This window comes from Dermacentor variabilis, chromosome 11, assembly GCF_050947875.1.
Source record: "Dermacentor variabilis isolate Ectoservices chromosome 11, ASM5094787v1, whole genome shotgun sequence".
Taxonomy (NCBI): domain Eukaryota; kingdom Metazoa; phylum Arthropoda; class Arachnida; order Ixodida; family Ixodidae; genus Dermacentor; species Dermacentor variabilis.
In genome coordinates this window covers 10,884,798-11,028,976 of record NC_134578.1, presented here as the reverse complement: position 1 = coordinate 11,028,976, position 144,179 = coordinate 10,884,798, and the positions used below count along the sequence as shown (strand labels likewise).

Sequence of the window (144,179 nt, the reverse complement as noted above, 5' to 3'; positions counted from 1 at the left end):
AGACGCAGCAGCAGTATTTAACGCTGCTAAATTGACTAAAGCATTTTAGGAAGCGAACAAAAATTGGACTAGATCAGCGCCAGTCTTAACGCATAAATAACAAAAGACTAGACAGTGTCACCAGCAGGCTTTATATCTACCGCGAACCATGCACACGGGGCCATGTTCGTCAAGCGCAGGGTCACATGATGGGCCGAATTTCTGAGAAAGAGAGAGCGAAGGAAGCTTTCGCTTCGCGGAGAGTTGACTCGCGAAGGCTGGATGCGCGACGTAATTAATGCTCCCTCCTATGTTATTTCCTTCCTCCTTGGGTCGCGACGTCAAGGTCACCTGGGTCTTCGGCTCAGTTACGAGAGAACACAGGGAAGTCATGTAATATTGTTTATGCCGAATGTTGCTTACGGACCATTACAGACACTGGTCGAGACAGTCGGGTGGGGGGGCAGGCCCCTCCTTGTTCTTTAGGGAGAGGTTCCGCCTCCTCTTGGCAGGTCCACGGCAGCACCCATTCGACAAGCGCTGGATGTGGTTTTATTACCAGTAGTGTCTTCTGCGGGGCACTTCAAACTCTGCAATTTTTCGAATAATGATTTCATGGCGATTAATCGGTTGATAGGTATATATATTTTATGAGCGTGTGTGAGTGCAATGTGCGCGTGCTATACTGGTCGCCGCCCTATGAGGCCTCCCCTCCCCCCCCCCCTTCACTGAAGGGAGACCTTAAACCCTGGAGGAGACAGTGGGAGAGAAAGAACTGCGGGGCAGGAAGGTGTCCTTCTTGAACTACTTCCCTTCAATATTTCATTTACTTGGATTTCCCCTATTAATAATCTCTTATTAAAATTTCTTGCGGTAGAACGCTCCCCGGACGCGACTGTACAACTTCCAGTGCATAACCAAAATTTTATACAGATCCTGGTGAGGGGCCCTTTATTAGTGAATATATCTTAAACATCAAAACTGGTTCCGAGAAGCTATCATTGGAGTGACACGGCACAAGTTCGCAATAACAGCGCAATGGTCTTCCTGTGTGATATTCTAGACATCGTCGCATTTCGCCCTATCGCCACATTGTGTAATAGCTGCATTTTGAGCCAATCACAGAGGCCGTAGCAGCCCTCTGGATCAATGAAAGCTTGAAAGACGGCGAATTCGACAACGTGGCGGAATTTCACACTCTCCAGAATATCATCCCAGGTTGGGCTCACTAGACCACCGAATCAGGCTACGACTCCGGCTCGCTTGGCGAGTCCGGCAAACTTTCCATTGCGCAAAGCCCGACTGAAGCCCTTGGCCCAAAGTCGCGCGTCTTTCATGCTTGGCCGAGCGGCGTCCGGAAAGTCCTGCCACCGCTGGTCGTTAGGGTCAGGCGCCAGGATCGCTGTCAGCCGCATGGCGTACTCCACGTTGTCGTCCAGGTCCAGGTCTGCGAAGTAGTAGCAGTTGGACGCGCGACTCCAGGGTCTCGTACGCTGCGTAGGCTCCTCCGCGCCCTTGAGAAAGCGTGCAACGCGGGAGCAGGACTTCGAGATGGGATCATCGTTTCCGAGGCTTTTGTGTAGGATTCGGTTTAGACTCGCGGCGCTGAGTCCAGTCTTATCCTGCACGTCATAGAGGAGCTTCACTACTTCTAGGTGGCCGAACTTTGCTTGCGTCAGGAAGCCTTCTTCCAGGAATCTTTGGTCAGCACTGCACAATAATAACAGGCAGGAAACCGCAGATTAGCCTATAGCGAAATGAATGAATGAATGAATGAATGAATGAATGAATGAATGAATGAATGAATGAATGAATGAATGAATGAATTTAGGATCTACTTCGGTCTCAAAGACGATGCAGGTGGCGTTACATTTACCAGCCGGGGCAGCCCAACTGATATATGGTGTCGCGATGCTAAGCTTGTGGTCGCGGTTTCTATCCCGGCCGCTGGCGGCCGCATTTAGATGGGGTCGGAATGCAAAAGCGCTCGTGTACCGTAGGGTGCACGTTGATTCCCAGGTGGTCAAACACGAGAAACACCAGGAAATAGCGTTGTACTGAGCGACGAACGAAAGAGAGCTGTTGGTATGAGTGACACAGGCTCCGCATAGCGGCCTTAGAACGCCTAGCTTAGATTTATTGCCTGGGCCACATAGCCATATTCTTTCATATATCTAACAGTGAAAGCACTCCTTCATGCGATATTAATCAGGCTCAAAAAGCGATGAGGCCTGCAAGTGCGTATCGTCACTGTCTAAAGAAAACACGGAATTGAAATATTAATTTATAAACTGTGTTAGCGATATCTTGGAGGCTACTGATCAAGGTATGCTGTTATAATTGAGCTTATCCAAGCCCGCGCTTTCCCTGCTCAGGTTATCGCCAACACCATTCAGGAGTGCTTTTAACAAAAGATGGGGAGGGTAAATGAAAAAAAAAAGAGGGCTCCAATCCACGCAGTGAAGGTGGTTGGCCAGCGAAGCTGTGGTGTCACCCGATCCGCTAGACCGATGTAACGTATAGCCTTGGACGCTTGAGCAATGCGCTACCGGAAATGATTGACAGCACGATAATTAAATTCATTGTACCAAAACGAAGTTCTGTATTGTCTTGTCACGCTTTGGGCTTGCGCTGAGCCTCGGGTCCTGCCGAGCCTGAGCAAGACTACATTGTGCATATGACGGTGCTGTTCCCGTCGCCGCTCATCGTGTTCAGGCTGCTCTTCGGGAGTCCTAACTATACGTGGCCTTCCATAGCGCTATCACAGTACAAATGAAATCGGTTGCTAGGCGAGTTCTTTAACATATAAAAGTGTAGTGACATCACTTTCTACTTCGTATGCTACAGTTGGCGCTTATGCAACCGAGATCTTTACCGGGAAAAGCTCGCGGCAAACACTACGTGTTTGGCATTGTTCGTACGCACCTTATCGTCTACAATATGGTTCAGCGCTTTTTCTGTACTTCTCTTTATTGAAACGCATACTGGGGTGTGCCTTGCATGCGTAATTCCAATGGAGATAAGCACTTTTCGCTTCAATTCGTGGAATGGTTTTATGTAGACGCAGACTAAGAAATCCCGCGATTCGAATCATACATACAGCTTCGCTGTGATGAAGTCAGAGTATCGCTACAAGGGCGAAGAAATGAATCCGGTATTAACATGGGGGAACAATAGTGAGCGGTCGGTTGGTTGGACAACACTTCAATCACGAAACTAACTTTTTATTCGAAGCATGTGCCCACAAAAGCAACTGATATTCAAAGCACAGATATAGCGGCGAGCACTGTCGGCGATCGTCGAAACAGCTGGTCAAGAGCGTCGGCTTTTATACATGACTCGTCAAAGGTTCCAGCGTAATCGTTGGTGCCCGCGTGCCTTCCAGAAAGTGCTATACAATTCGCGTCGCGCATATAATCAGATTGCACAAGGTTCGGTGACAACATGGGGCGCAGACAAAAAACCACGAAGTTTGCACCCTGGTCGAGCAACTTTGCGGCTTTCTTGTTACGTAACAACAAATAAAATAAAATTAGCATGTCACACTATCCCACAGTACACGAGTAAGTTTGTGAATTCATACACAACATGCACATCTGCGCAAAAAAAAGAAGAAAGAAAATAGAATTAAGTTGAATTGAATTCTGGGGCTTTATGGGCCAAAACCACGATTTGGTCATGAGGCACGCCACAGTGGGGGCGGATTAATTTAGACCACTCTTTAACTTGCCCCCAATGCGCGGGACACGGGCGCATTTTTTTTTTTTTTTTTTTTTTGCATTTCGCCTCCATCGGAATGCGCCCGCCGCGGCCGGGATTTGATCCCGCGACCTCGTTCTTAGCGGCGCAACACCATAGCCGCTAAGCCACCGCGGCGGATAAACTACATGTAGCACTTGAATATAATGGTATACAATGTATTCAGCGCAAGAATAGGTTAGCAAAAATTCTGCCACTGAAGGACATGCTAATATATATATATATATCCAAAGTACTACACTATAACTTAAGCAGTTGCACCCTTTGGGATGTATGTTTGCCACACAACAATAATCCTCATCTGTCTTGCCCGCATTTCCTTTAATGCTGCGAGCCCGGTACTTCCAAGTCACAAACGGCATGCACGTTATCGGCATGACAGAGCATTCTCGACAGGAAAGTAACGAGCGCAGCGTTTTCAAGAAAGGAAAAGCAAGCAAGACAGATGACGATTATCGTTGTGTGGCAAATATACACCAAAAAGGTTGCAACTGTTACAAGAGTCTATCTGGTTACATGCTGCACTAGGTCGCAAGTCAACATCATGTCACAACTGTAGCATTCTCTAGTGAGTCAAATGTAGGGGCTATTGATACAATCAATGGTAGACAGGTAAAATCACCGGCCATAATCAGTTTTCTGGTGCTCAGCGATGGCATGTAGTCATATAACACTGAAAGGAGCTCTGGCGGCGCTGGCAGAGTTCTACAAACAGCACCGAACGTACACATGTGGCCCGAACATTTAACATTTAAGAAGATGAAGAGGCTTTCGGGATCACCGATCTGTATGGGGGAGGATGGTGGCTGAAAGAGCATGCTTCAATATTATCGCAATAACCTCCCTCCCCCCCCCCATGACTACGTGTCTCAGAAGCTAAAGCCTTAGTGCAAGCGACAGTCATTACCTCGAGTCAGCATCGTTGTTGGCGTGGTAGGCGTACTGACCGAGGACTAGGAGCACGATGTAAGGCTTCACCACACCACGGTGGCCTTTGAGAGCTAGCGGCGTTAAGAACCTCCCGTTGGGGCTGTACGCGTCTCCGTCGAACGACGTCGGCACCGCCACGGCAAACGCCCTCTTCATCCGTCTCCAAAAGAAGTCCTCCACGTCCCTGACCGATTTGGCTACGACAACGGCTAGTGCGAGGCTGTAGAAGCCGATGATCATTCCAGCTTCGTCGAGAGCCTCACGACTATTTCGACTCTTCCGTATCAGGTCCGCCAAGAAGGTGATCAATCCCGGCGATTCAGGAAGAGGCTCGACCTTCTCAGGTTTCCGTCCAAAGAGGGTCGGAAGTTCGGCGAGGTTCAAGACAGGTCCTAAGGGTGGGGACCGGTCGACGGGATCATGTACCTTGAATGCACATAAAGACGAAGAGTACAATGCTCATTCAACAAAGCTACATTTGTAGCATTCGCTTCTGAGGCACCGGGTTGGGTGTGTTTTTTGTCGAAAGCAGAGGTCTACTGTGTGACAGAAAGCGACGCAGAGGCTGAATAAACATCCCGATGCCATATTTTCTTTTCGAAGCGTCACCATGCGACGGAGCGCCTCTATGCCACGTGACAATGGCTGGTCAATGCTTATGTTATTGCTTATTGACACAAATACGTCCGTCCTAAATATTTAGCCTGGCGTATCGTTCACACCTTTTCGGACTATAGAAACTTGCGCCACGAAATTTGTGACACCAGACAATGACGCCATACCTGTGCCTTCCGACAAAAACTAAAGTCTACCGCTGGATATCACGCAAGCCTTGAAAGTCTTGATAAGGTCTTCAAGCGCAATTTTGAACACGAACGAGTCACGTTCGTCCGAACTATTAGTGAGGATAGGCTTGACTGTGAACTTACATCACCACCCTCTGCTGGTGACAAGCGCAAGTTGCTGATGCCGTCAGGGCACATTAATTTTGTCTGTGAGCTGGTTAACGAAAACAACGCTTTTATTTTACGGCATCATTTATTCCCGGACATGCCGTGGTTACTTAGTGCCTATAACGTTCGGCTGCTAAGCACGAGGTCGCGGGATCGAATCCCGGCCACGGCGGCCACATTTCGATAGAGGCGAAACGCGAAAACACCCGTGTACTTAGATTTAGGTGCACGTTAAAGAACCCTAGGTGGTCAAAATTTGCAGAGTCCCCCACCACGGCGTACCCCAGAATGAGATCGTGGTGTTGGCACGCAAGAACACTATAATTTATCATTAAAAAATTCTGTCCGCGTTTCTTGCAGGATACACTGCGTAGTCAGTTTCAATTAAAGGCGCACAATGACCGAGTATTCAAAGACACGCTTCAACCACAGTGACCACACCAAGTATACTTGCTGTTTGTGCTCGCGGGAGCATATACAATAATTGTACCTGCAAGTGCAGTGTGGTGCAGCCCCCCCCCCCTATTAAAGTATTAAGTATATTGTTAATATGCTTCGAAGATTCCCGAGCAAGCTTCAGGTGGCGTTAGCCTGGCCGGCCGAAACAACCCCGCAAAGTCCGCTGAATTAAGACCCTATACCACTAATCAAGTCCGAAAGGTCTATCCTAATGCATCATGTTGAAAGAGGGCTCCCCAAGAAATCCCTCATCGTAGTAATCGCCGAGGGGCCCTTTTGGCGCTTTGTGTCACAAGACAGCACTGTACTCCACTAGGGAAGGATGCTTATTGGCACTTGCGGATTCAGACGGGTCCACTGGAAATCGGGCAATCTCACCCGCCCATCTTACCCACCTTTTCTGCCCCTATATGAGCTCATTCCATCATTCTACAACAAGGATGGAACGAGTCCCAACTTGTCCTTCTTCTCCAAGATAAACACACCTTTATGCTACCTTGCGTCTAGGAGGAACGTTTCAGAAACATTTCTCCGCTATGTTTAGAGGAACGTTCCAGAAACGTTTCTCCCCTGTGTTTAGGAAGAACCTTACAGGAGGAACGTCTAGTCAAGGCAGGTTTGCGAATAGCCAGGGTTATTCTACTTCAATGCTCATATGAATGAAATAATGAATGAACCTTGAAGATGTCAGCCAAGAGAGGTGTGCGAGGAGTCGTCGGCGACGGCGTGGCAGCCACGCACTCGAGCATGAGGTGGTCGAACGAATCGTGCCACACACCAGAGGCGAAGATCCTCAGCCAGGACGCGTACAGAGACCGCCTGGTGCCGTCATCCGGGTACCTGACACCCATGAGGACCTCCCTGGCACCCTTCTTGGCCATGACGTCGCTCCAATCGTCGCGGTAGTAAAAGTCGCGCAACAAATTCTGATCGCGCATGTTAGCCATCATGCTAAAAAAGAGAAGTTCTATTTCCCATTCTCCCCATTGCTGACGGTGTCCAGACCTTGCACTGTCCATGACACAGAGTCGCTGACCCGTGCTCCGTACAAATGTAGTTAGTAAGAGAACTGAAAGAAAGGAAAGGCACAAAACCATGTTGGTGTCCAAGTTTCAGATCCATCAAATTCGTGTTATATGTCCCCAACCGCGGGCTTTTACCATTACACAAGAAATCGTCATCACCATCACCATCAGTATCATCATCATCAGAGCAGTGGCGGGCATCACAAATCAGAGCGCTGATACCGCTCTGATTATCTCTTAATTGACAGCTTTGACGCGTACATTATAATTGCAGGTTTCAATGTTTCACAGCTGAGGGCGCGTCCACTTGCTTGGTATCCTGGGGCCAGCACGAAACCTGAGGTATTCGTAACCTAACACGTAATTTATAATACTAAGTGACGGTTTCCGTTGAAAATATTAACTATCACTAAGTGTTATTTGATGGCTTAAAGTTCGTTTCTCCAACTGCTTTGGTTTTCTGCAGTACGCCTTCCCCCCAAGATATTTCGGTGACAGACACTGCCAACTGTAAAGTCGAGACAGTTGAACTTTTGGTCACTTATTTGCGGACTTGTGGTCATATCCTTCGGTATAAAACGTACTGAGAGTCTAGGCTATACCTCCCCAGAACTTTAGGACCAAGGCACTGTAGAATCAGTGCGCTGTAGATGATTACCGAAATGATAAAACCCATCTGTGAACTTAGGAGACCTCGCACTAGGAAATGTCACGTCCCTAGCGTGGAAATGCCTCGAAAACAACATAAACTGAAAACGAAGCGTAAATAACAGCAAAAAATTGTCACAGAATATATGTCACAAATTAGTGCACAAAAAAGCAGGCACGCTGCCGTTTATCTTTATGATATCTGCGTCAACCGTGTTGACATGAAGGCGTTTTTTTTCTTCTTTAAGGCGAAAGCCTTAGATCTTTATGTTTCAAGGTCACGTTGTGAGGTACAGAAAATCCGAGCGCTCGTGCCACTACTCGCGAGTTCGTCGTTGCCTTCTTTCACATCGCTTCTTCCACATGGATGCCACTAATCATGTTAAAAAGAAGGCACACTTAATTAATATAGAGTTAATTAAGACACTCGAACCCATGGATATATGTGTTAATTAGGACTAAGTTGATTAAGGCACAGTTAATTAATGTAGATTTAATTGAGGCACTCGCATCAACGACCTTTTGTGGGAGAAAACAAGTAATAAGAAGTAACAACGCATTTGAATAAGAATGTCAAGTAATTTAATGGATGTCTCGTGAGCGCACAGGCTTTCGCCTTCACCCTCTTTGGCGTATGCTAAAGTGACTGTCAATTTCTTTTGCTTTTTTTTTGCGAAAAGGCGAGCTTTGCTTTGTCGCCGACTTCATCCGCACTAAACGAATAGAGCAACAAAGTCCGGCACACGACAACTTTCCTTCCACAATTCGCCAGCAGACAAGTCTGAAAGTGCAGCTGCACGACAAATTAGCTCCTAATTTGAGCACGACAGCGGGGTCTAAGACGTGACATCGGTATTGAAGTACGCTCCAACTTATTACGTTTTTTTTTCTTTTTTTCTAAAGCATAACGCTACTGTGGCCTAGAGAGGCTTTCAGTGAAGGCGATGATACCTTCAAAAAGAGGGCCACCTGTTTATGCAAATCTTTCAAAGCAGCGCTTTCTGAAGGCGAGCAAATGTTGTTGCTAATGAGGTCCTTTGTTTTGTTTGACAAAAATAAAGCGCTGCAGTGATGTAGACATTCTTTTGTTCGTGCAGTGCCTTGTATTCTGAAAGTATCTTGAAAGTAGCGAAATAACTTTCCACCTCGATATTTTGTACGTATACTCAGGTACTTTTAGAATTTGGGTATTTTGTATTTTATTGAGTGAAAATTTGGCTTAGTATTTAGTATTTTATCTTAAATACTTTCGTTCAGTATATGTACATGACTGATGTTCAGCGACGAACGCGCGCAGCAACTAAGTTACGCAAGAGCAGGCGCCCTTCACATCGGCGGCTTTGTATTGGCGATGAAAGTCAGACCACCCGAGACCGCCAATCACCGACCACGGAAACGGGCGAAAGAGCCAAAGAAGTCTATTAGCTTTAAGACTGCTTTCGTTAGCAGATGAAGAGTAGCCTACCAGTACGGATGGGGGAACGCCTCTAAAACGAACGCCATTACAACGAAACTAGATCACTACAACGAATTCGCCGGTACAAGGAAGGAATATAGGCTTCCCCGAGGGCTGGTTTGTTGGTTTACATAGAACACGCGTATACAGTGGCTCCGCCACTTTTCTCCGTAGCCACAACAGAACAGCAGAGCGCATAGGAAGCGCCGGTCGACCCCGCAACAAAGGTTATGAGGGAAGGTCTGGATGCCGCATTAGCTATATAATATAGACAACTCCTACTTCAAGCCTGCAATCCAGAACATATAATATATGTGCCTCGCTGAGTCTGCAGTGATGCCTTAAAATGCGTATTTAAGCGCAGAAAAGTTAACGCGAAGCCAGTACAGTTAAGTTTTTGATACGCTGGAGTGAAGCTTCAACGATATATAGTTCAACAAGCCGAGCACTAATCAATCATTTGCTACTGTATTACTTAGGTCTAAACTCAAATAAAATTTCCTTGTTTTTTTTTGTAAAAATCTACTCTCCATGGCAGCAAATAAAGGTGATCAAGCTGCTCTCATTCACCTCCATGTGAACTGCGCTTGGGCATTAGAGGGTAAAACCGACGTGATTATCTGCTCGGAAATGACGACTGACGACATCATCGAGACCATAAGGATGGCATGAAAGCGAGGGTCTACGAAGGCAGCTGTGACGAAGAGCCTGTAGACAGGTATACGTCTGAAGACAGGTATGTCTGTTCAAATGCAACATGTATGAACTCGTGGCTGTAAGCATTTGGTCCAGTGTGTTCTTAAGTAGTACGTACATCATGCCTACATGTGAAGACATGTTGCATCTGAGCGTTGCTTGTGTTTTCTCCCTTACACATAACCTGAATGCATAGTCTTCATTGCACCAGCTACTAGTTTCTGAGTTTTCGGTTCAAAAGAGCGAGAGAGAGAGAGAGTTAAAAGAGATGAGAAAGAGAGGGAGATTAACCGGAAGATATATATCCAGTTTGCTACCCTGCATATTGGTTCAAACTTCTCAGAAAATGCTAGCTAAGAAATTTGAAGAGGAACCCACGCTCTGCAGTTGTAATTTGCCTCAAGCTGAGCATGCCGCGATCCTCGATGCCATATAGCGTTCGACTGTATAGTCGCACATTCCGCCGAACGAAGTGCCCAGAAGAAAATTGGCGACTTAATTCCCAAAGTATCTCTTTAGTTAATATTAACTAGGGTTATTTTTTGCCGAACGTGCTTGGCTAGCTGCGCGCGACCTTTACAGCGAAGTGACCCGTACAACGAAGGATTCTGGAGGTCTTAAACGCTTCCTTATAGAGGCTGTCTGACTGTATGAAGCTACACCATAAGTCGCACAACATAACAAAGGTAGAAGAAACACATTCTAAATTCTGATATGGCATTACGAGAAGTCCTTGAGGCTCTGAACGTCGCAGCTGAAGAATACGGCTTGAAATCTCGCCATCGCATCAAAACACAACAGATGCACTGCAATTTATCCACGCTAAACTACAGACATAACACGCGAACCAAAGTTTTTCACTGAATGACGTGAACTGACTGTGGAGTGTATTAGAACATGCAACCATTCAAGCACACTCTAGAACAATAATGAAAGTTCTATAGCAGCTGGGAGTTGAAAGAAAAGGGTACATGCAGTCTACCATTCAGTGCAGCGCCTATAAATGCACACTTCACGGCGTTGTCCGCCTACTCATTATACACGACTCGAGCTGCTTTTCTCCTAACATGTTTGTCCGAGCGAAAAGGAAAGGAGTACTGCACCTGAATAAGTTTGTTCTGGAAGACAAAAAAAATTGCATCCCGATACCTGTTGGTCAAAGCGTTGCGGCATACTTACTTTCGGAACAAACGCTGGCACAACTTCACACGAAGAGCCTTACAGAACATTAATTGCTGAGCACCTTCCGTGTAGACAACACCTTCATAAGTTCTGGCTATCACGGCTGCAGTTCGACGCACGATCTATCAGTCGTGCGACGGTGTCATTTTTACTCAGATCCGCACGGCCGCATATCGCAGCACATATATGCTTCATTGTTATGATATCTGCGGGACTCAGGTACGCCTTCTCGCTGCCGCCACTTATCCTAGGTGTATTGCGCGCCCTGAAGCAATGATCGTAACTGCCATTACCATAACTAATCTGTTTAAGTGCATCGTCAAGGACGAAAGTCTCTCCCGGAGCCCTCCTGTTACTTTTGGCAACCGAACTAACAATATTAGAATCAGAATCGGGATTATTTCTTTTAAGAGGAAGCTTTAGCTCTGGCCCAACTCCGACGCAGCCTATTCAAATACACGTAAAACGCAAAAACGCTTTCTGAGATAACCCTCGAGCCCATTCTAATGAAATTTATTGCATTTGAGAGAGAAAGTTAAATTCTAGTGACTGTTGGAAGTGGAATTTCGATTTAGGGCGTGAGTTTTGTTAAAAGAATTTTCAAAAATTCGATAGTTCTAAACAAAATAGACGCACGAGGTTTATAAATTCATATCCCTGCATCACAAACAGATATCGCGGTTCTGTAAACGGCATCCGTTAGATCATTCAAAGCGGAGAAATTCAATGTGCCAATTTATATCTTACATGAATTTGTTACGTTGCACACAAGGGTTCTGCAAAAGCTGCATTTTCATATTACTGAATTTTGAAGATTGATGTGTAACATATCAATTTTGTCCGTTTTAGATTTACTATCAGATGCAATTCACAGAAGTGTGATATCATTTTTCTTTGCTGAGTTAGAGAGTTGGAAACTTGATAGTTTCGTTTTTCTAAAAATTTTTTTACTTCTGCCAATTTTTAATTAAAAAATGACGATCTAAATAAAAAAGTGGAAAGCAACAGTCACTAGATTTTATGTTTTTCTTTTATATGCAACAAACCTCGTCAAATTTGGTGCCGTGGTTGCCGAAAAAACGAATTCTCCTTTTACATGTGTTTAGATTGGAGCACCCGAGCTAAAGCTTAGATTTGGGAGGAGTCCAGTCAATAGCTTCATTGGATCTGGGACACTGGTTGCATATGGAATATTATATGAGTCGCAGGGAATAACTTAAATACATAACATCAAAAATGAAATGCCGGCACATTTATGGAACTCATCACTCTACATAATCCCCTGCCGTCCATGACTTTATTCACCTTGTTTTGGCACCCATTCGGTCACTCTGATTCACCATCGCTTATCTGTTCTACGCATTATATGACCTGGCCAACTCAACCTATTCCCCTTGATTACCACTAGAATATCATCAACACGGGCGTTTTGTAATGTATGCAAAAAAAATCAGGATGGTTTGTATCCCAACTGTATAACTGCCAAGCTGTATAACAAAAAAATAACCATTTTAAAACACGGTGCAAGATACAAACATAAGAGTTCGGTCGCCAGAGGTCTGACAACCTAACACCATAGGTCTTTAATTGTAACTTGCACTGCGTCTTCCTTATCTTTTTTTTTTTACGTTGAGCAGCTTGGACTCTAGCTGGGACACCGTATATACAAGTACATGGGTGTAAACATACCTGTTTTGTATACATGGGTTGGCTGGAGGCTATTGTGCGACTTGGGGCTGGGCAAGAGGCACAGAATATTTGAAAGAAGAAGACGGTTTAGGAGCAAAATGACAACTAGTTTACGTGGTATAACAACATGATAACTCGGTTACATTGCGGAGCAAACACAGTAGCTAGACGCGCCAGCGGCTAGGGCGAGACTGCTTCGGTGTTTCGGTCCGCAGAGCGCATTGTCCGCAGAAGGGCGGTCGGATATCCGATACACGCCGGATGGGAACGAGATCTGTTGGCTCTCGCATGAAACGCACGTGACAAAAAGCGATCACGGGAGAAGCGCCCTCACAACATATATATATATATATATATATATATATATATATATATATATATATATATATATATATATATATATATATATATATATATATATATAGGGAGAGAGAGAGTGTGTGTGTGCGCGCGTGTTCCAAAAGCCGGGCAGATAGAAGTTTACTCCTACTTAACAAATTAACAAAAGGGTATAGACGTTTCGCCACCTATGCAAGGTGGCACCTTCAATATGAACTGACACAAATGAAGGGAGGTCCATTCTACTCGTCCCACACGTCCCTGTAGACGTCCGGCAGGGCGCCACAGTTAGTGTTGCACGCAGATTCGTCACGACGGATGAACCAGGATTCCGGGAGTTCCCCCCCCCCGCCTTGTTTACTGTGGGGTCAGCGTTGTCGCATTGTCAAGGTCGAAGCGGTGTCGTCGTCCAGCGGCGTTCGACAAGTCCGGTCTTTGAACGTGTTGCATGGGTGGCCTTGGCAAGGCCACCCATGGCGAGCTTTTTTTCGTACGCTAAGCCCTGTGTAGAATAATTAAAGGCTACGACCAAGGCTCTGGGGAGGTCACTTCGCGAGTGCGACTACAAAGCTGCTGCGTGAGACTATTTCTGGCAGCGGCGTACAGCGGCCGCGCACGCAGGAGCCTCGAAGGAAGGATTCTCACTCGTCGGGGTTCGCTTCAAGACTGAACGTTTATTTTACAAAAGACATCGCAGTGACTAGAAAGGGAAGAGAAAAGGAAATACAAAATACGAGTTGTCCGTTGGCGGCACCGACGCCTGCGTCCTTCTCGGAAGCGCCGGCCATTCGCACCCAGCAGGCGGTCCGCCGAAAACACGGGGCACGGATCAGGTTGCGGGTCGAGGCGCCGGTCGGGACACCAGCCCAGCGGGAGGCCCCCTCGCCCGTTCGCCGGCTCCCTCTTGGTGCGTCGCCGGGCCCCCAATCACGGTTGCAAGAAACGCGCGACGGTCGCTACCAATTCTCAACAACTCCCCCCCCCCCCCCCCCCACCGCTATGAGCGTCGGCTCATTCCTCCCCTAGTTCAAGCGGGTAGAGGGCTTGGACCGGTCGTCTCAGCAGCTTGGTATGCCTAGCCGTTCAATCAAGTAGTGGGCCAGGCGTGCGCCGATCAAAGCACTCATGAGCTCCAGCTGTGGTAGTGACAAACGTTTGAGTGGGGCCACTCTTGATTTAGCCATCAGCAAAACAATGTGCATTCCCTGATTCGTCCTCGATTTAATATAGGCAACGGCACAGTATGCCTTTGGACTCGCGTCGCAGAACACATGTAATTCCGGCCCTGCGCTGTCGTTCTTTATGTCCTGCCCCAATTTCCTGGGAACGGAAACATTTCGTAAGTCAGGGAGCTGTTGGCACCACTTGTTCCACGTTTCGAGAATGTCTGACGGAAGTGGGTCATCCCCTTTGAGCCCCTCGTTCCCATAGGCTCTGAAACATAATCTTAGTCGTGATAGTGATGGGCGCAAGGAATCCAAATGGGTCAAATATGCGAGCCGTCGCTTGTAGAAGGAATGTTTTTGTGTCCTGACGCTGTTTTAGAAAGTCAATCAGGGAACTCATTTCAAACGTGAATTCATCTGTAGTCGGTCTCCACTCAACGCCAAGGATCTTAGTTACGATATGTGCTGAAATTCCGTGTTCGTCTCCTGGCTCTTCTGACCATTCTGCTGCAAGGTTTGGGTCATTGGACTTCCATTTTCTCAAATTCATGCCTGCCATCTGAAGAATATGGTCCGCCTCTTCGCATATGCGCATAGCGTCCTCTAGAGTATCGGCACCTGTGACCAAGTCATCCCCATACACGTCGTTGTTTAGCATGCTTGTTGTCTCTGGAAAACTATCCTTTGTGTACTCTAGATGGCGCTTCAGTGTCGCGGCGAGAAGGAACGGACTGGATGTTGCGCCGAACGGGACCCTCGTCATCCGGTATACTCTCTGATTGGAGGGAGAGCTCGTCCTTGTTTTGGAGTACTTTTATACCAGAGGAAACGAAGGGCGTCCCGGTCATCCTTTTTAAGCTCAATCTGCAAGAATGCCTTCTCGATGTCGGAAATGATCGCCTCATTGTGTACTCGAAATCGAGTTAAAATATCCGACAGATTTGGGTTCAGATTAGGTCCGGCGAACAGGACGTCATTTAGAGACAGTTTTCCCGGCGCTTTAGATGACGCATCGAAGACGACCCTTAATCTTGTGGTCTGACTGCATGGACGGGCCACGCCGCGGTGAGGCATGTAATAAACGGGCCCTCTTGGGGACTCACCCAGTCCGATTACCTCTTCTGCGTGTCCAGCAAGCACGTAGTTCCGAACCACCTGGTCATAATCGCGCATAAGGTCATTGTTGCCCATCAATTTTGTCGTCAACGACCTGAGCCTACTGATAGCCGTGGCTTTGTTGTCTGCCAAATCGCCAGCATTCTCTTTCCAGGGAAGGGAAACTTGATATCGGCAGTTGTTCCTGGAGACGTTCTCCCGAAATTCCCGCAAAACTTGGTTGTCTTCTACGTCGGCCTCTCCTTCGTCGACAATGCCAATGTGCTCGAGCTGCCAAAACGATTTAAGTTGAGCAGCAGTGTCGTCTTGGTCTTCCTCACCGATGACAGCCACGCGCAACACTCCCAAGTGGACACGTACGTTTCTGTTGATTCTGTGGTGTGCGTTGTCCCCTGCAGGGTCCAGCCAAAAATGGTCTCCACGGCTACGAGACCGCTCTCCAGGCGCCTGACACCACCGGTTGTGACCTCCCAGTAGTAATCGGATCCCAGCAGCAGCCCTATCTCTGCTCCATCTTGCGTACTGTCGGCGAGTTCGAGGCCTTGCTCTTCGAGGTAGTTGACGGTGGAAGCTTCAGGTGCTGGCACGATGTCGCAGCAGATTTGTGGGATCTCAAGCGCTTCAACGCGGATCTTTATTCCGCTGTGTCGACTGCACAGCCATAACTCCACTCGGCGGCACTTCATTCCTGAAGACGGCTTGTCGTTTCCAAATGTCATTATTTTCAGGGTCTCCTCTCCCATCACACGCAGTTCCATCTTCTGTGAAACCTCTTTCTTGACAAAGGTACGCTGACTTCCGCCGTCAATCATCAGCCTGACCATCGCTCGCTTCTCCCTACCCTGAACCCACGCTTGAGCCGTCTGCAGAAGGACACGGGTTCTCTTCTTGGTGCCTTCGACTTGCAGCGAAGACTGTACGATTGTCTCAGTGAGTACAGTCTTCTCTTCCGACTTTCCTGTTGCTGGTGGTCGATTCAGGTTACACAGGGCTGCAACGTGCCGGCCGGAACATCTCTTACATTTAAGCCATCTTGAGGTGCGGCATTCGTATGCTCGATGACCTGCCTTGGCGCACCTAAAGCAAAGTCTTTCCCGCTGCACAATTGTCCTCTTCTGATCCGCAGTCAAATCAACATCACAGTCGGCGGTTAAGTGGCTGCTCGCTTCGCAAAATTTGCATAGTGTTTCAGCTTTCATGACGGCAGTTAAAACCGATGCGGACGCCTTCTTTTCAGGAATATCCTTGCGGATCGGGCGACTCAGCCTGTCGGTGCTCAGCTGTTGACGGGTTCCACATTCGGCCCTCTCTCGAATTTCTACTTCGGTCTTCAGGAAACTAAGGAAATTTTGAAGATCATCTCCTGGCGCGACTGCAGATGTTGTCTTTTGTCTGCAGTAACCGAGGCAAAGCTCATTCGGGATGTTCTTCCGTAGGACTGTCAATAAAAGCACTCCATAAGTGCTCGACGCCACACCCAATGCCTCGAGACTCCGAACCCCCGTCTGTACCTCATCATAAAGGGTCCGCAGCCTCTCGGTGTCGAGGATGTTATGGACAGGTCGGATGTTGAGCAACCTCGACATATGTTCTTCAATGATAACATCGTCCTTTCCAAATCTTTCGACCAATGTCTTCACTGCAATTTCATAATTTCGGTCACTGAGTGGTAGCCCGTCGAGAGCGGCTGCTGCTTTGCCGGTGAGATAGCTCGTCAAGTACTGAAACTTGTCAACTGGATGTAGAGCTGGATTCTTGTGGATGGTAGACTCGAACTGATTCCAGAATTTGTGCCATAAGCGCAGGTTTCCGTCGAATATGGCGATCTGTAGCTTAGGAAGTCTTGTCGTTGTCGACGGTAGCTAAAGAGTCGTCGTAACTGCATGCTGGACGGAACCTGACTGTGCGACGTAGTCAGAGTTATTTCCTGTTTCTGATAGTGTACTTGACCTCGTTTCGCTCGCGGCTCCACCTCTCAGTGCCCTTTTTATCCTTGTTTTCAAGGTGCAAATTCTCAAGCTGTACGCAGCACACTCTGTTAATACGGTGTCGAGCTCCTGTAGGTCAACTTTCTTTTCTATGGCGTCGTTGACTGCTTTAAGCTCTTCAGCTTGCTCAAGAAGGATGTCCAAATGCTCTTCAAGCTCACCGGTTGGTGCTTCTGTCGATTGAAGTAAGGTGCTGGCCATGGTATACGTGTCGATGGCTTGTTGCAGGGCAGCTTGCTTCCTTTGTAGTCGTTCCATGATGCAGCAGGCGAAGTTATTCCAGATGTAGCACTCCCGGGTTTCGGCACCAGAAAATGTAGAATAATTAAAGGCTACGACCAACGCTCTGTGGAGGTCACTTCGCGAGTGCGACTACAAACCTGCTGCGTGAGACTCTTTCGGGCGGCGGCGTACAGCGGCCGCGCACGCAGGAGCCTCGAAGGAACGATTCTCACTCGTCGGGGTTCGCTTCAAGACTGAACGTTTATTTTACAAAAGACATCGCCGTGACTAGAAAGGGAAGAGAAAAGAAAATACAAAATACGAGTTGTCCGTTGGCCGCACCGACGCCTTCGTTCTTCTCGGAAGCGCCGGCCATTCGCGCCCAGCAGGCGGTCCGCCGAAAACAAGGGGCACGGATCAGGTTGCGGGTCGAGGCGCCGTTCGGGACACCAGCCCAGCGGGGCGCCCCCTCGTCCTTTCGCCGGCTCCCTCTTGGTGCGTCGCCGGGCCCCCAACCACGGTTGCAAGAAACGCGCGACGGTCGCTACCAATTCTCAACACCCTGCACCAAGCACTCCACCACGCCGCGTGACCTCACTCGCGACTGCTTCTCAGAGCGCAGCGATCGATATGGACATCGCCGAAAATAAAAACGTCTCATTTCTTTTTAATGCGATTAACATTCTTGGGAGACTTCATGCACTTTCCGGTGCGTCTGTGCGTGTGCAACCGTTTTCCCGTCATCTAGCGTCACTGCGTATTTCATGGTCTAATCTAATGGGTAGAGCATTGGGCTGCTGTGTTGAGGAAACCGGGTTCGAAACTAACCGTTGGATTTGACGCCGGCCGGTATGCGCCGCTCTTCAACGAGCCTCTAATTTGACGCCAACTTGGGTCACCGGTTACGTGCCGCTGGTTAAGCGCAACTGTTCGACGAAAAAAAAGCATCATCCTTTAAAATTTATCCGATGCAAGGTAGAATTAAGTATATTGAGACAAGCTTGTCTGAATATATGTATAATCCCACATGCGTCACGCGCGGATTTCGCGGCGGCGGCGCTAGATGACGCAACGTGTCCACAGGCCAGCGCTAGGAGGGAGCCGTGCTGCTTACAAGCCTCACACATGGCGCGTTTCTGCGGCGGCAATACGGTGTGTAGCTGCATTGCTTCAATGATAATCGCATAAACGTCGGCATTCAACGCAAGATGGGTTTTGCCAGAATTCTTAATTTTGAATCTATTGCTGCTAGCGCATACTTGTCTTATACAGAAGAAAAAGCGAGATCCTCAGGTTGCGTCTCGCGCGGCGATTGCGGCACACGCTAACATTCCATACCGAAAGCAGTGCAAGATACGGGGACTATAATGAGCACAGGTTACGCTCGGAATCACCAACTAGCCGCAGCGCCGCCTGCCTGATGCCAGTGTGCGCTGCATCAGCATCCTTCAACAAGCACCACATTAAGGTGTGCCGGCTGGTTTGCGCTATTATCTTGTTTAATTACTGTCATTGTCATTGTTCGACCGGACGTCCAGCTGCGAACCACATTATGCATGCATGCATCAAATAATGTAAACATAGGCTTCATTCTCTACCTTGCGGACTCGACCCTTTCAAATTTCATTTGTTGAAAAATGAAAAAAGAAATTTGTTCCATTCGGTACTTGAGGGTGACTTTTCTTGAATATTCGTATTCGATTCGAATTTTTCAATATTTGAACACCTCTAGTAATTTGATATCAATTACTGGCGACAAACGCAGTAACCGGCGTGCATCTAGTGAAACAACATATGCATTGCAGTATGCTGTTGATTGTACAATAAGAAGGCAGTATACGTGTTTCGACACACTATCACGTATACGTGGCCCGGATAACTGCAATTAATATCACTCGATCCCAATAATCCACCTGGAGGAACAGAACAGTTCTGTCCGGTACAGGTATTATTGTTTGAATATCTGCTTGAACTAAGACAGAGAGAGAGAGATAGAGTAAACTTTTATTATTGAGCAAACAAAGTGTGCATCGCCCTTGGTGGACAGTTTCTTCATTCCAGGAAACCGTGGGCCCCGGCCATCTTCCGGGCTCGGCTCACCAGTACTATCTGGCCCTCGGAATCCGGGCTTGACAGCTGGGCCTCCCGCTGCTTTTCGATGGTTACGTGCTCTGGCTTGGTTCTTGTCGCTCCGCCACATTCCCACACCATGTGGTGCGAGGAATTACAAGGGACCTCGCAGAATTTGCAGAAGTACGAAAACTGGGTGCGTGTCATTCTGCACAGCAAGATCCCGCGGACGTAGGAGTTAGTCTGCAGCCTTCTGTGTTGCTGCCTCCCCCCTGCATAGCTCCATGGTGTGGCGGCGGGTACATTCTTCGGTGTAGTCTGTAGTAAGATGTCGGTGTATTTACTGGGGACGTCATATCTCCTTGGCCCGTTTCGGATCCGGCGAGTACGACCTTCGGCTGCGCGGCGTATGCCACCATGTTCCCTGTCCGACTTTCGTGCCCCGGAGTACAGACGATATCTGTCTCACGTAGTTTCTTCGCTCTCTTTGATGTGTAGAGCTTGCTTGGAGATTTCTGCCTTTCTGATAGTTTCTGCTCACCACTTAGGAGTCGATGAGGACAATGGAGTTTTCTTCGCAGGTCCTGATGGCCAAGGCTATGGCTACTGCGGCTGTGTCCACTTCGCTTGTGAAGGCTGTGGCGGCTGTTCTCTCTGTTCCCGTGCCGTCGATCTGACCCTGATGGCGTGAGCTGGGATTCTTGGGTATTTCGCTGCCATCCGTGTATTTCGTGTACGGGTTTCTTCCGTAGCTCTTGCGTAAAATTTATAAGTTTGCGTTTCCTTCTGTCTCAGTGGTGCACTGGATGCATGTCTCTCAGTATCTGTGACAGTGTTATATTTTCTCAGTGGCGCCGGAACAGTTCTCTCCTCGTCCCGTATTTCTAGCCCTTCCGTGCACCCACGCCTTCTGAGCGTGGCTCTCCCCGTCTCGATCAGTCTTTCTAGTTGATTGACTTTATGTGCTTCAGCTAGCTCCTCCCAGGCGTTGTGAATATACAGATGGAGCAATCTCTTTGCCTGGGCTTTTTCCAAAATGCCACTGGAAATCTCGAAGGCTTTCTCATCAGAATGTTTAGCTATTCCACCTCTGCGTTCTTAAGGTTGAGATAGGTTTCGCCGTAGATGATCCCGCTGATTAACGACTGAACGATTCTCATTTTGTCTTGTTCCTTCAGTCCGTGTCTTCGGTTCGCAACCCGAGTGATTAGATGGGCGACCTGTGTGACAGTTTCTTGTAGCTTGAGCAGAGCGGCTGCTCCAGACGGGGATTCCACCTTGGGTATCTTGACTCTGTTCAGGACAAATGCTGGGTCCGGGATTTCTTCCTTGGGAGATGATCCTCTGGTTCTCGCTTGCATTGCCAGGAGCTCGCGCTTTCCCGGTGGGCAAGAGTCTGCAGGCCCTGAAGTACTTCTCGGTCTTGTCGATCGCTTCTTGAACTAAGAAATTAAAAAAAAAGAATCCCGGCAGAACCGATCTCACAAGGAATGCCGAGGCTAATGCGTTGAGCATGGAAGAAATGTAGCGACACTCTGTGTAGCCGACTTCTTCAATTTTCTGTAACCGATATCTTCACCTTTTTGTAGCCCAAAGCTCCTCGCTCAATGCATGCTCTGGTGCCATTCTGTTCACCTCTTTCTCCACACTCCGCTGATTATGATGACGAGTCTTTCGCCTCTGTGTAGCTGACTTCTTCAATATTCTGTTGCCGAGTTATTCACTTCTTGCCTGTTGTCTATCCGGACACATACCCAGTGTCACATACCCGTTCTGGAAGATTGGCCAGGAATTATTCCCTCGCTGACCGCGAGCATTCGGGCACATATACCTAGTGGCACGTACCAGTGACTCAAGTTGGCGTGAAAGAGGTTAGAAAACGAGCATGGGCACGTTGCAAGTGCTAGGCGGCGCCCTGTCTTTCCGACCCCTAGCTCCATCTGACGAATAGTTGCGCGAATGCGGTAGGATTACTCACAGTTACTAGTAACGTTGGGATTACTCACGGCGTCAGCAGCCCGTGCGGCGTTTGGCGCCCTGTCAAACGGTAGCGATGGCGCGAAACAGCGTGCCGATAATAATTTTAACCGGGTTTCGGGAATTACAAGACCTCCACAGCTTTTTTCGTGAAAAGAATTTAGAGAAAGGAAGTCGTCTATTTGAAGTGGGGCACGTCTACGACGTGAGGGAAATGTTGAACTCGCACTGATCGGAAGTGACTGCTAGGTGTATTCCGCAAACGAAAAATAACGCACCAGCGAGATGCGTGAAGCTCAGCGTAAGTTACTTTATTATCTAAGGTGCGGACGCATGAAATTATAGGCGACATTGATTCTTGAAGATCGGCGACAGCAGAAAAATCCTAGAGGGGAGCTGCGATTGCCGTGCTGGCATCGCAGGGAAGTGCAAGGACGCCGTGGTAGTTTCCCTGTACATACAGGACGGCAAATACGAATCCAAAACATCTCATCCAAGAACGTGGGGCGTACGAACGACTCGTAAGACCTACCCGGGGTATTCTAACGTTGCTCTCCCCAAACCCCAAAAAAGGGGAGGAACTTACCAGTTGTGTTAAGACTACGCTGGGAAAATATTTTCGCCCAAGTTACTGGAAGTTCGACACTTTTATGTTGCGATTTTCCAGTGCGTGCAAAGGAGGTTCCAATAAACCACGCCGTCAAAAATTTTGGTGATCTCAACTGCCCCTTAGCTGATACGCTGGGCGCAGAAGGGTGTATGCCAACTCAAAAAGCTGCAACCCCTCCTCAAATCTCTCAGCAAGCCCTAGCGCTCTTTGAATGGGAGAGGATTGGGAAAGAGTTCCACTGCTCTACTGCGGTACAGTGTGTGAACAAACTACTTTGTTTGCTGCATGTCCTGGCACGCACTGCAGGTGTCCTGTTGCTGCCATCATTGCTGTAAAAGCAAAGAATTCAGCATTAACGCGCTCGGCATAACGCCGGAACAGCTTATGCCGTCGGACGAGCGCTATCCAGTGTTGGCGCCGTTCTGCTTCATACGGTCGGCTTGGAAACCTGTAAAACTTTGTTCCTCGTGAGTTGGTGTACGTGCTGTTGCAGCCCACTACGTAACAGCTCGGGTTGCACTTCGGTATTGCTCAGAAAAGGCAACAGCTACGCGCGAAACAGTGCACAGACAGGCTTCCCGAACGCAAGCGGGCCGGTCGTATCCTGCCGGTTCCGCGCTCGCCGCCGCGAGGGGCGCCCTTGTAGGCGCTGGAACTACGTTCACAACCTGCCTGTGAAGTTTCCAAAGAATTCTAATCGCAATTAAGCGGCAGTCCGATGCGCAGCAGCCAGTTCGCTCGTACGCTGCCTTGCAGAGGGACACGATGTCGCCGCTTGACATATTGCCAGTCGCTACGTTTGCAGTCCACAAGGCAACAAAGTCGAATCATAGTGCTCGCGAAAAGACTGAGACTGACTCTGACCGCGGAGCTTTCGTCAAAATGGAGTACGTTGTAACACAAGCAGACGACACTTGCTGTGTGCCGGAAGTGCTTAAGTGTGCTGAAAAATTATTCTTGTGCATTCTCTTTATGTTACTTTCTCCTCATAAAAACAAATTAACTAACATTCTAACTATTACGAAGATCATTTGTTTACCATAAAGTTGGAAAAATTATCGATCGCGCGCCCTTGTCAGCCAATCGGATAGCTCGACCCACTGACGTCGTATGGGTGATTTCGGTCATATGGGTAGGGGCGGCTTAAAATTCCGCCGAGCAGTGTGCTGCGATCGGCAGCGATTTGCATTTTTAAAACCTTATAATAAATTACACGCTTTACGCGGGGCACTTAGATGTGCCAATTAATGATCAGAAGGACCTACTCTAACGACTCAGTACGTTTGTAGAAAATCGTCAAAAGCGTTTCAGGGTCCCTTTAATGTTTACAGAGCCCTAAAGACCGAATAGATATACGAGTAGGTTGGAAGCCAGGCCAAAAAAGGAACTTTGCTATTGTGATTTCTCGAACACAATGCTGACTAAACAACGACAGAAAGAAAACGCAGGAAAAATGACAACACGAATGCTGATTCACATCTGCTCGTTTACTCGGGAAACGACTATTATATAAGCACGGAAGCCTAAGTTTTTTGTATGTGCTACGTCACTTCATGGCAGTCTAATCATGCCATACCATCAGTCGTGTTTCAACGGTGCTGTTCCGTGTGTCATCAGTGTTGAAAATTAATTGAATTCCGAGGTCTTACGCTGCAAAACTGCACTCTGATGAGGCACGCCGTAGTGGGGGATTCCGGATACACAAGGGCACTTTTGCATTTTGCCTTTATCGAAATGCGGCTGCCGCAGCCGGGATTTCATCTCCGCAACACCAAAGCAACAAAACAACCATGACGGGCATCATCCGTGTTCAAAAAGCACGTTTGGAAAACGACGTGACGGTTGTGCATGATGAGATTGCTGTGAAGTGGCGTAGTGCAGCATGCAGCACAGGCTTTTATTAATGGGCGTTTACTGAACTGACTATCAGTTGTTAGTCAGTGCTCGTGTTGTCATTCTTTCAAGTGTCTTCTCTTTGTAATTGTTCAGTTCGAGTTATGTTCGGGGAATTCCCTACAGACTAAGTCGAAGTTGGATAAAGCGAATTATTCTCTACATGAAACAGGCTAAACTTACTGCCCGATACTCGACTAAAATAACGAACGGGACACAGCAGAGATCCAACTCGGGAATTATCTGCCAGTGTCATAAACATTAGCATTATTATTTACAGCACGCACTGCAAACACGGACAAAGAGACGATACACGAGCATTGTTCTCACGATTAAAAGCTTTTTGCTTCCTAAAGCATAAAGTTTAGGCATCATCAAGGCACTTGCATGCAGGGAACTTAAGTACATTAGTGTAATAAAAAGTGCAGGGGAGTTGTTTTTACTGCATTTTTGGCATGCTTACAGGCAAATATTACTGCCTACAACGCGTGGCTTTGTTTAAAAAAATTTTCATGAAAAAGAAAAATTGTCATCCTACTTCAGTTAGACATACAGCTTAATCACGTGCCATTCTGGTGGAACCTATCTGTTTTCTTGCCTGTCAGTCCACTCCTCTCTGAAATTATCTGCTCAACAGGAGATGCATTCTGTTGGAATAACACGCACGTGTACTTCATAACCTCTTCATAGCATCGCGTTGTGCACAGTTCTCGCTTGACCTTCAGTGCTGTTCCTTGCATGTGGTTGCAACTCAATACACAATAAAAGCACATCGCTTTACTTTACAATCGATGACAGCTAAGGAATGCAAGAATACGGAAATCCGATGCACGTGCTGGAATATATACGAAGCGAAGATTGAATGAAGCGGTTAACTAAATGCTCTACGCATAAATGCGATGCGTACAGTTGTGTCTATTTTTATCTTATGCAACATGGAATCTCACGCAATGCTTAAGCCTAAGCACTATATCGTTCACAAGTTATGCAGGAATACAAACACCAAGTCACACAAATGTACAGTGTAGCCCAAAAATATATTAATTATAAGAAAATGAAAGAAGTCGTTGAATAGCATGCATTCTGTTAACGGGGCTGCATTCTTTGGAGGTCTGACATCTTTTTTTCTTGTTGTCAGCAATTAAGCAGTTGTCATATTACGCCATCATGAATACTTCAAGTACACTGTCACTAGTTCTTTCTAGATTTCTTTTGTCATCGTACATGTCAATATGCTTTCTATTTTCTTAGGGTGCCAGTTTGTGTGTCCTTCAAGTGTGCAGACAGTTCTTGCGCTATCATGTATAGAACGTCTCCTAGGATCAGTCAAGATATTTAAGGCAGCTTTTAGCGCAGAAGGACGTTTCTATTGTATACTATAAAAAATAAGGTTGGTTCACTGATCGATCAATCGGTACTAGCGGTAGTTTAGTTACTAAAGGAACGAACCGGAAGCGTGCATCTGTTTTAAGTCCCTACCTTTCATAGATTGCTTCTAATGTCAGCAAAGGCCGCGTAATTATTGCAGCCTACACTTCAACTCTGGGGAAGACGAATTAATGCGCTGCGTGGACTGCTATAGTTTACGCGGGAGAGTCGAATCCCAGAGCCTACACATACGCGTGCATTGCTATGCCAATTGAGCTACGAGGGCGAATCAGAAAGTCTTTACCCCTATCTTCTATTAGCCAAAATAAGGTACACAAAGGTAATTACAAATATTACCTTACATTATTTTTTCCATGTGGTCCCCGCACCAGTCCAGACCCCATTTGTACCATTGCAGCATTAAACTTGAGATGCGCCCGTGGTAGAATTTGTCCTAACGCAGCCTTCCCAAACGCCCTCTGTCATGCAAGCCTTTACGGCCCTTTTGCGAACTCACAACACCACCACCTCACACTTCTCAAGATGCACTTCTCTTTAACATGCACGTAACAAAGCACTGAAACAGAGAAATGTTGAGTCCTATAAGGACTTGCATCTTTTCATTCAGTATGTTCACTGCCCTTACACCCTACCTTCAGACAAGTTGTGCAATCTTGCAACACTCTGCAGAATCTCAAACGATAGTAGATAGCCAGCTATCTTGTGAAGTAATTGCACAACATTCATTCTCACGGTGTGTAAAATCTGCATTATTTTTTTTGCCCGAGCTTTTGCACTACCATTATGTCTGTTCACAAACTAGCCCAGGAAAGAATTCTGGTAGATGACAACTATAATTGATCCCAAACAGGTGACTTCGGAATGTGATTCCCTGCGCAGCTTGCAGATCAAATTGACGCAAGCTCTGCAGCGGTATTTTTAGAAGCATCAGAGTGGGAACGTCCTTGGTAGAGGCACAATGCAACTTGTCTTATCCAAGTGACACTTGAAAATATGCCACTGGGCTGCCGGACGTTAGTGTCTTCCAAGTCAAATACAATGTTAAAGCCTAATGGAGTACTTGTTACACGATCATGGAGGCAGCCAGCATAAATTGACAAGGGCCACTGTCCTGTGCTCTTGTACAGCTTTGTCTTGTGCAATAAAGAGCACATGGTTGCAGAGACCAGATTAGTGTTTTGCCCTTGCAAAGACCCATTACCACCGACACATTGAGCTGTGCAGCTAGTCCACGAAATGAGGAACAGAAACTGGTTACTCATTGAATGCCACGACATCATTGTGTCCCGGCGCTAATGCCTGCGCAACATCACAAGGCAGAGAGGAGGGCCAGTGCACCTACTGCTTGGTCAAACATGGGTGTGTGTAGATGCTCGCTATCGGAAGTGTTGGCCGACACCCCAGTCACCTTCTTCATTGCACAATGCATTTAAGCAGGCCTAAATAACGCATTCAAAGCAGCTGTTAAAAAAAGCCAATGGCTGATCATTACGTACATTGGCAGCAAGAACAAATTCGTAGACAGCTGCTTGGACATACTCTTCCAGTAAACCAAATGTTTGCTGTAAAGAAATAGACGGAAACTGTTTTCAGTGTCTCCTCTGGAAGCTACGTAAGCGTGGTGTCATCATAACTGACCATGCTCCTTGTCATTGTTGTCGGGACGATGCTGTGCCCATCTACGACAATGCATATGACACAGGCACTCTTCGCACCAGTAGTAAAGGTTGTTTATCCTACACACTCCCAACATAGCTCACACGTTAGCATCAACATGCTCAACATCTTTCCAAATTTCAGTGCATCCTTATAGCCCCAATGGTTTTCTCAGTGAATTAACCTTCTTTTTTCATAAATGCAAAGAGAGCTTGTGCCCTGGCCTCACAAGGAGAGGGAGACCTTGCTTGAACTAGTGGAAAACAAAATACATGACTGAAACTGCAAAGCATATTAGTACCTAGTTATTTCTGGCAACTGCCTAACTACTCCTTACTATATCAGCTGCCAAGGATTATCACAGATCAATGGACACAACCAGTGCAAACATAAAATGTCAGTCTATGCAGTACCAAACATTGGGAGCACCAACTCACTCTTTTCAAAATCTTCAGGGAAGTCACTTCCTCCCAACCCCATTTGTGGTTTTGCAAACTGGTACTGCATCCGTGCAGGTGGTAAACGCAAGTTAACATTCACAGTCAACTACAACAGTTTACAGACTGCAGGTTCTAAGAAAACATTGAACACCTCTGCAGCCTGGTATTATACAAATTTACAGTTTGTACATGTATACGTATATGCAAACATATGGCTGTGCCGTTTTACTGGCAATGGTCACACACTGCTTGGAAATTCCACATTTTTACGGATCCTGTGTTCCATGACCTTTTGCTGTTGACTGTAAGTGGATTCATAAAGGGACACAAGAAGTAGCACAGAGACAAGGTTGAATCTGTTTTTCTAAAAAGTATGTATTTCATCACAAAAGTGCACATGTCAACTGCCACATGCAAACAGTTCTTAAGAGAATGGTCAAAATTTGCTACAGTAACACCTAGCACTGCAGCTTTTTTAAAACAGCATGTACGGCTGACAATGAAGTTATTCTGCTTCTTGCTAGACAGCAAGTATTGCTTGCTAAACAGCAAGCAATACTTGTTTTAAATTCGTTCTAAAATGGTTTGTGAAGATCTGGCACGAACCATGCATAGTAGCTGCTCATTGTACGATGAGAATGCAGTGCCTCAGACATGATACAGAAACATTCAGAGCTTGCAAGCACTGTTTCTTCACCAGAAAACTTCATAGCTTTGTTCAGTGCCAAAGGTGCAAAACCTGTGCATGTCCACTATGGCTCTTTTATGTTTGCAAACCTGTCACCTGCTCGACAGATGTCAAAGAACTTTCGTTTCGTGTCACCTTAGGGTAACAGACAAGAAGCCGGTAATACCAGTCAGAAGCTCATAAAAAATTTCGAAACATTACAAATAAACTAAGCCAAATGTCCTAGTGCAAGTGAATTTATTTGGAGTAATGATGTGATCAATAAATAGAGAACACTAGTAGCAGCTGATGTCGCTCTTCAAATTTCTATCCTTTGTAAACACTTCTTCCAAAAACATCAGCTTTTGGTATATGTTATAAAGAACAGCAGCATGAAACCATTTTGTGGCAGATGTCTGAGCACAATACTTTCTTCCGACTTCATCCAAATTCAATAGTGAACTCTTTGGTATACAACTTCAACAGGCGATAAAAGAACACATCCTCTGCAGAAGTTATCACAAGCAATTTTAAAGTTGCTTCTTCAAATTATGTACCAATAGGCATTGCACAAGGAAAAGTGAAAGCAGAATGAAAGTGTTTGGGTGACATACACAAAGTGTTTACACGGTTTCTCGATTCAGCTGAGCGCTGAAAACAGGTAATAATTTTCCAGCCGATCTTAAGGACTGCAAAGTTTTGAACACTCAACAGAATCTTGCTTAATACAAGCCAGAACTGTTGACATGACCCTGGATGGCCAGAGCTATGAAAACGGTCAACCAATGTCCAGCAGACATTTCACACAATCTAAACATGTTATTTTTCTAGTAGGCACCTCAGTTGTTCAACAACCTTGGAGATAAACATAGTTTGGCTTCCGCTTGCCTTGAAGGCAGTCAGGACGCTCAACACAACTTCTGAGGAACCATCAAATTCCTCCTTGCTGACCTTATTTTTCAAAGCAACAGCCACACGGACATTTTGGTAGACACGAATCAACACAGGATCTATGTGGCGGTTCAAGAGCAACGCTGCCCAGTTACCGACAGCCTCAGATCCATCCCGGTGGATGTTGCGAATGCTGTACCGATACAGATCATCAATGCTCAACATGATTGGTCCCATTTCCTCTTCATCAAAGCATACATCAAAGAAGTCCGTAGAAGCAAACACCGTGGTTGTGGCCAACTCGCACGTTGCACTAGACAACAGGTCAGCACAGATGTCGGTCAGGAAAACTTCCTCAGCAAAGGTATTCAATTCCCCCTTGTCAAACGGCTGTTCATCATTCTGAAAGATGGAAATATGTTAGGCACAGTGAATATCTCCGCAAGATGGCATGTGGAAACTTGTACAAAACGCAGGCAAGTATGCTGCAGAACTACAGACTAAAATATCATTCCTAAGAAAGACTGTTGAAGGTTGTCATGAGCAGATTAAGACGATTATAAGCTCACAGACAAATACAGAGAAGCATAGCATGAGAGCATAGCATGAGTGATTCAAGTCTGCAGATTGATATACTTTCACTAGGCATACAGTCAAAACTTCGTTATATTGAACAGTGCGGTGATTGCGAAACAGTTTGATATAGCTAGATTTCTATACATAAAATTACATTAAAAAATAACATGTCAAAATCTTGCACGCGACGTGTGCAACTGTAGTGCACAGCAGTCAAGAACGCCCATCGCGTCACCGTGATTGTCGAAGGTGCTGCAGGAAAGCTCGCTGCCTGTCAACAGAGCGCACGTGCCCTAGAATGGCAGAATTCGATATATCCATTTTGCGTTCCACCCTGTTCGAAATAAATAATTTAAATGCATGCGATTTTCCAGGTGATATAGAAAGTGTTTTGATGATATATTTTTATGATATATTTTGATGATATATATAATTTGATATATCTGTGTTCGACACACCGAGGTTTGACCGTATATACCCACTTCTAGAGCTCTCTATATCAAGAAAACATGAGAAAACATTTTAAATTTCTTGATTCACAGTGAAAGACCATCCCACTTTGCATATTCATACTGCACTGTTGGCATAACTTGCATAAGGGACAGTGAAAGCATTAGATATAGTAAAGTGGAACTTGTTGACACGTTCCTCGCTGTTGCGTTTTCCCGGCTATGTCAAGTTTTTGTGGTCTTAACCTCAAGCTTGTTGACTCCTATGCATTCTGTTCCCATTTGATACGTCCCCACTCTGTAATGTTCCGACACCTTACATTGCATTTGAACGTGGTGGTTATGCAAACTTTTCGGTGCCGACAAATTTATTTGCTCCTGCTCGTTGCTGCAAAGACAATATATGTATACTCACAATTCAGCCTGTTATACCTTGCCTGTGGCCACGCCCCAAAATGCCGAAAGCATGCGATCGTCACTCCTAATAAGTGTGTCTTGGTGCGATTGCATTTTTTCCAGTTCCCTTAAGTTAGCTTCACCGCAGTACAGCCATTTGTTATGGGGTGAAGCATATTAAGAATGAAAGGAGGCCCCTGTTGCGGAACACAGTGCGCGTCCCTTAATTATACACATGCACACACCGTCTGTGGTCAGAGTACGAGCACTGATACATCTAATAACTGCACAAGTTGTTTTCAAGTTGCAGTCACAATTCAGGGCCTTCCTCACTGCTACGTCTTCCTAACTGGTAAGTTTTTTTTCCAGAGTACGTTGAAAAACATACCAGTGGGGTTCTACTGTAATCTTACCATGCCTTGCTGACAATAGACGTATGTAATAATTGCTACCAATAACACAAATACAAGATTGTACGTCTCATAGAACATCAACCTCATTTTATTTTTGCTTCCTGCTGGCTCATACTTTTCAAAGTGATACTGTACTTAAAGTCAAACCTTGTTACAACAAACACCGCATTACTGAAGTTTTCAGAATAAAGATTGTTATTCAGTTTCCCTGTGATGTTAACAATGCCTCAGTACTACAAACTAATATTCCGAAATCTGGGGATTCTCAGATTTCCGTGTATCCTTCACAGCAGCCGGAACAGTAGGCTAGCAGACGGCAAAGTGCAGAGAGCAGATATCGTGGCACATGGGTTCAGAAAACCTCAGACAGTGCCCGAGAAAAAAAAAAAAAAAAAAAAAAACGTCAGTGAGCAGAGGTGACGACGCATCAGGTTTTGAGAGTGCATGCTCCATCCAGAAAAGTATCCCCTAGCAACAGAGGCGCGTCTCTTCCTTCTTTCCCCTTTCTCTTTGTGCATGCCTCTTTTTTTCGTGCTTCTTTCTGCGGCTGTACTAGCTATGTGCGCAGTGAAATGTAATCTTCGTACTCGCAGGGATGCCACACAGCCACATTTAGCATTTTCCACACAGTGTCATTTACGCGCGTTTGCACTTTGACATACCATATTTACACGATTGTAAGTCGACCCCTTTTTTTAAATTTGAAAGCTTGAAGTTGGGGGGTCGACTTACAATCGAAACCAAAACATGGCCCCGCCAAAAAAAGCGATACCAACTGGAGCTACAACATAGTTTCAATTTTATGTTTGCTCTATGGCCCTACCCGTGTCTTTTCGTTATTCCGCGTGTTTGTTCGCTTTTCGGAAGGGTTTTTCAACATTTTTGAGAGCCTTACAGTGCATGCAACACTCATGGGGGAGTGTCGATAGTTGATGGAAGCGCCGCTGTTCTCATTTGTGGCGGCACCCTCAGAACGGCGGTGCTTGCGGGGAGTATCGGTAGTTCATGGAAGAGCAGACACCGCTCGCGAGTTTCTCTTTCTCTGTTTAAAGGCATTGGTATTGGTTTGACGCGTTCCACTTGACTGCCGGCTACGTGCTACTTCTATGCTTCCCCAGTCGTCATGAGTGCTCCAGGCCCACTAATCGTTCGGCACTCGTTCACAGCAGCGTTCAAGAGGGCTGCCATCCTTTATGCCGAAGAAACAAATCACTGCGCAGCGGGCTGCAATTTCGACGTTTCTAAACGGGTGGTGCGAGAGTGGCGACTGCACAAAGCGAAATTTTCAGCTGTGTGACGGCAAGTGAGAAATTTCCCACGTGCCGAAGTATGGACGCTTTCCGGAGCTGTAGGCTAAGCTTGCGGCGTACGTCGCTGAAATGCGTGATCGGTCCCTACCAGTGAAGTGCGACGTGGTCATGAAATAAGCCCGGACCTCTGCCTTAATTTTAAGGTTCTGCTCCACCGTGAGTACGAGTGGCTGGCGGCAGAAGACTGCGAAATTACGCCAACCGGACCTGTCAAAAGAGCTTCCCTGATGGCTGCGTGTGGTTGGGTGCATTTGGTGTGGGCTGCTGTTCTGCAAGATGTCCTGGTGCGGTCATTTGCTAAATTTGAAATTTCGCTGGACCACGACGCGCTGTGGGACCGCAGCAACGATGACGATGGCAGCACTAGTGAAGACAAGTAGTCCAGTGACCATGTCAGCTACTAATAAATTTTCGCTATCGAATGCGCCCTCGGGTATGCTCTCTTATTTATTTATTTTTTCCCCGGTCAAGCGATATGGGGGCGTCGACTTACATTCGAGCCGACTTACAATCGTGTAAATATGGTAGTTCAAGTGTCCGCCTTGACTGAGACAGTAGTGGTGCCCACGGCAAGAAATGTAAAAAACAAAACAAAAACAAGAAAACATTGTGCTTTAGAGAGGACATGGAACTACCTTTATGTTGTTAGTTTTCTCGGCATCAGCGTCTGTTTTGCACATGCCCCTCTTATTATACGATGCTTCGGTGGTGCGTGGCGGCAGAATCTATGAAAAATAGCAACAGCGTGTGCCAAGAGCCAACTTCAACGTTTTCGTGGATAGCTCATATGGTGACAACTTATGAACTGATGGGTTGATGGGTGGAATAGTTAATTTTGGGGCGTTCACTAAATGATCTTTCAGATTAACGAACAATTTACTGCGGTCCCCTGAAGTTCATTACATCGAGATTTCACTGTACTTGCATAGCGAACACACCAGAGTAATGTACCCACTTCCTTTTCTTGTCCTTGAACAATTTACCTTGTGTAAAAAAATGCACACCTGACCATGATTGTCTATGTAAGTGAATAGCTGAAAGCGTTATTTGCTTGGTTAAAGAAATGCTGCACTTAATGGTGCGTAGTAGTGCAGATACTAAGGTGGTGTCTGTTGTTTCATTGCATAATTTCTCAGAAGATGGACTCGTTAACCAGCACATCTGTATCAAAAGAATACGTGGCTTTACTCACAAGCCGATTCAACTTATGCGTGTTGTCTCCAGTGGTGCAAGCCCCACCTTGGAAACCGACTGCCATACTCCTCTCACACCAGAGCCCCTATGCCGCAGTCGCCACAGGCAGAGAGGCCAGCTGGAGAAAAGGAAGGCCAGTCCTTCCTAAGCACTGTACTATGGCATCTAAACCTTCAGATGCCACAAAGCTCAGGAGCTTGCGTTTGGCAATGAATATGCCCCACAACTCAGTGTGCATGTAGAGACGGTTTTTGCCCTACCCCTAACTGTCAAGTATGAAAACAGGAAAAAGCAGCAAAGAAAGCTATTCGCATAAAAAAACTGCTCCGGGAGGGTGCATCCCTATTAGCAGATGTCTGATGTATTCTATATGTGCACTGGTGCGGTCGATCAAATATGTCATTAGAACATAGCTAAAGAAATAGCTAAAAATGCACATATACCTCAGCGTCAAGAGCTGGCATCTGACTAGCCAACATCCAGCTGACCAGACTAGGCACAGCAAGAGCCGGCTCGCAGAGACATGAAAAAAGGCACAGGGCCAGATGAAGTGGGGTCTTCTCCAAAAGTGAGTTTACAGGAAACCCTGGTTCATCTGCAAGCAAGAATAAAAAGTCACAAGATGCCAACCAAAAACACCCAAAAATTTCCCTCACGAATTTCTTGTCCTTGTAGTAAATGATGTTTATCTTGAAGACTATACCTGCAGTGGCTAGTATCATTTCACATTAATTTTTTTTTACAGCATAGCTTGCATAAGTGATGCCTTTTTAAAACAACATTGCATAGGCACTATAATTGGAGTTACTGTTGGTGTAAGACAAAGCAGGTGAAAGTTGAAATAGAAAATGAATTTGACTAACCCTTGGTGGTCATGAACATTTGCCTCTTTTGAGGTCGTTCCAGTTGGGAACTATTTCATGCATTATGGATGCCATGCAGCGAGCACTTGTGCAAACAAACATGGTTTACTTCAGAAGGTTTTCTTTATTGCTGAGGCTCTTGTACAGTTTACAGCCTCCAGCCAGTATTGCATTTTGGGTGATCACCACAAAAACAGTTTTCTCTCAGGCCCTCACCGTCATATTTCAGTGGTTTCATCTGAGGATGCTTGCTGCTCGTCCGAAGGCGGAAAATTTCAGATTCACTAAACTCGCACAAGTTCTTTTTGTAAAACGCATTTGAAGGCATAGCCAACGTCTTGGTGTTCCACCATGAAAACCACACACCAATTCCTTCACGTGTGCCCGTAAAAATGTGTCGCCCTTGTACACAGACAGTGCTAAGTGTAACTATGATGGAAAGTATTCCTGAAAGGTGCAGCAACAAACAAAAGCGTCAAACAAACTGTGACGCTTTTCAACATCTGACTGGAACCTATAGTTTCGCATTTTAAGAGAGCCCTGACAGATGATTGCAAAAAATTGAAGTGTTGGCAGTCTTATGATCCAAAGCCACAACATGGCTTGTGAGAACCACAGCAATGATAAAATGGGGCTCCAGATTTTGACCGGTCAGGGTTTTAGTGCGCAACCAAAGCATGATACACAAGTTTCTTGCATTTCAACTACATTGGAATGTGTCTGTTGCGAAGAGAAATTGAACCTGTGACTTTATGCTCAGCAGTAGACTGCCATCATGGCCAGTAAAACAAGACAAGACGTCCATGGTCCCCATTATGCTAACTTAGAATAAACCAAAGGCAAAACTGCTGTCAAATGTTCCCATTCCCATAAATGCCGCGGCAACATTTCTATCCCTTTTGTGTCTCCCGTCAATCCCTGGCATTCTGTAATCGCTGGCATTCTGCAATCCTTGGCATTCTGCAGGCATGCTGTAGTGGACTCCAGGTTAATTTTCAACACCTGGGGTTTTTTAACGTGCACCCCAATGCACTGTACACAAGCATTGTTGCATGTCCAACCCCATCGAATCCAGTACCTCGAGTTTAGCAGCGCAACACCATAGCCACTAAACTACAGCAGTGTGTACATTCTGTCTGTATGCTATCCTCTGTTCTGCACAGACCTCGTTTATTTACACAGTGCACTATATGAGAACATGTGTCTAGCTATTAGTGGTCATTAAATCAAACAGGTACAGTCAATCACAAAACTTTACGAACCGCGGGATTTGAGAAAGAACTGAATATCTTTGCAGCCTCATAATGTAGGTTGGTTCCAGCTTGTGCTACTAGAGTAGAATCTCATCAATTCGAATCAGTTTAATTCGAACTTCCAGTTTATTTGAACTGATGTTGGGGTCCTGTCATAATTTGATGTACATGTATTTCAATATGCTAAAATTGCCAGTAATCAGTGCACCAATTGCTGCAGTAGCGCTTCTGACCTGGTAGTGCAACCGTGCGCCTGCTGCTCCTCCCGTTTCTTCTTGCAAGCACTTTTAAGCTGTGGCTTCATAGTAGCGAAAATTCTGCCTAGCAGTGTGGCTTCACGGCAGCACGTGCTGCTTGCCATGGAGCCACACTTCCAGAACTCATAATTTTGTGTTAGCTCAGCGGACATGTGTCGCCTAACACAGTGCTGCACATAGGTCCTCCATTCAGTGAACTTCCTGTAATTCAAATTCCCTTTAATTCAAGTAAACTTTCAGGCTCCTTTGAATTTGAATCATCAAGATGCGACTGTACAGTACATGCAAACATGGGATACAGTTCAACTGGCTATGGTCACAAACTGCATTGAATTTAAATGATTTCTCAGATCTCACATTTTATAAGCAGTTGCAGTTGGCTGTACATTGTGTTTAACAATATGCAAGAACACTGAGTACACTGGAACATTTTTCGGCCTTTAATGATAACCATCGTACGTGAGCACTCTACTGCAAATACACGAAACTGGAATTTCAGCACAGTAGACAACAGATGAGCAAATTTGTTGAGAAATTATATGTGAAAAGTGTCTTACTCAGCAGCGTGACAAGCTTGGCGACAGCCTTCACACCACCATCTCTCACGCCAGACTCATCGTCCTGAAGGAAGTTGACAAGTGCCCACCAGAACGACACAATGGTACCACCTGAAAAAAAACAAGAAAGAGGTTTGTTTATGAAAGCTTTTAGCGTAGCTGTCACAGTTGCAACAAGGCCCAAACATTTTTGTCACACACTGAGCTAGTCAGTCTCAATAGCAGTGATGAAAAAAAATTTATTATGCAAGGATTTTCCCCCTTGGATTCTATTCATTTATTATCACCTGCCACATTAAGTGGCTGATGCTGGCAATAACAAAAGCTTGGTGTAGTGGAGTACCATTTATAGTGCAGCTATTTGTAATTCCGGCAACTTATAAGTGGTCCATTTCTTTCCACATAAAATGATGCTGCCACTACTTGAGACAAAGCACTTCCCTATAGGATGGCTGCATAAATAGATTGCATGGAATAACAGTGAAGGAAGCACAAGGCTTAATATATGATTATCATCACCACAGCCCTTACCAGACTGGTACGCTGAAACGATGACTTGTGCAAGAGCAGACATGGCACCGCTTGCCATAAGCCTCCTAGACAGGTCCTCAGTTGGCTCTGACAATTCGAGCAGTTGTAGGATCCAGCGTAGCACAATTGGGTGTTTCCACAGGTCCTGCTGCAATACAGGAGCAACAATGGTTCATCAAACAAAAGAAAGAAAAGCACCTAACGAGAATAAATGAAGTGATCTTCAGCAATAAAAAAAAAATTAGACATTAAAGAAACAAGCAACTTGAGCTGTAGCCTTAGCATGTTACTCTCATCGTTACCAAAAATAGGCAGATCTCACGCACTTTGGGGAATCAATGTAGGCAACGCTTTCAGTAATGTTTGCATTATTTGACAGTAATTGGCAGAGATGCTGACGGCGAATGTTAAAGCTATTCAGTGCTTGATGAAATACGAGAGTGGTGAGGTGATGTTCCACTCGGGTGCACCACTTTTGTTTATCCATGCAGTACGCAGAAGACACAGCAAGATGTGTTTGTTTGAGACATTGTTGTGGGCCACTGTTCACAGCCTGTGATAAGCTTAGCACTGTCATTGCCTCACACGACACATTGCATCATGGCAGAAGTGTTAAACTTTAGTTAAATTATGGTGCTTTACATGCCAAAACAACAATCCGATTATCAGGCACGCTGTAGTAGGGACTCCATTTCATTATGACCACCTGGGGTTCTTTAACCTTCCACATCTACTGTCAAAATGCGGCCACCGTGGTCCAGATTGAACACGTTGCCTCGTACCGTAGATTGAATTTACATTTATCCACTTAGTTACCAGGTGTTTTTATATGTAGTAGTAGCATTTTCCCTCATTTAAGAGACTCCAAACGACACATGCTTTCAGGCGTCTCACTGCCCATCTTCTGCGCTGCATAGACAAGCTTCTACAAGTGAAGAGTAGTAAAGTCTTTGTTCATCGGCTTCGTGACTGTGTCGGTGGCTGAATGGGCAGGTCATCAAGTTCTATCCATTTTGTGCCTCCTTTCCCTACTCCCTCTCTCTCCAGACTGTTGTGTGTTAGCACAAAGGCAAGCACTGCAGCTTCTGCAATGCTTTTGCCGAGAGAGGGCACTGAGGCAACACTCCCCCCAAATGCGACATGCTTTTTGATGTTGCCTATCACTTGTTCCACACTCTTGCCATCTGCTCTCAACCACCTCCTGAAGCGGCGTGCAAGGCAGTGACACCAGCAGCAGCAGCAGCAGCATTAGTGGAAAAGGCAAAGGAAGAGGCAAAGCTTCACTTTAAAAAAGCTAGTTTCACTGCGAGAAGAGGTTTCGGCAAACACAAAACAGAAAGAGAAAACTCATACTGGTCATAATGCTGACTTGGAAGTTCCTGCACCAGCTTGCCGTGATGTCACCGATTTTGAAGAGTCTGCTTGGGCCTAGTTACTTTTTCTTTTATTGGTACAGAGGGACTGCATTGTACTCTAAAGGGCCAAAGAGCAAGCTTAGCAAGTTTCAAGAACTTTGACTGTGCAACACTTGCCCAAATGCGAAAAAACCTGAAATGTGCGATGTCGCGCTGATACACCTGTGCTGGGATTTGGTGCAAAATTTTACAAAATGGAACTCTGACCTTCATCTTATTTAAAATTATTCAATCTTGCATTATGAAATTAGCAAATATAGAAGTTGCAAAGAATGCTCTATCACTCTCAACTGATTCAGTATGTCTCTTTAGTTGTCACTTTAAAGATGGCACAGTCATCAACTACAACAGTTACTTACATTTTTCAAGGTAACCAGCTGCTCAGCAACACTGCATATGAGTTCCAGAAGAGAGCGTTTCGTCTGCTCGCTGTTGGGCAAAAGAAAATGTGCAGTCTTTTATACATGCTTAACATTCACTTAAGACGCAAGTACTTGAACACATGCAGCTTTCCAGTCTCCCAAATGGCAAGAAGAAAAAGGAGACCTTGAAGACTCATCTATGAAAATATCAAGACACCATCGCCATTAAGAAGTGATTAGAACTGCCCACCAGTCTCCATTTGTCATTGCAGGTTCATTCACTCCACTCATTCGTCGTTTCCCTACTATGCTTGTGAAAACATTGAATAACAGTTGATTTCCATTAATTCGACTTTGATCGGACAGACAAAACTGGCAGAATTAAACAAAAGACGGAGAAAATGTCGAAACATGCTGTTGATTATCTAGGTGGATTTGACTTTTAAAGTTTTCTTCGGCGCAATACAACCGTGTTATGCGGTGAAGCCTGCCAAGCAAAAAAATAAGTACGACAGAAAGTACCACTGTTGACAGTCATAGCACGTGTTTCTTAATTTACACATGCACATGTGCCATCTCCGGTCACAGTACGAGCAGAGAGATGCCTAATAAGTTTACTGGCAGCCCTTCAGAGGTTTTGATAAACCCCCACTTTTTTGTTGGCCCTAAATGTCCCCTCCACTTTTCGGAGTTTCCCATCTTCACCGCCTTCCTTTGCGCTAGCTTTCCCAAACTGCAGATGGCTTTTCCCCATTTATCGGTGCTAGCTTTCCCAAACTGCAGATGGCTTTTCTCCATTTCTCGGTGTACGGCGCGTGTGCTCGTTATCAGTCTTGTATACGAGACACGCATGGTGGTCGAAATGGGGGCTCAAATGGCCGCAAAAACATCAGACACAGCTCTGAATGACTGCCAGTATGATTACTTAGCGTCCAGCTGCTTGTGCTGTGATCGGAGATGGCACATGCATGCGTGTATAGGGAACACTTACTATTTCCTGTGACAGTGGCTCCTTTCCATTCTTGGTAGGCTTCACCACATAGCACGGCCGTATAGCAATGAAGCTAACCAATCAAGTTTGAATTGTAAGTTGACGGCCAATTTTGAGATCGAAATAACGGAAGTTTGAGCCCATATAAGTGCTTGGGTGCCTGCCAGGACCTTAGGTTGGTATTGAATTAATCGGAGTCGAATTAACAGAAGTTAACTGTATTTTATAATATGTTACCGAATATTATGCTATGCAATATTAGTTTCGGTTCGAATGTCAGTATGTGGAATTTTTGAAGCATTCAAAACAATGCATTTGAAAACATGTATAAGCAGTGGTTTCAGTTCGGATCAGCAAGTTGTGTTGCCATTAACATGGCTTAATGCCAAGCGAAAGATGAAGCATTGTTTTATAGTCACAGATCAATTTTATTAACCTGTTGGATTATTCAAACATTCCTGCGGCACCAATACATTTTTTATTGAATTAATGCATAACCGCCAATGTTCCAAATGCTGCATGGTGTCTCACCCAAGTTTTTTAACAGGATCTGCAGGCACCATGCTATAAAAATGGCGGCCATGAAGAAAGTCAGTGCCACTCAGGCTGACCAGCCACACTTTTGCTTTTGTTGGTGAGGTGGTTTAAATAGTTCCCCAGCTTTCTGAGAACCGTAGGGGTGTTGCCAATAGATTTGCGTCAGCTTGGCACCAAACCGTACCTTTGGTTGCAAACTCCCCATAAAGCAGTACTCATTAGGCCTATCAACCAAGGCAGTACAGCTGTAACAAAATTTCGCTGCTAACCTGCATGGTGGCAGGCTGCAAAACCGTCATGAGATATTTGACGCTTGGAGAATGATTCGTCAGTGATCAGGCCTGAGATCATGCAAACTAAGGCTGAAAAGGCAGAAGCTCTACAGAAGTGCACAAGAAAAGAAAAAGCCAAAAATAAGCTTCACAGCTGCAGTTCCCAGTACAATTGATTTTAAAAAACTGGGTTTCTTAATCTGAAAACAAAACAAAGGAACCCATCGTTCTTTAATTATGGTGCTGAAACCTTGTAAATATATGTGGCTTTATGTACTTATTTCAATTATCAGGTCCATGTTTATCTAATTTTATTATAATTTTATGCATGTTTGCTTTACTTAATTTTTTGAAAAAGTTGCAAGAAATTAGTCTGATTTCGCGAGACTTAGAAGCAGTCTTCTAGAACTTTGAGGTCTCGAAGCTCTTCTTCAAAGGTAAATAGAGCAATAAGGTTGGACTTATATTTCTCTAATCATGCAGAAGCCGCTGTATTGAAAAATTTGAGGAAATGATTTCTTGTAATTTTTTGAAATTTTTTATGGGAAATTAGGCAAGGGAAGTTTACACAAAATTAGACTCGGATGATATAAACAAAATGGACTTTGCATTCAAAAATATGCACATAAAACAATACATATCTACAAGTGTTCAGTACCATAGCTAGTGTTATAAAGAATTAAAAAGATATTTGGTCGAACACTCAAAACAGTCACTGAAGTCTGCCACTTTTTATCCTACTCAAGGCCAGAGATTTTTACGAAATCATTCATGTGTCCAATGAGGTCAATGAAATGCTGAAGACATTATGAACACACACTTCAACACTGATGTTAAATTACACATCGCCTCTGACATACATCTTCACCTCTTTCTGCAATGCAAGTGACATCATAAATCAAGTTTTGAAAGAACCAACACTCACTTTTTTATGTTTTCATACCAGTCAAGGAGATAGGACAGCACCTGAAAGACATAGAATTTTGCATTAGCAAAAAGACTAATGATTGCAAGAAATAAATGTGGTCTACACCGAAGTGCATTGAGAAACAATAGCGGTACCAAGGAAATGAAAGAAGCTACAGGAATTGGCACATACAGAAAAATCTTGGTGATACGAATTTCATGGGGTCAGGCGAAATGTTCATTTCATGCAAACTTCGTATAAGAGAACCGGCGTATTCAGCATGGTATGGCCGATGGCGCAAACTTCGTATAAAAACGCACAAATGAAGAAAAGGTTAAAGGAGCACTGACACAAATATTTGAAGTCGAGATAACTTGTGAGATCGATTTAGTTGGTCACACACACATCGTCTATAAAATATCAGTGGCGAATATCGCTTAGAGCATATTTAAAATCAATTTTAAACTAGGTGCACGCAGCCAACCGCAAAACAGAGCACCTCGCGACATTGACATCAACCGGGATTGTAAATAGCCAAGAAAACGCTACGTCATGTGGCTGCGTCACGAATTTTCGTTGGCTGCCATGAGGCTTACATGTGCTCTTCTCCTCTGTTGTTGCTTGTTCTAGCTGTTGTACCTGTAGTGGGACGCTTTCCGTGTCACTGCAACTGCAGTTTTTGTCGTGTCCATCGGGATATTTCCCACACTATCAGCTTGACTGCGCTGCCACAATGTCCAACGCCGATTTGTTGTGTCTTACCATTGATTGTGGCCGATGCGAGGGTTTTGTTGAGGTTCGTCCTCGACATCGCCGGCCGCAATATCTGAGTCGCTAAGTGATTGGCCGCGTCTAAAGCGCGAGACACATGGCGCGATTTTCCGTGCGATCTGTAGTACGGCGCGTCGTGTGCGACTTGCCGCATGCGGCGATTCGGGACACATGGTACAATTGAGCAAGCGATGGCCCAGAACCGGCGCCCCTGCGTGGAAGTTCGGAATCCTGCGTAACTTCGAACAGAAAGTGAAAGCAACCGTATTTGCACAGCTATCTTGTTTGACACAAACAATGACAATATAAACACGTCCATGCGAGCACTGTAGACGTGTTTCCGCAAGGCCGCGTTAGCAGTATCGGATCCGTTGACAGCCGCCGATGGCCAAGAGCCGGCAGGAATAGCTTGCTGGGCCATCGAATCCGACACCGGTTGCGCTTGTGACACGATCGCTTGCAGCTCGTATAACGAAGCGCCTATGTTAGTCGGCACAATGTGTACACAGTTATGTCACGGTTAAACTGCAGCACATTTGATTTCTTTGACGCCAACAGAAGTGAACGAGCATGCCAAGCGAGCTTGCGATCGCTGAGAGACGATGTAGGCCTAGCTCGCTGGCCGTCTATCCGGGGCCGAGGGTCCTTGCGATGCGTCCGCAGCTCGTAATAAAGCGCCTAAATTCGTCAGCACAATCAATGCCTGAACATTTATGTTTCTCTTAAGCGAAAATACGGTTAGTTTTCCCGGAGACGTTAGTAGCGATGAGTAAACAGGCCAGTCAGGCGAGCCGCTTCGTATACAGACGATTGCTGGCGCGTCTGCGCTTACCGCGTCCAAGTAGAAATCACGCCAACAATTTACTATTTCGCACAACGTATTATAACTCGCACTCTTTCGAGGTCACTTTATTCTAGGAGTTATTTCGTGTCAGAAACAAATTGTAGCCCATTTATGCGCCGTCGTCAGCAGCAAAAAGAGGCCCGCGTTTCCACCAGAAAAAAAAACAGACATGATCGGAGCGGCGAGGCGCCCGCTCGCTGGCCCCGCCCCGCCAGGTCTACCACGTGGCCATGACGTTCACGCTACCGGCGCTGTCATTGGCTGCGGTCATCCGACCAATGCGGCAGTCGCACGACAATATTCAGCAAGTTGGTCGCGCACGCTGGCTGCACGTCAGAGCATACGTCATGGCTTTTTGCGAACACGTGACCACTTTGTTTACACTCCCGTTTGGCCCGTCTCGTTGCTCTCTGGAACCGAAACTTCGACTGGTCGCTACAAAAAAGACTGCAAATAATTACCTGTAGCGCTCTGAAGTAAATGAGGTTTCGTGCCGTGATTACTGGGTCATTAACTACTTAGTAAAGCAGAAAAAACCCCGTGGATTTTTTTTGTGTCAGTACTCCTTTAATTTATTTGCAGCTGTAAAAATCTCTTAATGTTAATCTTTCTGGGCTTTCTTCTTGCCAAAATCATCAACGACTGCTTTATGGAAGGTGCAAAAATGCGTGCACGTGTTCTCTTGAACATTTTCATTGTAAGTGCATTGAAAGCAGGGAGCGTTTCAGCTGTAGTGAGCTACCCGTCGTCGCTGCTGCAGCGAATGTTGTCGTCATCCTTGCTGTTCAAAACATCAGGCTGTGATGTTGAAACTCCCTTCGCAATATCTTCAATGGTAAGCAAATTGCAGGTCACCAGATTGGTGTCTGTGGTGACTAAATTGGCCTCAGTGCATTGAATGCCGAGCTCATTCCAATCTGCAATTGCAACTGCCAGCTTTTGCAGATTCTCTTCAGGTGAGTTGCAAAAGCTTCTAGAGACAGCGATTATCGCTGGCGAGACGTAGTCCCAGCTCATTGCAATAAAGTGTATTGCATCTAGGATGCTGATGTTCAGTTCCTTGTTCTTCCGTTATAACTTCACCAGCAAACAATGCACTAAGAGACTCTTAAACTAATACTCGGCATTCTGAATGACAGAAATATCCAATCGTTGTAAATACTTGTCATATGTGAAAATAAAAAAGTGAGTTTGAAATTTTGGAGGCTGGCATCTTTTGGGTAGGCGGCACACTGATCCAAGGCCAAGAAGTTCTATGCCTCACCTTAAACCAGTACTACATGCAACGCTCAGGGGTTCGCAAGTCCATCACGCCAAGCGAGAGTGCGATGTTGAAAGCCTTCTTGCGCAGCACCTTGCCGTTGACATTCACTCCGGCCACTGTAACCACCTTAAACCACATTAGAGCTTGCTCAAGCGGCACATGATGTGCAGATTTAGCTCTTTAGCATTGACACTGACGCTTTGAACGTTTGTCATTATCTGGTTACGTTGAATGGTGACTGTGCACACGCTGGATGGTGCCATGCCTAACTCTTCGGATCTTTGTCCACCTTCTGCAGAATGCCTGGCTTCTTCTTGAATGACAAAGGCTTTTACAATGTGATGGTGATGAACAGTGCAAATGGTTCCTTCTAATTACTTTATGAACCAAATCACACAAAGGGAATGTGCAAAATGAACAAACGGAAAAAAAATGTGTGATGTGTGCTACCAAAGGGGGGAGAATAGTGAGCCAAGTAAACATCGCATAAGAAAAAAAGTGCACACTTGCCCTCGCCTCAGAGAACAAACCTGCGGCCCACTGAAGGCTAGCTTGCCAACATCGTACCCTCTCATGCTTCCCATCTTCCTGCTCTCTGCGTGTGTGCTGGGAATGGTTTGATCTGCTAGACTAGGAGAGAGATTGCACAGTCTGTTGATGGCAACTATGGGCGATCGGCATACCCCTGCGCTGGCCACTCCGCTGGCTCTGCCACCACTGTGGCTGTGGCTGGTGTGTTCGTATGATCCGCAGTGGTGCAGCAATGTGTTTAGAAGAGCCAATGTTTTGTGAATTGTATGCAATGTATTTTAGCCGAGGAACATGACAAATTTGTATCACACCGAATTGCGTACCCATTGTGATCATATCACCAAGGTTTTACTGTAGCTACTACTTCCACTTCAGTGCCTCCGAAAATAAAAACCTCGTGTACAATGGAGGCACTCACATCTTCAAATGTTGATCGCCCCTGCCAGTCGAGCTTCTCCAAGTGAGGGCCATTACAGGCTGTAAGCACTGAACAAGCCTGAAAACAAGAGAAATAATACAATAAATCTCATACCTTAGACACACATTGATTGAAATAAGACAGCCATTTTTCAAGTCTGCATCATGAACCATCTTTGACAAATTCTACTTATCAGCCATTTACAAGTGATGCTGGAGAATGAGTATGCAATGTTTCACAATTGAAAACATAAAGCATTTAGACGTTTAAATAAAAATACCACTCGATATTAGCAATAAACTGTTCGCTTTAGTAGCAGTAGAGACAACCAGCTGTCAATTATCATGTCTTGTTAAAAAAATGCACTGAAGCTACTTACTCTACTGCATGCTTTGATTGTGCTTATGTGTAACCTTACAAAATAAGCCCTTATCACAATTTCAGTTTCTAACAAAAATTACTATAGGTAAATTAGGCCATAGTGCCCACAGGAGGTGCAAGTATGGCAATCTCAGAGAGCATGGAGATGATGGGTTACAGGTAGGGGTGCACGAATTCCAGATACAGTTACCAACCAATCATTCGGACACACTCGATTATTCTGGCAGCTCCGCAGCACCACCACTGGTGCCATAGACTTTACGTGTACAGACAACCAAAATTTCAAGCATCTTACAGCGTGTCGTTGGGTAATTCAGGCTCCATCTGTGCGACCATGAGCAGAAATAGTGATATTTTCCTTTTGACAGGTGGCTTGCACCTCCTCGAAACCAAAACTAGTGAAGCCTGGTCGATATAATAGTCACTAACGAGAATTCGGTGCATGCATTGACAATACTTCCATCTATCTGTAGCGATGGCATGACGACAGTAAAGATACAGGTCGCGATTCTGTAGCAATGTCTTGTGCTCGATGGCTGGTCGATCTTGTTGATAACACATACTACTACTGCTTATACACACATAACACATGCGTTTGCTCCGACTACTGACAAAGCGTAACAAGTGTGAAAAGGAATAACATAAAAGGCATTGCTAGAAAATCACGGCCGTGAAATGTCTAGGCCAAATACAAGAGTATGTTTGCGCACCACACTGTTAAACATGGGCTGCACTCTTGGACAATTATTTTGAAGACACTTTCATGTTCGTAATATTTCACGGTGCTTGCACCACATGCATCGATGGGTGGCAGCATTTCCATACTGTGACAAGATATAGTGCTTGGCACTAAGCCAAGAATGTCATTGCTCATAGATACCGATGCGCCTTGGAAGATATCCCCGAAAGTGACGATCTGAGAATATGGCCCATCTTTTTAGGTCACTTGTGGAAAAAAAATTACCTCTTTTCTGGCAAGTCCGGCATTTCGGACTTACGTTTATTCAGAATTTTTGGCAGTCCCCATTGAGTTTGAACTATCGGTCAGCAACAGTATCACCCAAACATTAACGAACAGGCCTGAACAGAATGGGCAGACCCAAACACTGACAACACATCCACAGATGCCATGGATGTGTCGTCAATGTTTGGGTTAAGTCTGACTGTGGCTGTACAACAGAAGCTTGGATCAGTACAATCACACACGTGCGCAACACACAGCCAGATGCACAATATAAGCAGACAGAAGGGAAAAGTGTCTTTCGTCAAGTTTCAACACAGATGCTGAGATGCACAACTGTTAGTCACCTCTGCAAAGCATGCCATGTACTGCTGGTGCTCTCCAGGCCCATCACAGACTGTGCGGATGACACGGTTGAGAACCTGCTGAGCCATCCGGTCGATGTCGTTTCCAGCAGCCAAGCAGCAGCTGCTGCATAGTTGTGCGACTGATGTACGCCTCACAAACTGCAGTGTCATCCAACGGGCCTCAAGTGACATGGAAGACAGTGACCTGAGCACAAAACCAAAGTATCCATCCGGTCCAGGGAATAGGTCCGGCCAGCGCAGGCCCAGTTCGAGGAGGAAGTCCTGGCGTGTCGTAATAAGAAACTCCTGTCCCGGTTCCTTCCTGAGACCACCAGAGTGTCTCTGGTCCGACGGGTCTTCCAGCAGCACGGCTGCTATAAGTTTGTATGGCAGTGTACCTTTTGAAGGAGAAGCGAAGGTAAAGTTCCTATGAGTCTAGGATCTGCTGTAGGCTGAACTGGTGTACACTTGACATAGCAGGAAAGCAATAACTTTTGGACAAAAAAAAAAAAAAGAATAGACAAAGCGCAGCTGTTTCTTTCATTTTGCGGTGTACATGTGCTTGCACGTTCTTACTACTATGTGATGTTAGCTTACAGTCATTGTCTAAGCCATTTCATTTCATATCCTGAAATTGCATGACTGCCTGTGAAAAGCTATGCAAATGAGCAGCATGAAAAACAAGAATAAAGAAAGAGTAAAAGTTTGCATTTCTGCGCAAATTGTGAAGCAACAGTTAATGCAACATAAAGTGCAGTAAGACATTCAGTATCAATACAATATCAGTATCAATACCCTGTACAGTATCAATCGTAGTAAACGGTATTCCTGGTGGCACACAAGCAATCTGTACATAGGTTTGTTTGAAGTCAAGTTTATTTATGTTGTGACTAGGGGTACATGAATATCGGAAAATATTGCCTGCCAGTTGAACATTATATCTTACTACAGTCAATCCCAGATATATCAAACTTGAAAGGGATTGTGAAATAGTTCGATATATTGATAATTCAAGATATAAAATACGCCTCTCTAAAGCTTATTTGAGATATTTGCAAGTATAAGACAGTTTTCCGAGATCACGAAAAGTGGGAAACCACCGATTTGCTTCGCCAAGGCCGTGTTGAAGGCCCGTAAGTTGACTTAGTTTTTGCTCATGAACGTTGCAAGTCGCTCTCACTGTGGAATGGTCTTCGATATACTGACTGCAATGCTAACAAGTTTGACAAGTTTAACAAGGGTGCAACTTAGTGCAATGAAAGGGTACGGGGTCAGCTGCTCAAAGAAACTGAACTGCAACTGCAATAAGAATGCTTTTTTTGGGGTGTATAGATATGATGGGCCAATGCACTACAGTGATGCCTGTCTAGACTGCCTTACTATTCAAACGTGTCAGCTGTTGACACCACATGTCCATCTGGCCCCTCAATGCAGCACAGAGCAATGGCCGATATGTTACCATGCAGTGCACCGGAGCAGGATACAGGACTTGTACTGATTCTACGAGCAACCTGCTACGGGCATTACTGCAGCGTATGCGAGCATCGCACTTTGCTAAACGACGCTATTTTATACATACAAGTTTCGGTGTGTTAGGTTTTCTTCACACTAAAGGCTATTTTATAAAATTAATGTTATTTTATTTTCAAGCAATCGAAAAGTAACTGTATTGCTATAGTCTTGCATGCATGTGGCGCAAAATGTGGACAAAAGAAAAGAGGCTGTGTTCTCACTGTTTTTCTTTTTAAGCAATGGTCACAGCAGAAGGCCTGTTCATCTCTTATTCCTTTGGTCCTCTGTTTTGTACTTCATCCTTGACAAATATGCTAAACTACTGATGTATAAATCTCTAATCCAGCCTTTACTAGAACATGCTTCTCCTTGTCTGGAATCTGCACAAGCAATGCGACACTAATCAAATCGAGGCCATCCAAAAGAAAGCGATTCACTTCATATGCCCCAGGTTCGACAGAGATTTTTCACCTTCTGCAGTGCCTTCATCCCTTGGCTTGCGACCGCTTTCAGATTGCCGACGCACGATATCGCTAAAGCTTCTGCATTGCATTATTAACACCTCTTGCTGAATTTCATCAGTTAATTATCTAGCCCCTGCTAAACCATCCAATACTAGAAGCCACCATTACCTAAACATTGTGCCTTATTTTGCCCATACAGACACTTTTAAATACAGTTCTTTTCCCCATGTTATTGAGTATTGGAATTCTTTGCCTGGTAATACTTGTTCTATGCCTCTAAGCTTATTTTTAGCGACATTGAATAGGTGGTTATTTCCATTGCGTTTGTATTGTTCAAATCGCCTGTGTTATTTGTTATTGTTCTGCTTTTCATATCCACTCCTGCAATAGCCTAATAGGGTTGCAGTACGTACAAATAATTAAACAAACAAACAAATAAATAAATGCTTCACCAACTGGCCCAAAGCACTACTCTTCTAAGGTTCACCATCACTTCATTTTACTTAGGGGCTAACATAGCTTCTGCCTTGCTCATTTGTCATTAGATGCTGTGCTACCCACACTCCTGAGCTCATTGCTTGGTGAAAGGTACACCTAGTGGCAGCTGGCACAGGGGCAAATGCCTCAGAGTGAACTGCCATTCTGATGCTGTATTGTAATGCACAAGTTGGCAACACTAGAACAATAATATGGGTTACTCACTTTTCTGAATTAACCAAGGGTCATTAAACAAGCTTGCACTGTGACAGCTTTATACTTTTTAATGTTGGCAACATAACTGCAATGTACTGACATTCTAAACTTGCTAATAAATGCATCTACATATCATTATTTGATACTCAAAAGTATGTACTTGTATGTGGCTCATATACAAAACTTTTCATGTTCGCACCCCTAGTTGCAGTAGGATATCACATTGTAGCTCGTAGCTGCCTGTTTATAAAACCAAGCAAATGTATGCCATAATGAATGAATGTTACTTTCCCACTTGCTTTCACAGTCACGGAGACAAGAGGATAATTTAGAGAAACCCAGCACTAATTATGGTAAATTTACTACTAATTTTTCAGCCACAACACTTTGGAACTCATAAGCGTGTCATATTACTAAGTTACTCTCTCATTTTTACACATTCAAATCAAACCTCCATAAATTTTCGCACTCAATATAATAATTTCATCGTTACCATTATATTAACTAATTTGTGTTATTAAAATATTTTACATTGTTAGCTAGTGACTAATTTATACAGTCTTGTGTGTTTGCATATAGCTGCTTTGTATTTACATATCCTACTCATTTCTAATGGGAGGCACCTCGTACAGTCTGTTGACTATGGGACCTCAGTCTGTATGTATGTATAATCCCCATTTGTAACCTAATCATTATGCACAAATTAAAACATATTCATAATAATTAATAAATCAAAAAAAGAAAGAAAGTAAAACCACTTACCCAACTGGCTGGGATCTGAGAGACATTGCAGCCAGGACAAGATGACGTCCAAGTACGCTGCCCTCGACACAAAGCACTTGTTCGCCCTACAAGAGATCAAAGTATGAAAAACAGCTAACACTCTATAAAAATAAATACCTGTATTTACACAAACATAATGGTACTATCAATATAACATGTGGAAGACTAACTGATAGTACAGTAAAACCCCACAACAATAAAAGCCAGAGACAATGAAATTCTCACCCCCACGAAATATTTCCATCACCTTGGCAAATGCTCATGGGATTCAATGCATTTCATTTAGGGATGCGTGAATATCAAAAATTTTTCATGCGAATGGAATACGAATACTTAATATTGAGTACTGAATAATGATAGACACATGCATTTATTAGCAAGTTAGTTTATTTGAACATATTGGAACATTGCAATTACATTGTAATTGGTAAAACAATTAAACTGGCAAGTTGTTATACTAAAGGATTTTGTATTTGGCTCATGTTAGCTTTGGAAAATTAAATAATTTCTGCTAGTTGTCTGTTCTCGCCAACCTATGCATTATTATTCTGCATCATTTTCCCTCAAACTCTGAGGCGTTTGACCCTGTACCAGTCTTCACTCATTGCATTTACTTTCAAGCAATAACCTCGAAATTGGGGGTGGAACCTGAAAAAGAGTGCACCCTCACTATTTGCAAACTCACGCCCATTGCTACTGAGAGACTGGCTTTCCTGCACAGCTTAGCTGTCCAGTGGCTACGCGTGTTTTACAGGTAAAATTTCGTCAACAGCATGAAATTATCACAAAATTCAGCGTGAAATCAGACACGCTTTCTTAGATTAGATAGATATAAATGCTAAGAACCATATTTGCTCCTGCGCAGCCAGCAATACATTCGATCTGTTTTGCACATTCGTATTCAATCGAATATTAAAAAATTTTCTAATCCCAAGTTCCCAAGTGAAGAATAATATGAAAAATATAATAATCAATAATATTCAAAATTCTGGATATTTGAAACACCCCTACTTTCATAGTATCAATAATGAGATGTCACTAAACTTGGATCCTACTTTGATGAAATCTGCCAGAATTAGAGCTCATATTACCTAACTGTGTAACACTAATAGAGTACAAACAGTACTCAAATGCACCTTTTTGCCCCTTAAGTTGCCTAAAATAATGTCACAGCAGGCTTAGAAGGCTGCTACTGTTTTTGTTTACAAAAAACAGCAAGGCACTGGACTCGTGCTATGGCTGCCATCTTGTTTGTAAATTGCACCTTTAGATGGCACGGACATATCACGATCTACCTTTATTCACAAGTGACAACAGTCTTTCCTAACTATGCGCTGTGCATAATCTGCAGCTAGGTGAGAAAAGCAGTCAGTGCAGCAAAAACAAAGAAATTCGTGTCCCACGGGCATGGACTTGTTTATAATGCTTAAGATGGTGGCCTTAGAGGGTGCTGCCCAGCTTCTGGCCATTATTGGGAACTGGGGCCGTATTGTGATAATGAAAGTATCATGCAAATATAAGCGTCCTGTGCTTTATGAATGCCAAATTCGATACCGCCCAAGAGGCCCTATGTGCCCATTTCATGTCGCCAGGCAATGACGGATGAGGCCGTATTCTCGGTCAATTGCTTTCAGTCACTTTCACAAGACTTCACCTGACTTGATACCAAAAGTGTCGGCGTTACACAAAATCTCACGAAAGTGATGCTATCTTGAAAAGTTCTTGGCTGAGAGTACTGCTCCAGGGCAGCGCCATAATCGCTGACTGAAGCATGGGGCACACTTTGCACTGTTGGCAACATGGTTGTGGATTGCTTAAAGCAAGGCTTGCCAGAGTAGGCAAACATAATTTTGGGAGTAAAGCTTCATTTTGCAGCTCATTTCCTGTCTGAGCTGCCTTATTTCACAGCTCTAAAATTCTGGCCTCTGTGAACAAGCGGCAGAGGCGAGTGGCACGCATAGACCATGTCATCTGGTAGAAAGTTGAGCCCTTAGCAGCTTGGTTCAACAATCATCAAACACAAACACGTACGGTAAGCACAAATAAAAAAAATACCAATGAATGCTTATCATTGCTTTTTCTGCAAGAATGCAAAGCATTTGTACAAACATGTCCATAGTAAAAGCAGATGAAAAATAATGTTGTGCGAAAAAGCTTGACAGAACTACAGATTTTTCACATTGAAGTGAATCACAGTCACTGTTTGAAGAATGACGTTTCAGAACCGCATACGGGTTCATCATTCACCAAGTAGAACATGCAAACATTGTTACTTACTGTTCGCAACATACGACGTAATGAGCATGCACATACGGATGCATTTTTCCTGCTGTCTGGTTTATCATAGCTAACAGGAACTGAACAATCAGCGATTCCAGCAGCCATGGGGATGATACATTCTTTTCCTTTGCTACAACGGTGGCATTGTCCCAGTCAATCTTGTGAGTATGCTTCTGGGCATGCTCAGAAATGGTGTTTGACGTATGAATATTATTTCTGATATCACGTTTGTGCTCACTGAGTAGTAATGAGAACTTTCCTGCTTCACCAACGTAAACTTGATGACAATCAGTGCACCAATTTTTATAATTGACTCTTGGGAATGCTGAAACTGACAACCTATTTTTCCCGCTCATGACCGGCTTTCAGAGGTTCCTGGTCAGGATATGGGCAACATGCTCGTCCCATATTTAAAATATGTGTGATAGTGCCTCGCTGAATCTACTGATGTTAGGGATGGCTGCAAGTGCACAAAGTCTTGCTGCGCTCTGTTCCTGTACCCACTACACCCTTCTCAGTTTTGTGAATAAAACGACCGTAGCAGCCATTACTGGTTAGCTCACAGTGAATTGCCCTCAATTCATTTTTTAGTGCATCACCATCTGAATAGCCGTGTACGGCACACATTATCAAGGATGACACTATGGACGTCCTGTGGCCAACCGGATGACAAGAAATAAACTTCAGGTAACGACCTGTGTATGTAGGCTTCCTCTGAACTGAAAAGGTGAGATTACACTCGCTCTGGCGGACCAGGGCGAGTGTAACAAGATGTGTTGATACTACTGTTTGAATAGGTAGAACAGCTAAACAGGAAACAGTGAATGTCTTGTCGTGATCATCATCATCATCAGCCTGGCTACGCCCACTGCAGAGCAAAGGCCTCTTCTATACTTCAACTACCCCGGTCACGTGCTAATTGTGGCCATGTTGTCCCTGCAAACTTGTTAATCTCATCCACCCACCCAACTGTCTGCCGCCCCCTGTTATGCTTCTCATCTCTTGGAATCCAGACCATAGCCCTTAATGGCCATCGGTTATCTTCCATCTTCATTACATGCCCTGCCCATACCCATTTCTTTTTCTTGATTTCAACCAAGATGTCATTAACTCGCATTTGTTCCCTCACCCAATCTGCTCTCTTCTTATCCCTTAATGTTACACCCATCATACTTCTTTCCATAGCTCGTTGCATCGTCCTCAATTTAAGTACAACCCTTTTCGTAAGCCTCCAGGCTTCTGCCCCGTAGGTGAGTACTGGTAAGACACAGGTGTTATACATTTTTCTCTTGAGGGATAATGGCAACCTGCTGTTCATGATCTGAGAATGCCTGCCAAATGCACCCCAGCCCATTCTTATTCTTCTGATTATTTCAGTCTCGTGATCCGGATTCGCGGTCACTACTTGCCCTAAGTAGATGTATTCCTTTACCACTTCCAGTGCCTCGCTACCTATCGTAAACTGCTGTTCTCTTCCGAGACTGTTAAACATTACTTTAGTTTCCTGCAGATTAATTTTTAGACCCACTCTTCTGCTTTGCCTCTCCAGGTCAGTGAGCATGCATTGCAATTGGTCTCCTGAGTTACTAAGCAAGGCAATATCATCAGCGAATCGCAAATTACTAAAGTATTCTCCATTAAATCTTATGCCCAATTCTTCCCTATCCAGGTTTCTGAATACCTCCTGTAAACACGCTGTGAATAGCATTGGAGAGATCATATCTCCCTGCCTGACGCCCTTCTTTATTGGGATTTTGCTTTCTTTATGGAGGACTACGGCGGCTGTGGAGCTGCTATAGATATCTTTCAGTATTTTTACATACGGCTCGTCTACACCCCGATTTCGTAATGCCTGTATGACTGCTGAGGTTTTGACTGAATCAAACGTTTTCTCGTAATCAATGAAAGCTATATATAAGGGTTGGTTATATTCCGCACATTTTTCTATCACCTGATTGGTAGTGTGAATATGCTCTATTGTTGAGTAGCCTTTACGAAATTCTGCCTGTTTTGTGTTTGGCTGTAAACCTAGGTATGTCAAAGCACGGGATAAATTTTCTCTCTTCGTGGAACCGCATGATCCGCAGCTGCTACACCAGTGGCGACAGAAAATTCCTGGAAGTAAGCGACCAACTAAAGCAAAATAGAAAATATTTGCATAACGCTTCGAGAAGTACATGATTTTTTATATGTAATTCAGTGAACACAAGGCATGTGTCCTACTAGATGAAAAGAAAGTCCCTCAAGTTCGGAAGGGACAATGTCTAAGGAAAGTAAGATGCAATGTGGTGATGCTCAAGACAGCCCTCCTAGTTGTTTCCGTCCTAGTTACCTTTCTTAGTTAATTCACTTCCTGTGGGTTTCCTGCTCCTGTAGCTTGTACAAATCTACATACCCCCCCCCCCCCCCCCCCCCCACTGAATGCCTTGCATTAGACCTGTAAGGTTGGTTAAATGAAATAAAATGAAATAAACACATGCTTCGTATACTAATGTCTCTGCACAAGCTGCAAGAAGCAAGAACTGCACCCTACCAGCGTCAGGGCGTCCTAAGGAGACAACAAATCGGATGTGCAAGCAGGTGCGGAACCATGTCCAAGCACGGCTGTGTGCCGCTTGGAGAGACCGCAGCTTGGTCTGGCCTTGTGTCTGCTTCTTCAATTGGTCAAAGCAAGTCCCCTCCCCCCCCACCCCCCTTTAAAATTTTTTTTCTTGCGCATAGCACTGTCTTGGGAATGCGCTGTAAAGCGGCAACCGGTGTTTCAGGATCTGTCCTTTCCAGATGAGTGGAGTCAGCACTCCTGTCTATATTACTGCACAGAACAACTCCAGTCCAATGACAATGAAGATACAACTTCCAAGACGAGTGAGAGAGTGCCACAAGCAAATTTTGGAAGCTGCAGGGAAGCTCACTCGCTTTCTAGGCATGTCTCTAGAAGCAGTACGGTGCAAAGGGTCAGATTTTACACTGTTGCTATCAGGAGATTGCAGTTCATCAACGCTTTGTTGGGCAAATGACAATTTTCTCTTTCATGGACGCTTTGTTCACATTGTTGCCTATTATCAATGATTAGCAATGATGTTTTGCCTCTTGAACTTCCTAATTTCGTGGTTGAAGCAAGAGAGAAAACTTGACTTCACAGCTTCCAGGCATCACGCACTGTTTAAAACAGTCATTATAAATGGGTTTGGCTGCATTACTTCCCCAAAATGAGTCTTTTCAATTAATGCCTAGTTAAGGTTAGATGGACTATGCAGTATACAGCTAAATTTGTGGCTCACACACACACAGCTAATGATTTAAAAGCTTGAAACGCAAACTTACGAGCTGGCTAGCCAGACTTTTTCTTCCAGCTTGGCTGAGAACAGGGCGACGAACGATGGCTCCATACAAGACTGCCTTGTGTAGCCAATCACTTGCAGCACCTACAGGGTGGCACAAAAAACAGCAACCCACACATTCACTTTGTACACAAATTTCCTTGACTTTTTGAGGTGGGATACATGCTCAAAGATATTTTATTTATAGCTACTGCAATCATATGGTACTTGAACAAACAATATGAGAATGGTAGATGGCAAAATGCTTGGCAATTCACAGCAAGTCTGGGACACTAAATGGGACACCAAAATGATTTGGTTCGCTAATGCATTTGATTCTAAGAAGGCTGTGCCAAGGATTCGTCCCACCTGCAACTTAACCATTACTATATTTTAAGAAGTACATAACAGCAAGGCTTTACTGCACAAGCCAAACCTAAGCTTGTGCAAATATTCAATATTTTTCAATAACCAAGTGAATATTAACTTAGGTTTGAGTATCAGTACAGTCACCAACCAATAATTCTACCTTGTTGGGGTCTGCCATTCGTTCTGAATAACAGAGAATTAGAAATACCAGGTTCACCTGAACATGGGTGACTATATTGCACAAGCGGCAAAAAAAGGTGTGCCATATTCTCGGATGGTCACTTTCAGGGTACATCTTCCATTTCGCGTGAATAGCACAAGAGACACACTGGTGTCAAGCAGCTACAGTATTGTTCGCACAGTGCCAAGCACGCTACCTTTTGCGGCACTACCACAACATGCACCGTTGTCTATGAGCGACAGCATTGTTGCCCAGTGTTAAGCATACTATCTATCGCTTGCGCCACTAGCATGTTCATGTTCTGTATAAGGTACAAGTGCAACAAGATCCTATTGCGTCCCATGCACTGTGTGCTTTAGGTGCAACTGAAAGTGTGCGAGGGTAAGGGAAGAAAGATGGTGGCTTCATGAATGCCGCCTTCCTACGCAAGCAAAGGGAAAAAGGGGGAGGAGAGCGAGCTCGAGAAAACGCGATCAAGTGCGCGCGAGGGCGTGGGGGCCTGTCTCGCATGTCGGCATGTCTGTAAGTTGGCGCGTGTCTCGATTTCTGGTGTGCGTCTTGGCCGTGGCTGCACGTAGCCATAAGCATGGCTGAGCGCATGTGTGGTCGCACACCCTGCTTTAGAGGTAATCTGCCACATGTGAAAAAATGATGTGCCGAGAAGGCGTGGCACTTTGTAAGCTGTCTTCCCGCGCGTTTAGTAGTGAAGGCTACGTAAGCTCGAGTTTCGGTGACCCGTTGAAGTGAGAGGCAGATGAAGCATTCGCTCCCTGCTGCCTGCGCTTCTCCTGATAGCGTCGTCCCAGTGAGGGCGACGCTATCAGTCGTGGCGGCAGAGTGCACGTAAAAGCATGGCTGGCTTCGCTTTTTTCGTACCGCTGTTGTGAAGTTATCGTCGATGTACGTGGCATGAAACAGTATCATGCATAACCGATTCCCAAATTTATCAAAATGAATTATTTTCTCATTCAAGTTTGCTTTTTTTGATTGCCCAATAATTCAGAAAATTCTGTGGCCCCTTACAGTGTAAGAAAAATAGATCGGCGACTGTACTTATTTGCATAAAAGGTTTAACTTCAATAAAACGAAATTTCGACATAACAAGGCAAGTTGCCGATTTTACTGACTTCGTTATATCGAGGTTTAACTGTAGTTTCATACAAGCTCTATGGGCAGAACGCTGTTCAGAAGGCAAATTCAACAAACAAAAGTGGACCTGCGCAGTGGTGCCGGAATAGGAAGTGATGATCGCGATGCTGATGCGACCTCATAATTCAGGCAAAGCCTCCAAGGTTGGCATTTGTGTTTAAATCTCTGAGGCGTAGTGCTGTGACCAAGCCAAGGCCTCGGGGATTACCTTATAGTGTGCAATCTCTGAGGCCATACTTGATGTCTTGTATCTCTGGGGGCATACTTGAGTCTCATCGAGGTTGCCAGAGGAGATAATTGCGGTAGAGTCGGCGTATGCTACAGCCACAAACAGAGCCAAAATTATTTAATGTGGAGCTGGCGGCTGTCCAAAATATTGGTTGCCTTTACACGTTAAGTCTATGGGGCCATTGGCGGTGCCACGAAGCTGTCTGAATTACCAAATATGTCCTGATTATTGGTGTCCGATTTATCGGTCGGCGAGTGTATTCTGAAGCACACTAGGAGGACACAGCCAAATGCATATTGTCAACTACTGTGTGGAGCAAGTCACACTATTTTTGTATTCTGATTAATCTCATGATTAGTCAGGATTAATTAACCAGCTCTGCAAGTATTAACAGTAAGGCTAAACTACCAAACAGAAAGTTGCACCGTGTTCTGAGAAACATCTCCTACATATCTTCTAACTACCAACTAGTTACATAATCACTTTGTTCTGCATCCTAAAAAAGAGCCATGAATTATGAAAAAAAGAAAATTGCATGCCTGTTTGTGTGCTGTGATGCAAGTGCTTTTACAACGCATCTAAACGAACAGCCCATTAACCCTTTGAGGGTCAATGACGTAAATATACGGCACCGTGAACAAGTCCAAAAATGGTCGCTGCCGTATATTTACGGCGCCGTCAGTACGCTTAAAAAGCGCGCCAATTTCTCAACTTTTTCTTTTCTGTCATGTGCTGCCACTATGTGGGAATACAAGGAATTTTTTTTGCACGCCTCCCTCAGTTTTTGTTGCATGGTTTGTTTTAGAGCTAGTTTGCTCCCGCGCATATATATACTACCGCTCGTGCATTGGCGCGCGCGCGCAGGCGGGTGGCGGTTTGAGTTTTGATCCCTGGGCGGTTTCGGCTTCTTGCGCTTGCAAAACTGATGGCTATCTTGTTACTAATTGCTCAAAGGGGGACCGCCTGTCTCTCGCTCGTTTAGTGCTCACAAGGCACCGCATAGGAAGGATGCCGCCATGCATGCGTTTCCTTTTCTTTTTTGGAGGCTCGCGAAAATTGCCTCTGGGTGGCGATACGATGAAGATTAGTGAAAGTTTGCCACACATTTTGCTTTTTTTGACGGGCACACAACCACACAGTTTTCTCAAGTGCGCTCATCTACGCAGTTTGATTATGCTATGGACGTAAATATTAGTGTAAGAGCAGGAACATTTGAGAGTTGAGAAATAGCCTTGTGTACGCATTTTAGAAGCCTTCAACTGTGTGTATAAGAATGCATCAAATTTTTAATTCTTATAAGTTTATTTCCTTTCTTTATTGTTGTTATTCATGAACAGACTACATATATACCAACGCAAAATATTTTTTTCTCACTTTACGGTCACCCTAGAAAAATTACGGCAATTTTTTTCCGAAATAAGTCCTGAAGAAGAATTGGATTCTGCAATAAAAAAAATTGACCCTGGGCGGTTGCATATGGCGAAAAAAAATCGACCCTCAAAGGGTTAAGCCTGGTATGCTGCCTGGTCAGCCTAGCAAGCGGGAACAACCCTCCATCTTCAACACCAGCTTCCTGTGCTTATTTGGGAAGGCCCCTCACCTGATTCGGGCCTTGTAAACAAACAAGCGCAGCTCTTAGACTACACAACTGTGATCGTGTGGGCAAAGTATGAAACAGCTGTGTGGTGCGAGAATGGTCAAAATTTCAAACGGAAGGCTGCGTGCCCTTCCCTTCGAGGAAGCCACGCTTCGAGTGAGTCACACGCACAGATGCCTCTACACTCGATGCACTGCTTGCAGCATTCCAAACCGTGGCATGCGATTTTAGTTAATCATCCAAGGCGAGGATCAGTTTGACCGTCGGAGAAAGGGATCTGAGCCTGGGGCAGTGACAGAAGAGGACAGTTGTGGGGAGTCTAGTGACGACGTGCGTCATCTAAGTGAACTCGACGAGCCACCTGTACATTGAGTGCATACTGAGAGCATCCCTTACACCTTGCTGTAAATATTGTTGCAAAAATATTTTTTTTACTGAGAGGTTTCTCATTATATTTGGCAGTGACCAAGATCCGCCACCTGCAAGTATCAGCTGGCGAACCTGAAGAGCTCATCGTCTCCACATGAGTGGGAGTCATGAGCGGAAGAAGCCACCAGCCTGTGATTTCACTGTAACGATAAATGCTCATGGTGACTCTCGGCAAGCTGGGTATCCTGATGGCCTCACCTGGAGAAGCGTTCCATGGACGGCATTGTGGCTGACGCATTGGTCGGCAGTTCCAGGCAGTGTTGAAATGAGTTGCAGTAGCAGGGTGCGTCGTGCAGAAGGCGCCACCAGTGGCACGAGCGCACGAGCTGCCAGGGCACGCACCTTCCACACGGGGCTGCGGGCGCACCGTGCGACATGAGGCACAAAGTCCTCCAGCCGAAAGCTTCCTTCCACCACAGACGGGAAAAGACGTGCCAACAGCAGCAGCACAGGAAATGCATTGGATGACAGAACCCTGGGTGGAAGGTTCATTCTGGGGATTTAACATGTCAAAACAACACTGGAGACATGAACAAGAAGAAAGGGAGTTAACCGAGAGGCCCAATTTTTATTAATCATATCATGAGAAGCCCAACAAACAAAGACGCCAAGGAAAACAAAGGGAAATTACTTATACTTACTAATAGAATTAAAGAAATGATAAAGTAATGGCAATGAAGGTGGATGAAATAACTTGCTGCAAGTGGGGAACGTTCCATCTTCGCATTACACGTGTGATGCTGGGTGCATCGCACGTGTAACGCGAAATGAGCCACTGTCACGGGAACCGCTTATGTTTCTTAATTTGATAGGCGTGCATGCGCCATTTCCGGTCACAGTACCTTATTAAGCCCTTAGCTGCCTAATAAGCATACTGGCAGCCACTCAGAGCTGTTTCCGATGTTGCTGCAGCGATTTGTGCCCTTGTTTCACTTGCCATGCGTGTCTCATACATGAGACCATTAAACGAACCTAGTATACATTCCTTAATTATTGGCACACGAATGCACCATGCACCGAGAAGCAAAGAAAAACCATCGGTGTTTTAGGAGAGCTATCAAAATGGAAGGCCGTAAGATGAAAAAACTCAAAGTTGAGTGGACGTTTGAAGCCAACAAAAGAAGCAGCGGTCGATCTAACTCTGAAGGCCTGCCAGTAAACTTATGAGGGGTCTCGGTGCTTGTATTGACAGGAGATGGCACATATGTGTGCGTAAATTAAGGAACACGTACCATGTTTCGCAACAGTGGCACCTTTCAAAGCTTTGTATGCTTCACCGCATAAGACAGCTGCATTGCGGAAAAGCTAACTTGAACGGCACTACTTTTATGTGAATCATTCATACTGTTTATCCATATACATGTTCATCCATACATACTGTTGGGGCGTTTTTTCTGTCTTTTGTTAATACAACCCGCCAGTTGATTCGACCAGTTTCACCGGTTCCATCAGGATCGAATTCATGGAAGTCGACTGTGTAACTGATGGAATGAATGGTAGGCAAACTGAGCTGAGCCAAGCACTTACAGATCGCGTGAGTAGGTGGCCGACTTGGACAGCTCTTGCAGGAGAAAACGAAAGAGCGGTGGAAAGCGCAAGAAGAAGACATGGCCTGTCAGGCAGTTCTTCCTCTGCGTCTCCTCGCGGCTACGGTTGACGCCGAAGATGCGGGTCATCAGCGTGCTGAAGAGTAGAGTTGCAGAGTTCCTCACCTGCATGCAATGATGGTTTGGTCTATAGACCACACGTGTATTCTGCTATAACACAAATTCATGTTTTGAACAGTGCTGTTTGAAGCAAATACACAGCTCAAACTAAGAAAGAGCAAAATTATTGCTCCATACTAGTTGAAAAAGGTTCCTCTGACAAACAATAATCTGCCATGAATTAGTACTTCCATATGAAGCACATTTCTGAAAGAAAAAGAAAGAACAAATTTTGTTTCATTTTTCAAGCAACAAAGATTAGTTATTTGAAAGGAATTCAATCTCAAACACATAAAAAATGTTCATGTACAGCTTACAGTATTAAAATCCAATTCGACAGTTCCTACAGAAAGCAAATCTTTTTCTGAAGTGCTATTAACATTATTTGCCCAGAAAAAAAAATGACACCACAGCTTTGCTGGAGCTGCATATAGCACTGCCAGTAAGGTAAACTTAGTAAATCCTTACACAACTCACACAAACCATGAGAACTGCTTCAAATCTCCATTCCACAGTTGAAGCTAAACATAACAGCAAATGACTAGGTTAACTGTAATACTATTATACAGCTCAGGTCCTTTATCATGTATCTGGTTATAGTGCAGGACCAGACATAATTTGGTCTTATCTGACTCCCACTTATCCTCCCATAGAATTCTGTTATATAGATACCGCTTATAGTGCACCCAGCTAGACAAGTACCAATTAAAATGCAGTTGCAGGAAAAACCCACAGGCAAGCAAAGGTACGCCGGCTAAGGGGAGACCAACGAGGCCAATGCGGAAGAGGAGATATGGAGGAGGAGATGCAGAGGAGGAGATGCGGAAGAGGAGATGTGGAGCAAGCGAACAAGCAAGAAACAGAAAGGGGGGGGGAATGCAGTGGCAGCATGCTGACTCATTATGCCCGTGGGGATTGGTTACCTAGGCGACAGAGAAGAATTTTGCTCCGGCCATTTGTCAGCCATGCACAATCTACATCAAACGCCCGCACATCAGTGCTCTTTCCCTCTTAAGTTAGCATGCAGAAAGTAAACACAGTCGCCAACTGATCTATTTTGGACACGGAAGGGGTTGCAAAAACGTCTGAATTATCAGGGAGGCCAGAAAAATTAATTGCGATGATAAATTGAATTAGTTGTTTCGGAAACTCCAGCATGGCAGGAAAATAAGTCAAGGTTGCAAGTGTGTTCTGCGTTAAGCCCACCACGATGCACATCATAGCAAAGTGCAGATATCGTGCGTTCGACCTTAATTTCACAATGCTGTCAGTTTGAACTGTGTTCCATAAATTCATCAGCTTGGAATGTTGCAAAAACATTCCAAAATATTGCAAATACAGGCTCACATGCGCTGCTGTTAGTGCAGCCTGTGCACATGATCTCGCACAAGATCGTTTTTATATATTCGTTTAGAGCTACGAACACATGACAAGGACAAGTTTCCTGTGACAGCATGACGCCCAACACACCCGTCGACTAGGCCTAACCAGCACCGTCTTGTCGGGATTTGGTGGCCAAAGTTGTGGTTTGGTGCCTAATCATTTAAATGCTTTGGAGTAGCTGTACAACACTAGGGAAAACGGAGGAACCACCTCGCTAATGAAAGTGAGGGCACATTCTGGTTGTATGCTTCAATTCCCAGAGACACGCAGCTGTCTACATGTCCTGCACATACATGCCTCTGAAGAAAATGTTGTGGTTATAGTGCGGTCCCGCTTATAGTGCAGAAATTCACAACTCCAGCAACTCATGTAATAAGCAGTCTATGCTGCACGAAAACAAAGTGCAGGCATTACACACGACAAAGCATTTTTTTTATTATTTAGCAACTTTGCCAAGAGAAACAAGAAATGCAGCTTCAACACCATCCAAAAGCTTGCACTGTTTGCTGACACATCAAAAACAACGAGCAGGAAAAATGAGGTACTCACAGACCAAATCTTGGATTCAAACCCAATAATAGCCACCTGAATGCCGTCAGCGGCATATGGCATCACTGCATCCCCAAGTCTTGCTTCTCGAAACAGTGCTCGTAGCACATTCATAGCATGAACCTGAAAATTATGGCAGTGCGGTTTTAACAGTTCAAACACTGCCTGGTAAATTTGAGAGATCAGACGTGTCACCATCAGGCAATATTTTTTTTTTCACCTGAAGGTTGCATCAAAAATCAATCTGAGTAGATTCAGTACCTTTGGTTCAACTGATGCCTCAGTGTCCATGGTCGCCAGCACAAGAAGTTCTCTGATGGCTCGATGGAATGTTGCCAGTGCACGCACCTCCGGCTCCGACACTAAGATGGCCTGCAGTTAAGCCAAGAGCCTGAAATATCTTGACTCAGCATTACAACAAATCATTTACTTCAATGCAATTATTAACTCGCGGCTCCTTCATTACCTCGCAGGCCTAGTGATACGAAGAATCACATCAGTTTCGCATTCCAGAGACAACTAGCTGAAAGGCTATAGAAAAGTTTATATGCAAACTTAGCCTTCACGAGTAACTTTACTGTAATGACGCATTTCACTGAAATCACATAAGGCAAAATGTCACTTAGCTCACAGCCCCATTTGGCATCTAAATGCTTAGAATTTTTGGGGCAGTGTTTCAGGATATGGAATGTTGCCCATGTGGCTTCTTTCGCTATGACTTTTAACCGTTACAGCGTCGGGCTTTTTTTTTTTCCAGGTGATGCAAACCCAGCATCAATATTTTTTTTCATATTACAGAAAACACAATGGGTTATTTTTGGTAATGCAGAAGGAAAAAAAAATGACACATTACAAAACAATGGTTTATTTTTGGCAATGCAGAAGGGAAAAAAAGAGACAAACATAATTGCAAATGCTCTCTTGGTAAGGTCCTCGCATTCCTATGACAAAAGAAATAAAGAAAGTTGCAGACTCAGAAACACCATCATCCTCAGCACTTTTTCATGGTGTCAGGGTCAGAATCTGCATGGTTTAAACTGCCTCTTTCTCTGACGACAACCTGTTATCTTCCGAGACTGAGCTTGGCTCGCATTTGGAGTCGGAAGAGCCACCGCTCCAATGAACAAATGAAGTTGCCTTCTGAGCAGCCATCTCAATGTGATCATGTGGCCACGCTCAAAGAAGGAGTGCTTTTGCTTATTCAAACACGACCAGACAAATCAAAGAGAGCAACAAATGAAACTGAGTGCAACAAATGAAAGAGATATGACAGAGGCCAGAGCCATCCTGGAAAAAGCACATGAACAGAAGGAGCACCCTCAACACTGGAAAGCAGGTGTGCTGTAGTATTGAATATAGCGGGAGAAGAGAGAAAGAAAAAGCAACCTTCTATGAACATACAACAGATGGCAAAAACATGCAAGAGTGGTGGCCCTGTGTACCTGTGCAAATATATGAATCGACATTCTCTGCCATAGTGGTGTACCAAGTCTAGGAGCCACCCCTCCTCCTCTGAGGACAAGCACATAGTGTGGCACAACCACATCCACGCAGGGGCACGTTATGCAGCCACTAACAAAACAAGACCCAGCAAACTTAGAGAAAGGAAAAATATGCTTCTAGAAATACAGTCGACTTCCATTAAGTCGATCCTGATGGGACCGACCAAACTGGTCGAATAATCCGGAGGGTCAAATTAAACAAAAGGCAGAAAAAACGTTGAAACGCGGTTGATTCCTTTGGCTGCATTGTTTCTGAAGTTAGCTTCGCCACCATACTGTGATATTATGCGGCGAAGCATACAAAAAAAAAAAATGGTGCCACTGTTACGGGACAAAGCATGTGTTCCTTAATTTAGACACGCATATGCGCCATCTCCAGTCACAATACGAGCACTGAGACTCCTAATAAGTTTACTGGCACGCCTCCAGCGTTTTAGATAGATACCTGCTCTTTTGTTGGCTTTAAATGTCTCCTCGACTTTGAGTTTCTTTTTTATTTTGTTGCTCTTCTGTTCACTAGCTTCCCCAAAACACAAATGGTTTTTATCTGCTTCTCAGCGCATGCCGCGTGAGTGCACATATAATTAAGGAACGCGTACTAGGCCCCATTAAGTCTCATAGGAACGCATGGCAAGTGAAACGAGTGCGCAAATCATCACAGTAACATCAGGAACAGCTCTGAATGACTGCCAGTATACTTATTAGGTGTGTCAGTGCTTGTACTGTGACCAGAGACTGTACGTGTGCACCTGTATAATTAAGAAACCGGTACTGTCTTGCGACAATGATCCCGTTCCATTCCCGGTATGATTCACTGCATAACACGGCTGTATTTCGGTGAAGCTGACCAGTCAAGTTCAAAATTCAGACAAAGGCCAATTTTGAGACTGAAGAAATTGCTGGCTCTCCCGTAAACGAGAGGAGATGTAACGATGAAATGGTAACCGGCAAAGCCGATTGGTTGAAGATGATAAGTCAAACCTCGATATATCGAACACGGATATATCGAATTATTGCGTATATCGAACACTTTCTATATCACGTGGAAAATCGCATGCATTTTTAATTTTTTATTTCGAACAGGGCCAGATGTAAAATGGATATATCGAACTCCGCCGCCCCAGACCAAGTGCACTCTGTTGACAAGCGGCGAGCTTTCCCGCAATACTCTCGAAGATAGCGGCGGCACGATGGGCGTTCCAGACTGCTGCATACGACAGCTGCCCACATCGGTTGTGCCGAGGGCGCCATTTGAACATAGCGGCGTACACACGCAGCGGCTTGGAGCCAGCACGGCCGCCTCGATCACGCGCGCATGGTGGGGCAAGCCGCCAAGCCACCTCGATCATGTGCGCATGGCGGGGCTTGCCACCGCCGTGCGCGCGTGATCGAGGCGGCCGTGGAGCCAGTTGGAGCGCTTTGTCGGTGCTGAGCCACACAGCATGTGCATTGAGGACTTCGTTGGCAGTGACGACATAACCGGAACAGTGGCGGAGTTAAACAGACGTGAGATCGCGGCAGAAGTGACTGCTGAGCGGCCAAACGAAGACGCTGCCGAGGCTGATCCAGCAAGCGCTGATGTTGCCCCGCTCCCGACTGCAACTGAGGCTGTAGCTGCTTTGGCCGTTGTACGCCGCTACTGTGGCGCAATAGAAGGCACTGGACCGTCTCTTGTGGACCGTTTGGACTATGTTGAGGACGCCGTGGTCAAGCACGCGGTTGCCAATATGAAACAGGCTACGCTGCTTCAGTACTTTCAGCGAACGAAATAAATACTTTGTTTGAAGCTTCATGTGAGTATCTACTGTGCCATGATTGGTTCATTGATTGATTTGTGCTCGTTTTTGACGCGTTTTCTACGTGATTTTATATATCGAATTCTGGCTATATCGAACTATTTTGCGATCACCGCGCTGTTCGATATATCGAGGTTCGACTGTACTAGGCACAATCTTAATATGGGTGTTGTGCATGCTTGCAATGACACAACCCACTGCACCACACCGTACCATGCCATACTGTGCACTGGTCCATATGGATGCTGCCCGGCTAGAAGAAAACTGGCTGAAGGCGACACGACAAGCAGCAAAATACACCAGGGAGAAAGAGCGCACTGCCTAGCTAGAAGAAAAAAGCAGCTGAAGGAGGCACCACGCAGTGTGGCGCCATCTCTTCAGGTGATGCAAAACCTGCACTGCGGAACTCACGGACTGCTGACGTTCCAAAGAGCATAGGCAACCCCATCTTAGCACCAAAAGATTACACTCAAGTGTATGGTGCCCTGTATCTGCCTTTTAAGAATCGTTATCGGAAATGACAAATAAAACTTCAGCGTCCCAGAAATACAGCTTGAATGGTATTGTGAGCAAACATTAGAAAGAAATCGGAAGGAATATTTTTTTCTAACTTGTTCGGGAAGTAACTAGCGTAAGTAATGCAGTCTCGATTGGTTGCCTGGATTATCTCGTTTTGTTCTCACAACTTGTCCGGATGTTCTCGTTCGAGTGCCTGGATGAAGGCTCTGGCTTTTGGCTCAAGGTCACTTGAAGGTCGCTGACAATGGGAGCCGAAAGCATTTCATGCTTAGTGATGAAGTTTGGGCTCATAGAAATGCATGGGCGCCGGCTGGGATTTTCAGTTGGGATAGAATTAACCAAAAAATCTAATTAACTGGAGTCAAATTAACAGAAGTCTACTGTATACCACAGATAGCAGACCCACCTCGAAACTTGCCAACTTTGTATAACTATGAACATCCGAAGAAGGTACTGAAGAACATAAGCTGCCTTAGTGACATGGCGGGACAGAAATGCGCGAAAGTACAAGTATGTCAGTGACATTAAAAGGGTTAAGAAATGCCGCCAGTGATCACTTGCATAACCAGTGGGCTGTCATTAGGTATTGTTTAGTTGGTAAGATGGCCCAGTTATGTGGTGGGATAAACTGAGTCCCTGAATTTACAAGGGAGTGCTAGTTTACTGATGGATTGAATATCAACTGTCGGAGAGTGGGCAAAGCCCTTCACCTACCTGAACCATAAAGGGAATGCCAGCACTCCGGCGTGTGGCACAGACACCTTTCTCTTTGATGACCGCCATGATGTTCCCAAGCCAGGTAGAAGGAAGCTTCGCCAACTCTGGGTGTTTGCACCTGGCATGGCAAGAAAGAAAGATGCCACAAACAAAAAGAGATTGCATTGGTTTCACAAATGCTTCAGCAGCGAGCGAGCATATTGAAGTAATACAGAAGAACCTTGGTGATACGAACCCATTTGTACGATTTTCTGGCAGGAATGTTCGCAATTGAGAACACAGAAAGTTATTCAAGTATTAGGGGTGTGCAAATATTCAAAAAGTTCTAATATTATGGAAAATAAAATATTTATTATTCATATTTGATTTGAAAAATATATATATTTGAAAATGTTTGAATATTCGGTTGGATACAAATGTTTGAATCAAATCGAATATATTGCTGGCTCTGTGGGTGAAAACACAGTTCTTAGTATTCGTTTCTATCTAATCGAAGAATACTGAGGCGATATTGTGCTGAATTTTGTGACACTTTTGTGCTGCTAGCGAAATTTCGCCTATACTGCATACTTACCCACTAAATGTCTTAACATTGCGGGAAAGCCAGCCTCTCAACAAAGGGCACGAGTTTGTGGACAGCGGGGTGCACTTTTTTTTTTTTTTGCAGTCCCACCCTCAATTCTGAGCTTATTGCTTGACAGCAAGTGTGATGAGTGACAAATGACACAGGGTGAAATGCCTCCGAGTTCACGGGCATTTCATGTGGTATAGTAAGGCACAGGCTGATGAGGACAGCTAGTGGGAATTATAGATTTCCCAAGTTAACATGAGCCAGATACATGTTTTAGTATAACAGCTTACTAGTCTAGTTTTTTAATATTTACAATACAATTACAAGGTCCCAACATAACAAATTAACCCAGCTTGCTAATAAATGCATGTGCATATCATTATTCGATATTCAATTCGATATTTGAATCTAAGTATTTTCATTCTATCGTATTCAAAAATTTTGATATTCACACACCCCTGCCAAATACAGTTATGCTTCTCTTTTAATGAATTGATATGTTCCAATAAAACATGAGCTTTTGACATCAATGTTCAGTACATCACCAAACGGTGATCATATGATACGTTTTGCAGTCATAGATCCCATGTAAACAAGAAAAGGTGGGAGGTACGCACCATCCAAAACAGTGGCCACCTGCAGCAGCAACTTACCTGCAGTATTCACCCAACTGTTCATGTGAAAATAACGGTGTGCATTCAGTTTCCTATTCCAGTACCAGCAAATCCTCATGCGGCTGGCTTGTCGCACGCAGTGTTCACAGCTATTGCTACCAAGCTGACTGCGATCAGCATCTTCACCTATCTCTGACACAGCACATGTAGCATAGCGACAGTGGAAGGGTACTGCATGCTTTTAAGAGGTGCTAACCCAAATGCACGACCATCTCTGCTGCAGGAGGCGCAATGTGAATGTCACGTCAGTTCTGGTGGTCCCCTAGTATTCCAGCATTGCCCACGAGCTAGATTTCATTTTTGTTTCCCATTGCTGTCTTACAATACACAATAGGAAAACGACAATGCATGCCTCATGCCACTCTTAACCCGCATCTCAACACTCGTTGGCATTTCATGCTGCAGCAATATGCGCCGAGTGGGCACGTGAAAACTTGCTGCCAAAATGCCCCACTCGAAGAAGCTGCTGACACAAGCCGAATTCGAGCAGTGCAAATGTAAGCTTGCTAAAGCCGCAGAAACGACAGTTTGCATCTCAGGCCGCACGAGCGTGGACATGTGCGGTGAACAATTCGTGCATTATGTAGACGTGAACTACAGTTGAGCCTGCCAAATTTTTTAGTGCCTTTGGATTGCACATTTTCCAGGTTAGTACATTTTTTCTTGCATTCTTTTCCAAACGTATCAACAAGGTTCAACTGTACCATGCAGTAACATACATACCTCCAAAGCATGTGGCAGAGCTTTTGGAAAGCAGTGTAGGCTTGCTCAAAGGCTCCGCGATGCCTCACTGTCGACATCTGCTCCATGAAGAAGTCACCAATGGACAGCACCTATGAAAAACAAAAATGAAAAGCAAATTGTATGAACACATGCCACATTTGACCTGCCTTTGTTATCTGCAACGTGGCAGCAAGTGCAACGAAATACACGGTGTGGGTGTAGCAGGTAACAGACGGGCACCACATTGAGTACTCCCACCTATGAGTTAACAACACTGTTTTATTAGCACAGGCCTATAACCCAGGCTTGTAACACATGCAGAGCAAATGCTCCACCCACTTGCTTTCTAAGCCTATTTTACGTCCACTACAGAACAAGGTTAGGGATTGCTTGACCTCTCCATATTATGTAATGAGAGAACCTAATATTGACAAGAAAAATATGGATCAATTACTGTACCAGTGTGGCCAACTCCTTAGCTCACTGGCTCTCAGAAGGTTTCCTCTTCCTTTATCTTTTTAAAGAAGAGCTTTCTCTTTTTCCTGCTTCCTCGGTGTTTGTCATCATTTCTTCACCGAATATATTAGTATATAGACAACTTCGGTCACTTGGCATGTGCTCGAATTAACCACTTGCTGCTGGCAGCTGTCTGCAGAGATGACCACTTGAATCATTGGGTATGTGCTCGAACAGACAGTTTCAGCACTCAGCATGCGTAACTGGGTATCTGCCACTAGGTATGTGCACATTCTCAGCCAATCCCCTAGAATGAATTTACCACTGCGACACAAGCAATATGAAACCTTAATTGTAGTATTTAGATATGTGTCACACTTCTCTGCGCATACAAGTCTTATCAACATTCTTCCCTCAACAGGCACCATACGTCACCTTTGCCCTCGCGATGCAGACAGCTAAGAGCTACAGGCAACAAGGCTGTGCTCATGTCATCCGCTAGTGCTGCTGCCTTGCTAACTCAAGCAAGCTTCGCATCATTTAGGTTCAAGCACTGCATTGTATCTGTGCATTTTTGTGCCAGAATCAGTTGCTACTCCCAAGCCCCAAGATGTAGTGGCCAGGCCAAGGATTCAAATCGAGGACGAGTACAGGAGTTTCATGCCATCACTCACCTGCTTCAACGACAGGCAAACTCCTGCATTGGCAGGTCCAGCTTCCAGTGGGCACGTCTCACAGATCTCACCAAAGAAGAGGGACACCTCACGGTGTGCACGCCAGCCACAGAGCAGCAACATTTGCGCCACCACAGCGGTGCTCTTCACGACATCCACAGCTGGCCCGTCACCATCCTCAGGGGCCAGCTCAAACCTGCGACCCAGACCTTTTTGCAGCGCAACTTGCATTTGCTCCAGAAGACCTGCGCATGAATTCATGGTTTCAGTGCAATGACTTTGCAGAGTAGACCCTGGGCACTGAAAGTTATGCCAACAATAATTATGCGGGACACCAGCACTTCGCAATGCATGTTAATTCACCCAAGACACCATCACAATTGAAAAACTCAAAAGAAATGTAAACACATGTTTAAACTTCCATGCTCATCAAGTGCATGTGAACTCTGCACAATTCAAGCCTGAAAGCAGAGTCAAATCCACAGCTGTTTTGAGCGCAGCTACAGAGCAATGCTACATCACATTCAATTAATTTACTCAGTCATGTTTTGCACATGTCTACAACTACAGTACAGTCGAACCCGGCTATATCGAACTTGCAAAAAAAAAAAAACACCTATCAGTTCGATATAGAGCATAATTTGATATAGGCCTGCTAAATAATTGATGTCATAAAAGCACATACCATTTATAAAATCACTTTATTGATGAAATTAGCTTAGTTTTGTATGAAATAGTCCTGCATTTTCTTCTGCTTGGGCAATTTCATTACCTGTGACGCATGCACTTCTCCGCATTGTCTAAGGAGTAGGAGCAGCTTAGGCCGCAACCTTCCGCATGAGCGCAGAAGCACCAGACTAGTGCGAGCGCACCAATCACTTTGGAGGATGTGGGCAAAGGACCATCGTTGCTTTCCTCATTGTGCCCAATTTCACTTGTACTTGTTATGAAGTTGGCAATGTAGTCTCCGTTTTCTGGCTCTCCCGTAGTCGTGACACCATCATTTGCACTCACAAACTCGTCCACCACTGATTCGTCAACAGGTTTCGGAAATTCTGACAGCTCACGCCAAACTTCAGCAACACTGGTAACAGCTTCATCACATTCATCAGAATCTAGAGTCATCACCGAGCACGTGGAAGCAGGCACGGCTGAAGCAAATTTGGTTGAACCACTCATACACGGCCGTGCGTACGTGTTGGGTGCCATGGGCACCGGGTCGGGAGTTTGGCCACTTTAGTCCTAATCTCCCCCTTATTCCTCAAGATCGCGCTGAGAGTGCTCCTCGGAATCTTGCATGCTGCAGGGACATCCGACTTCTCACCGCATTCGACCCGATTTATGATTTCGAGCTTCACGATGAAAGGCGAATTCTGCCGCTTCATCATGGCAACACTGCGGAAGAAGGCCCACAAGGCGCACACACAATAAACTAGAAAAGCAGCGAGACACCTCGCACTTTCACCCTCTTGCACGATGAGGGCATAAAAGCATCCGATTGGCTCTGAACAAGTGCTGCGGGTAGGCCAGGATCATTTTTTGCAGAGAGGTGTCGACGGCTTGCTCGACGCAAGCACGGTCACGGTAGGGAGGGCGGTTGGATGGAGCCGCGCTGCCGAGTTTCCCCGCCACCATGAGAGAAAGCCAACTTCTGGGGGCGTTTTCCCGCCGCTTGACGTTCGATATATCAGGAATCACTGCTATTTTGTTCGATGTAAGCGTAATTTTTGCTATATGTACTCATTGTAACTATACCTTGTCCAGAAATTGTTCGATATATAGAATAATTCGATGTAAACGGGTTCGATATAGTCAAGTTCGACTGTCTAGACCTATCTAGACACATGCCTAACACTGGAGTCACAAATAAAATTTTAAGATAATCCAGGATTTCAAGCCAGAGCTTGAACTCCAGGAATCGATGAGCACCTTTTTACACCAGAATGTGCATTCATATTTTCAGCGATTCCTGAGGAAGCCGCACTGCTTGCCGATAGTAGCTCTCCTGCTGATTAGCCATTGACAGCAACCAAATTTTTACCTGGATCTCCAGCAATGTCCAGCTGACCTTCGGGAGATGCATTGCTCACTACTGGTCCGACCACAGTAGCCACTTCAAATGCTACCTGCATTGACTGGCACAAAACTGCTTTCCAGGAGGCCACATTTTCCTTTGCCAATTGCCTGCAAGAGAAACACAAGGCCAACAACATAATCATAAATATGTCATGGCAGCAAATGCCGGCATCCCCCACATTCTCTTACGATTACCTTCTTCCGGGCTTAACTTTTATTCCATAGCAATAATAATCACAGTGCGTCATGAGGGATGTCGTGGCAGAGGGCTCTGAATTATTATGACTATACACGGGGTTTTTAAAAAACTGTACATACAAAGAACAGTACACAATTTTTTGCAATTCGCGCCCACCAGAATGTGGCCAACAACCCAATGCTCAGCAGCACAATGCTATGGCAACCGAGACACCGCAGCAGGTAAAATACAGTCGCCAAACTTTCAGATTATTAATGCAATAGTAGCACTTTCAAAATGGTAGTGAACACAGGCCAAGACATATTTTCTGTAGCGGTTAAAAGTACTCACTTCCAATTGACTTTCCTCAGAAGAGCACGAAGTGAGATCAGAGCACCATATAACGGACCAGTTGACGAAGCTTCAAGGAGGTTCTTCTTGGCCACCTTCAACTGGCTTTCCAGCTCAGACAGAACCAGGAATGTTGTCCAGAAGACACCTTCGTCTTCGTCCGGGCTTTTCCGCAGCTTTTTCGCAGTTCCAAGCAATGGAGACAGCCCAATGAGTGAATTGCACAGCTTTTGCGAGACTTTCGCAGTCAGGTTCAGCGTGGAGATGAGATCGAGGAAGTATGCAGCTGTGACTGAATCCGGAGGCCGGGCACTTTTTGTTAGTGCCACAGTTGCCAACAGGAGTTCTTCAATCCAGCCCTCATCCTACAGGGTCAAGAAGAAAAAGAAACAGACAATGTGGCACAACAATATTGAATGTATACTTCCAAGAAAAACCCTGGGAGGCCCTGCAATAAAGCTATGAGCAGCTCTGTTATGTCAAATGTGCTGCACCTAAGCAGTGCTGTGAAGCGAAAAGGTTCCTAAGGTTTGTGTGCTGCGCTCGTTTAGCCAATAAGGCTTGTACTGAAATTCCAAGTTTGGTAAACACATCTGGCTATGCTTTTGCTTACCTGACTGCACATTGGCAGCGGTTCTCAAGCTATTGCTTGTTGTGAGCACCTATACCTTTCCACAGGTTATTCAGAGGCCTCTTTCCACACATTTTTACCATCCCCACCCCCCCACAAAATATATTTCCTGACAAATGTAGGAAAATACATCAATTTAGGGTCAGAAAGAGTTGCATCCTGTCATATGAGATGTTGTCATGATTACTTATTAGCTTGTATGATGCCAAAGATTATCATCCATTAGAAAAGCGGCGTTCGATCAAGGGTGGATCCAGAGCAGTCTCCATAGGGTGGAGGGCGGGGGGCAGGGGGCTTTCTATATGCTTTGTACTGTCAGTGCTAAAGTCCGTACATTCCAAGGGGGGCCACCCGCGGCCTCCAGAACCCCCTTCTGGTTCCACCAAAACACCCTGGTTTCCTTCATTGGATGAAGGAAACCAGCGTGTTGACATTAGCTTTTACAAAATACTGTTGAGGTAACAACTCCCTTTAAACATTAAGCAGAGCTATTGTTTTCGATTTGACCTTATTATTCAACGTGGTGACTTGCACAAATGTGAATTGATGGCGTGCTTCCGCTTGAAGCTCCCTTAAACAATCCCTAGCATAATAAGGTGCAACAGGGGAAAAATATTCAGAAAATGCATAATGCATCTTTTCCAAATGCAGTAGCCGACTGATTTTTTGGACTCCAAAAATTCGGACATGCTCGATTATTTGGTCTGCCTCGTGGCACCGCCATTCTCCCCATAGACCATAATGTATAACAACTGCCGAAAGTTCGGACACCTTGCAACCTCTAGTCTGATTTTTTGGACACTCCTTGAGCCAACTCAATCAAGAGCACCATGCACCGACTCTGACCAGTGCATGGTTCGACTTGCTGAACGACATTTTATTTTGAACGGAGCCTCCTTGCTGCCCCACGAAGTGGCGCTACTGCAAATCCCCACTCATCATCATCATTTCTGCCTGGTTCGATAGAGTGGCTACAGCAGTTCTGGCCTCGGCTTAGTAAGCCATGTCAAGACAATCCAGCAGCTGATTTGTTTCTTTCTTCGTGCACGACGCTGCAAGTAGGCCACATTTTTCGTTTGTGCGACTGGCGTTAGCGTGACACCGTAGTAATGTTTGCTTTGTGTGCTGTGTTGAGGTTGTGGTGATCCAACGCAGCATACGGAAACATAGCGTCAAGTGTCTAATGGCGCCGACAGTGCCCGCGCAGACTATGCTGGGGAATGCCGGCAAGCGGGTGCCGGAAGGCCTAAAATTTGTCGCCTTCCGATGTGCTCAGTACTGATGCCGAAAATGTTCTACCAAGACCTGCGCAGTGGTTGCATTGCGATTCCGGACACCGTCTCATTTGGAAGTTTCACAGGTGCTGACACTGCTGTACTGACATGCGCAGAACTCGACGACGGCGAGAACATTAATCGGGTTTCTGCTTCACCGCCAGACGATGACTCCGAATCGGAAGATGACGCACCATGTGCTACGCTGCCGTTGCATGTGGAGCATGTACAAGCAGTTACTGTGCTTTCAGCCACCTATAGTGACCGTACGACCCTCTCCCGAGATTCAGGCTTATCTGATTGCGTGTAAACGGCACAGCGTGCAACAGCGCATTCACAATTTCTTCAAGCCTACTGCTGAGCCCGAATAAGTGCGTGGAAAAAAGGATTTCTTTTTTTTTTTTGTCTTAATCTGCTTTTTTGGACACCTGTTTATTCGGACATTTCCGCAGCCCTGTGAGGTCCGAATACACGGCCGGCGACTATAAACTTCCGACGTTGGTGCCGGCCCATGCGTTTTAAAGAGCATTTTTCACAGCCCTATATCGCGAATCCAAATGCCTTTAAAACAAAACAACAAGCAGCACCAATACATACCTGAGGTCTCCCCTGCATTCCAGGCAAAACAGCGAGAAGCACCTGAAGCACTGATGTCTTGTTGGCCTCGTAAGGATCTTTGAGGCACCGCATCAGCGTAAGCACCGCTTCCCATGACCACTGCACCGACAGCTGGGCACTCTCCCCTGCAGAATGATGCACGACAAAGCTGACACTACCAAATACTATCTTTTCTAATGCAGTAAACTCCACGTAATTTGAGCTCGATTAATCAGATTTCTCACTTAATTCATATGCACAGAAAGTGGTGGTGAGAAACCATACATTGCTATGGAAAGTTAATTCGTTTAGTTCAAACAGGAAAGCAAGCTGCTTCAGTCAATTTGACCTCCACCAACCTCCACTGGTGCCCTCTTATGCTCGCAGGGGTAACTAAAAGCTTGGAAAAACAAGAAATTCAGCAGACGCAGCTACTGGTTCCCTAATCAATGATGGTGATGGCAGCAACTTGTCCTGCAGTGATGATGATGACTTGTGCTGTGCTATGGGCAATGTCTCTTTTGGGGATTTTGTCAGCTCAGACAGCAGTGTTGAGGTCTTTAAGCTACTGACTGATGACAATGAGTATAGTTACCGTACATACTCGTGTAATGGCCACACCCATGTAAAAGCTGCATCCAGAACTTTGTAAAAAAAAAACCCCAAAAATATATTTAAAGATTACCCGTGCATAGGCCGCACCCTTGATTTTTGAGAAGGTTGGCAGCGTCATCTGTTGTGTGGTGTGAAAGTTCTGAAGCTTCTTCTTTTTTTTTAATTCGTGGCAAAACAAGACAGCGGTGCCGAGTTTTCAGCACCTCCAGGTAGCAAAAGCACAGTCGCCAATATTTAGCAGCTCCCTCCGAGATGCTGCAGTTGCTGGTCTGTACAGTGTCACCATTTATTGCAACCAGCAGGTAACGGGCTATGGGAATAGCCAAGGATAGCCGGACTCAGTACAAGCAACTACTATAGTTCAATAAAGGCAAATACCAGCGAAAATATTTTTAAAAATATATATCTATAATAGTCTTTTTTTCCGTGTAATGGCCGTACCCCAACTTTCACCCCAAATATTGAAAAAAATCCTGTGGCCATTACACGAGTATACAGTCGAACCCACTCATAACAATATTCAAGTGCCACGAAAGTTTCATTGTTATGACCAATAACTGTTACAACCAGGTTGCGAAAAAAAAAAATTAAAATGGAGTTATGGCATAGCTGTTCTGCGAAAATTGACTTTTTCAAAGACATATTTAGCTCATTTAATAATGGTTTTCAAACTGACTGCATTCTTCTTGATTTTCAGAAAACTATTATGGCAGGGAGGCCAGTTTTCCTTCCCACCACCTTCCTCCACCGGCTTCTGATAGTGTTGACTTGTTTAACTGTAACTCTGCTTCCTGCTCGCTCTGATCACGTTTTGTTAACAAGCTACAGCTGTCAGCGTTCAAGAATGGCAATTACAACTGCAAAAAGGGGTCATGGGCGGCAAGTGACATACGAACTCTGCCAAGGCATCACTTTGGTGGCGCCAAAAGACACCTTTTAAAAATGAGGGAAGGTTGCCGCGGCAGCATCGCTGCTTGAGAAATCCAGAAGAAGTGCTCGGATGTGATCACCACAAGCATTTCACCACCTACTTCCTGCTGGCTTGCCCTAGAAAAGCACTGTTACGATTTCGATCGGGTAAGGCGGGTCTTCACCGCAAAAAACGGAAAACGACGACGAAGCCAGGCATCGGTGATGATGAGGAAAAGTAGGAAAGATTGTATTCACTTCATTGGTACTGTCGGCCAAAAAAGTAAACGGACCACGGTTTAGGTGGCCGGAGCTGTCGCGGGGCCACACAAGGCCGCTGGTATCTCGCTCCAAGCGCTGACGGCGGGAGTGCCCCGAGTGACGCCAGACTTCGCCCTCACTCTCACGCAGGGCCTTGTCACGCTTGATAAATTTCTAGTACGCTGTTCGGTTGCTCTGGTGCTGACGGCTGTGACAAAGGGGACCGTGCATTGCTGGTAGTCCAGCACACGGCGCTTTCGCAAAGTAGCGGACAGCAGCGGGGCATCAAACCATGGCACTGAGAAGCAACGAAGACCCGTTCCGATTGTTGTTTTGTTTACATTCACCTTGTCTTTCATATTAGTGCATGTCGCCGGCATCCACTGCTGCTCCATTTTAGGCAACATAATGCAAGTAGCCGCAACGGTGACTACGATGACGCACGCTCTTTCACACTGGCGCGGTAAGTTACAGGCACCAAGCTTTGCTGAGGGTATGGCTTTTCTGTCGAAATTACTTTTCCGGCATTGTCTCTAGCAGTGGGTTTAATATCTATATCAGAGATGCCTTTGAAAACTGCTTTAATTAGCTACTACAATGTATAGGCCGTTACAAAGCTTTACAGACTTACAGCCAGGAAGAGATAATTGGGAAGACGAATCGGAATAACTAAAGTTAGTAATGAAAGTTTATTCACAGAAGCATTCCTGGCTTCAAGGGGTCCTCAGTGCGATGAAAAGTTGCTGTCGACCGGGATGACTTGACTTCCTCGCCTTGGCATAGAGCGCGCCGCCACTATAGCTTCGGACGTCCGCTCAACGCTTCCCACTCTAACTTATCGCGCCGACATGAAAGAGTGCGCATCACCATAGCCGCCATTGCAGCTACTTGTGCGATTTTTCAGACCAACATGGTGCCAAATCATCAGTGCTAACATCAGCTTCATTGCCAGTAATTTTTGCACATTTAAAGGACAAGTCCACATTTAATTAACACTGAAATAACAATCACTTTCTGCAGAAATAGTTACACCTCGCTATAACGAAGTTGGTAAAATCGGCTATTTCCTTCGTTATAACAAAATTCCGTTGTATTGAAAATCGACCTTTTATGCAAATAAGTACAGCTGCCAATCAATTTTTATTGCATGGAAGAGGCCGAATAATTTTTAGAATTATCGAGCAATGGAAAAAAGCAAGTTTGAATGAGAAAACAGTTCATTTTGATAAATATGGGTGTTGGTAACAAATGATACAGTTTCACGCCACGCACATCCACCGTACCTTCTCGACGGTACGAATTAAGTGAAGCCAACCACATTCTCGCGTGCACTCCAACCCCGCGACTGATAGCATCGCTCGCTCTGGGACAACGCTATCAGGAAAAGCGCCGGCAGTGGGGAGCGAATGCTTCGCCTGCCTCTCGTTCCAGCGGGTCACCAAAACTTGAGATTACACAACCTTCAATACTAAATCCACGGTAAGACATGTTACATGATGCCGCGCCGTCTCGGCACACCCACTCTGCACATGCGGCAGATTACCTCTAAAGCAGGGTGCGCGGCTGCGTATGCGCTCAGCAGTGCGCCAGGAATTGAGACGTACACCTACTTACCCCCCACTTCAACCCCTCGTGCATGCCTGATAGCATTACCGCGAGCTCGCTCCCCCTCCTCTTTCCCTTTGCTTGTGTGGGAAAGAGACATTCATGAAGTCACCATCTTTCTTTCCACACACTTTCACTTGCACCTTATATGGAACAAGATGTGGCTCCACTTCGGCAGTTGCTCTTGCTGTGTGGCACATGATTTCCGAGGTCCGTTTGCAAGCAGCCACTTGTAATTCAATTATTTGACCATCTGGGTCCGCGGAAGTTTCCAGTTATTGTCTCAGCACTAATTTGCGGCGGCAGTGAAATTTCGTTATATTGATATCACATACAATAGCGTTGTCCCAGAGCGGGCGACACTATCAGCCGCGTGGGCAGAGTGCACGCAAGAACGTGGTTGGCTTCGCTTAATTCGTACCGCCGAGAAGGTATCGTCCACGTACGTGGCATGAAACCATATCATTCGTCGCCGACACCCAAATTTATCAAGATGAACCGTTTTCTCATTCAAACTTGTTTTTTTCCATAGCCCGATAATTTGGAAAATTCTGCGGCCCCCTTTCCATGCAATAAAAATCGATCGGCAACTGTATATATTTGCATAAAAGTAGAATTTCAATACAACGAAATTTAACGAAGCAAATAGCCGATTTTACCAACTTCGTTATATCGAGGTTTAAATGTATTTCTGCAGAAAGTGGTTGTTATTTCAGTGTTCATTAAATGTGGACTTGTCCTTAATCGTGTGCGATAATTAATGGCACTGAAGCTGATGTTAGCACTAATGATTTGACACCATGTTGGTCGGAAAATCATATTTTCGGTATCTTTATTTTTGCTCCTGGCAGCTTTCACAACTAGCAGGAAATTTTCTTTGCATATAACTTAATTTACATGTCATTGAACTAAAAATGAAATCCAATGTCAAGGTTTTTCAAAACAGTGGCCGGTTCTGTTCACCTGTCATTTCAGAACTGTGAGCGCAACCATCATTTTTCTTCAAGAGCTTACTGTCAGCAAGATTTGACTGGACTCTGGATAACAAGAGCAAAGCATTCTGGTTGCCTGCAAGTCCTGTAGAAAGGAAAAGGCTGCCTACGTGCCTGTAACTGCCCAACTACTTCAGCATCCTGCCATTATGCAAAAGGGTCACTGTTACGACTGTGCATCAGCCTCGTGAATCTGAGCACGCCAAGAGCTGTGAAGTTACATCTTCTCCGACACTCTGGCTGAAAACTACAAAGCTCAAGAGGTACAATGTCAGTAAAACCCCTTGTCAGCAATCTGCAACAATGTAAATCAACTACTGACAAATATTCATTTCCTGGCAATAGCACATTAACTTCCCCTTCTCTGTGTCCTGGTGGCGGCGCGTCATGCTGCATTCAGGCTAGGGAGCCCTTAGACACGCACTTACACCCCTTTCTAGCTGCCCGTTTTTTCTCTACAATGTACAAGTACTTTTTTAGAATGTTCGTTTTGCCGCATTAACATTGTAATCATTCAGGGAGTATGGCTGGAATATTCAATGCTAGACCAACACTCAAACTGCTTCAAATCATCAAGGCACCATGGCAAGAATAAGAGCTTCCAGCAAAATTTGCTAGAGCAAATTCTGACCCTAGCGTCTATGGGAGCTGCAAGCATGGCGGTTCAGCCAGCCTGGGAACGATGGGTAATGCATGGATGTCCCTAAACTTTATCCTACTGGCTTCAAACAGCTTTGAGACATCGCAAAGCGGCCACTTTTAACAAAATGTTGCATTTTAAATGGAACAAGTCACAATGATTGTGCATGTGCAAGAACTTATTGCCTTGCAATGCTTAGAATGGTAAGAGAGCTTAGCTTGTAAATTCAGAAAGACAAGGTGCAATAAGTCACAAAAAAGAAGTCACAAGCATAAATATTACACTAATCTGTGTACTAACCATCATTCTCATGGTAGCTGAACAATCGCACCGCCAGAGTTCTCTCTAATGATGTTTGCAGAAAACTCTACCATCCCAGCCACTGGAATGCCCAAAATTCAATATACATAGACGTCAAGGACATCTGACCTTTTGAGGTGTGGACAGCAACAAGGACCTCCAGGATAGCAAGTGCCGTGAAGCGGCGGCCAAAGTTTGCACCTGGGAAAAGCTGCTCCATGCAGGCGCCATGCAGCCAGGTCACAAACTCCTGCATTCAGGAATGGTGCAGGTCAGTGCTACAGTTGAAATCACTAGGTGGCAGACACACTAGTAGACCAAAATGAAATCACAGGGTTTGATGTCCCAAAAGCAGCACACGGGCTTTGAGAGATCCTGCAGTGGAGGCTTCCAGGTCAATTTAGACTGCCATAGGTTATTTAACCTGCTCGCAAATATAACTACCCAAGCGTTCTTGCATTCCACCTCAATTGTAATGCAGCTACAGTGGCCGGGAATCAAACCCGCGACCTCAAACTCAGCAGCAGAATGTCATTTAAAATATAAGCTTGTTTATGAACGTATATTACCATTTGCTGGGTTACCGGAGAGGTGCACGGCAACAAAAATGTTGGTAGCAACAACTTGTGATGCAGAATTTAACCAGACCATGCACAATGCCAATAATGCAGTGACAGCAACATAATTGTTAACCTGCAGTCCTTTCATAATTTGCCTTCAACAAGAACGCTCACACACACACAAAAAAAAAAAGTCCCAGTTTGCCTCAAAGGAAAAGCATTGATAGTGATAGCCAAGCATTAGACAACAAGTACTCGTAGTAAGATTCGCAGTTTTATTGGCTAGGCACCGGGAACACAGCACGCATGAAGCCACCAGCCATCTTGGCTTGCCTCAACATTTATGCCCAGTGGAGATTACTTTCAAGGTATGGTGCATAGGCCACATAGGCGATCCCTCCCACCCACAGCCTACAGCACGCACGGCGTGACAGGAACTTATAGCACTTGGACTTAATACGAAACATAACGGCAATGATGGCGAAAATTTGCCTGAAATGTCTATAAAATTGCTATCACAACAAAATGTTTCAAACATGTTTTATGTTCACAAAGTGTCACAATGTGTTGCTAGCAGCTTAGCTGCTGCCGTCAGCAACTCCGGTAACACAGTAATCCGTATATGATAAGTTTCCAAGCAAACTAAAGCTCCTCTTCAGGTCTGAGCAACCGCAGTGGGTATAATGATATGCATACTTATGCTAGGAAGCTTTATGTAAGAGGACAGGATCATCCCTGGTACAGACAAGCACAGCTGTGAGGGCCCAGTGATGAGATAACACAACACTACAACTAAACAGTAGGACAACAGGTTCCTGACAACAGGTTCCCAACCAAGTTTTCTGCTAGCAGCTTTCATGCCAAAACTAGTAATAAATTCTCTAATGTACAGCGAACTCCAATTTAACTCGACACCTGTTAGTGCTGTTACACAACTTTTGATGATTCAACTCAGCAGAAACTGAGAGATGTTAGATTAATTCAGATCAAATTAAAAGATGAGTGGAGATGCATTCAAATTTCTTGTTGATTTATCGGTTGAGATAAACCCCAGCCAGCTATACCAATTAATGTCCCCACATGCATTGCCTTTGAAAGGTTCATTGTCTTAGTGAAGTGGGCACGCATTTAGAATAAACGAGCTTCGCACAAGCACTGTTCTAACTCGATTCTAACAGGCCTTTGATTGTACCGTGCACCCGTTTTCCATGATAAAAAGAAAAAAAAAGGGGGGGGGGCGTCCTATACAGTACCCTGCACCTCATGCTTTCACGCAGAAATAAAACTCTCTCCTTTGGAAAAACAAAGATGTACTCCCAATAAGTTAAAGTTGCGATGAATAAAAAGAAGTCGCAGTTTCACCTGAAAGCGAAGCAGCGATTGCGATGGCAAATTAGTAGACAGCCATACAAAGTAAGGATAGTAGCTTTATCAGTTGCACGTTTCAGGAACACCGAATGCCCATGATGCCGCCCGATTTCAGTCCATCCCCGCACATGTGATCACTTTCTTTTTAAATGCAGCATCATGATGAACTTGGTGTGTTTTCGCAGTTGGCACTTGCATGCTGATAGAGCAAACACAGAAAACGGAAAGACAGACAGTTGACTAACCTAAGCACATGGAAGAAGCTACGGCAGCTAAGCTCGAAGCATCTACTAGGCGGCCATCTTTAAATGCCGATGGCGATATGGGAACGCAGTTTTATGGCCGTACTCGATTCATGTGCATGAAACTTTTGGACCAGTTTTATCAGAAAAAAGTGCGCGTTAGATTCGAGTAAATACAGTACCCTTGGCATCCATGAAAAAGAGGGCTACTGTGGCACAAGACACTAGAATACCACTCAACAATTTCTTGCCCACCTGATGCGCTTCCAGTTGCGAGGGAATGAGCTGTGCTTGCTCCTCAGGCACCTCTCCTCTCCTCAACTGCCTATTGAGCAGTGTGCTGCTGTCGAAGATCCTGTTCAACACCTGCAGCAGTTGCAGGAAACAAAGCAACAAGGACAGGGGTTTAATAACCTGCTAACAAGCTTTCAAGTCATTGCAGGTCTATCAGGTTTAAGCACCAGGAAAAAAATGCCACATCTGCGCAAGCATAACATGACCTTGGTTACAATGCAGGGACAGAGTCCAAGATGTCCAAAAGCTTAGAAAAAAGTAAAACGAGGTTAGGGTGTCACTACAGACAACATGGCTTTGAAGTATGTAGAAGTGAGCCTAGTAAATACCTGCAAAACAGGTACAGAAGGGCACACGGCACATCAGTAGACAGTGGAGAATGCCACCAGAAGCATGTAAATCATTTTGTTGAGTACTTCAGGAATCGTCTACAACATTCCTCCTTATGTGGACATATGTACACTGCCCAAACAGGCCAGTCTGTTGATATACGCCTCAAAAAACATCATGCTTTGTTAAACAGTGCATCATTCTCTTATCTTGCATCATGCTGCCAATCAAGCCAATGTAAAGCCATGTTCAAAAACAACGTACAGTAGGATTCAGTAATGTTTTTTAAGGGACTGCGGAAAAGAAATGTACCTAACAGCCAGGAAAACGTAACAGTGAGGAAGAACCAAAATTGCCATAGCAACATCAGAAATAGCTCTCAATGGGTACCACTACAGTTATTAGATGTCTAGGCACTCGTACTTTGCCGAAAGATGGCACATATCAAATGGGAACGTAATACGTAGAGTTAACATAAGGTCAGGACCTCGAAAATGCGATGCAGCAGCTGGGCAAACTCAACAGCAAGGAACGTATCAACAGGGTTCCACAGTTCAAATGCCCATCAATTTTTCGGCGGGGATCGAAAAATAGTCCGAAAGATTGAGCAGTCCGAAAAACTCGTTCACCCCCAAAATAAAATTTATTAGGCTTAGAATGGCTTAAAAAAAATCTCTAATAATGCCCTGCCTTATACTCTGCTTGGGGGTGATTAGATTTGCTTGGATTTGCACAATAGTGATGTAGTCTCCATATACAGTCGACAAGAGCATCACCGCGCAAGCGGTCTTCGTTGGCGGAGATTGCCATGAAGATTGAAGAAACGATTACTTTGCACCCCTTGGCTCTCACAAAGGCACATGAGGTGGTGCCAATAAAAAAAATTCGAAGTCGCAGAAACACACACAAAAATGCGACGTCTCCGAGACACAGCTGGTTTGTGGACACACCACATGCAAAACAGCAACCAAAACGTTAAAAAGAGATATGGTTGATCCCTCTCTCATAGAAATCAGTAGAACACAAAAGTGAAATGTGTCTCCACAGAAGCTGCTGCATGTCTGCTTTGTGAACTCAAGGTCCACTGTACGGAAGGCGCACAATTTGCGCTTCAGTGACTGTGTTTCAGGTTTGCTTGGCACATGGCATCCTGTTGGTGAGCGGCGTCCTGCTGCTGAGTCGCTTCGGTGAAAGTACGAGCATTTTAGTCCGACTCCATAGCGTCTTTGGCAGCCAACTGAATTGCGACGCTCTCAGCTTCAGGAATGCGAGCGGCAGAGTTTGCTGCCTGCGCAGCGAATACGCGAAGGTGTTCTGCTTCATGCTGGCGTGTCTCTCACCAGAGTAAGGCAAGATTCGCCCATTGATGTCGTCGCCTGCCTGCGTAGCTTAGTGCAGCAGTTTTCTTAGTTGGTGCCATTGCAAGTGAAGCAGTAGGCAGCGTGCAAGCACTACTGATAAATGTTGCAGCTGCACTCCCCAGGCGACAAGGCGTGTCAGGCTAATCGAAGATGCAGGAGAAACCATGTGCGGAAACTGCATCGCCACCTCTGCAGAAGGCCTACACCGCCTACACCAGGCTACACTGCGTTATAGCCTCTGCTGCACCGAGACTACTGAAGCGCCGACTGCCGGAACTCGTTAGTGTCATGATGCAGTACTTTGCTTCACCATGCCTAGATGGCAGGGTCATCCCTGACAAGAAAGCATATTTTATGTGTTTGCAGCGACATCACATCCATTACAGGAAGTTGCTGGTGGACCTCTGTATAAAACGTGTTAAAGAGAAAACTTGTTCTGCATTATGTGATTATGACGATAGTACTGATCGAAAAAAGAAAGAAAAAGAAAGTGCTGTCCCCTGGAGCGTTACGTTCTTTCAGCTAAGAAGAGCGAGCATGGCCTCCGAGACGAGAGGATGGCACATGCTCTGTATTGATCCCACATTGATAGTGTGCACCTTCCAATCTTGGAGGCTATAGTACCTCCCAATCTTGGAGGCTATAGAGCAGGCCACTGGAAGCCAAGCCAGTGGAAAATCCAATATGGCAGTCTCCAAGATTGCGTAGCGTGGTTCGGAATGCACGATTTAGCCTGGAAAATTGAACTCTGGGGTCTCAATTCATCTGAAAAATTGGTTGTGAAAATTAATTAGCTCTATGGCAAGTCTGATGGTTCATTTATGAAGTCCGGAATATCCATGAAGTCCGAATTTTTGGAATCTGGAAAATCTGTTGGCTACAGTACACTTGTTCTGGCACCCTGACCAGACCATGCAAGCAATTTGGAGGCATATCATATCACCAAGAATGCTGCTCTACGTGTAAGCCAGCCATCCTTGTTACTTCATGAGAGGGAATTCAACTTTATTAATCATTGTTAGACAGGTGTCCCTGATGTTTGTTTTTTTTAGATATTCTTGACATGCACCATGTACCTGTATATATTTTTGCCATGCATGTAGTAAAATTAGTTGCAGGTTGAAAACTTGTGTGTCACCTTTTATCTGTGTTTTGTCGCTCCTGTGCCTTAGGTTATTCCACGAAGGCAATATCAACAACATAAAATCCGCAAACTGTTAACCAAGTCTATCTACTGTTTAAATCTACCCCCTCTGCTTAGCTGCCTCATAGTGGCCATTAGCAGCACAACTCAGCAAAGTGGAGGGTGCTGCTTTCACTACCGATCCTTGCATGCATTACCAGGATTTCCCGTACTGCACATTCACTGTGCATCTCTGGCATGTGGAGAGGCCCCCATGTCTTGCTTCTTGCATGTCCAATCACCTCATCCTGCGCTCCGAGTCTCAGTTATTCACATTCTGTCCTTAGCCTCGTATCACTGTGCCATGGTCCAATCCGCTTTGCAGCCAACCTACCCACTACACCCTATTACAACTCGTCTCAACGAAAATGACATCCGTTGTAAACTGGAGCAATAAGGTACCATGCCTCTCTTGTATGCCAGACAAGTTGCATAACTGGGGGCATTCTTGGTTTTGGTGGCCCAGACTGTCGACCTTGCAATGAAAGGGAGAGGGTTCCAAGAACAATGTGACTTCAATGTTTGGAAACTGGGGACATTTTGGGGGCCTCCAACTGTATAAATAAGCGCCCTCACCCCATTTCCCCCTTTTCTTTCCCTCTCTCATTTCTGACTTTCACTTTGTAAACAAATCGTCAGGTTTTGCTAGGCTGAGCCTCATCACTGCCCAGCTTCTCAATGCCAGGCACTCATGGCCACTTTCCTTCGGCCGCCTACCGCATCATAACTCCCACTCTGTTTTGGAACACACCTTTTTGATGCAGGAAATCATTTGCTGCCTGAATGGTGCTCCCTGCATGTTCACATTGAGATGCAGGAAGGAGCGCAGCAGCCGTAGGCACAGTGGTTTCACGGGCTCGCACGACTTGGGATGTTCAGTGAGCAGTTGAAGGGTGTCCAGCCGCACCTAAACCGGAGAAGAAACAACGAAACAAAAGCTCACTTTTTCATAGCACTAACTACAGAAGCCCTTGCAGTACTGTCAGAAATGAGTAATTCTACTGCTGTGCTAAAATTGCTCCTTCCTAATGGGATCACATGGCAATTTAAACTAAGGTGGTGACTACATGCAATGTCTCCTAATGTCACACCTATCACTTTTTGTTTCAACACTTATTGCGTGACTTTTAGCTTCTTCTCAAGCTGCTTTCTTAGCCTGCAGGTTTCTGCGCTTTAGTATAGCACTATAATATTGGTATAATGCAATGCCTATATGCTTATCAAAAATAGGGATCAGCTGCCAATCATAACTTAGTAATACAGCCAGACCTCAATATAATGCACCTCGGTTTCATGAAATTTGCAATATAACAAACTATTTCCATTTCCCAATTCTAGTTCCCCTGAAAATGGTGTGTTTTTTTCGCAACAGAACAAAATAATTTCATGACACGATTTTGAGTTAACGAAGTTTTTGGCCATTTCAAGCATGTACTTAGGGTCTGCATGGCTGGTGAATGTAGCAAAACACCATAAACATGCTGGCCGGGGCCCTAGTTATTTGCAAAAAAGTTTGTGTAGCAAGAATGCTGTCGAAGCGCACACACCCTGACACGGTATGCAGAAAACAACTGTTGCGGCATTTGTTGCATTGATAAAACAACTTGTGAAGGCCGCAAGGCAGCTCGGAATGCTAAAAAAAACACAAGAGTTGACGATTCCTTCCCCATGAGGGGGGTGGTGAGGGGGTGAATGTGTGGCAATGTGATCAAGCGGGCGCGCAGAAGGTGGGGGCAGAGTGGGGGGGGGGGGGGACAGGACATCTGTGCCTTTCTGCCCCTTCCTTTAGGGCAAGCATCTCCTCCTCTACGTTGCTGTGGCTGCGCTTGGCTGTCCATATGCGGGCCACGCATTGTATCTTGGAGGTAATCTGTGGCAAATAGAAAGGTCGAGCCGAGATGGCCAGTGCCTTGATGCACACTGTATTTCCGCACGTCTAGTGTTGGCAGTCACGTAATCTCACATTTTCAGGACACGGTGTGAAGCATTTGATGATGCAGGTCTTCTACAGCTAACTGCAAGGAGTTCATAACCCGAAGGACTGCTCAGCAGCGTTCAATTAGATATTAATGCTTTCGCATTCGCAACTCATAAGAAGTGCTTAGGTGTCCTCGGTTGTTTTGTTATTTTATTTTTCTTCTTGATTCGTGGTGCGCAGAGGAAACAAAGCCTGCATCCCACCTGGAGCCTTTCTGGCAGTAATTGAGAATTGTGGCTATATTGAGTCGCTGAAAGTGATCACCCGAGAATATGATCCTTGCTTCAAGAATACTGGTTTCGGTACCACCCAACGGGCATAGCATGCGAATTCAGCATCGTTGGATGTAGATTTGCCCGATGGGGCTGTAATCTCGGTCAATCACTTTCGTACGTGTTGGCGTCTACAGGCAACAGCATTCCTGGCATTGTGCCAAGACAATATGCTTATCAGCGTGGAACAGTGTTGCCTGTGAATGCCAACACTATCTGGTGCCACATCAAGCGGAATCTCGCGAAAGTAGTGTGAAAGTTATCCTGGTGGCCCTAAAATTTATTGGCTGAGAATATCCCTCCATGGCAGAGCTGTCATCCCTGAGTAATGCATGTGGTGGATTTTGTGCTGTCAACAATGCAGTTCCAGATAGTCCCAGGCTCGCCATAGGAGGCTGACGAAATGCTGACAGGTAAGTTTAATTTTACAGTGCATTTCCAGTCTGTTCTGTCTGGTTTCACAAGAACGAAATTATACCATAGTTTCTTTCGCTTTCCCTGCCGACTTCGGTATTGCGGAGTTCAACTGTATACAGTACGCATTAAGATGAGGTGCCAAGACCGTGCATAGTGAACATCTGCCCCCTGTGTGCTTGCCAAGACACGTCGACATCGAAAAAGTTTGCCTCCACCAAGGAAATGAACTAATGTAACAGGTTCGCACATCTAATCAACTTCTGTTTGACTTGAACTGCAGTGTATTTGCCATTGGATTTTTCAATCTGCCAATCGATAATAGAATGTTGTGCCGGCAGGCAAACTAAATTTATAGAGTAGTTTAGACTAATGTGCGGCATACATCAATTTGCACTACTTACCGTTGCTCCCAACAATTAAGCAATAGCAGACTTCATATCTTACCTGGACATCCCTGTGGGACATCCCTTGAAGAAGGACATGACGCCATCGATCCAGGTTTCCAGACTCAATGAGTGCCTTGTCAAGCAGCAGACACTTCAGGGTGGCCGGGACAAAATCACCTGCAGTAAGAGTTAGTTGCTGAAATCATGTTTTTGCAGCTAAAATCAGCAACTGGACGACACCTGGTCTCGTTGGCAAGTAAATTTATATTACAAAGTAAAGAACATCTGTGTTTGCTAAGGAAAAGAACAGGCTGCAATAGATGCCCTGGCAACATGCTGAATTGCAAACAATACATGCACCAGAAGAAAGGGTAAATAATAATGGGTTTTTACATGCCAAAACCACGATGTGATTATGAGACACACTATAGTGTAGAGCTCTAGATCAATTTTAAAAGGTTAAATTGGCATGACTAGAATCTATTCCTTCCTAAAGATGCCCAAGATTGTTGAATTGAACTGATGCTTGGTGCTCTGTAGCTCTTTTCTTAGTAAACAAGGCCGCTTTGCTTAAATAAGTGGCAACCCAATATATCTATTTAACATGCTAACGAAAGGACGGCAAGCAAATTAAACAAAAACTAGCAATAACAACGGAAATATTTTTTTGTATGCATATGACTCTGACGATCATATAAAGTAAGACAACTGAAAAAAATTCCTGTCAGAGAAGTGAACTTGATCAGGAAAAAGAATTCATCAGCCCTTCCATTCTGTGAAGGACTAGCAGTGAAGCTGTGGTGTGCTTTACCTCAATCGACGCATATATGTATACATAGGTATTACAGTCAGCACGCGTCCAGTCCATACCAGAGCTCCGTGGGAACTGCCGATAAGGTCGCCTAGGCAACTATGAGGTAACCACAACACACAACGCCCACTAGTGGTAACAGTGTGTATACGACGCAGGTGGAGGTTAAATGGAGCCTTGATGCGAGCGACGATATGTGTTGACCGGAGTGCAGTCAAAGGAGTGCACAAAACAAAACACATTTGTAATTTGCAATTGAGCATACTTCCTAATAACCAGCTGAACGAAACTTGGAAGGACTAGAGTTTTATTCTAGCGAACAAACATGAGGCTGTCCATTTCCCTCCAGTAGAAACCCATGTATTTACAGCAGACAGGAATTCCACAATATTTACAACTTCACTGTGAACTACGTAATTAAGAAAGTAGATGAAACTTGGCATAATGATAGAGTCGTTTTAGCGGTTAATTGTCATATAATTTGTTTTGGTATAGTTTCGATAAAACAAGAGTTAAAGCCATTTTTCGTAACCATGCTCTCCCCATAGACAACCATGTAATGACACCAGACAGGAATTCTGTGACGTTTACAACTTCACTGTGAACTAACTAATTATGACAAGTAAATGAAACTCAGCATTATGATAGAGTCGTCTTAGTGGCTAATTTCAGTATAATTTTTTCAAATATACCTACCTTAGACTAAGAGCTACAGAGCATTCACGAGAAACTGGAGATAAAAAATTTTTTGTGTCGACACAACGCATAGATGGACAAACATCGACAACTGCTGGAGGGTAGCTATATACACTTTCACTGTAAAAAATGTTTACACTGTAACAAAAGCGGGCTTCACTGCACACAAGTTGTGTATACTCCCAACATCACATGTAAACGATTTTGATAATCATATAAAGCAAGACCATGCAAGAAATTGGTGAGAAAAGTGAAGTTCATTAAGAAAAAAAATGTTTACACTATCATGAAGGTGGGCTTCATTGCACACAATTGAGTCAGTGCTCCCAATTTAACCCTTCAACAGTTATTTGCACCATCTGACGTTATTTAAAACAAGGACAGAATAAGCCCTTCACAGTCATTTCCATTTCTAAAAAATTATAAAGGTCAATGTTTGCTACACAGAGTTGGTAAATATGTAAAATGTAAATATGTTAAATTACAGTGCCATCTACAACCAATGGGTGAGTGCAAATTCTGTTATGCTAGCACACAAAAGGAGCAGGAACTGCTTCCTTCAAATAAGAGCTAGCTAAACTTAGTGCCAGTGCAGGGACGAAACAAGCAGAAAGCACATTTCCACTATTTGTTAACAGTTAAACCTCAGTACAAAATAGTACAAACATGGATATATAACAAATTATCAGATCAAACAAAGTAAATATAAAATGTTTCTCACCAATATCAGCAGTTGTAATGAATTTACGCTTATAGCTAAGGATGTGCAAATATTCGGAAATTTTGAATACTACTATTCAAAAATTTTCGAATGCTATTTGGCTGGTTATGAATATTCTAAACTAATAGAATAGGTTACTCGCTGTGTGGAGGAAAACACAGTTTTTAATGTTTGTTTTTATTTACACCATGTGTCTGATTTTGTACTGAATTTTGCGATAATTTCGACAGCTAGAGAAATTTTGCCTGTAAAGCGCGCTTAGCCAATGGACATCTAAGCTTCGCGGGAAAGTCAGCCTCTCAAGAGCAAGGGGCATGAGTTTGCAGAAGCGAGGGTGCACTTTTTTGCAGCTTATTACTTGACAGCAAATGCGATGAGTGGCGGTTTGCACAGGCTGAAACGACTCTGAATTTACATGCTTTTGATGTGGTATAATAAGGCACAAGTTGGCGAGAATAGACAGCTAGTGGGAATTGCACAATTTTCAAGTTAACATCAGCCAAATACACTATCTTTTAGTATAACTACTTAATATTTCAATTTTTTTTACCACTGACAATGTAACTGCGATGTACCAACATGTTAAAATAATTCAGCTTGCTAATAAATGAATGTGCATGTCATTATTTGATATTCTATTCAATATTTAATGCTTATTCATATTTTATCTGCAGTAAAGAATTTTGATATTCACGCACCTTTACTTAAATGAATGTCTTATATAATGATGAGAAAACACGGGGAAGGCGGGAGATGGAAATTCAAGTCGATGAGCAAAACAACAAGGTGAAAGCAAGAGCGAACGTTTCGACAAATGGACTTGTCTTCTTCAAGGCTGTCTTGAAGAAAGCTGATTTGCCTTGAAGAATACAAGTCCACTTTTCGAAACGTTGGCTCCTGCTTTCACCTTGTTCTCATTTTGCTCATCGTCCTATATAACGGTGGTATCTTGCTCATGATGAATGTGTTGTATGATGATGGCATCTTAATTTCATATGCAAGTTTACTATAACAAGGTTAAACTGCAAGACCTACCAACCAGCCCAAGTTCGCATGCTTCTGAGCTAAATAGATAAGTAGTGAACACTTACTCCTGTCCTCCGAAAGCTTGCCAAATACATATTGTGTAGTCCCAGGGTGAATGGCAGTGAGAACAGGCAAGACATGCTGTCAAAAAAAAAAAAAAGAAACACAGGAGAAAAAAAGCCGCATTATACAGATTAAAGGAACTTCACCACAATAAGAGCTTCTGCACACTGGATACATAATGCATATAAGCAGAACATAGCCCGAATCCTTGATAAGAGATTTAAGGCAGCAAGACACACTCACCTGAAACAAAGGTACAAGCAGCTCTCTGGAATGGTTCTTGGTAGCCGAGGAAAACGGCTCTAGCCATGCACGCTCGAACTCAGCTGTGCAGGCTTCCTTCCGATGCAGGGAGGCTAATTTCTGCACTAAGTCTTTAACCTTCAAGAGAAAGAAAAAAAGAAAGAATTACCTCACCACTTTAAAAATCACAAAAGTAGAGTGAAAAGGAGTAAGATTGAAAATAAATAACACATTACCCTAAGCTGTTGCCTGTGCTTAAAAGCTAATGATCAATCAAGCAAAGGTCTATTATAGCATCCAGAAACAGCTACTACAGTCAAATCTCGTTAATTCAAACTTTCGGTTTCTTTGAAATGGCACTGTGGTCCCATCAAAGTTATGTGTATTCCAATGGACGAAAACGCCCGGTAATTCAAACACGCAAGCGTTTGCGGTGGTTGGTTCGAACCTACTGCACTCCGACAATGCTTTCAGCAGCGCGTCAAATCACGCGGCCGTGCCTTTGACCACCAGATCCAGTCGCAGCTGTAGGCACACTGCAGCAACGCTAGGCCTAGCTACTTCGACATTCATTTGAAAGTTTATTTAACATATATAGGGTATACAACTACAAAGTACACACTTCTGGAACCCAACAAATTTGTTGGAGGGTCCCTACCAATTGTTATTAGAAAAAAAAAGCACTTCTATGGCAGCTGCTTTTTTATACTGCAAAATCACATAAAACGAAAATAGCTGAAATAAGTAATACAAGAAAATACAGTAGTAGGAAAATTTCACCTGAGATACATTTTTCTAACAATTTTCTTTTTTACGTGATCGAAAACATGGGCAAAGGAAAAGAAAAAGTGAGAATGTGTACAAGCATGCACAGTGCTACGCATTGTCAATAAGTGAGTGCTTCAATTGTTTAAGAAATGTATGCAATGTGTGGGGATGCGCGACCCTCGCGCCTCCCCTGATGTTTTTCCCGCATGGCGCGTCTCCTGTAATCCGGCTTCGCCGCGTGGCCTGCGTGATGCCCGCGGCGGTCGATGTGGTTTGGGCGCAGTGCGAGAGATGGCGCGAGTGTTGCGTTGCTAACGCCGCCTCACGGCAGGGTTACTTGGGGGCGCAGGGGAGGACGGGCTGGCTCTTTCCCGGCGGGTCGGCAAACAGCGTGGACGTCCCGCGCGCCGCCGACCCATGCTTCTGCGAGACCGCCTCGCGTGGCCGCCTTGGAACGCGCCACCGTCCGCGTGACCGTACACGCGAATGACCAGGCGTTGGGATCCAGCATGGGGGCGAACATATTCGCTCGCAAACCGGTCGCGGTGAGTCGGACTTCTAGATTTGTCGCGCGCCCATCGGCATGTTTTGTGGATAGCAACTCGGCTAGCAGGCATTGATCTATGAAAGGTGCAATAAATGCCCTTGTGATTGTTTGCACTACTGTGTTGTCGTTCCTTTGTCCCAAGAGTACGGGTGTGAGAGACCCCACATCTGGCTGCCCAACGTGAGACTCTTGGGGCATCGGACGATAGTTTTAACAGTTTTGCTTCGTTCGAGACCTTTGTTTGAACCGAAGCGTAGGCCTAGCGTGGATTTTGATCGCTAGCGTCGGCGGCGTGCTTTCTTGAGCGAGGTGATGGTGGCTGTAGTGTGTTTGAACATGTCAACATGCTAAGCTTTTTCGCAAGTGTTTTTTTAATGACATTCGTCAGTACGAGAGCCACGTGGTCTGCATCCTGAGAGAGCGAGGCTGAGCGCCCGCGGAGCAGTGGCAAGCCTGAAGCATGTGAGTACGTAAGCCTCGTGGGTGGTCCGAATTTCTTATGTAAATAGCTTCTTCTATCTCTTTGACTCGGATGAAGTCGCGGCTCTGGGAGCCGGGTGGCCGCGGGCCACGGGTGCCACTACGGGCTGACTGGTATTGCGGCCTGGCACCGGGCGCTCCGACACCGTCTGGGACGGTGGGCGCCGTCAACTCGGATGCTGTGTGCACCGAGCGGAGTAGGACCACCTCACAGAGCTGACGTCTCCTCGCGGCTGCCTGTTTTGCGCTCATTTTGGGTGTTGTTTTTGGATGCCGGTTGTTGTCAGGGTAGCGACGCTTTAGGCCTAAGGCTTTACGAAGCTGCCTGTCGCACGTGGAGGGACACAACCTGGTGGACCGTGGCGTTGAGGGGTTGCAATTTGCTTCCCTCATCCTATTTCGCCTCGCACGAATTGAAATTACTCGTTCGACTCAAGGAAGCGAGCTTCGTTCACATGAACTTAGCATCTGAGTAGCTGCCCGATCTTTTGCTAGCCGAGTTGAACATCGTACCACGTGGGCGATGCGCATGCATAATTCCTCTCCCTTGCACTACTTTAGTGTTTGCCGAGTGTGTTGAATGTACGCAGCGTGATTGGAGTCACCCCTGGCTTGCCGTCACCTGCACATCGTCTGCGCTGCTGTCCCGGACTACGATAGAGCCACCCCGGGCGATGGTAATGCTGTGGCCAGTTCGGCGCAGCGACTTCGGCGGCCTCCTGTATCCAGCTCGCAACCCTCGGCGGCGGACAAAAGAGCCGGCGGTCACCGACAGCTACGGCGGCTCTTGCCAGCAGGGCGCGTCGGCGCGAGCGACGCTTGCTCGTACCGACTACTGCGTCGTCGTCTCCGTAGTCCTGGCCTGGGATCGTGCCGTCGAGTCGCAAAGCTGCTGCTGTGACCGGCGGACGCCAGCGGTGTACCCAAGGAGAGTCGGCTCGCATGTTATGGACAGCGTGTAGACATTTCTTCTGCGCGACCACTGTTGCATGTACTATCTTGTTCGCGAAGCAGGGGTTAATGTTAGACCGTGTCACATGTTTCGCCGGAATAAGAAGTGATTTAAGGTTGGGGGGATGTGGGGATGCGCGACCCTCGCGCCTCCCCTGATGTTTTTCCCGCATGGCGCGTCTCCTGTAATCCGGCTTCGCCGCGTGGCCTGCGTGACGCCCGCGGTGGTCGATGTGGTTGGGGCGCAGTGCGAGAGATGGCGCGAGTGTTGCGTTGCTAACGCCGCCTCACGGCAGGGTTACTTGGGGGCGCAGGGGAGGACGGGCTGGCTCTTTCCCGGCGGGTCGGCAAACAGCGTGGACGTCCCGCGCGCCGCCGACCCATGCTTCTGCGAGACCGCCTCGCGTGGCCGCCTTGGAACGCGCCACCGTCCGCGTGACCGTACACGCGAATGACCAGGCGTTGGGATCCAGCATGGGGGCGAACATATTCGCTCGCAAACCGGTCGCGGTGAGTCGGACTTCTAGATTTGTCGCGCGCCCATCGGCATGTTTTGTGGATAGCAACTCGGCTAGCAGGCATTGATCAATGAAAGGTGCAATAAATGCCCTTGTGATTGTTTGCACTACTGTGTTGTCGTTCCTTTGTACCAAGAGTACGGGTGTGAGAGACCCCACAAATGTTCTTAAAGTGGTTAGGCTACTATGAAGCCTATTCCAAACTGAGGTGCCTGTGAACTGTAGTGTAGAGCGACCATATTTAGTATTTACCTTAGGCAATAAAAAACAATGGCGAGATGCATTCCCAACATTGTGAAATAAGGGGTGGAGTGATACTGTTGTCAAGGTTAGTTTTTCATTAACTATTTTATGCAAGACGAAGGCGATGTTGTAGGCTGTCAAATCATACATGCTGAGAATGTTCAGGGTTTTAAATAGATCTTCACTCTTGATATGGATATTGTGGGGTCCTATAATGCGAAGACCTTTTTTTTTGAAGTGTAAACACCAATGAGACATGAGTTTTGTATGTGCAATCCCAGATCGCTATGCAGTAATTAATGTGAGAGTGAACAAATACGTAGTAAAGATTACTAAGTTTGTGGAGGGAAAAATAGTTTCTACATATCGCAGATGACGCACATGAAGGCAGAATTTTGAATGGTTATTGATAATACCACCAAGAAATTTTGTCTCACTAGATTGTTTTATAGGATCGTTATTGTAAACATCCGCCTGGTTAGCTCACATGGTAGAACAGCTGCCCCGGAAAGGCAGTAGTCCCGGGTTCGAGTCCTGGACCAGGTCGAATTTTTTTTTCAACTGCAAGGCTTTTCTTTCAAGGAATCCGCATGGGTTTCCTTTGTAGCAATTGCTACAATTGGGTGGATGTCTCATTTTCCCTTAGTTATTTATTTCTCTCGACCTTGAGGGTCTCCGCAGGACTATTATGTTAAACTCTCGCCTTTGCTTCTAGTTGTTGACCAATTCGACTTTGCCCTGCCATCTGCTAGGTGCCTGGTTAGCTCATATGGTAGAGTGGCTGCCCCGGAAAGGTGGAGGTTCCGGGTACGAGGCCCGGACCTGGATGAACTACGAGGCTTTTCTTTCGAGGAACCCATATGGGTTTCCTTTGTAGCAATTGCTACAATTGGGTGGATGTCTTATTTTCCCGTAATGAATCATTGCCTATTATATTTTCTGGAGGATGTTGCTTTATGTCTCGCCCAAGAAAGTTGTTGAGAAGGCACCAGTACTTTTTTTTTAATCTTTCCTGTTCTGTGGAATGCGATTGCTAAAATTTTCTTTGCTGCATAAGTGTTCTATTAAAACCTGCAGGCACCTTCAAAGTGACATTTAAATTAAAAGCACCGCAAATAGTTATACACATGAAGTCAAATCTAGCTTCACTTGTACAAGTTCAGATGTGATTTATATGCTTGAATGTTCCTTCTGTAAGAAACAATATATCGGTGAAACAGGACAATCAATGAACGTCAGATTAAACGGACATCACGCGGACACACCTAAAAAGCGTACCAAAACCGTTGCCGAGCATTTCAACCAACCAGGTCATAACTTTGATGAACTTAAACTCTACATCTTACAGTCAAATTTCCATTCTGAACGAGAAAGAAAATACAGAGAATCATACCTTATGCATAAGTTCAAGACATTGCAACCAATAGGCATAAACGTTTCAAAGGGAGCTTTAGAATCTATTCGCTATGCTAAATTTCAAGCTACTGTATAGGCAACAACACTTAGTTTGAGTTCTTGGTGTATCCCCCCCCCCCTTTTTTTTTCAACCGGCGTGTCAGACGCCCTTGACACGCCAGCTAACACACGTGCATTGACAGACTGGGGGGGGGGGGGGGGGGGGGGGGGGAGGGGCCTGGCCTTGGCCTTGTGCACAGCATTTCTTTACTCTCAATTCGACACGCTAACACACCTTCCCTCGTTGCTGCACTCTTTTGTCTTACACCCTCTCCCTTTTAGAAGAACCCCACCTATATATACTGTGGCGAGGAAAGCATATGTCGCCTTGAAGAAGACAAGTCCACTTGTCGAAACATTGGCTCCAGCTTTCACCTTGTTCACGTTTTGCTCCATCGTCTTGAATTTCCATCTCCCGCATTCCCCGTGTTTTCCTTCAAGAAAGTGTTATAAGGTTGCCTTTTTAATTTTCTATACACGTTATATTTCGTCTTAATAGAACGAAACAGCGTGCCCGTTGCCCAAGAATCTCACAGGATTGCATGTCTGTTGCACACACAGTAAGTGGTGGAGGCAGTAGCCATATCCTCAGTAAAGATGCCTAAAAACTTGTTGTAACTATTGCTAGAACAATTCGAAGAGTATTCAAGTGCCCAATCAATTGCGCGTACATTATTTGCAAATATGTCAGCATTAAATAATGTCCGGGCAAAACAATGCTTGCTTGATTTCAGGCAGTTTGACATTACAAAAAGCACACGGTAGTGATCAGTATTAACAACATCTAAAACTTGTGCATATTTGCAAACAGGAATGTTAGACAACACATAGTCTATAAGTGTATTACTGTGTTCTATTACACACCTAGGTTTGTCCACAAGCAATAAGTAATCATAACTAGTAAAATAAGAGACATACTCATAACAAGACGAATCAATGTCACTTACATCATGTGATGTAAGCGACGTAAGCTTCTTGCTGTTCAATGGCGTGTTTTCGCTTGAAACAGTTCGCCGCTGTTAGCAATGGCACTGACTCCATCTTTGTAATCCTCGCCAATGGTTTTGGAGCGCGGAAAGTATGGCGCATTGCATAATGCCAGTTCTCGAAAGTCAGCTTCGCCCCAATACAGAAGTGTTACGCGGTGAAGCATAGCATACCAAAAGTTAAAAGGGGCCATTATCACGGGACATGGTACATTTTCTTTAATTATACACGCATTCACCTGCCATCTCCTATCAAAGTAAGATCACTGATGCACCTAATAAGTATACTGGCAGGCCTTTAAAGCTATTTCGGATGTGCCTGTGGTGATTTGAGTGCTTGGGGACAGTAAAAGGCATGCATTCATTTTTTCAGACCGCCCAATTTTTCGCACTCCATAGGGGCCGCGAAAACATCCGAAAAATCGTCCATTTGACTAATTTGTAAATACATGTGAATAAATCTTCTGGAACCTCCCACCCACGTGTTAGCTCAGTGCACATGCGCCACTGCAGATAAGTCCTACATTCAATTAGCTTGCTTTAATTAGAACTTCCTTTAATTCGAACAAATTTTTGGGCCCCTTCAAGTTTGAATAATTGAGATTCAACTGTATAAAGCTTTTGTGCAGGTGCACTTAAAAAAGAACAATGTAAAGAATAGGTAAATGTGATAAACAGAACAGCATAAGGTAGAAGAACAAACAACAAAAAGAATGAGGAAGTGGTCTTCAAAGCATGTTGATCATACAACATGGTATTTAGTTTTACACTATACAAATACAAAAAATTAACCACAGAATATGTAAATATAGGAGGAATACATATTGCAGGTTTTTTGAAGCTAAGCTGCAGGACAAAGGCCTCTTGCAAGAACATTTTTGAAGTGTCACAGTTTAGCCTCTTACTGCATGGTGTATCATATATGCTACACATAGAACTTCTAGCATAACAGACTTGAAAAGAAAGAAAAGTCTACATATCCACCCAGAATCTATGTCCTCTTTAGCAATGAAGTATGTACATCACGACTTCAACACTGGACATAATACTTGAGCTATTTTTCCTTTACAAAATGTATGGCAGCAGCTCATCATGCAATGTGCGAAAGGTTCATAAATAAACATGTTGTTTCCATAATTTATACACTTGAAATCAGTGTACAAGAAATATCAGGGTCTTTATTTGCTTACTGTGATGGTTTGTTCGAGAAATACATTGGGTGGCTCTGTGAGGCAAGCATTAATTGCTGTATCAAATATGATACAGCATGCAGCTATGGGTTGTCTTGCGGAGGATAGTAGAGATACATTTCTTTGCGAAATAACAAGCCTGGCATCACAATTTATTATTTGTATGAGCTGATTTTCTCAGAACGATTATTGGGGTAAAATAGCTAAGAAAATGAAAATTCCAGCAGTCCTTATGATGAAGAAAGCACAGGGCCTGCCATGTTCCAGGAGCTAACAACAGAGGCAACAAATCTCTCAGAAGAAGAGGAAGGTTTTCTTCTGGCATGCACCAAACTTGTCAAGACTATGCAAAGCAAAAATGAACATAAAACCAAGGTTTATAAATGATCAGGCCTAGATACTGAAGGTATGAATTAGTCAATCATTGATGACATCATCAAATTTTAATGAAACTTGTGCTATGTGGAGCTGTGAGAAGTGTGCTCAACCTTTTAAAGCAACATATAGAGTTTCTTCAATGGTTCTGATATTTTTTTCAAGTTCCTGCATTTTAACTGTTTATTTTTGATGGTCAAAATATATACCTGTAACTGCATGGTGTAATATTACACATGATATGTGAAAAATTTTGCTCGTACATTTGTAAAAAAGTATTTCTTTAAAAAGTGAGGATGGTTTAGGCATATCTAGCCTAAGCAAAGGTTTGTATAATTTTTTCACAAGAAAATAAAAATCCACGCGGTAAGGAATTGGCCCTTGATCCCACCCATGGAGAATATCTAGCCCTAGCGACTACTACACGCTGCTCTCCGATTGACCGATAGTAGCGATCTGAGCCCAAACACTCACATATGAGCACATGGTGGGTTCCTCGGCAGCTGACAGGAGGCTAGTGACCAGCGCTGGCCTCAGCCGCAGCAGTGCCGAGCAGCCCATCACCTCGGCCAGGTAGGCGATCGTGTCGTACTTGCCCTTGCGGTGCCATGGCAGGTCAATCAGGAACACAGCCGACTCCTCCAAGAAGGCACGAGCCTCCTGCTCACCTGGCAGCAAGAACAGGCATGATGTTGATCAGGACTTCCTTTAGCCTTGAACTGTCGTCCCGTGTAACTGCATGCCTAGAGCACTGTACTTTATGTCCTGCTTGTATTTTTCCCCTCCATTTTAGAAGTGAAGATTTCTTCGTTTTTCTGCCTACCCCTCCCATGTTTGGCATGGCTATCTGGCTAGGCTTCTTGCCATATAGGCTCAGTGGTGGTGAGTGAAAGATTGACAACACAGAACTCTGCCTCCAGAGAAAAATTGGAAGAAAACTTACATTCTGGTTACCAATATACAGGAGAAAAAAGAAACATCACAGCGAAAGGTGCAATATGCATTCCATTAGGCCTTTCTAGAATGTCCTTACGCATACCCGCAGTTCGCCCCTACTGCAGGCGAAACCTCACATATCCTCTAAGATCCAAACATAACAGAAGAGACATGTTGCTCTTTGTCAGGCACTAAGGTGAAAGTTCACTTGTACTGGGATAGGGCTGTCTCCAGTCTTCATTCCGACTGATGAGGAGTCACCTTTACTTTCTCCAGAAAAGCTGTCTGGAGTACGCACATGTGGTTAGAATACAAACACAACAGGGAGTTTGACACTGGCTATTACTGCATAAAATATTATCGTGATCAAGAATGGTACTTGAAACAGGGTTCTCCAGTCCAGCAGCTCAATGCTCCACTCTTTAGGCCACAGATTGTTATGCTTGGCGTACTGACCAAAGACCAAATGTAAGGGTCATTGGATAGCTGACAAGACCAGCATTCCAGCTGTTATGCCTAGATGACAGCAAGGTCAACCTGCGAGGTCAATGTCCATTTGAGGTGTCTACAACTGCCCCATTCTGTGAAACTGGTAACGACCATCAAAACCTCCCTCAGCTAATTGCTGCAAGGAGCACCTCCCTTTTTCTGTTTTTGGCATTGTCCAACATGTGCTGTGATTGCATTGGGAGTGCCCATTTTTGTCAGATATGCGGTTTCCATACTGCAAGTAAAATTGACATTGGCCCTTTGTTAGCACTAGTATAACTAGCGCACAAGCTGGTGAGAATGAAAAAGTTCGGATACCTCAATATTGTGAAGAGATTGTAGGAAACTACTTTGAATATGACTTCAAGTGCCTTTTCCGCCTGTCTAGGGACACTTGAGGGCCTAGTCAATGCCTCCTTTACTAGATGCCCGCCGCATTGCTCGCTTTCCCATTGTAGTGGCAGTTCCCTTAGTTGAAGTTAGTTCAGCATAAATTCCGTGAGGCGGCGCTCGTTGTCTTTTCAACTTCCGGTGGATGTGGCAGCGGCAGCTGAATGCATCCGCCGGCGCGTAAATGTGCGGGCGTCTGTTACCGAGCGTGTTAGACGGTGACAGATGCCATGTTAATCACAGAGGCCGCCGCACGTGATTGCAAGTTGCAGGCGTTCGCCATGAGAGGCGCTCGTTGCCTTTTCGCGGAGGAGAGAAAAGGGATAGGGCCCGGAACCGAGCTACCGGACAACGCGGCAGGCATCTAGTAAAGGAGGCATTGGCCTAGTATGAATATTGGCTTCTCTCATGGACATAGGGACAATCATTGCTGATTAATGGTGCAATTTCTGCCAGCAGGACGGTCATGTTTTCGTAGCGTCGTCTGTTGCATCGTGCCTGCACGGCATTGGCACTGACACTCCCAGCAGTGCAGAAAGTTTAGTAACTGGGACCACTACTTTCCCTGCACTTTTTGAAATTAATGGCACCATGCAGAGGTGCCAGGCTTGCATGGCTGAATGTCACTGAAACAAATGGCAAAGTGCAACACTGTCTGAACTAGTTCACGAAGTGCAGGTGAATCAAGACGGACTTATGGTGTCCGAATTGCAGCCGCAGCGACAGCTCTCTCAGAGATCCCAAAGGCCACACGTTCATGTACCGCAAGCTCCAGAACCAATCAATTTTACGAGACAGAAGCCCATGCGAGCGCCGGAGAGAAGTGATGGGTGTTATATGTCTGACACCACCTGCAAGGTCAGCAAAACTGGAAGCACAATGCAGAGTGCAGGTCTCCGAGGCCACAATCAGAAACTAAGAATTATCCGAATGAATGGGTGCAGGCTTTTCAAGTTAACCAGAATCTGCATTACAAATTACAGCCCTATACAAGTTCTACAAATTAACCAAATTTTAAAATAAACTGAGATCAAATTATTGAGGCTTTGCATCAGGGTGGGCTTTTTGGTTCATACCATGGTGCAGATGACACGAAGACGAGAAAACAAAAAGGACCACACGAGACAATGTGAGCCCTAACATAGCCTGTCTTTTTCTCGACCTTGTAACATCTGCATAGTAGAAACACAGCCGCAGCACAGTAGACTTCTGTTAATTCAACTAATTCAATTATTTGGTTACTTCTATCGCTACCAAAGGTCCCAGCTGATGCCCATACACTTCATTGAGCCCAAACCTCGGTTATTTCAATCTCAATATTGGCCTTCGACAAATAATTCAAGCTTGGCTGATCAGCTTTGCTGCAACACAGCCATGTTATACGCTGCAGCATACGCTTTTTATTGCGGTGAAGTATACAAAGAATGGCAAGGGTCACTGTCAGGGTGTTTAATACCTATTCCTTAATTATGCAGGTGCGCAAACAGCATCTCTAGTCACAGTACAGGCACCTAAATGCCTAGTAGGCATACTAGCAGCCATTAAGAGCAATTTTCTGACGTTGCCGTGCCAATTTGAGCCCTAGTTCACCCGCCACACATCTCATTTATGAGACCGTTGAATATATTCCTCAATCATGTGTGTGCATGTGTCGTGCAGTGAGAAAATGGAGATAAACCATCTGCATTTTGGGAAAGCTAGACGTAAGGAATGCAATAAGATGAAATAACTACGAAAGTTGAGAGGACATTAGAGAGTTTTAGCTCAGCGGGTTTACGTTTCGCTCCGCTCACGGTCTCCACCGTTGCGCCAGCGGAGCGGCTCGCGAAAAAAGAATTTTAGCCCGGCGGATCACTCGCCCGCTCGAGCGGAGAGGGCGGGCGCTCTGCTTCCCCACCTAGTGGTTCGAATAGGAGTTACTGAGAAATGAATTTGAATTACGCTTGCTTTTATAATGCAAGAAATGTTGAATAAAGATATATTACATGTTCTCAGTACTATATTTGTTAATAATATACTGAGTACTAATGTACAGGTCAGCGCCGCAGTCGCCGTCGTCGATGCAGAACTGCCGGCGTTCATGTTCGCGGCTGCCATCTTGCATTTCTCATACACGCCCGCGCGCGCTTGCGCGCGCTCGCGCGCTGCGTATACCCTCCGCTGGGGAGTGCTTTCCAGCGGGCGTAAACGCTGCTCCGTAAAACCGCTGGCCGCCTCAGCGTTGTGCGCATGCGCAGTCGTGTCTCCGCTCGCCCGCTCCGCTCCGCTGGCCGTAAACCCGCTGGGCTAAAACTCTCTATTTATAGCCACCAAAGGAGCAGGCGTCTAACATTCTGAAGGCCTGCCAGCAAAGTTATTAGACATCTCAGCGCTCATACTATGACCAGAGACAGTGCATGTGTGACTCAAGGAACACATGCTATGTCCCATAACACCTTTACCCACTTAATATGCTTCACTGTATTACAACTGTATCGCGGCGAAGGTAGCCTTAAAGGCAAATACTGCTAGGTAAATCAATGGCATGCTTAGCCATTCTTTCTGCCCTTTGTTTAAATCAACCGGCTGGATAATTCGAACGGTTTTATCGGTCCTGTCAGGATCAAATTAACGAAAGTCGGCTTTATAGCTATTTAACTGCGTTTTTGTTTGTCGAGTGTTTCCTATTTTGTACACTTAAATGACTGCTACTTTTGTTGACATCTGGCAAGTTCGTTCATACAGTATGCTATTGTATTCTCAATATCTCTGCTGCTTTGGAGAACAAAAAGATAACAAAATCTGTCTCAATAAGAGATGGAAATACAGAGCTATGCACAATACTTACTTGATGCCAGCAGTATGTTCATGTCAACAATGCCCCTGAAGATCAGCCTGGCATGTTGGCTTACCGCCTGAGGACAAATAAAGACAAGCAGAGTTACCGGTCTAAATATTTCCTAACTGTGAAGAAAACAGTGTATGCCCTTTATAAATGCTAAAGATATCACACAATCTCATAAATTGCTTCAGTATGTAGCCTTTTATACTACAAGCATTGTTTCATGATAAACAGTAGAGCCACTGGCATTTTATAACCGTGCACTTTGATAACCAGGTCTGGCTTGTCATTCATGCAAACTTTCATATTACTGTAAATACTAAACTTCCGCTAACTGCTAGCAGCAACATGTTGGCTGCGTGTCTGAACACTTAACAGTAGTAATACAGCATGCAGGGATAACCTTGTTCTCACAGTAAACACAGACTCTCATTCTATCTTCAATGACTCACATAATGGGAAAGCTTCCCACACTGGTATGGATATGTGGCACTCGAGCTAGATCAACCTCAGAGCAATGCTGAATCAGTGCTTTCACTACAGAATCAGATGCATAGGACAACTTTCATAAGCTCTACGATATTCAAATCTAGTGTTTAGGGTGCACAACATCTGCACCATTCTTTTTTTTTTCTTCAATGGGGGTACACTAAGGCAAAGACTCACGTCAACATAGTGCTCCCAGTACGACCACACAAAGCGAAGGAGTGGCTCTGTCGCTGTATGCCTTTCGCAGAGGAGCTTCCTAGTGAAGGCAACATGGTATTCATTGTGTGACTTGAGCAATTGCCTGAAAAAGAGCCCACAAACAGTAATTGCACACTTAGGTCCTTCAGCATCATCAGCAGCCCATTTTACATCCCCCTCAGGACGAAGGCCTCTTACAGCAACCTCCAATTATCCCTCTCTTGAGCATACCTGCCAACCTGTGAACATTAATATTCATAAAATGCCTGGACACAACACGGAGGAGGGGGAGGAGATTGGGGGCAGCTGCACTGATTTTTTTTTCTACAAGCTTTCTCGGAGCACACACCTTCTTAGGGATACATATGCACATCATTAACAATCTTTTACCTTTGGACACCACATACAAGCGGCAGCAAGCTTAGAACAACAGAGACTGACAGACAGCACATTATTTTCGGATCACAGTAACTTCACCAGCAAATTTCCTGTAGCTGATTTCACCTGCTTGAGGAACTTGCTTGAAAGGGGTGCCCTCTGGCATCCTTCCACCATCAAAAAACCTTCAATGGCAAGTTGGAAGACAAACGAGTAAGTCTTTTTCGTGAACAAATTTTATTTTCTGTAATATGTGATGCAAAAGTCAAAAAGTCGTAAAACGAACAGAAATTTGTAAACTTTACAAATAGTTCTAGAGAAAGGACAAATATGACTGAGTTAAATGACCCAATTCTTTGCCTGGAAGTTTCCCAATTTCAACATACCACCTCATTCTCTGTCATCCTTGACTGCACTTCCCTTCCCTTGATACTTGTTCTCTAACCCAACAGACCACCATTATCTGCTCCTTGCATTTTATGACCTGTACAACTCCATTTCCTTTTTAAACTGAACTAGAATATCACCTAACCCTGTTAGCTATTTCTAATCCATACAACTGTCTCCCTGTCATTTAATGTTACACCTCATCATCATCATCAGCCTATTTTATGTCCACTGCAGGACAAAGGCCTCTCCCTGCGATCTCCAATTAGCCCTGTCTTGTGAAAACCAATTCGAACAAGCACCCGCGAATTTCCTAATTTCATCGCTCCACCTAGTCTTCCGCCATACTCGACTGCATTTCCGTTCTCTTGGTATGCATTCTGTAACCCTAATGGTCCTACGGTTGTCTAACCTGCGCATTACATGACCTGCCCAGCTCCATTTTTTCTCTTAATGCCAATTAGAATATCCGCTATATTCTCCTATTACTGGATCACTCCACTTTGAGTTCAGACTGTATTTTTCTTTTCGCAACTGTGCACAATCACAAGGAAAACCGGGAAATGCACCATAAGGAAGAGTTGCACTGTTATAAACGAGAAGGCATCAAGCTAATCATTAACTAAAAGCTTAACGTAAGCATGAACGTTCTTCCAGCAAAATCCGCTGGCTGTCTTTATCATATCTGCACAACAACTGATTTGCATCTATAAGCTATGCCAAGGTTGTCGAAGCACAACTTGGTAAAGAGGCTCTGAATTAATTTAAACCCAACCGCTCTTCACCAACTTGTAGAGTCTCGGCAAACCTACCATGCTAGCATCTTTACCAATCTAACCTGATTTACCTCTACTCTCCCCAGCTAAAAAAAAAATGCATTGCTATAAGTTAGTTGCACTGTTCAACCAAACCACAAGTACATTTTTGATACCTCAACAACTAAGAAACATGGATGTCATAGGTATAGACATGATCCTACATGAACCAAATAAAATTAACCCCGACCAAATATAAGTTAACACTAGTTAGCGATAAGTCGAAGAATGCACCTGCACTAACAAAGACACTGTGGAGAATAGATAAAAACAAAAGGAGCATACACATTTCAACGGGTTTCTGATGGTTCATTAGCAATTTTTTTAGAAGGAAAAAGGGAAACAAAAGCAGTACTTAACTACAGTAAACTCTCATTACAATGGACTCTGATAATTAAAAAAAAACGTCCGTTTTAAAATTTCGCCGCGATGTCTAATAACTTTATTGCAAAGAGTGAGTGATGAACATTTAAAGCAAAAAGCAAACAAAAAATGCAACAGTTTCGCCCGAAAGGCAAAGGCATCAATTGCGATAGCAAATTAAGCAAGATGAGCATGGCAGTGAGCGAATTGACCTTCGCGCTATCTCTCGCTTCAACACGAACTAAACATCGAAAGCACAATGCATATGAAGCTAGTACCAGCACTGGGCACACTTTGTCTACATCGCAGATCGCTTTCAAGATACAGTGCCCGTGCGGGTGCGCACTTTTGCACACATCACAAATCACTTTCAAGGTAAGGCACCTGCGCCTTACCTTACCTGCTGCTTTGCACACATCTGCGATGTATGCAAAGCAGCAGCCGTCAGAGTAGAAACCCCATCTCTCTCGCCTGCCCCACACCCCCACCCCCCATGCCTTGTGCGTGAAAAGAAGACAGCGAGTTTCCACCTCGCCTTCCTCCCTCGCGCGTGTGATATTGAGCTGCCATTATCGGCTGACCTTCGCAAGTCAGCTGTTAGCCCGTGTCGACATGGCATAAGTATGTTTTATATGCCCAATTTCGAAAAAAAAAATTGCCACTAGTTTTGTCCACTGTAGCCAATAGTGCACCGTAGCACGGTCCATTAAAAGCTAACTTTGTTGCATTAACAAAATAGGTAGAACAAACTAAGGCTGAAATATGGTCTGTTATATCTGAAGGTCTGTTGCACATGGGTCCATTGTAATAAGCGTAGACTATTTACATTGTTGCCACACACTGCAGTATACAAACATGGGCAACTTACACTATGCGGTTCACCAACTGAAGAACACTCTTGACGCAGGTTAGCAGAAAGCCAGAGTCGCGAGACCTAGAACATACAAAAAAGGATGATGAAGTTCTGTATGGTATTACCTTGCCCATGTTTTCTTTTTTCTTTAGCCTTGTTCAAGCACTCCAAAAAACATGCAACACAAAAATCGGTAAAATGTGCATAACGAAGCCAATACTGCAGAATCATCAAAATGATTACAATGCCAATGATGAACACTACAAAATTTACGTCGTTCTTTGTAGCGAGAAATCGGCCCAAAAATATATCAATGTTCCTTGCTCCAGCTTTTTACCTGATTGGACCCCTGTATCCTTTGCCATAGACACCATGAACATGTCAAGAAGTGTTTTTCCCTATTTTCTCAAGACAGCATTTGGGATGGTGTCACAATTTTGGAGTAACAATACCTCCAGCTCCACTTATACTATCACAATAATTTGTTTTTGTCAGGAAGGTAGACATAGAGAGAGTGAAGTAGGCCTAAAAGATAAATACAGACAACAAGCAATCTTTATGAAGCCCAATTTTTCAGACGGGCCTGATAATTTGGATGCCTTCACGGCACCGCCACGTACCCCATAGAGACAATGTATAGGTACATCTGAAATTTCGGATGCCGAAACCCTTTGCCGTCTGATTTTTAAAACTTTTCGCCGTGACTGCAGGTCTGAAATGACATTAATTGAAGCCTCCACAGCCAAAACTTTCATTATCTCGCAGCCTCGAACCAGCACTCTTGCATGCTGGTCTGCTGGCAGCACTAGTTGTGCGCTACAAAAGGCCTAGCTTCATCGACGTTCGATATCAAACTTCCTGCTGTTCGGTGTCGTGTTCTTCATTTAAAGGATTCTCCACTGTCAGCAATGGCGCTGATTCCATCATCGTCATCTTAGCCAATACCATCGAAATGAGGAAAGCATGGCAGTGGTCTAAAGCATTGCATATGCCGGTTCCCAAAAGTTAGTTTCGCCACAATACAGCGGTGTTATGCAATCAAGCAGACAAAATGTATTGCAGTGAAGCATACCAAGAGCATAAAGGGGCCACTGCCACGGGACATAAAATGTGTTCCTTAATTATGAAGCTAAAAATTTCGACAGAATTACCTGTCTGGTTGGAAAATTGATTAGGACTTTCAGACTGACTCCAACCAAACAAGCCAACTTTATTACCCTGACGTTTCGGAGCCTATTCGGCTCCTTCTTCAGGGGTTATTCTTCGGGGGTGGCTATGTGCAGCTTTTGAAGGGTCTTTCGTAAAAAGCTGGGGAGAGTAAGGAAGGTGGGGTGACACTTGACAGACAGGAAAGGGCAGGGGCATCAAAAGAGGGACTGGCTGCAGCAGTGCTGGTCCGCTGGGATGACCGATGCTGGGGGAGCTTGACCTGTGAGGGGAGACAGGGGGGTCACAGGGGAGCACCCACGTTTTGGTGTTGGTGACCTCGAGTGGGGATTATTTGGCTGGGCGTCTTTTTCTTCTTTTCATCATGTCACCAAGGTCATGGATATACACCGAGGATAGGTCGCCCTTCACGCGGTTTATGTTACCCCCCGTATACTGAATGTGCCATGGCAAACCGTGCGTTCGCATAAATTCACGTTCAATGAGAAAAACACGGCTCTTTTAGCCACTATGATAGGGAATCATTCCATCAGTGGGGTTATCTCGATTCATGTTCTGAGCAGTTGTCTGTCCCTTTATCACATTCCTAGAAAACACGTTTTTTTGGCACCAATGTCAGTAAATCGGCAACCTACGATCACACAATATGTTTTCTGGCTGCTACATTTCATGCAAACAAGAAAAAGCCCAAGGAATGCATGATTGTGAGAAGTAGGTGCCCACCATGGAATCTTCCCCTCACTCATCCACCCGTGTCACGTGAAAATGCCGACATGCACAGTTTCCTTTTCCGGTTATTGAACGTTGCATTCACAGCTATCGCCACCAATCCTATTGCGATAAGCATCTTCATTCAACAGTTTTAAAGTGCATGTGGAGTAGTGCTATTGAAAGTGTATTGCGCACTTAACAGGCGATAACCCAAACGCACTGCCATTCCCTGCTGGAGATGGTGCAAAGTGAGCATCAAGTGTCGCTATGACAGCATGGTATTAACGCATCAGCCCTGAACTTGATTTCATTTCAGTTTTCTGTCGCGGTCTTAAAACTTTACACAATAGGAAAATAGGAGACACCCCCTCTGTGTAGGGGGCTCGTGCTGCAATACGGAGGAGCGGGCATGTAAAACTTCTCACAAAAAGTGCCCCCCTTCCCCCCTCCCTCAAAGAAGCTGCTGACAAAGGCACAAACATATGCTTGCCGAAGCCACAATAATGACCAATGCCAAATTTTTAGTGACTTCCAATCGTATGTCTTCCTGCTCAGTATGTATTTTTTGCATTTTTTCCCAAAACATATGAATTAAATTTTGCTGTGTATAGGTGTCTATGAGCCCTTTGCTGGGACCGGGCTTTAATGATGTTATACTCGGGAAAACATATGAACAAGGAACACATCAGTGGTGTTATACTGCATATGGGTTCTTAAGTTCGACATGCTGTAGCTTTCATACAAATCAATCTACTAGAACACTCATTTTCGCAGCACTTCAAATTCTAATCATTCAACAACATTTTGATATCCCAGTCTCCTCCATAACAAAAAACATTTAATAGAGTTCACCTCAAAATATACCATACAAAAATATAATTTCTTTATATTTTGAAAACTGCTTGTTGCACAAGAATCATTTGCATATTGAAATCAGCATGTTGAAATACCTAAGTGATGAAAGTTTGATCAAAATGTACCCATAAATAAAAAATAATGTCTTTAACTGGAGTGTTCTGCCTTAAAAGTATTTTTAGGAAGATGGATAAAACTATGAATGCAGAATGCACAGTTGCCTTTAACAGTTGGCTACTTCACCCCCTATGCATTCAACATACAGACTCAAGTTGGCAATGCTTGCCTCTCGTGGACTATAAGAGCCCTCTTGAGCAGGATGTGTAGTAGCACAGTACGATTGTCTTCATCTGTCTGCAGAAGTTCCTCTTCGCTCAGCCCAGAGACTAGGCCACTAAGGAAACAGATTTCAGCCAATGGTGACTCCCGAAACCAATCCTTGGGCCACGGATCAAATGCCTGGGTTGGAAGAAATGCATACCCCCCCCATTTATAGATGCACTCCACAAAAAAAAAAAAAAAAAGAAATGTATTGCGCAAGCATTATATGCCTGATTACGTGAAAATCTGTCGGTACTGGTGTAACTGAAAGATGGTATCAAAGATAGCCAACGGTGCAAACAGTAACAACACATGCAGAGAATGCTCAGATTGATACCAAATTTCTCAGGGAGGTTCCTGAAAACAAAGCAAATTAATTGCTTTGAAAAAGAAAATTTCAGTCTGAGTGAGAATCAAACCCTGGCCTCCGGGGTGTAGGACGACACGCTGCCCCAACGCCACGGTCGCCCCACGGTCCTGGTTGACTAAAGGCATGCCTAGTGCATGCATCATTGCACAGGTCGCATTAAAGTCATCTGGCTGACTAAAGGTGCAGCCTAGTCAGGGTGTCTACCAAGTTTACATTTCCAAATTCCCCCGAGTTTTCCACGTTTCCCCTGAGTGGCTTTGCAAAATTCCCTAAGTGACACAGAACTTTGTTTTGTGTCAAGCTGGGCTGACACCATGTTGCCCGAAGCTGTCACTCTCTAGTAAGCATGTTAAAAACAAAAACGACTTAATTCAGTTTTTATAGTAAGGAGAAGTGTTTATTTTATTCATGAAGAAAACTGAAGGGAGGGTTTAGTGCAATGCACAGAAAATAAAACTCCGAAAAAAATAGTAAAACCCATTGCAAATCGAGTCAAACATTCTCAGGTATGAATAAAAAAAGAGATGCATACAGAAGTAAATATTTTCGAATATGACCTGTTTCTATCAATTGATAGCAAACTCATTGGTATGAGGTCCAAGCTTAGTCACAGGTGAGATTCTCTCTCAACAGCTATTAAGTCAATCTCAACTGTCCTGCAATACTCTCAGCCCGTGCACAATGCCTCAGTGTTGCGTTTCACTGCTTTAAAGAGTTTATTTTGGTTTAGATGATGGACACCTGCACTTCGGCATCAGCCAACACTTTCTTTTTGAGCTCAAGTCCATTCAAAGAAGCGGCGGCACAATTCCTTTCCTGTTCATTCCTCAATACATAGGTCCTTTCTGTTCTCGTTGTCCTTTGCCCATCCGTTCACCCCACAGACCATTTGAACCGTCCTCTTGGTCAGTTGCACAGTCAGCGTCCAATTTTTCAGACTTCCTAGGGGCTGCGAGAATGTCCGAAAAATCGAGCAGTTGCTGCTCCAGATTCATTGTTGCGGCTCTTTGTGCCGCAAGTGTGTGATACCGACACGCGAGCAGACATCTTCCTACATTGACACTGTGCATGACTACCTAAGCGATAGACAACCCTGAAGTGAATTGTGTGTGTGTTATCGTGTAGATTATCCAAGTCCCGTTCCCGTGTCATAAAAGCCTCTCTGTGTTCACAGTGCCATCCGGGTGTGTTTGAGGCCTGGGCCCACATCATCCTATCACAGACATGCATGCTTTCAATAGAGAGTGTGCGACATCCTCCAGTCTGGGAGGCCATGCCCTCTCTTCCTTGGCTGACACAATGCTCTAGGGGACGCCCCTTTTTCTTGTTTATTTATTTTTCTTTTTTCGGTCAGCACTGCCATTATAATCACTTATAGGGGATACGTTTTTATTCATTTATTTATTTTAAAGTTTCAATTGCTATCTGCATGTGGTGTACCCACAGAACAAATGTGTCTCAAACACAACACCGGATCTTTACGTGTGTTTGTCCGGCTTTGCCATTTGTGTGACCGGCACCACCTCATGTTGCTTCGCGAGAGCAAAATGCTGCGAAGAAACGTGGCTCATTTCTTTGATCTCCATGGCAATCTCCAGCAACAAATATTGCAGATCACCAATGCGATGACACTCATGTCAGATTGTATACGGAGACGTCACTCTTGCATAAATCCAAGCAAATTTGATCGCCTCCAAACATAGTGTGGGGCAGGGCATTATTAAAAAATTTTTTAGCCATTCTAAGGCTAATATATATATTTTTGGGGGGGCTGAACGAGTTCTTCGGACTGTTCGATTATTCTGACTATTTTTTGGTCCTTACAAGGTCCGGAAAATTGCTTGGCGATTGTAGATGACTGTCACTGCAGCAATATCAAGGGCACAACGATTACTTGAGGAAATGAAAAAAATCTAATTTTTGATGGCCAATTTGGGGGTAGAAGAATTATGCGAGTGGGAACATTATGTGAGCAAATACGATACATTACTCAAGCAATGCAAGGCCACACTCCCATATGTTTGAAATTTGTGCCACAGCTTGAGTGCCAGTACATATGTGACGCCACAATTGCAAAGTATCTTCCAGCATTTGCACTATGTTGAAACAGGAAAATTTTTTGAACTTGCTAGGTCGATCATTTGGTTCCTTGAGAATACAATCTAGACCTCATTTAGTGATAAAGATTAAGCTAGACCAGAGTAAATGCAGTAAAAATCCATGATGTCACGGCAGGCTAGCGTTTTAGGGTGGCGATACTAGCTATCTTCTTATTTTTTATTTTTTCTGGCTCACGAAGCCTTCTCAACAAAGAAAAAAGCAATCTGAGAACAGTGCCGGCCAAGGCGTGCCTGCACCAAAACGTCTCACATATTTTGCCAGTGACTAATCAGGGCTGCATTAACAAGAATGCACTCAACCATGCAAAAGCACCCCTCGCACTGCATCAGCAGCAAAATTTCCATGGTGCCAAGAGCGTACCTTCTGAAGCTGGCCATCGTTCCTGACCCTGAGGACCAATGGGAGGACGGTGCCTGTACTCAGCTTGCAAGTCAGGATTGAAGAGTCTGGAAGAATTTAAAACATCTTGTAGGACTCCCAAAGCTTTGAGATACAATACAGTAGAACCTCGTTTATCCGTGTGAGAAAAAAATGCGACAAAAAATGCACTATCCGGCAAAACGTATTGCTATAACATTGCTATACAGAGGCGACGTTGAATTTCGGGAATCGCCATTATGGAACGCACCGTGCTTTCTGAGCTTCGAAGCTCAGAAAGCACAAAACGGCAAGATGCTTAATAGCGAAAATTGAAGCAGCTAGGCCTAGCGGTGCCGTGATGGTGACTACGGCTGCCAGCGGATCTGCGCGTGAGCGCAGGTTCGAGGCGGCAAAGTAATCGAAATGGCAGCAGTGATGGCTTTGATTAATGCCATTTCGGACCTGCGATCACACCACAAAGTCCGGAAAAATGGACAGCGAAGGGTTCTTGCGTACAAAATTTCAGACATTCTTATACATTGACACTATAGGTTACGTGGTGGCGCCGTGAAGCTGTCTGAATTATCAGGCATCTGGAAAGTCGGTCGCTAACTGTACACTGGCAACTCCTCCAGGTAACGACAGGGCATCAAAGACGATTCATTATGATTCCTGTCTATTACTCGAGCCAGCATTACAGCGACTTTCGACCCTTTCGATAAAATTACAGCTAATTTTCCCGGATAGAGGTACAAATTCCCTAAGTTTTCCCTGAGTTTTTCCAGACTACTCAAAATCCTTGTGAATTCCCGGTTTTCCGGCTTGGTTGGTTTTTCCTTGAAGAAGGAACCTCCAAAACACAAGGGTGGGGAGAGTGTAGAGTTCCCATGGAGGTAATGAAATCTTGAAGGGCAGATGTAGAATAACGCTGCACATGCTACCTTGAAGCCACATTTCAAGACAAAATTTGTTAAACCTATACCTTGACTTGGCTGTTCTTTCTTTATCATTATTCTTTTTTCTGCAAGTTATAAGTGCTGAAATTCAATAATTTGAGATTGTCGCTAATGGCCTTGGTCCCTGCAATATGTAAGAAAGGCCGATCATTATGATGATGACACTTCACTATGTTCAGCAGCTGCCAAACTAGAATAATCTTTGGTTTTGCTGGAGCACCATTTGAGAACCACTGCTCCAGGAAAATTTTGGCATATCGGCATATCGACAGCTGGGAAAGCTCAGGTAGCAAAGGTGCAACAAATCGTGCAATCACCAACAACGAACCTGATTTGAGAAGGTGGAGTAGAGGTGGAAATATCTCCTCCGTCCAAGCGATGAGTGTCTCTGCGCAGGGTTTTAGCGAGTAGTTCTTGCGCTGCCCTGTGGCAAACTGCACGAGGAGCCCCACTGCTTTAACCACTTTGGCGAGGAGTTGGTAACAATCGCCAACGACTTGAGTGTCACCACAACAAGTCCTGGAAAAGAGCCCGCAAAAGAAAGAAAACTGAGCAAGCAAGTCTTATCCATACATTCCTGCAAAAAAAGAAAATACACTCAAACCTCGCTATAAAGAAGTTGAAGGGGGAGTGGAAATTACTTAGTTATATTCATTATTGCCATTTGCTGCAATATGTGCCCAATCGGGTGCACAATTGTAAACCTGGAAATAAGAAAACGGCCTTGCAGCCCGCAGAACTGCTACATGGCCGTGCATGCGGTGAAATTTGAATAAAACAACAAAAGAATCTTCTGCATGCGCAACACGCGAGTTCATAGCACCTGATGCGACAGCCTTCAGATAGCTGCTTTGTATTCCATTCTGATGGCCTTTCACATCCACTTTCCACTTTGCTCATCGCAGTTGGGCAGCACGTGGCACACAACACAGCGCTCCATCGTGTGATTGAGTAGCCAAGTGACCTTCACCGCGCCGCCGTGGCTCGCCTGGCTCGTGACTCTCCCCCCCTCCGAGATTACACCGGTGCCTTAGCGATTTCGAAGGCCACGACCAGCCAGCACAGCATGCCACAGGGAGAGGTGAATGCACGGCCTGGATGTGACCTCCGTGATTTCACAGGGGAGACGTCGGAGGCGAGACCCAATTGCGGCTGCTAGAGCGGCGCACCGCAGAGAGCGAGGGAAGTGAATGCACTAATTTTTCACACAACTGCGCTTAGCTGTGCAGCAGCACGCGTGACCCCGAGATTGCACTGGGGAGGCCTTGGAGGCATCACTAAGCTATGCCTGCCTGCTTTGCATGCTGCACAGTAGAAGTGAATGCACTAATCTTATGCACTGCTGCGTGCAGCCACGTGTATAGGCACACGCAACAGGTAGAGAGAGTTCAGTGGAGAAGTGCAACAGTGAGACGCTGCTTGTTCGCACGTGTGCAGCTATGCACGGTGGTGAGAAAGACCAGTATTGCTCGATGGCGAATTCGACGTGGGGAAGTGGGAGTTTTGAACTGCCCTAGCGAACAAGTTCCGAACACTACGGCACTTGATGCACTCAGCTTGCAACGGTCAGGTATTTCTGTTTCGGAGATGAATCTAGTTTGTTATATCCATCGACAGGACAATCTCGCTTCGTTAGAACAAGGCTGTTAAGTACGTGAATCTCTGGAAAATTAAAGGGAAACTTCATATAATTCGTTATAGCCATTATTTTGTTATATCCCATTTCGCTGTAACAAAGTTCGAGTGTATAAATTCATGTGAACAGCCCTACTACCCTTAACAGAATGGAGGTTTCCTTTTTATGATCAAATAAAAGGATGCCAGCCGAGCCTCGCTAGAATGAGTTAGGCTTCCGGCAGGAAAATATCTTCGATATACAGTCGAACCCACTTATAACAATATTCAAGTGGCACGGAAATTTCATTGTTATAACCAATAAGTGTTATAACCGGGTTGCATGAAAAAAATCAAAATAGGGGGATGGCAGAGCTGATGTGAGAAAACTGCAATGGCGGGGAAGCCAGTACTCCTCCCCACCACCTTCCTCCAACCGTATGCCGATTGTGTTCACTCCTGGTCACTCCGATCACAAGTAACAAGCCACGGCTGTCAGCATTAAAGAATCACACTGCTATAACAAATGCAAAGAGGGGCCACAGGTGGCAAGCGTTATGCGAGCTCTGCCGAGGCATCGCTTTGTTGGCCCCAAAAGGGGCCTTTTAAGAGATACAAGAAGGTTGCCACAGCAGCCGGTCAGCTTGAGAAATCTAGAAGAAACGCTGAGGTGAGATCGCCACAAGCATCTCGCCCCATGCTTCTCACTGGCTTGCATGAGAAAACCCTATGTTTGTCAGCCTTGCATGCTTTACACGAAACTTGCCAACATCCTTCACCAAGGCATCCAGGTGCTCCACGTAGTGCAGAGGAAGGTCCTCGCAAAAATTAAGCCCCAGAGGGACTGAACCATCTGCCTGACCTCCTGTGAGGACAATGCTGAGGCAGCTTGCCCTACCGTGTCATCGCTGTTGTCGTCGCCATCCCTATCCGATGCAAGCACGTTCACGACAATTGCCTCATCGGTTAGAAGCACTTAGTTACCATACCAATAGCCATGCGCTTTCTTTTCACCAGCAACGTTGTGCACTGCCGGTGATCAGCGGGGGGATCAGCCATCTTCTGTTTCGGCGGCGAGTCAAATGAGGCTGAGAAATCGGGTGGCCAGGAATGATTTCGACACAACCAACAAAAACGAATGCGAGCGATTAAGCTGTTTGCAGAACTGTGCTGAATGAGGAGCCAACGAGCAACCTTGGAGCAGTGCAGTTGGTGCGGTTCATTCGTGTTTCAGAGGATGGCGCAGCGTGGAACTATGTGCGCAGCCCATTCGTGTTCGGAGGAGTGGAAGGGCGATGGGAGAGAGGCACACGGAGAAAGATGGAAAATGAGCGCGCAACAGCTGTTCGGGCAGCGGACCATCATGCAGCAGCTTAAATTTCTCATTTTCTTTTTTCTTTTCAAGGATTTTGTATTTCGCTACCTTTCCGGGCTGACACGCAGCAGCCAGACTTCATCGTGGTAACTGATAATGCAGCATCGTGGCATTGTAGTAAGCGGGCTATTTCACCATGGAAAACGGACAAAAGTTGACGGCACGGCAGCTTCTTATTATTACAACTTATATATTGTTAAAACCGGTATTGTTATAAGTGGGTTCGACGGTACCTGATATTTATTATAGGCACATATTCTTGACATGCTGATGTCGGCAACATACATTTTAGATTCACTCCATTATATCAATGTTAGTTATAATTGAGCTTCGTACACAAGCACTGATATCACATATAATTAAATATATTGAAATAAATCTCAGCATTCTTTAGGGCTGTCGAAATTCACACTTGTGGACTGAAAACTTGAAGTTGTTAACCTATTTTTGCCACAATATATTTTCAATAATGCTGAGAATGTAGGAAACATATTAAAGCCAAAATTCTAACAGCATGCATTAGCACTTGGCAGGATTCAGCAGTGACATGTGGTTTTCCATCACCACTTCAACACACCTAAGAACTCACTGAAAAATTCCAAGTTCAGTTTCCCCAATGACACTACTGGGAGCCATAAAATTCACAGCTCAGTAGATTCAGAATGTCTTATAAAGATTCTTGTGTCAATGATATTACTCACCCAATGGTATCAATGCCTAAGTTGAGCACCGACTTGAGATAGAAAAGCACTGAAAAATTGTTAGAAAAATAGAAAAAAAATTGCATTTAAAATTGATTGAGACTCTCATTCTCATTCCAAAAATCAGAAAAGACACACAATTTATGCAGGCACAAAATCAGTAGCTACAGGTCCAAAAGCTATTTCTTATTAGGCCAACCTCATTTTTATAAAGTATATGACGCCAGACTGTTCACCTGTAGAGGCACACTAACGGCAATATTAAGTTGAGCTTAATAACATTAAGCTTCTGTATTAATAAATTCATCATTCGTAGCAAAAACAGAGCTCTCGTGAGCAATAAAATGACGAAAATGAAAAGTAGCAGTGGCACCCCCTGTTGTGGACTATGGTACCTCTCCCGTGACATCAACATTGGCCGATTCACAGAGAGCGGCATAGAGGGAGGTCGCGTGGAGATTACAGGAACCTGTCCATTTTGGCACAGGCGGTTCAAATTGAGCAACACTAGAGTGACCTTCAGCAGTCATTTTTTACACAAGTGATATCTCACAGAAAAATATGATAAACTTCTACATGAATAATTTATAGATCTAGTTCAACTTAACATTTTCCTTTATTGTCCCTTTAAAGGAAGTCGAGTGTCGGGCCAGGGAACTTCGAAGAAACTTTCTCTATTGCACTTAAAATTGGAAGTTCTCACTTCTAATTACTTTAATTAGTCGCAGTGTCAAGTTTAACGTACCAAAACTGCACAGTAAATTATAAGGGCCACTGTAGAAGAGGGCTCCAGACCCAATGCACAGTTTTGACTGCTAGAAATGGTTGACACAAATGAGTTTTAATTATTTCCACCGTGTAATGCAGTTCCTCAGCAAAACGGTGCTACCATCTATGAGTGTTATAGCAAAACACAGCATGCTTGCTAAAAACAGTTACAGACAGCACGATCACTACATCGATGCGAAAACCTGCATTTTTTATTTAGTACTGCAACAGACAACACATACTTTTGATTCAGTTTCCAAAAGACATGCCTTCCATGTGTGTGTACATGCGTCAGCACAAGCATGTGAAATATACTACAGTAAACTCTCATTAATTAGACTCCGGTTGAGTTTTTGGTTAATTCGATCCCAACTAAAGGCCCTGGCTGGTGCCCATGCATTTATATGGGCCCAAACTTTTGTTACTTTGATCCTAAAATTGGCCTTCATGTGATGATTCTAACTTTACCACTCGGCATGCATGCGCAAAACCCCCATGGTGACCCAATAGTGATTCCTTTAGTGGCAGCTGGTCTCGGCAGAGCTTAAGGAAAAGTGAATACTACATTGAACCCACACAAAATCTCCAGTCGAAAACGCCTGTTTTTGGTCTGTCCTAGGAAGATGTCCAATCAAAAATGGTAGCTCACAATGACTGATTACGGTATCAACTCGATTCTAACATGCACCATTTTTTTCCCCATAGAAACTGGGCTGAAAATTGCCTGCGCAGTGCAATCGGACACAAAACCAAAGCTGTGTGGGTGGCGTTTGTGTGCTTTACTGCAAACACTGCCATATTGAGATGAAGCTGACTTCAAAAATATTGTGACAAAGCTGACTTTAGAAAACTGGCTGCCCTCGTGCAACACATATTAGACCTTCCCCATTTTCCTCGCTAAAAAATAGGGTGTCCATTAGATTTCTAATTTATTTAGGAGCTTTAATATCATTACTGCATTAGTTTTCTACTTTGATGCAATGAAGCAGGCGCGTTTTAATCCGGCAACCAGTGCCAAATGAATCAGTGGTGTGTATAGGCATTTTTCTGCACCTTGTTTCATTCGACCCGCTGGATAATTCGATCAATTTCGTCGGCACCATCACAGTCGCATTAATGGAAGTCCACTGTATTGCTTGGAAGCATACCAGTTTGTTTCAAGAGAGCGGTGTGTGAATGTCTGTAACTATCAAATAATGAATCGAATGTGGTTTCATTTCATTCAAAGAACAAATTAAACAGACACATTCGTAAAAGCGGATATTTCTTTATTAGTTCTTGAATATTTCAAATGGCCAAGTGTGCAATTGAGCACAGACACAAAATTGGGGCAAAATGCTGATAAATTTAATTCTAGCAACTACCAGTGACACAAGTGGCAAGGCTTTGGTGCAAAACTGGGGAAGCAAAAGTTTTAACTTCACTTTCTCCAGTAATTATTAACATGTGTCCACCCTTAATAATGGTACTAAGGTAGTGAAATAAGTTTATCAGTCCTGATTAAGTTTTCGTCTTAACTATCCCTTTAAGTACTGCCCACAAGCATGGTGTTAGACAAAAAGAACCCTGAAATGCAAACTCTGTGCAAATCTGAGCATCAAGGAACCAGTCGTCACCTTTCCACAGAAGCCATTCACAGCCGGCTCCCCTAATTCTGTGAACGATTGTATTGCATATTGTTGTGTACTGATATCGCGTGTCACACTGACACTGCATTTTCATGAGTATTGCTTATCAGCCACGCAAGCAGCAGTCGGTGGATCACATGTTCATCACCCTATAAAAGGGCACTGCATCAATAAACATGTCTGCTCTACCCCGGCGTCCGGCCGATACACAACAGTTGGCGACGAGGAAGCGACGGCGATGGCCGTCGGCAGGATCGGTGAGTATCGTCTCGGCACGAACGCGTCGTGGGACGAACATGTCGAGGCTAGAAATGTTCTGCGAAGCAAACAAGATAGCGAAAGGACAGAAAAAAGCCATCCTGCTGAGTTGTTGCTCTGGTCAAGCCAGCAAGACCAACAGCAGCAACCTACGATGAAATTAAGATAGCGGTTCGCAAGCACCTGCATCCAAGGCCTTCAGAGCTGTACGCAAGGTTTTTGTTCTACAAGAGAAACCAGGCTGCCAAGGAATTGGTTGCGGACTACGTCACGGCGCTTCGGAAGCTAGCTGAAGGCTACAGTTTTGGCGATGAGCAGCTCCCGTTGGACGTCATGATGCGAGATTGTTTCGTATGCAGCCTCCAGAACGAAGCAGTTCAGCAGCAACTTCTAAGAGAACACGACCTTACATTCAAGGTTGTGTATGACATGGCCGCGACCGCAGTAGCAGCAGCCAAGCAACAGCGAGACATACGCATGCAAGGCTGAGACAAGACAAAGGACTGCCAGGGCATGACGCAAGCAACCCACACGAAGCAGGACGCCACAGCAGAGGGTTCCAGTTGCTACTGTTGCAACGGTAAGCACGCTCCGCATTTATGCAGATTTAGAAAAGCAGCATGCTTCAAATGCAAAAGGGTTGGACATGTAGCAAGGGCTTGTCGTTCAAAAGGCGAAAGTAGAGCAGCCCGGAAGATGATGCCTGAGCAAAAGAGGAAAGTTGAAAAGAGCAAAGGCGTGTACGAAATGAGTGCATTGTTTTCACTCTACAAAGTGAAAGAGCAAGAACAGAAGTTTATGGTTAAAGTACAGATACAAGGGCAAGATGGAAGTTGATTCCGGAGCCTCATGCTCAAAAGTGAGTGAAGGTACATTTTGAGTAATCGAGGAACAACTGGAACAACTCTCGTAACCTGGTCAAAGGAGGCGTTACCGCTGCTGGGTCGAGCAACCATCTTGGTAGAATTCAAGGGCCGGAAGGCGAAGCTGCCTTTGTTGGTAGTAAAGAATCGGGGCAACAGCCTTGATTCTTTACTACGAACAGCCAACACAAATGGACAGCTAGTTTGCGCCTTACGAGGTGAAGAAGTCAGAGTTGTTGTTGCATCGTGATTGTATACTGTGGGGGAATCGCGTTGTAATTCCTAAAGCAGCCAGAAAAAGTGTGCTTCAACTGCTGCATGCAAATCACCTTGGGATGAGTGCCATGAAAGCATCAGCTAGGGGGCTCATGTGGTGGCCGAAAATTGACCATGAAATTGAAGAGTTTGTACAGCACTGTCAGCCATGTCAGAGTAACCAGCAAAGCAATCCTAAGGTTCCAGTGCATTTTTTGGATCAAGCCAGATCAACCTTGGGGTCGCCTACACATTGATTTCGCTGGCCCAGTTAATGGAGAAGTATTCTTAATCGTGGTAGATGCGTATAGCAAGTGGGCTGAAGTCGAAGTCATGTCATCCATGAAGGCTACAGCTGTCGTCACCAGCTTAAGGAAGATGTTTGCAACACACGGTGTGCCAGACGTTATCGTTTCAGATAATGGCACAGCATTCACTAGCTTGGAGTTGCAAACGTTTTTAAAGTGTAATGGTGTGCATGCTATTTTCACTGCACCTTATAATCCTGCCAGTAATGGTAGGGCGGAGAGGATGGTAAGAGAAATTAAAGAAGCATTAAAGAAGCAATAGGAAGGTTCGACGCAGTGCAAGATTTCGCGGTTCCTGTTTAAACAGCACACAAAGCCACATTCGATCACGGGAAAATCTCCGGCAGAATTAATGATCGGACGAAGGCTGAGGACGGCCTTGGACAGACTTCATCCGGACCGGCAACACGCGCCTGAACTGCAATGACCAGAGATTATGAGGTTCCGTGTCAGTGACGCGGTCTACGTTAAAAGTGTTTGTCCAGGCGCAAGGTGGCCAGGGTTGTGGCAGTCCGAGGTTCGGTGCATACATCGTCCAGTTGGAAAGCTGCGAGCGCCATCACAGGCACCGGAACCAATTGAGGAGTGCCTGGACAAAGCTTGAAGCCGATCCAGTCCAAAGTGCAGACTACCCCGTCAGGCTACCTCCTACAGCCAGACGACCACAACAGCTGCCGGCCAGCACGGAAGCAGCCACAGGGGCAAGTCCGAGCCAAGCTACCCAAGACCCGGTCGAGCCGCGAAGATCAGCATTCTTTAGACGGCCTGTCACACGTTATGACATTGACGACTAACCAGAGATTTTGGAATTGTGTAACGAATCTTAGGAGAAAAGAATGTTGTGTACTGATATCGCGTGTCACACTGACACTGCATTTTGATGAGTATCGCTTATCAGCCACGCAAGCAGCAGTCGGCAGATCACATGTTCATCACCTTATAAAAGGGCACTGCATCAAGAAACATTTTCTGTTCCACCCTGGCGTCCGGCTGATACACAACACAACAGCCGGCTTCCCTAATTCTGTGACCGATTGTATTACATATGGTAACAGTAAAAAAAATCGAGTTAAACAACACTGCCAGAGGTGTGCACTTACCATCAGAAAAGCAGCGCTCGACCGATCGCACTCCTGCAATGCAAAGGTCACATTAGGTAGTGAATACAGGCAACAATGCATTGGAACACTATCAGATACAGAAACCACCACTGACATCAAAAGTAAACTGTGAGAGGCAACACTTTATAATAAAAGAAAGAAAAGGGAAAAGAAAGAAGAGCAAGAAGGAGAGCACGCATTTTTAAACTTGCAGTTTGTGGGGTTCGGGGCACACACAGTCACAGGCGTTTATTCTGTCATCCCCCACGCCTTTTCTTTTTCACCCACAATGGTTATCAGGGGTGATCTTTCTCACGAACTTCTTCTTTTTTTTTTTTGGCACTGCGCACTTCCAGCAGCGGCAGCACATCCCGCATGATTGGGCACCAGGGGGGAGGGAGAGAGATATCTCTCAGGGTTAGCATCAGGTGCGTACACGTTTTCTCCTCTCATCCACCGGCCCCTTTTGTTTTGGCCGTCGCTCGGACTTGAGTTCATCTATGGTGCATACCTGGCATTGTTCCTTTTCTGAAAGCTAAGCTAAATAGCAGTGCCTAGTGCTCATGCGTGGTCATAATACGCCGAGCTGCACTTATTGAAAGCCAAAAGCTGACAAAAATTGCCCCAGCTGCTCTCATGATTAGGCTCATTGCTTATTGAGAGAGTGAGCAGCATAGCCATGGGGACACTTTGCCCTTAGTGACATGTGGCAGGGAACCATCCTCTGGCAGCGACATGCTAGCGGCTTCCGTTTCTGAATTTCTGTCCGTGGCACAGGAGCCTTCTTGCTCGGTGCGTCACTATAAAGCTGGACGTTTGTGCAGTGTCAAGTGCACCAAAGACAAACAGACCTGTTCCCATTAACTCAGAGCAATACTGTGTTTCTTGATGCGCAGCGCTGGGTGCCCTTTGCAGAGTGAGCACACGTACGCAGTAACGTGCTAGATTAAGTGAGGCGATGGCTGACACAGCCCCGAGGCTCACTAAGCCTAAATATTATGAGTCAAGAGGATGCCTGGTATGGATGCTTACAAAAAGTAGAACAATGTGTGGAGATACTGAGTGGCAACGACTGATCACTATTCTTTTCCTATTACTTTTGCAATGATGTTAACCCTTTGAGGGTCGAATTATTTTGAAAAAAACTTTCCCAGGTGGTCAAATTACTTTATTGCGGATCTTGAATGTACAAAATGTATAAAGTCAGGAATGAATAGTAAAAAAAAATTAGGAACAGTATTTTGGTGTCGGCATCACTCAGAACTGCAAAATGTTCGATAGTATTTCAGAGTATGGTACTCCTTGAAACACGGGTCTACGCACAGCGCCTTATCGCAGTCTGCACGCCTAAAATGTGTGTCTGTTCTCCTCTTGGAGCGACGAGTTGTGTTTGCGCACACATGACATCTTCCCTGCGTGCGGCTGCCTTGGGCAGAGGTCTGAGGCACCCTCTCGCGTAAGCGCGTTGCCGCAGGAAGCAAGAATACTTCGTGAGGGGTGGTGATAAATAAGCTAAGAGCAGTGCCAATCAAGATAGAAATCAACTTCTACAGCCCTGCAAGAAAGTGCCGACAAAGAGAAAAATGACGTTTCGCGCGCCTCCGTTGCGATCACGAGGCGAAACCGAAACTGCAAAAGGGGTGTTGCCACAGTCTGCGTGACGCGCTGAAGCTAGAAATCAGTTCTCTTTATCTCCCCAAGAAGGTAGCACAAATTTCAAACGCTTCTTGCAAGTCTACAAGATGGCAGCACCTCCCAGTGAGCCCGCATCATCATTATGGCGCGAAATTTCAAATGGAGGGTCGAAACCATACCCGTACGGCAAAGACCTTGTGGGACAGAAAACTGCCGCCGTACATGTACGGCAAAAACCCTCAAAGGGTTAAAGGAGTACTGAAACAACTTTAAAGTTGCAGAAACTGTGCCCCCCACTCCTCTTGCACAAAAAAGGATCATACTTTGCTAGTGCGAAGGGTGTGAAAGATTTGCAAGATACCGTGTGAACTTCATACTTGTCTCAGTATGCTAGACCTGGAATGATCAACATTATCATTGTGTCATGACACAGAGCAAAATTTGGTGACGTCGGTTTAGCAATAAGGTCAGGAATGATAATGCTGATCATAAAAAAATGAATAATGAGCGCTGCTTATGTTTCTTCTGAATGCGCTCACGTGTGACAGCTGCAGTGATCACATGAATGGAGCAAGCCTGTGAGCCCTGATGTCATGACACATTACTACCTTGACTATCAAAATTGAAAATGGTGAATAGGATAAAGCATATTGATAAATTATTTAGTGCTCTGGTGCATGTCAGTATTTTTTCTATTTTCTAAGGTTTAGAGTTTTTGAAGTGTCACGTTAAAAAAATAAAAAGTGAGAAGTTTCATGTCAGTAGTATTCCTTTAGGCCTTGATATGCATGCAATCATTTCCTGGAAACATCAGCTGCTTACAATATGTATAACATGAAGCAAATGACCACGCATACATAACCACATGTGATGACAACAATTTTTTTTTTTAGTAACAGAGATCCCGAACGCATAGCTACAATTCTGCAGGCATGGCATGCTCGTTTTACTCAGGCATGCAGGTGATTTTTGAATGTTTCAGAGCAAATGACACAGCGATGGCCCTGCACTTCCTGACTTGAAATAGCAGTCACTGCCATTGGGAGAGTCCTCGAGGCCCTCAAAAAACGAAAAATTTCACATTTTAAGTTTTGGTTAAGATGTGCAATGAGAGCCCAACTTTTCGTGTGTGTTTAACCATCTGCTCTCAGTTTCAATGATAAACTGAGAATAGTTGGATGACGATGTCATGGCTCCTTTAGTACACACCGCGAAACAGAATTCACATTTTCAGGCATGCAGTTAAAAAAAAGGAAAAGAAAGCTTGCCTAGCGGTTCAGACAAGCAGTACAAAAGGTTTTCTATATTGTGTGAAATCTTGCCCAAATCCGAATCTGACATAAAGAGAGAGTCCTTCAATGCTGCAGACAGCTGAGGCAGAACAGCAGCAGCCGCAAAACTGGCTCCCAGAACCCTGCAAGAAATAAATTTAAAATTTAAATGAGAATTGGAATGCTATACACGTTGAAGTTTTGCAGTGGGGTTTCCAGCAAACCAGTTTCAGAATTTTCTTACTTTTATAGCCTTCCTTCCCACAATTCAAGCTACAAAGTTCAGCTGGATTTCTATGATCGAAAAAGAAAAAAAATTCAAGAGAGCCACTATTTTGCTGAGCTCTAAAAGCACATTTTCATAATAAAAAAAATGAAAAAAATTCATTGTTCCGACAGGAAAGTACTGGACACCCATGAGCATAGTGAAGATAACAGGACACATGCTAAATTTTGAACTTTGTTTTGCACATGGCAAACTTATCTTACTCAAACCCAAAGGTTGCTCAGGATCACAATTGCTTTCAATTCAGTTCTTAACGAACTCGTATCAAGACAAAATGTAGCACTATAATGCAGAAAAAGAGATTGAGCACTCATTTGTCATCACTTTTTCTGTCCGCTATCTGTTAGACAGACACAGCTGAAGCTTTTGTTTTCACTGCTGCTACCATTTAAAAATTATGTTGCAAATTTGACCAAAAAGCAAATTTTGTTTTGTTTGATTGCAGAAGTGCTAGGAGCACTAAAGGCTAGTTCTGACGATGCCTTTTGTTGGTGTTTTATTTTTCCAGACTCTAGAATGCGCCAAATATAGCCAAATCTGATGAATAGTTAAAGTGCACTTGTCATTTCATATTTAGCATGGTGTTGTTGAAGGAAGAATTCCAACAGCAACGTTTACCAACCTGCCAAAAAAACTGTCAATCAACTTGATTGATTCTTTTGGGCCAGATAAAGGAAGAGTATAAGGGAAGAGTAAGTAAGATGCCACAATGTAACCACTTTTTTACGCTTCTGGTTCTGAAAACCACTTTTCATGGTCTAAACACAGAGACGAAGATGTAACTATGTGTGGCAAATTGGCTCACTGATGCTAAATTGGCAAATGATGCTGAGCGCGTGGTATTAGTAACACTTTATGGGTGTTTTTCATCGTCTGCGTGATGACACAATAGTCTATATCAAAGTAGTGTCAGTTTCACAAAACCTGGTGGCAAGAATATGAATAAACCAATTTCTTACAGTTTCAAATGTACATGACTTTTTATTCAGGGTGAATTATTTTACGTAATCACTTCCAAGTTAACATTTAGTATTAAAAGAAGACTGACAGAAATGTGCACAATAATGTACAAGAGTTCTTGCGTGGATATTTTTTAAATCCCCCCCTTTGAATGAAACAAGCAACATGAACACAAACAGGTGAAGCTTCTACAACAGTTGTAGAAGCCATTATCCTGAAAGGCCCTGCAGTCATAGGGGCAGTAAATAATGGCAGTGACTAAACAAGGCCACTTAGAACACTTGTGTATAACGAGGTATAAAACTCTTCTTAATATTGTAAATATTTTCACAATGACCATGTCATTCCAAGAAAAGGTCCCAGGATCTGTGTTTCTTTCAAAAACCAAATACAGGCACAAAATACCAACAGCATTGTTAAGCATTCTCATCTTGCACTTTTCAAGCGCCAAAGGTGCTCACTGTTTATTCTGCTTTTTAATACAGCCCATCATATGGCAAATGTCCTTACACTGCTTACAGGTCCCGCTAAGATCATTTGATTTGCCAATATCTTTGAAACTTTGCAGCACTTTGCAAATTCTTAATCTTTGGGTTGTGCAATGCCACCTTCTTCACTACAACCACAGGTAGTACTTTGCAGTTAAATCATTGCATTACTGCATCTGTAATGACGCTTTATGTGTGCACTGCTTTATGTGGTCATTTCTTGTGCATTTACTACTGCCTTTTTACAAGTGAGCACTCCAATGAACTAAGTACACATGATTTCAGTTGTAATAGAATAAATACATGTATTTACTGAGTTATTTCGAAAAAGTCTGCAATGCTGATGCAAGGGATCAGTGATAATCAAAGCATAAGAGAGTACAGAACTGTCCACTTTGCTCAGGGCAACATTATGAACAGTGCAGACTTTAACACAAACCTTTAGCACAGATATTAACATTTAGAATTACCACAACAACCAATGCCATGTGCACTGCTAATCTGCACTTAACATGTGCAAACATGCACATGTTAACATGCACATAACACGGAGACAAGTAACGGAATGTTTCAAATGCTAATAGGCCATTACATTAAGTGTTTGAGTGCCTTCTTTTCACTGTCCCAGTTCCCTTCCGGCACTAAAAGTTTCTTGCCAACATATCAACTCGCTCAATGATACAAACTGCAAAGCAGAACACCAATGCAAACCTGAACGCAGCCTTTTTGACGTGTTGCCCATGGCTGGCCGTGATAACAACATTGGATAGAACTTCCACGGTTAGTTCCTGCAGGACCACATCCTTGCACTGCTGGAGCTCTTGTTCAATCTGGAAGTTGAAAGCTTGGTAAGCTGCGCCTAGAACACGCAGAGCAGCTTTTGTATGTGAGCACAATGGCTTTAGTAGTACATAAAGATGAGACAAAACCTTTTTTATGGCAGCCACTTGCTCCACGCCATCAGAGCTGACCAGTGTCTGATAGAGCTCTCCAAGAAGGCTGCTGCTGGGATTCTTTACTAGAAAATCTGCATAGCGACAAGGAAAGATAATGCCATCAATGATGGGTGACCGGTAAAGAGCCCGCTGTTCATCACTGAAAGGTTAGACGTTCTCGCGAGTGACGAGCCGGCCAAGATACATGAACGCATGCCGCTCATATTAGTATACTGACAGACCACTGACACGGTGATCTAATACAATGCAACGACGCGCCGCTGACACGAAACGCAAATATGCCGTTTAAGGTCGCTGTGTGCGATCTGAAACTAAATCATTACATCCTTGTATGCGGGTGCTCTAAAGCGAATCATCAAGTTAAATGTTTCATCGCTCCGTTGCTTTCTGACGGAACTGCGGCAGTTGCTCTCGAATGCCGACATTCGATCTCATCCCGTCCCTGTTCGGCTTTATTAAAAAGAAAAAAAACTAGAAGCTTTAACCAGAAAACAAGCGACACAATTCCGCCCACGGTGACTGTCGGTATGCGTTCACAGAGGTAAATTTGTACCGCGGCGAAGACAAAAACAACCGTCGCTTCAAAACAAGGACACCTCCCAGCTTCACTATACATATATTCTTAGCAGCCACGCGTAATGTATAAACTCTTCGTGTGGGTGCAAATAGAGCACAGGTAAGTGAAAAGGAAGAAAATAAACGCGAAGCTTACCGTTGAGCCGGTCGAGCACATGCTGAGCCGATTGAACCGGCGCAGGCTTCAGCGTTTCGCCTTTCTTGCGGGCCATATCGCTCTAAGCAACGGAAGACTATCATGTGCTGAACGCGTCGATGGAAAAGAGATGGGTTCTCATTTGCGTGAGAGCCCTAGGAAGCCTGCGATCGGTGCGAAGATTGACAAGTTCGGCTTCCCATATGACTGACGGCACAGTGCACACGCTCACCATGTGCTCCGACATGGACGAACGCAGATACTTACGACGAGCCAAGTCGCGCCATACCATTGGCTAATGCCGAGCATGTGATTGTAAAACGCGCTAGAGATCGCATGCAGCTGCCTTCTTCTTGAGTAGACATTTTTCAGCATTTTTCTCGTAAGCACAAACGTAAAAAAATATTCCTGTGTATAATTTCCGAAGGTGGACTCGCGCATAAAATGCTTCCTTATACTTAAAGCTTCTGTAAAGTAGAGGTCCTCAGCTGGTTATCTGAAACTGAACCATGCATTGACGATCTGCTGCAGGGTTTATGGCAGCGCGCTATTCCTGAATGAATGTATGAAGCATAGAGAAACTCTATGGTATGAAGTATGAACGCTTTCACCACGCGCCAGAGGTCACGTGTAAGATCGATTATGCTGAACGCTATTCGCGCTTTTAATCACAAAAAACAATAAACTAATAAAAAGTACAATATATAATTAGCAATGATAATTTTGTTTTCTATTTTATGTAATAAACATGCTTAGGTAATTGTAGGAGAAAGTTTGTAAGAAAAAATTGTGCTTATTACGACGCCTCTAGCAGGAGACATTCAAACTAACCCGGGCATCCCTTGAGTGCTTCTACTATGCTGTTTTATTAGCAGCGGCGCGCGGTCGATTTTGTGGCCCCACGTGGCCATTTGTTGGACATTTCCAGGGCGGACACTGAGTTCTGTCATGGAGCGAGCAAAAGAAAAGCACGCAGAAAATTCCCAAGTGCGCAACCTTGTCATAGTAACAGGTGGGCTAAATGACGTCCTAAACAGGAAAGGGACAAGACTAGCCCAGCGCTTGGCGAAGCGGGTGGACGACTTGCGCGAGTTGCTGATCTTGGTGTGCACGGTGCCGGAGGTGCCTGTACGTGACAGTCACGTACAAAGAGCCGTAGTGGCTGCTAATGAGGCAATATGGAAAATGAGCCGAGAGAAAGGCTTCGAGGTTGTCGAAGTAAACAGGGAAGTGAGAAGTTGTGGTTTTAAATGAGACGGGATCCACTTCAATTACAGGCTGGCACGACAAGTGGGCTGGCGACTTGGTGGTCGCGCTGTTGCTTTTTTAGGGGGCCCGCGGGTGCTCAGGAGGTCAGAGTAGATAGTAACGAAGAAGGTCCCCTAGGGGCACATCAGAAGAACATCGCCGTCGATAACAGAAAAAGGAGGAAAGCAAGAAAAAGAGCTCGCCATGCAATAGGCTACATAAAAATGCAGGGCGGCAGAAGAAAGGAAAAGTGGGCAGAGATTGAGGAGCAGTTACATAGAGAACAAATATGGGTGTATGCGGATACAGAAACGCACCTTAGAGACTCAGAAGAGCCGCCAGTTATTGAGAAATATGTTTGGGAAGGGTGCAACAGAACTAAGTCGGAAAGAACGGGAGGGGGAGTGGGAATGCTCATCCATCAGGGAGCCAAATGGAAAAGAGTAAATTCACAATGTCAAGAGCATCTTTGGTTATCAGGTACAATGAGTGGGAAAGAAAGTTGGATGGGCGATACGTATTTGTTGACCGGAAAAAAATTGTACAGAGAAGAATAAAGAGTTAGTGGTGTGCATAAGCGCTGATATTAAGGGTTTCGGGAATGGTGCTGAAATTGTCCTATTAGGTGACATGAATGCCCACATATAGGATTTAGATGGCTATACCGACAACAACGGGAAGTCGATCAATGCTATACCTTTGTGAGCAACATAACCTCGTTATCGTGAACACAGGGCCTAATTAAGTGTGAAGGGTAGATCATGTGGGAAGTGGGAAACCGGCAAACGACCATTGATTACTGTCTGATGACAGAAGGAATTCATGGTAAGTTGAGAGAAATAGTCATTGATGCGGAAGGGCATAGCAGCACAGGGAGGGACCATAAACGCATCATTTTGAAAATGGGATATGTAATTGGGAAAGAGAACAAGGAGCGCAAAATGGCCAGTCCAAATTTGAACGCTGAAAAAATAGCAAGTATAGTCACCAGAGTCGAGGAAGAACTTGGCAAATGACCAAGTAAAGAGTGGGAATATGGTGAGCTTCTAAGTGTAATAACGACAGAAATACAGAAAGAGAAACAATATGTTCGTTGGAAAGGAAAAAAGAAACCGAAAAGCTGGTGGAACAAGCAGATACGAGAAGCGATCGTCGAACGACAGAAAGCATCTCGAGAGCACACGCAGGCAAAGAAGGCGCAGTTGCCGCATGATGAAGTAACCAGTAAATGGAAAATATACCGAGAGAAAAAGTCTATGGTTCAAATACTGGTGCAAGCAAAATTAAAAGGTAAAAGTGAACGTTGTTTGTCAGAAATACGTGAGAAAAAGAAGGCCGCACCTAGAATATTTTGGAAGCACATAAAATTATTAGGCAGGAAGTCAAGTACAATACAACAACATATCCTAGACGAAGATGAAAACAGACTGGAAGGAGAAGCGGCAATAAATGACATACGAAAAATAACAGTCGAATCTTTCCAAGGCAATGACGAGGTTGTATCTGAAGAAAAAAGGTGCATGACAGAGACCCAGGTGGAAAAGGACCTGGTGCGACGATTTTCAACTGGAAGAAAGCCGAAGAGAAAATTCCTAAGCGCACAGCCACAGGGCTAGACGAGGTTCCCGTTAGGCTGATTAATGAACTAGTACCAAAAAGTAAGGAAGCTGTGGTGAAAGCAGTGGAAGAAACTTTGAAAGATAGACGAATACCAGACAGTTGGCGACAAAGTGGAATTAATTTAATTTATAAAGGTAAGGGGGAGAAAGATAGAATTCACTCGTATAGACCGTTGACCATTACATCGGTAATATACAGGGTAGCAATGCAGGTAATCAAATTAAAGCTTCAAGCATGGGCAGAGAATAATGGCATTTTGGGAGAGCTTCAGAATGGCTTCAGAATAGGTAGGCGTTTGGATGATAACTTGTTTGTTCTTACTCAGTGTATTGAAATATCAAAAGCAGAAAGTAGACCGTTATATGTGGCCTTTTTAGACATTACAGGAGCCTACGACAACGTAGACCGACAACGTAGACAACAATGAGGTTGTTTGCTTTAAATGAGGGGTACAATCGGAACTCGACGGGAACCAAAGGTCAGTCGGTCGCCCCGCATTGGGCGCTCACAGGAAGACTACAAATGACGCTGTGCAGGATGATATGGGCTGGACTAGTTTTGAAGTGAGGGAAGATCGCAGTAAAATTGAGTATGAAGAACGGCTGAGGAATATGGAAGAAAGTAAATAGGCTGGGTGAGTGTTGAGGTATCTGTACAGGAAAAACATTGATTCAGAGTGGAGCAAAAGAACTAGGAAGCTTACCAGCAAGTATGCGGCCTGTAGGGTGGGCAACACAGCAACAAAGAAGGTCAAGCGGAAAGTCAGAGAGGCTGAAATAATCTCATGGGTGGCGGCAATGGAAAAGAAACCTGCCATGAGTAACTACTTAAGAGGAAAAAACGAAATCAGGAAAGAAACAATTTATGATAACTGAAAGGGAAGCTCATTACTTTTCGAAGCGAGGTCGGGATGCCTTAGAACACGCACCTATAAAGCGAGATATAAGACGGAAGAAGAAGCATGTGCTTGCTGCAGTAAAGCTAGGGAGACTATGGAGCATGTTTTATTAGAATGTGAAGACGTCTACCCAGCGGTCGATTTAGGCGCCACTGGCCTCCTTGAAGCATTTGGGTTCAGCGAGCGCAGTGGAAAAGTAAACATGTCCGCAATGGGGATTACTATAAGAGGCGATTGGAGAATTGGTGGAAGAAAAGTAGGGAAAGGACAAAAAGCGGAGACGTACAAAAGCGAAGTTCCCAATAGAGGATCTGAAAATTTGGGGTAGTTCATAGTGTTTTTTTTCTCTTTTTTATTGTTTAGCCTAGGTAGGACATTAGGCAGTATAATAGCAAGAGCTTGGTGGCGCAACCCACCACCCCGTTCCAAAGGGGACACTCATAACATCCATCCATCCATCCATCCATGTTGAACTTGAGAGTGTGCGGGGCCTGAGCTGCCCGCGCAGTAATGTGTAACATGGTGCGTACGAGAAGTCACAGCAGCATTTATTATATTGGCTGTTGTCTCAAAGCTTGAGGCATTTCCTTGAAAGAGGCTTTTTGGCGAAGTACCTATAAGCATCGTCCTTGTCTGTCACGGAGGATGCATAGTTCGATAGAAGAGGTCGCGGGAACCGCACAGAAATCAGTTCCATGAGTTTCAGCCTCTGCGGCTCGTCACTGTCCTTGCATTTAAACAGGTTGGAGCCAGAGAGCAGGAATTGCACGTCCTACAAGACTATAGTGAGGGGTTTCTCAAGGGCATGATTTTCCTTCAGTGCCTGTTCAGCAAACGTCCGCAGGGTGTCAAGGGCAAATAGGAGCTGGTACGAAGGATAAAGTAATCCACCTCGATCTTGGCTGCGAGTGAATGTCAGGAGTGGATGATGTATTACTGGCTTTGTGCAAACAGCTACACAGTTTTCGCAGTTCATTTTCTCTGTTATACTACGAGCAATGTAGCCTCCAATGTACCCAGGCTGTCGCGGAAATCTGAAGGGAGGGCAAATGCAGAGGCAGGAGCGTAGTGTTCAGCCGTTCTAGAACAGTCATTGCAGTTTTTGCAATGTTTCACCGCGGCTGCACTTGTTCTGCCAGTGTCTTTCCAAGCAATGCAGTGGACATTCCTGCAGTCTCGCTGTGAGCAACGCTGGAAAGTGCATTTGAGGCAGCAATTCCTGTTTGAAGCACTTTCTCCAGTTCTTAAAGGGCTGCACGGACATCCAAGGCACCATTGAAACCCGAAGACATACGCAATATCCCAAAGAGAGATTCTATGGGGTCACTGTTAAATTTGCGCGTAAGCACGAATGAAAACTTCCCAATACTCAGCAGCTAGGTACTTGATGCATGCCACAGTTGAATGCGTAGTGGTGAGAAATGCTTCATATGTTTCCTTGGTCAAAAACTCCTTCGGATGGCTACATATCTTTTTCAAATCCTCCAAGTACATCGGCATAGTAGCTTCAAGCCTCTCGAGCCGGTCATCATCAACATCATCATAATGCCGGGCATCTGCAAAGTTCTGAAAACGATGCTAAGTTGTGTTGCTTGTATCATGAAAAACAAAACAAGGGTAAATGTACTTCATGAATGTAACACTACGGCCTGCGCTAGCAAATGATACGCTGCAAGTGCGACCCGCTTGTTCTTTCAGGTGCTCCAAGGCAGCAGTCACAGCAGGAGACAGCACCTGCATGGCCCTTCCGGCATTCATCTTTTCAATATTGTTTGGGTAGACATGCTTGCTACGGAGGTAGCGCCCTGGTCTTACTGCCAAGTCTTTTTGAAGCTCGTAGACAGCTTTGAGATGCGAAGATGATATTTCTCCTTTGGCCCGATGTCATGGGCCAAGAACTGGGAGCGCACATTTTTCAGAACATGGCACGGATCAAAGGTTAGGAAAAGGCGTCATTCAGGGTCACAAGTACGTTGAATCCGATAAGTGAGACAGCCATATCCCAGGAGCTTAAACGCATGCACAGTTACTTTGTCGTTGTCCGTAACGAGCCTTGTGATGCGAAACCCACAAGTTTCCACTTTCTTCATGATGAAGACAACCAGCTCATGCAGTTGAGCGCCAGCGAGCCCTTTAGTAAAAATGTAGCCTACCGGGATTTTGTAGGACATGGACAATCCGCTCAACACGAAATACAGGAGCGAGTTTGATAACACAATATCCTTGTGGTCTGCCGAGCCAAGGTCTACGTGGCCAACAAAACAATCTTGCCGCTTGTGGTACTGGAGTTTGTCTTTCACTCGCATCTCATCAACGATGAGAGAGCACACCTTGGACTGGGGTGCCTGCAAATTCTGGCATTCTGTTCTTAGCCGTGCTTCAACAAGTTTTGCGAAGCCCGTCTCTCCATTCTGAATACCGACATATGCAGATAGACTGTTTCTGCTATGCCGTTTCAGAAGTTCCTTGCCCCGCATATGCTCGTAGGCCCTTGTTGATAAGTGCCTGAGAACAACACAGTGGCGAGTTGTCTCCTCTGACCAAGTTGGTCTTTTCTTCTGGAAACTCGATCTGGTCGAGCAGAAACAACGCAGCAGATTGTTTCTCTGAGGCTGCCTTTCTTATGTAACAAGTTTCATCCGTAAGGCTGTCCTTTTTCAGGCAATTCAGCTCCAGGTTATATCTGTCAACGCTCTGTAGAAGTTGCTGGATTTTTATCTTGAGGTCTCTTTCTTTCCGCTTCCATTTTGTCCTTTCCGCAATCAGCAAGCTTGGTGGCGCCCTGCTATCCACTTAGACGCTTCGATCACGCTTCGCCTTGTCTCCGCAATACCGGGCGTCGCACTGGCCCGCCGGCTCATGCGCGCAAAATGACGCCTCCATGAAGTGTCTTCTTCCACCTCAGCCATTCGTTCGTCAGAGATTAAAGATGGCAGCAAGATCGATTGGGACGCGACAGCTTGAGAAGCATCCGTCTGTAGCACAACGGTAACACGTGCTCACTTGATTACACTTGATAAATTAACTTATCTCCTGTAGAGCTTTTGGCTGAAGATGACGGGGGCAATTGTCGAACGCGGACGGCACAGTACCCTTCTTGAACCTTCGTCTCTTGCATTCGATAAAATCTTCGTGCTTAAAGTGCCGGCTACAAACCTTTGTGTAGCACGATGAGTCGTTTGGGGTCCATCCGTCACGCGGGTCTGCAGCAAGCCATTTTCCCCTCAACTCCAAGTCCTACGGCACCTCGTGAAACGATATCCCGGCGGTTTTCTTTTTCTCGTCAGACTTGCACAGAGGCACACAACAGTATGCCATTTCAGATGAAATGCGTTCATACAGAAAAAAAAATTGGCAGTGGCTTAGCTCAGCTATGTCAGGATATACGCAGCGAAAGCTAAGGCATAGCACGGTTTGCTTTGGTTAATCTTGATTGTAAGTCCAGGTTAGTCTGGTTGTCTAGCTATGTTGCGGCGTTTAGCCAGTCGTTCAGCGCTCTGTTCGTCTGTTTCCTGGGCGATTCGTTTCCTCTTTATCTCGTTCCGATGTCGATTCCAGGCCTCCTCCTGCTTATCAGAATTGTCTCCGTCCAAACTGCCACCGCACTGTGGTCGCGGCGCGAGAGAGAAATATATAAATAATATAATATAAATATAAATAAGCGAGAGAGAAAGAAATATCCGCGGCGAGGCGCGCGTTGTGACGTCATGTGCCTCCTCGGAGCACCGCCACGGCGAAATCGCGAGTTCGCGGCCAGTAAAGCTTTCGCTTTAAAAGCGCACAGTGACGCACTCGAACAGAACCAGTGCCTGCTCTGACAATGTATGAGAAAAAAAATGCGAGAGGATAGCGTCAACGGCGCGAGCTGAATAGATGGATGGAAGGTAGGAGCGTCCCCTTTGAAACGGGGTGATGGCAGTTGCCACCACGATCAGTATTCATTTTTGTTTAACTGTGTTGTAAGTTATTTAAGTTCGCGCATTTTCTTTAAATACGTCTTTCTATACTTTTAACCTTATGTCACCTCTCTGCTTCTGAGCCACCAATTCACCAATCGCCTTTTGTTAATTTCCACCGCACATTTATTTACATGACTATTGTTATCTCCGAACCCTAGAGCTTCAGGAAGCGGGACTGTGCCCGCATCGACATCGGGATGGATACCATCACATTTTAGTATGAGGTGTTCATTGTTTCTACAGATTTACCACACACAGTACATGTGTCTTCTTCGTTAAATTTATTCTTATAGCTCCGCGTTCTAAGGCCTCCTGACCTAGCTTCAAAGAGTAGGGCACTGCCTCTTGAGTTATCATAAGACGCTTCCTTCCTCATCTGCTGTTTCTAGTATCGATATAGTTCAACACTATGCTTCTTTTCCATTGAATTTATCCAATTTTTACATTCCGAGTTTTTAACCAGTTGTTTAATGCTCTGTCTTTCTTCGTCCTCGTGTCTGGCATACTTACTGGTTAGCTTTGTAGTTCTTTTCCGCGATTGTGAGTCAACGCTCTTTCTGTATAGGTATTTAAATATCATAACTGCCCACCTGTTATCGTCCATTTTCTTCAGGCGTTTATCATATAGGATTTTACTCTGAGCTTCCTGTGCTTCGAACGATGCCCAGCCCATATCCCCCTGTACTGCTTCGTTTGTGGTTCTCCCGTGGGCACCTAGTGCTAATCCTCCAACAGCTCTCTGATTTACTGCTAGTCTCTACTGAACTTCTGCCCTTAAGCACAGGACCGCATTCCCGAATGTAAGCCCCTGTTTGCGTGGTGCAAACAGCTACCCTTAGAGTTACTGTATATGCTACCGTAGGTACCTGTGGTAGCACATACAGTAACTCTAGCTACCCTGTTTGCGTGGCGCCCCCGCGCGGCCGTCGAGAGCAGTAGAGAGAAGTAGTACGGCCACAGAGTTTCTATGAGTACGACGCGTTGGGAGAGCGTATTGCCGGGCACTAAAGCATAGAGGAGGCAGTGCTCGGACTCACAAACACCCACAAAAAAGGACAGAAGAGGCTGCAGTTTTGACGGAAAGGCGAAGCAGTACGATAGCGAAGGAAGATTACACCACCGAGAGACGCCAGATTCTTGGTGGTGGAAGAGAACCTATAGGCTGTGAAATTTGTGTCCTTGTATATTCTCATATTAGGCCGACACTTCAGTGAACAAGTCTGCGCGGTCACATGAAGTTTCTTCGACTGCAAGAAATATATATATATATATATATTTCTGGAAAGATGAAAACTTTCCGCCTATGGCTTACATGGTTTTATAGAGAATTTATGCCGCAGTATGCTGAAATAGCTGGATCATTGATAGAGTTGACAAGGGGCCAATAATGTAGTGAAGTCGGGCGAAGGTCGCGAAAGAGCGTTTGAAATGCATAGAAAAGCTTAACACATCCACCAGTGCTTTTATCGCGAGACATGCGAAAGGAATTTGTATTACGCACCGATTCCTTGGAGAAGACATTAGGAGATCCGGTAATTTATGCTAGTAGGAGACTAAGTAATGCAGAACAGAATTACTCAACTCTAATGTCTTGCCCTTGTATGGGCAGTAAGGAAATTTCACATCTATGTTTGGAAGACAATTCCGGGTGCAAACGGATCACCAGCCATTAGATTATTTTTCATATAAAGCTAAGCTGACCAATGGCAGCTCTGCAGTATACATGCTGCGGTAAAACTATACGAGCATCTCCTCTCTTTCTTTAGTGATGCTAGTACGCAAGAAAGATTTCTTTCCCAGCCCGTAATAGGAAAGAAATCGCGTGAGACGCAGCTGCCATGCTGCCTTCGAACGCGGAGCGGAGCGGTGCCGGACGAAGAACGCTTTTAAAGCGAAAGCTTTACTGGCCGCGAACTTGCGATTTCGCCGTGGCCATGCTCCGAGGAGGCACATGACGTCACACTGCGTTCCTCGTCGTTGCGCTCGCCTCCACTCGCTTCGCCAGCTGCATCGCATGCCCGATAACATGTCGGAGGATTGAAAAATCGGAGGACGCTTAAGCTTCGCCTTCAAGAGTGGAACGCGACAGCGTTCCCGTCGACCCGCCAAGGGGTGTAAGACAATGGGCTACGGCGCAGCGACTACGCGCCCCGCATTGGACGCGGTGAGCGTCGAGCATCGCAGCGTTCGGCGCGGCAACGAAATGTGCGCCTGAGCAAGCGACGCACGCCTGAGCCTTAGAAACAGCTCGTTTCTAAGGCAACACCGCATTCACTAGAGGCGCTTTTGTACCGCTTTGAAGCATCGTACTCGTGGCTCAGTGGTAGCGTCTCCGTCTCACACTCCGGAGACCCTGGTTCGATGCCCACCCAGCCCATCTTGCAAGAGTTGAGCCAAAGCCACCTAGAAACAAGCGCAACTGCTTATATACCGCCGCGACGCCGCGAGCGACGGCGCGAGTTGGAGCCCCGTTTCTCCTCTGTCGTGACGTCACGGTGTCACGTGGTATTGAAGGCGATACCGCCGCGCCTGAGGAGCTGGGTTGAGCTCTAGTAATACACCAGAACACCGTGAATTCAAAGCGCGCCGCCATATTGATGAGCGCTCGTCGCGCCATCTATCCCAAGCGCGCGAAGTAGCAGGTCTGGGCTGCCACGCCGGGAGATGCGACCCGGCGCATAAGCGAAACTTGGGCTTTTCAGCTGGGCGGAAGGCGTGTGTCGCGTTTTTTCTAACCTGTAATTTTCGCTGTCTCGATCGAATCAAACTTCAAGACCTCATGCAAGTCCGCAATGGCCACACTGAGTGCTGTGCAGGCTGCAGAAGCGAATACATCGGGCAAGTACGCTATTACGTTTGTACAAACCGCGCGCTATATGCTAGAACACGTGTGAGCTGTAATATCTCCGCATTTTTGGCACGTAACCTGTGAAGAAATATACAGCACTGTGTTGGTGCCATATATTAATAAAGCACGCAGAACATTGTCCTCTGCACTTTCAGTTTGGTCTTGTTTGTCATGGTCACTACAGGGTTGGCCGCGTTTGGCAACCAACTGGCGAGGTCGTATGACTGGGCTTATAGACTGCCTGATTAGCAGACGCCTGCCCTTCACCACCTGCACATTGAAAACAAAATATATGTTATAGTAAGAACGGCTGTACTTCTTTCCCATGCCATCAATATTGCGAAGATATAAAGTCCTCTCAGTATGAAAAATACACAAGGCAAATTGTATCGTGCAACCACTTAAAGAGTACAACATTCAGAGCACAAGCCTACAGCACTCGAACAAGCAGCATACGAAGCTAAACCTGCACTCAATGGAAAATGAGGAACTACAGTAGTTATAATGCTCAACTACATGTGCAGTCAAAGCCCGTATAACAGGGTGAGCATGACAGATGCAGGTGTTGTACAGCTGCTGCAAAAACCATGACAAGGATTACCATCCCTACTTTAAGCTGCATCATCAGGGACCCCTTTGTACAATACAACAACCGCACCTGCATTAAATTAGCCCCACCAACTGCAGCTACCTGGTATCAGAACTGTTTCGCCTGTGCGAGGCCATATCGGATTGTTGGCGCTCCCTTAGAAAAGAAAACAGTAAAATAAAAAAACTGACGAGAACGAGCGAAATTTTGTTATAGAATACAACAATAACTAACCACCTTATTTTCCTCGCTATATGAACGGAAAAATCTTGCGCTTAACCCCGCATAACAGCCCGCGCGCAGTTTAGAGCTCAGGAAGCTCAAATGAATTCGTCACGAATGACACCTGCAACACGAGCTCGTAAAGACAGGCGCGCTGCACGAGCACCTTCGGCGACGAGCAGTCGTCGTTTACGTTTTTGTGGACGCATGCTACGTGACGAGCAGACTTCGGTTTACTTTCATAGCAATAACGCTCACCAGCAGGGCAACATTCTATTGCCTACAACTTGTCGTTCACGCTTAATGGTCATGCCGTGCACCAGCTGCAAGTATCGCTAACCGCAAACTCAACTGTTCCGCTTAACCGTCGGGAGCTCTGCATGACTAAAAACAGGAAAAGGCTTGTCTTTTTGTTATAGCCAAGGCGAAGCACCGGCACGGGATTCTGCTCTGTAGGCTTGTTGCCCAGAAAGTGCTCGGAGCAAACCTGCGTGTTACACATATTACGTTCGTAGGGCGCAAAGTTGAACGTGGCACCAAAATATACAGAGATCGAATACTCACTCGTGCATTTTCACTGGGTTGGTAGTTCTTCCTATTCACTGCAGCTATCCACCGGTGGCGCAGCTTGGCATTCTTCGTTGCGGATGGAAATAGGTGCAGGCTGAAAACACCGCACCGGCACGATTCCCTACGTGTGTTGTGCTCTTCGCAAACAGCGCTAAGCAACCTGCACCTTTCGCGCTGGTTGTTTTGGCATCCAAACACGACGCAATGATGCCCAGATGACTTCTTGTACTTTGGATCCGCGTGAACGGGCACATTTCCGCACTTTGGAGTCCTAGAGCTGACGCTCGCCATGTGTGCTGGTCGCCGGCGAACACACTTTGGCAGCCCAGTACAAGATGGCGCCGGTCGATCGGGCAACCCGGGTGCGAGAGTATGCGTTCGGTTAGTCTGGGTGCGAGGCTGTCGTGTTCTGGTCTATATGCTTCGCATAAAAGCGAAGAGGCGCGTTTTTTCAACGGTACCAACATAACCGCGCCGCGTACTGCCGTTCCGGAGCTAGAGACGCTCGAAAACCGCGACTTTTCCGCCGATTTTCACGAAATTTTCGCTGTATTGCCTTATGCATATATTTATTTATGGTACTTAGCAGTCGTTTACAGAGGAAACACTTGGAAAAATTATAGAAAAGGTGAAAGATTCGAAATCTGCAACTTTCTAAAAATGATATTTGGGTCGTTCTTCCCGAGTTTATCCCCGCGTTCCCCCTTACTGAAACATTTTGGGAACAAACTAAGATACACTTTGGCTACACTGCGCAAGTGCTTTTTTTTTCTGTGACCTTGTTTCTATGACACTGTACTGTCCTGTTATCATCAGCTCGATGGCCTAGTACATTTTAAAGGGACACTAAAGCGAAACAATAAATCAGTTTATACTAATGGAGCATTCTTTGAGAACC

At 44.9% G+C, this 144,179-nt stretch overlaps 2 protein-coding genes across 5 annotated transcripts in view; both read right to left on the bottom strand.

Annotated features, from left to right (window-relative positions):
• LOC142563155 (uncharacterized) overlaps positions 1–12,961 on the bottom strand; it is a 13,102-nt gene extending 141 nt beyond the window's left edge. Inside the window, exons 1-4 of the mRNA XM_075673701.1 lie at positions 12,777–12,961; positions 6,758–7,149; positions 4,646–5,094; positions 1–1,689 (exon numbers count right to left, since the gene is read on the bottom strand). The exon at positions 1–1,689 is cut by the window's left edge and continues 141 nt beyond it. Of these exons, the coding sequence (XP_075529816.1) occupies positions 1,221–1,689; positions 4,646–5,094; positions 6,758–7,099 (1,260 nt within the window). The 5' untranslated portion in view covers positions 7,100–7,149; positions 12,777–12,961 and the 3' untranslated portion in view covers positions 1–1,220. The remainder of the gene's footprint in view (positions 1,690–4,645; positions 5,095–6,757; positions 7,150–12,776) is intronic.
• A 15,036-nt stretch (positions 12,962–27,997) lies between these two features.
• On the bottom strand, positions 27,998–131,891 carry THADA (Thyroid adenoma-associated protein homolog). 4 transcript variants are annotated; one of them, XM_075674548.1, is made up of 39 exons: positions 131,328–131,891; positions 130,589–130,686; positions 130,371–130,489; positions 127,923–128,068; positions 125,020–125,052; positions 119,840–119,888; positions 116,478–116,668; positions 115,194–115,279; positions 112,308–112,480; positions 109,304–109,369; positions 106,472–106,595; positions 105,812–105,878; positions 101,644–101,837; positions 93,657–93,794; positions 93,416–93,491; positions 90,155–90,273; positions 87,795–87,950; positions 84,131–84,241; positions 81,835–81,955; positions 76,384–76,529; positions 73,882–74,246; positions 73,318–73,460; positions 71,277–71,521; positions 70,147–70,256; positions 68,176–68,296; positions 63,906–64,016; positions 63,645–63,767; positions 61,534–61,718; positions 60,205–60,481; positions 56,057–56,157; positions 50,432–50,517; positions 47,001–47,398; positions 45,312–45,389; positions 41,502–41,542; positions 38,774–38,843; positions 37,000–37,144; positions 36,469–36,579; positions 33,982–34,133; positions 27,998–29,602 (listed from the first exon to the last, which is right to left on the bottom strand). In XM_075674548.1, the coding sequence occupies exons 1-39, from the start codon at positions 131,401–131,403 to the stop codon at positions 29,129–29,131; spliced, it is 5,625 nt and encodes a 1,874-aa protein (XP_075530663.1). In that variant the 5' UTR covers positions 131,404–131,891; the 3' UTR covers positions 27,998–29,128. The 4 variants fall into 4 exon arrangements, with proteins under 4 accessions (XP_075530663.1, XP_075530662.1, XP_075530665.1 ...); XM_075674547.1 differs by having other exon boundaries at positions 37,000–37,147; positions 131,328–131,890; XM_075674550.1 differs by lacking the exon at positions 63,645–63,767 and having other exon boundaries at positions 37,000–37,147.
• Between the last annotated feature and the right edge of the window lie 12,288 nt (positions 131,892–144,179).

Coding starts and splice junctions, on each gene's coding strand:
- THADA (XM_075674547.1), bottom strand. CDS start 131,403: ATGGCCCGCAAGAAAGGCGAAACGCTGAAGCCTGCGCCGGTTCAATCG. Junction 130,490..130,588: donor AAGTGGCTGCCATAAAAAAG/GTTTTGTCTCAT, acceptor TTCAACTTCCAG/ATTGAACAAGAGCTCCAGCA. Junction 47,399..50,431: donor CTCAGATCCCAGCCAGTTGG/GTAAGTGGTTTT, acceptor CTCCTTCAAAAG/GTACACTGCCATACAAACTT.